Here is a 144179-nt window from a genome sequence, read left to right on the forward strand (position 1 = left end):
CTTAGCAGTCACTCGCCAAATAAAAGATAGAACAAAAAAACAAGAGAATGGGAAGGGGAGTAACTGCTACATGTACAGTATTGTCCCAGGGAAAAAGAAACACGGAATACGATCCTCCAAACTCTGCACAGAATCCTCGCAGGGACCATGCAATTGATTGCTCACCCCAGGTCACTAATGCTCTGTGATATCCCGCCGCTTGCCACCAGTTGCCAAGGGCGACACCGGAGAGATCACGCAGATCCCACCGCTGCCACCAGTTTGTCAAGGATAACAGCAGGGGGAATACCTCAAATCCCACCGCTGCCACCAGTTAGTCAAAGACGACAGCAGGGCTAGTCGCACAGATCCACCTGCTGTCACAAGTTTGTCAGGGGGGCGCAACTCCACTGCCACCATTCGCCAGGACAATTACGCAATTGAATGACGGGTGTTGGATGAGGTCATGGCTACTTCCACTACTAGGCCGGCTATTGATTGGGAAACTCACAGTAAGCGTATGGTATATACTGTACACCTCCTATTCTAATGCATGGAATATATATATACCCCGATACAATCACAAAAAGAACTACTAAATGCCACCAACAATCGTTTATACAGGTCGATTGGACAAGGTAGCATATAGATTCAGAGGTGCGGTTTACAGAGCAAGAGGAACAGAGCTATTACATTTTATATATTTAATCAAGAAAGGCAGTGTTTATTAAAAATGGGGACAAAACAATACGGTATATACAATTACATATAAAAAGGAATAACGAAAGAAGTACTATAAATCTGATGTTGCAGGAATGGTTCTTATCTTCTATATCTTCTAGAATGAACAATGACAAGACACCTAATCCCTCATTTTTATTAGGTCAAGGTTATGCCATCATACCTCCACTTGGTGAGCTCATGTGGGGGCTGGTTGAGGGATGTGCTAGGTCTCTTAGAAGTTTATGAGATCCCCAACTTAAAGGATATCTTCGCCCCTGGAGGTCCCATGCAGTAGATATTGTCGTCATGTTTCCTATTGCGATTGTACCTTTCTATAGCGATGAAACATGGCATGTATAGCACCATCCATTGGTCCAATGTTAAGATGGAGGGGTTAGAATGGCCTTACGGTGAAGTGAGTGAAGGCATTATGTGCATCTCTTCGCTGTGACGCCGAAAATATATCTCCCAGAAATATTGGATCAATGCAAACCCCAATATTCATCACTGACCACTGGCTCCAAAAGTCTCAGAACAGTGTTTTGATCAGAGGAAGCTCTTGCTTGGGAATTGTACTTCTCCGCCTTTGGGGAGAACCCCAGTCTTGGTGGCTAGTTCCCAGAGCAGATCTTCTAGTGTAATTAACTGGTCACTACAAGAGGTCCCTACTTCAACTGAGGTGGACGTGTCAGCTCTTTCACTTCCCCAGTTATAATTAATCCTATATGTTCAATGTGAAGGTGATATGTCCCCTTTCTGGAGATGTCTTTATTGATTTTAATTTTTCTCTATGACAGTGTACATGATTACAGTACTGGGGACTTGATGAATATAATGTAAGGGGTGAATGTAATTAGACTACCTGAGGAGGAATGGGGGGTTGGGTATTGGTGATAATTACACAGTTAATGATGGAAATAATACTGCACAAAGGGAGGACTGTAATTATTACACTGTAGGTGGCTCTTCATAGGCTGTACACTTGCTCTCAGGCTAAAATTTGCCTGCTCTCCGCTGAAGAGAGGTATCACTGTGTGTTACCTATGATGTTACATAGGACTTCTGGTAACATCTACTATATTATCAGCAAATAGGAAGCACAATGTGTCTTGGGACTTGGGCCCCTGATCTTTTACGACACTGAAAATGCCATATATTGAGTCAAGATTTGCCAATGGGCAAATACATGTCACGGGTGTGTCAGATGTAACAGACAGTCACTCTGGATCTGTCTGTAGTAGATCACTGCTATTGCCATTGCAGATGCCTTCTTAATCCTTCTTACTTTTGAACCCAGTGGCAACCTTCCTCCTGCTCTGATTGGCACACCCTGGTCTGGGTGTTTATAAACTCTCCGTCTGCTTCAGGGAGTCGCCGGTGATATTCTCATTTTCCATTGTGAAGGCTTGGAGCAATAGCGGTCGGCTAGCTTCCTCTCTGGTGCTCTTGGAAGACGTTTGGTGATATATCTCTGTTGTCTGCTCAAGCATTTCCCCCCTTTGTTTGTCTTTAGTTTATAGTGGGGACTGACCAGTGCTCACCCCATCCCTATCTAAGGCCTAGCTCTAGGAATATACAAGGTTTAGGTTTCCTGTTCGGCGGAACCTATATCGGGACAGTAGGACAGGTAGGGTGATATTAAATCTGCCTAGGGGTCTCTACTCCCCCTTTCCCTAGGGTTTGGGCTACCCTCCCAGCATCCCTTCGTGTTGCACTTAGGTTTTTCCCACACTGTGCGTGACATTACAGCTGGTACAGAATTCTTTAGTTTGGGTAGCTGAGACTTATGGAAAGAAATGCAGAGATACCCATTTATTATTTATGATTATTTTGAAGCTTTATAAAAAAAAAGGAATTAGTTTTGAAAAAAATCTTTTCATCGTTGCAGTTTAGTTATTGCACATACCACCGACCAATATCTTTCTTGATAGGATATTCAGAAATATATGACACATGGCAGTTTTTGCTAGGTAGTTGGGAGATTTCAGTAAGTTATTTAATACCCTTCATATTCTTTGATCCAAGTAAATTCATTCATTTAAGAGATTTATTTTTCCAAAACTGTAGTGAAAGGTTTTAGCAAAAACAAAAAAAACAAAAAAAACTGTATCAATATGATATTCAACGTAAATAAGGACAATATACACACACGTATGGTTAATAAAATACACTATATACAAAGATGCTCATTCTATCATTAAACTGTCCCTCTATAAATAGTGATTTTGCGGTATATTTCTGTGCTACTCATAAATATATAAGTGTGAAACCTTGCGCAACTGATATTAGAGAAAATCTAATTGACATTTTGCCTTAAAGGAAATCTATCAGCAGGTTTTTTCTATAAATGTAGCAGTGATCAGAATGCTGAGCTGTATATAACCCCGCCCACACCATTGATTGGCTGCTTCCTGTGTACGTTGTTAGCAAGCTGCCAATCAGTGGTGTAGGCGGGGTTACAAAGATTAGCTGGACTGGCTAGCATGTGCCACCTATTCTGGCAGTGATAATCTCCTGCTGATAAAACACTGATTGTATTGAAACTACAGCACATAGCCTAGTAAGCGATACATCCCTGGAATCAGGCTCTCTGCCCCTACATTATACAGCTCTCAGATTTAAACTGCAAATTCCTGCTGAAAGATTCCCTTTAACGTGTATACATATAAATTCTTCAGTTCATCCAATAGTTAATTCTGAGTGCTGACTTTTGAATTCAAGGTTTGGAATTTCTCTCTTAAGCTTCTGACTCTATTTTGCAGTGCAATGTCATTAGTGGTTAAGACTTTCGGTTTTGATTGTTCTTGTGTAACACCTGATGAACCTTCCGAGTTGAGGAGATGTTCCCTTATTTTATATTCCTCGGTGTCCTGATAAGCTTTGCATCGCTCTATCACAGCTTTTATGGAAATCTTCTCTCTGCTGGTTGGGGATCTGATGTGTACGTAGGTGTCATCTACATCGCAGACAGAGGCAGCAGAGATCTTTTCCACAATTATTATTTTTTTGTTGTTTTCTAGTGGAGCTTCCGCGCTAATGTAGTAGCAGTCATTCATCACTTGCCCACGGTCGCCATTGTGCAGTGCTCCAGGACTTAAAGTCCTACTTGGATTTTGAACGTCTACTTTATCACAGAGATTTATTTCCTCGGCTACACTTTTCATACTCTCTGAATGTTTTATCTTCTTTTTGTATGAAGGACTAATGTCTTTTATGTTACATTCTTCTGGAAAATTTCCCACATGGTCATCCATCAGTTTATCCGGGACCGATAGGCTTCTGTTAACGGGAAGGTTTTTGACGAGCCCGGCTGTACTCGTGTACCTCGATCTTAGTTCTCGGACATCCGGCCAATGGAATATTTCTGTTGTGACAGGACTCAGGGGGCTTTTGCAATCGAATTTTAATGGGGAAGGTGTGTTGGAGCCATCAGGAGAATCGAATAATAATCGTCTGGGAGATTTCTCACTGTGTAAAGGAGAAGGCGTTGCAATCGTTGGGCTGTGCTCTTGTGAAACCATAGGATCGTCCATAGGGAAAGAAAGTACAGTTTTCGGTTTACCTAAAGCAAACAAAAAAAAAATATTTTACAAACATTTCTAAACATTGCTGAAATTATCTGATTATTTAATAAAGCAATATCTCCAAATAAAATACAAATGGCTAAGTGTAGAGATGGGTAGATCGATTCGCGAGTCTCCAGTCCAGTAGTCTCTGGCCACTGATCGGTGGAGCAGGGTTGCCAACTTGACTTTTTACTTTTTTTCTAGACAGCTTATCAAAAAATCATGGACAGACAAAAAAATTTTTTGGACACATTGGAAAATCAGAATAAATCATTATGACTTGAAGTGATCCAAGTCTACAGCCCATAATTAAGGTATGACGACATCAGCTGCATTCACTGTATAATTATGATAATTTCAGTGAAAATAATCCGTATAAGTTTCTTTCCTCCAAAAAAATCACGAACGCCTCAAATTTTTTTTGTTTTCTTTTTTAAGGACAGGATAAAAAAAAGTGTCTTCTTTAATAGACTGTCCTGGAATTCCTGGATGGTTGGCGACCCAAAATGGCAGGCTCGTGAATCTCTTACCTTCTGGGATCCCCAATGCGACTTCTGATTAGCCTGGCTTCCACGACGTCATCATTGCAGCGTGACGCAGATGATTGGCTTGGCTAGCTTATCATTGCAGCGTGGCGCACAGATGACATCGGGCTAGGGATTCCAAAGGTAAAAGATTTGCGAGCCTCTTGTCCAGAGAATACTGACCTAGCTGATGGAACAGAGTATCTCAAATCAATCCGCCCATCTCTAGCTAAATATTACCATGCTTAAAAGATATTTTGAGGAGCATTTTACATCTTTTAGAGCTTTCTTTCAAGAACTTCCTTATCAAACTTCTTTGATGGGAATCTAACCGAATGTGAATCCTCTCCTAGGCTGATAGCCTACATTTATCAGCCCAGGTGTAATGCACACGCCCGGGCTGAGCGGCGTGTGCGTGTGATTCCACTGGACCGTGCCGGAGAGTGAATGCCTGGAGGGGCGTAACTAGGTATTCACCCGATCCGACCAGGGTCGCACGACGGCATACGACGCCAGTGCACCAAGGAGGAACCGAGCAGAGGGACCAGGTGCTACTCCAGGACAGACCCCGGACACGGCTGTTGACCCACACAGGGGAATACAGGAACAGACTGGTTAGGCTGGCACACAGACTGGTGGGAATAGGCAGGCACGACCGGTATGCAGGCAGGCGGGTATGCAGGCAGGGGGGTACAGACAAGCACGGCTAGAGTGCAGACAGGAAGGCACTAGCAGGTAGGAACACAGGCGGGATAGGACCCAGTACACACTGGGACTCTGGAACAGAACCACAGATGTGGCGGACAAACACAGCAGAGTGAGGCCGCCCAGAGAGGTGAGCGAGAGCAGGGCAGGACGAGACCGCCCGGAGCGGTGAGCAAGAGCAGGGCAGGACGAGACCGCCTGGAGCGGTGAGCAAGAGCAGGGCAGGACGAGACCGCCTGGAGCGGTGAGCAAGAACAGAGCAGGACGAGACCGCCTGGAGCGGTGAGCAAGAGCAGAGCAGGACGAGACCGCCTGGAGTGGTGAGCGAGGCCGCCTGGAGCGGTGAGCAAGAGCAGAGCAGGACGAGACCGCCTGGAGCGGTGAGCAAGAGCAGAGCAGGACGAGACCTCCTGGAGCGGTGAGCAAGAGCAGAGCAGGACGAGACCGCCAGGAGCGGTGAGCAAAGGGTCAGAGCTAAGCGAGACTGCTGGAGCAGTGAGCAAGGAGTCAGAGCAGGACGAGGCCGCCTGGAGCAGAGCGAGACAGAGCAGGGGGAACAGGGCTCTGTTCACACGGAACAGACAGGAAGGGAAAGGCAGAGCCAGATACCCACAAGGAACTTGCAGTGAAGTAGCGAGTGGACCACAAACACACAAACGGGAGTACAGAGACAACAAGCAGGAGTTAGGTACGAGTTCAGACTCTGCAGAAAAAGGAAAGGAACGGACATAGAGGCAAAACAGGTAAAGGATAGGAGAGAGTTCAGACTGGAACTGAGTGTACGGAAGAGACCGACACTGCAGCGGGATACAGGAGTGGGTCTGGGAATACGGCCCCCAGAGAGGCGGGACGAACAGGCAAGGAGCGTGTTTAGACAGGACAGACAAGATACAGGAGCGGGTCTAGGTAATCGGCCCCTAGATGGCGGGAGGAACAGGCTAGGAGCGAGTTCAGACAGGACAGACAAGATACAGGAGCGGGTCTAGGTAATCGGCCCCTAGATGGCGGGAGGAACAGGCTAGGAGCGAGTTCAGACAGGACAGACAAGATACAGGAGCGGGTCTAGGTAATCGGCCCCTAGAAGGCGGGAGGAACAGGCTAGGAGCGTGTTCAGACAGGCCTGGAAATACAGCCTCCAGGATAGGCAGACAAGAGAACACAGAACGGGACCTGGCACCTTCAGAGTGCAAGCACACACTGAATGAAACACAATGCTCAGGCAGGGATTGATTGGAGCAGCTGGGTTATATACCAGGTAACAGACAGCAATAGGCTGAGGACGCACAAGGGGTGTGACCCACAGCAGGTACAAAAAGCAGGAAGTGATCGGGCGCCGCCCTTAAGCAGCAGAAACAGACACAAACAGACAGCATGGAGGGAAGCCAGAGAGACATTCTGGACTGGAGATCAAATGCGCGCTCTTGCACAGTGGGAGATGGACCACTATGCAAGGGCGCCGCCGGGTATGTTACACCAGGAGAGTATTTCCATTAGGTTAGGTTCCCAGGAAAGAAGATTGCCTTGTCGTGGCTGCTGGGCAGGCATGAAATGGCCAATCTATGTGTTAAGTATCCTTGTTTTTTCCTTTTTTCTAGAGCAGTAATGCAATTCCAGTTTCATATATTTCATGTTTGCATGCTATAGGGTTACAGAGTGCAAATTTATTTGTTAGCTATCCTTAGGATAGGTAATCAATGTTTGATCAGTTGGAGTGCGAAAACCGGCATTCCCGCCCACCAACTTTTCCAGATGCCAGATGAAATTGCTCAGTTGCACCGCTTGGCAGCACAGCTATGTCAACTGTTTAGTGAGTGCAGCTAGGTACTACACATCCAACAACTATGCCAATCAATAAGAGGCTGATGTGCAGTACCCGGCCAAGGCCACTATTCCGTTGACGGAGCCGTGCTGTGCAGCTCCACAACTCAGCACATCCAGCCGCCGCCAGTATCAGGAGTCACATCCCCACCAATCAGACATTGATGTGCTGAAGTCACGGACAACCCCTTTAACTTCGTAGTTGAGAAAATGGCATTTCTGGTTGTAAATTAAACTCCTTTTGAAAACATTATAAAATGCTTACATTTTTCTTCGCTTTTTTCCTCTTTTACAGTAGGCAGACTGCCTCTTCTCATATCATCTTCTATTTCCCGAAGACGCCTGTAAACTACGGGTTTATTGCATTTAATCCGTTGGCTGTATTGCCTAGCAAGTTGATAGACTCTGTTCTTCACGTTGTCGGACAAATTGACGTCAATATAGCTGGCAAGTTCCAGAAATGTGGGACTTTCTTTAGTAGGAGTCCTGTAGTCCTGATCACTAAAACTCTCATTGTTGTCCTGATTTCTCATCTGTTCAGGAGATGAACTGTCTGGTGTATGATTTTGGTATTCTTCTCCAATTGTACCCAAATCACTCTCCTCAAGTATTATGAGCGGTTCATCAGGATGTACTGGATTTTCCATGAATCTTGATGGTTTTCCAGAATAGATAATAGGGCTATCATTCGCATTTTTACTTTTTTCAATTTGGTCAAACACTTTAACCATTTCTGAAGAACACTTGAACACCTCGTCAGAAAGTGGAAGTTGCTTCTCCGAAACGTTACTCTTGGAAGATATACTGGAGAGTTGCGTGGGTGGAATGGAGTAGTCTGGACACACTTTTTCTTCAAGAGGAGAAGAACCTACATATGTGGGGGGGTGGCTACTCTCACTAATAGGACTACCGGAAGGCATTGCAGCTCTCGGTCTTGGATTGTTCTGATATCCCGGGAGACTGTTAATCTTAAATATAGAGTTTTTAACGACTCCAGCCGGAATGTATGTTAAGCTTTCTCTGCGTTTGATGCTGAAAGCTGCATCCTGATGTTCTGCCTTGTCATAATAGGTTTTTATCTTGTCGATAAGTTGTCTGTCTTGGTAAGAGAGAACCGATTCTCTTAGTTTACCAATCGGTCTTTGTTTTTCTTCAAAAACATTTTCAAGAGAATTAACTTTACTGACTGAAGACTCTACGCAAGACTTTTCACCATTTGGCAAAACATCTTGATGAGACTTTAGAAAGTCAGAGGATCCATTCTGGCACACACTTCTATCCGAGCCATCTAAATTGATCAAACTGCTGCTTCTGCTCAAATGCCTTGGCGTTGTATACCCTATGACTTTTCCATCCTCCAAAGCCAAACTGCTCCTCCTAGAGAGATTATTAACGAATCTCTCAGCAATCACACTGGCTTGATCCAACACAGATGAAGGAAGGATGCTAGATGATTCATGGACGTTCGCGTCCTCTTCGTCTTCTTCGCTGCTAAAAGCCTTTATGTCTTCTACATTATCGACAATCCCATTTTCCAGAGGCTTACAGACATCAGAATAGCTTTCTGTTCCTTCTTCAAATGACTGCTTGTCAGTAGTTGCTAAAATAGTTTCTAGAGCAACTCCAGATGTAGTGATCATTCCGGCACCGTAAATGTCCTCTGGTTCTGAATTATTTTTTTCCATTTCATCCAACATCTGTAAAAAGAAAAGAAACAAAACGCATGACTAATTCTGAAATCTCATTTCACGTTATGATGTTTGAACATATGACATAGCGTTACATTTTGCAACTATATCCACTTTCTCTTGGATAAAAATTTATGATCAAATCAGCAGGCTTCATTTAAGAATAGGTGGTAAGGTGTAACACTAATAAACACTATTTAGCAGCAGATATGGAGATAACCTCCGGGTAGATCACGTCTGGCAGACTTACTAGAAGCGCAGCTACAGAGCGAAAATGAAGATTAATTCTCCCTGCAGCCGCCCACTTCCAGTCATCGGAGTGCTGCAGGGAGTCGTTGCAGTCACTGCTCACTGTACAGTAAGTGCTCTGTAATCACCTCCCTGTAATCGCATTGATTGACAGCCACCTCTGCACGCACACAACTTTTCACACATTATTTTTATTTGTATTATTATTTTTAAATCTTTGTAAAAGGTTTTTGATTTTCTTTTTACATTTTTCCCGTTTTTTTTTTCTTTAATTATGGATTTTTAATTTCATTATGATAGTACACTAAATAGTCTCATCGCTAGTATTTCAGTCTATTACACCGGTCAGATGTACACTGATAGGAGGCCTGTTAAAAAACATTCTTAAATGGGTTGTCCACTGCTTTGACAACCCCTTCTTGATCTAAATGTGTGGCTCCAATAAAATAAAAAAGCTTATACTCACCTCCCGTGCCGGCGCCGTTCCAGCGGTGTCGGCACTCGTGGTTCCAGGACTCTCGTGCTGTTGTTGTGACACGTGACGCCAGTGCCTGATCAGTGCTGTTGTCACTGTCCCCGCCTTCAGACAAATCGAACATGAAGAGATAGTCCGGGCTGCAACTGATCTCTGACTTCCTCTTCATGTTCAATTCGACAGGAAGTGGGAACAGCGCCGCCAGCGCTGATTGGGTGCAAAGGGTTACGTGTTGCAACAACAGAAAAGAAGCTCCGGGAAGTGCGAGTGCCAACACCGCTGGAACGGCGCTGGCACGAGAGAGGAGTACAAACTTTTTTATTTTAATTGGGGCCAAGCGTAGGGGATGAGAAGGAGTTGTCCAAGTAGTTGACAAGTTCTTTAAGGCAGGGCCTAACAAACCACCGTACACGGCAGACCTGACGGTCATTGTTTAACCTACAGTTACTATGACATCCATCAGCACCTGGCGATTGCAGCACACGAGTAACAATAGGGTGAAAAGAGACCTCCTTCCCTCTCCTAACCATTCAGATGCAACAGTCACCATTGATCATGGCATTTAGAGGGTTAAACAGCCAAAACCAGTGCTAGTACCAACCCGGCCGGTTGCTGCAGGAGCTTGGAGGTCAGGTAAGCAGAGACCCTGTGGGCATCAGGTCAGGGGACAGCTCCTGTGCCTGGATGATCACAAAAACATCCTGATACATCCATTTTCTAGAACTCCTTCCCAAATAGGACGTGCAAGTACCTCCAATAACGTGAAGGGTTAAAGCTTGGATTTACAAGCTGTGATACATGACACAGTGGGCGCTACTAGGTACTAACCATGCAGAGTACTCACACTTTTGCATCGGCCCATTTTCCTTTTTGTCATTTTTAAAATGTAAATGATTAAAAAAAATTTTTTTGGCCTAAAATATAAAGGAAATGTGTCATCTGTAACTTTAGGCCCTTTAGAGATCATTTCATCTTCAACTTGCTTAACTGTTCACAATAACAGTACTTTTGACCAGGGGTGCCCAAACTTTCACATGCCACTGTACGTTATAGATATTTTGAAGTATTGCTGTATTTTTATTTTTAAAACATTGTTACCTCTCGGTTAAATGTTGTGACTTCAATACTCCTCCTCTTTTCAGAGTTCCTAGGAGAGGGACTAGTTTGCCTGTTAAACCCTGTAGATCTATCAAGCTGCAGAAAATCCTCTCTCTGGACAAAAACAAAAACACAAGGTAAAAACAGCTTCAAAGGGGTCCACCGGGAACAGAAAAAATACAGAACTAAAAGGAAATGCCATTCTAAATAAATTCCTCAATATATTTAATTAGCAAATCACACTTGTTTTGTCTAAGGAATCACTATGGAATTAAAATGTCCACTGTCCTGTTACACTGACCTACACCTGTCCTACAATGTTAGGACAGACGCCTGTGAGCATGTGCAGTAAACGCTCCTCCCCTCTTCTCTAATACCACTGGAGATACCAGGGGAGCTGAGGTAAGAAGAGGCCGCTGGTTTTTATGAATAACTAAAGATTGTATAGGTTATCTCCAGGTCAGAGCAGAAGAGCTTCTCCTGCACACGCTCACAGGCATGCTGACATTCTCCTGCACACGCTCACAGGCATGCTGACATTCTCCTGCACATGCTCACAGGCATGCTGACATTCTCCTGCACATGCTCACAGGCATGCTGACATTCTCCTGCACATGCTCACAGACACGCTCACATTCTCCTGCACATGCTCACAGACACGCTCACATTCTCCTGCACATGCTCACAGACACGCTCACATTCTCCTGCACATGCTCACAGACACGCTCACATTCTCCCGCACATGCTCACATTCTCCCGCACATGCTCACATTCTCCCGCACATGCTCACAGACATGCTCACATTCCCCTGCACATGCTCACAGACATGCTCATTCTCCTGCACATGCTCACAGACAAGCTCACATTCTCCTGCACATGCTCACAGACACGCTCACATTCTCCTGCACATGCTCACATTCTCCCGCACATGCTCACATTCTCCTGCACATGCTCACATTCTCCTGCACATGCTCACATTCTCCCGCACATGCTCACATTCTCCCGCACATGCTCACATTCTCCCGCACATGCTCACATTCTCCCGCACATGCTCACATTCTCCCGCACATGCTCACATTCTCCCGCACATGCTCACATTCTCCTGCACATACTCCTGCACATGCTCACATTCTCCTGCACATTCTCCCGCACATGCTCACATTCTCCCGCACATGCTCACATTCTCCCGCACATGCTCACATTCTCCCGCACATGCTCACATTCTCCCGCACATGCTCACATTCTCCCGCACATTCTCCTGCACATGCTCACAGACATGCTCACATTCCCCTGCACATGCTCACAGACATGCTCATTCTCCTGCACATGCTCACAGACAAGCTCACATTCTCCTGCACATGCTCACAGACACGCTCACATTCTCCTGCACATGCTCACATTCTCCCGCACATGCTCACATTCTCCTGCACATTCTCCTGCACATGCTCACATTCTCCTGCACATTCTCCTGCACATGCTCACATTCTCCAGCACATGCTCACATTCTCCCGCACATGCTCACATTCTCCCGCACATGCTCACATTCTCCCGCACATGCTCACATTCTCCCGCACATGCTCACATTCTCCAGCACATGCTCACATTCTCCCGCACATGCTCACATTCTCCCGCACATGCTCACATTCTCCCGCACATGCTCACATTCTCCTGCACATGCTCACATTCTCCTGCACATGCTCACATTCTCCTGCACATGCTCACATTCTCCTGCACATGCTCACATTCCCCTGCACATGCTCACATTCTCCCGCACATGCTTACATTCTCCCGCACATGCTCACATTCTCCTGCACATACTCCTGCACATGCTCACATTCTCCTGCACATAATCCTGCACATGCTCACATTCTCCTGCACATTCTCCCGCACATGCTCACATTCTCCCACGCATGCTCACATTCTCCCGCGCATGGTCACATTCTCCTGCGCATGCTCACATTCTCCCGCACATGCTCACATTCTCCTGCACATGCTCACATTCTCCTGCACATTCTCCTGCACATGCTCACATTCTCCTGCACATGCTCACATTCTCCAGCACATGCTCACATTCTCCCGCACATGCTCACATTCTCCCGCACATGCTCACATTCTCCTGCACATGCTCACATTCTCCTGCACATGCTCACATTCCCCTGCACATGCTCACAGGCATGTGCCCTAATACACTGACAGAAACTTGTCCCAGAATAACTAGACAACGGACATTTTAATTCTATAGTGATTACCTCTAGACAAAACGATTGTGATTTTCTAATTAAATGTGTTTAAGAATGTATTAATAATGACATTTCCTTCAGATATATATATATATATATACACACACACATTATATATATACAGTACAAACCAAAAGTTTGGACACACCTTCTCATTTAAAGATTTTTTCTGTATTTTCATGACTATGAAAATTGTACATTCACACTGAAGGCATCAAAACTATGAATTAACACATGTGGAATTATATACTTAACAAAAAAGTGTGAAACAACTGAAAATATGTCTTATATTCTAGGTTCTTCAAAGTAGCCACCTTTTGCTTTGATGACTGCTTTGCACACTCTTGGCATTCTCTTGATGAGCTTCAAGAGGTAGTCACCGGAAATGGTTTTCACTTCACAGGTGTGCCCTGTCAGGTTTAATAAGTGGGATTTCTTGCCTTATAAATGGGGTTGGGACCATCAGTTGTGTTGTGCAGAAGTCTGGTGGATACACAGCTGATAGTCCTACTGAATAGACTGTTAGAATTTGTATTATGGCAAGAAAAAAGCAGCTAAGTAAAGAAAAAGGAGAGGCCATTAATACTTTAAGAAATGAAGGTCAGTCAGTCCGAAAAATTGGGCAAACTTTGAATGTGTCCCCAAGTGCAGTTGCAAAAACCATCAAGCGCTACAAAGAAACTGGCTCACATGAGGACCGCCCTGGGAAAGGAAGACCAAGAGTCACCTCTGCTTCTGAGGATAAGTTTATCCGAGTCACCAGCCTCAGAAATCGCAGGTTAACAGAAGCTCAGATTAGAGACCAGGTCAATGCCACACAGAGTTCTAGCAGCAGACACATCTCTACAACAACTGTTAAGAGGAGACTTTGTGCAGCAGGCCTTCATGGTAAAATAGCTGCTAGGAAACCACTGCTAAGGACAGGCAACAAGCAGAAGAGACTTGTTTGGGCTAAAGAACACGAATGGACATTAGACCAGTGGAAATCTGTGCTTTGGTCTGACGAGTCCAAATTTGAGATCTTTGGTTCCAACCACCGTGTGTCTTTGTGCGAAGCAGAAAAGGTGAACGGATGGACTCTACATGCCTGGTTCCCACCGTGAAGCATGGAGGAGGAGGTGTGATGGTGTGGGGGGGCTTTGCTGGTGACACTGTTGGGGATTTATTCAAAATTGAAGGCATACTGAACCAGCATGGCTACCACAGCATCTTGCAGCGGCATGCTCTTCCATCCGGTTTGCGTTTAGTTGGACCATCATTTTTTTTTCAACAGGACAATGACCCCAAACACACCTCCAGGCTGTGTAAGGGCTATTTGACCAAGAAGGAGAGTGATGGGGTGCTACGCCAGATGACCTGGCCTCCACAGTCACCAGACCTGAACCCAATCAAGATGGTTTGGGGTGAGCTTGACCGCAGAATGAAGGCAAAAGGGCCAACAAGTGCTAAGCATCTCTGGGAACTCCTTCAAGATTGTTGGAAGACCATTTCCAGTGACTACCTCTTGAAGCTCATCAAGAGAATGTCAAGAGTGTGCAAAGCAGTCATAAAAGCAAAAGGTGGCTACTTTGAAGAACCTAGAATATAAGACATATTTTCAGTTGTTTCACACTTTTTTGTTAAGTATATAATTCCACATGTGTTAATTCACAGTTTTGATGCCTTCAGTGTGAATGCACAATTTTCATAGTCATGAAAATCCAGAAAAATATTTCAATGAGAATGTGTGTCCAAACTTTTGGTTTGTACTGTATATCTGTATATACATATATATATATATATATATATATATATATATATATATATATATATATATATATATATATATATATATACATACACACATTTTTTTCTTTTCCATTTCTGGAGCAGCCCCATTAATGTATGTTCATACGTTGCGTGTTTTAAGTGTTTTTCAGGTGGGACAAAAGCTGCATTTTACAGCACTGGCAAAAGCTATGAGATTTTATAAACCTCATGCACACGCTAGTTTTTTTTTTTTCCTGACTGAATTTGAGCTCCGCAGCATTTTTGATAATCTGCAGCATGTTAATTCTTTCAGCATTTTTGCAGCATTTTTTACACCTTGAAATTAATCAGAAAAGGCAAAAAAGCAGCAGTGTTGCTTTTCTTAGCAGCGTTTTTAGTGAATAAAACTAACTTTATTAACATGTACTGTAAACAAATCCCACAAATAATGTGAATAAAAAAAATTAAAACGCAGGGAAAAAAAAAACAAAGCCCACAGCAAAAAGCTGATTTAATACGCGGTGTTTTTTTTAATGCCAAGTGTTAAAGTTTTGGATGCAGGAACAAAACGCTGCAAAAACACAACAAGTGAACATACCCTAATTGTCAAAAAAGCATAGCCTGGGTTACTGACAAGCCAGAGTAAAATTAAGATTATCAAAGTTAGATACATCGAGTGAAGACCCACTGCAAGGTATTAGAGTGACCCTGACAGCTGATACATGACACATGCCCGACTCACGGGCAGCATGCATCAGACTGCGGCTATATGTCTAACTTTGCAACACTGAGGTGTTTCAGAGGAAAACAGTTTAATAGCTGCAGGGACTGAGTCGCGCTATAGACTAGTTGGACAGGCTAGTCCCGGAGGCTTCTACCACCCTCCCCCGCTCTGAATCGACAGGTCTCTGCCTATACCTTCACACAAGCGGAGGCCTGTCCTGTCAATCCAGGGCAGAGGGTGGGAAGAAGCGGCTGGGGATCCGCCTGCCCGACTAACTATGACACATGAAAATATAGCGTCTATCTAAAATGAAACAAAAAATTAATCCTCTGCATAGAAATGAAAAACGGGATTTAAATAATGCTGAAAATAGTCTAAATTATGCATGTAAATATAAATACATACAGTGATATTGAAAGGGAAGGAGCAGACGCACCAGGACATATTTACATGTTCATTTATTTATATGACCTTAAAGACTGGCCTCTCTGTGAGCCGTAAAGTGTGCAAGTGGCACACTGTCAGGATTCAGCACTCTGCAGGAGACTGGAGGACGCCTTTAAGTGGGTTGCTTCATCTTATAAAGTGATGGCAAGTCGCTAGGATATGGTCACTGATCCGTATAATGGAGGGACTGCAGAATTAATACAGCACTGCAGCCCCTTCACTCGCTTTCCCTGCAATGGCAGTAACTGACAATAACCTCTATGATCAGTGCAGGGCAGCTGGAGCTTTCTGTGATGAGAACTGTGCAGTGATTCATTGCCTGCCCTGCAAGGATCAGTATAAAATATTAAAAGAATCTAAATGTAATGTAATATCTAAAAACCCCCATACACACTAGACTAATATCGGAGGGACCCACAAACGTTGGGTTGACAGCTGAACGTGATGTCGAGGGACAGAGGGATTCGGCATGCTGGCTTTCATATGGCCGATCTTTTAGTCCGCTCAGAGAGATGAACCGCTGCCAGAGGAGTCTGGTAATGGTTCTCAGAGAACACAGGAACACTCAGCCAAAAAGTGGTCCCGTGTCTGTTGTCCGGATGATCATTAGGCTGGCAGCTATAGCGTATAGGGGGGCATTAGGATATAAAAAATAAAAAGTACTAATGATCCATCAGACCATAGGATAATGACAGCAACGTTTCTTCCTCGCAAAGTCTATTTTAAGACTTTTTGGTCAAAAAATAATTTTAAGGGTATGGAGACTGTAACACTTAAATGCATGCATTTACCTTTTAAAAATATTTTTTGCAATTGGGTTTCAAAGGGAATCTGTTTTAATAATATTTTATAACCCTTATCTTCCTTCTTGTGAGCTCCTCTCAGCGGATTAAAGACCACATCCAAGTTCAGCTCGACTTCGCATGAGCAGGGGCGTAACGATCCGGGTCACAGAGAGTGTGACCACGACCGGGCCAGTACAGGAGAGGGCCCGCCGACGCCAGTACCTACTTCAGCTAGATGTATATCCAGCAGCTGACGTCGGCGTTCCCGTCACGAGCAGAGCATGGGAGCAGAGGAAGAGAAGAAGAATATTTTTTTTTTATGTTTTGGAAAACAGATAAACATTATACCAGAATTGGGTCATTATATCAGTAAGGGACCAATGACAGGGGACATTATACCAAGATGGGGGACATTGTTACAGGAAGGGGACAAGATGGAGGATGTTATTACAGAAAGGGGCCCAAAGTGTTGGACATTATTACAGGAAGGGGACAGGATGAGGGACATTATTACAGAAAGGGGCCAGGACAGGGGATATTATTACAGGAAAGTAGCAGGACAGGGACACTATTTATAAGATCTAAAATGCTACAAATGCCTTTACATCTGACCAACATGGAGATGGTTGCCCAGGCCCAAATTTTTCACCGGGGCCCATGGGACACTAGTTACTCCACCATTCATGAAGTCGTAAATCTGCTGAGAGGAGCTCACAAGAAGGAAGGTAAGAGTTATAAACTCATAGAACATGCTCACTAACAGATTCTTAGTAGGGGTTATAGAAAGCAAAGAGAACAACATTTTTAAGGAGACCCAATAACAAAAATAATTTTTAGCCAAAAATAAATTTACTTAAGTAAAAACAGACCCCCCCCCACTGAAGGAGTCTATCTGTTAACTTTCTTTTCTACACTAGAACACAATGAAATGGACCATAGACCAATGTTCGGCACATTAACGCCTCCATTTCTTCAGACCATTGGGGGAAGTTTAATAACTATGAAATATTTTTCTTGGTTCTCTAAACACAAATTCTTCTTATAGTCCATATAACCACAGCAATTACACCCATTTTTCCTTACTCCCTTTTTTAAACTGTGCAAAAAAAAAAAACAACACTTGATAAAATTTCATAAAAACAAACAATTCTTTAGTTGGTGTTAATATGTTAAAGACAAATTTCAATACTTTTTAGATTGAAAAAAAGAAGGAAAGAAATAAAATGAAGTGCAATAAAAGACGGATGAGTGAAAAAAAACAATAATCAATATTTAGCTAGAATTCCAAATTTTATGAAAAAGCTAAATCAAAAAAATACTTAAAAAAAACTAGTTTTGTGACAATATTTAATAATAATAATAATAATAATAATAATAATAATAATAATAATAATAATAATAATAGCAAGTCTTTAAAGGGGGTTTCCACTACTGGACAACTCCAGCTTAAACAATTCAAGAGCCAAATAAAAATAAAACCAGTGTTTACTCCTCTCACGTCACCGCCAGGAGCAGCAGTGCGAGATTGCTGGACCGGCTCCACTCCAGGACGTGAGTTTATACTGCTTTTATTTTGGTTTGGGTCCTGAATTGATTAAGCTGGAGTTATCCAGGTAGAATTGTTTCATGTTTGCTCTTCAGGAGCGTGCATCTCCTCTGCTTTCTGCTTACTCGGGGGTTGTGTGCGTCTGAAGATTGACAGTTTGGGCCGGTGGCCCGAGCAGGGCACTGTGATGCTTGCAAGCAGTGCCAACTCTGCCTCTGCACAATAGGAGAAGCACAGGTGGCAGGTAACCTAGACAACGAGCCGTAAACTAAAAAAATAAAATCCTGTCCTTCTTGACAAATTAGATGCTTTAAGTTGCAAATTTGCTTTTTTTATTTTTATTTTTTCATTTTTTTTAAGGCCCAAAATAAAACTACTCAATATCAAGCAAAAGGGTTGGCTCAGTTTAAGAAAAAAAAAGGGTTTTTGGATTTTTTTTTCTACATCTAAGCCAAAAATGTCTGCAGCTGTTCAAATGTGAATGGAAATCTCAAAATCTACTTTTGCTTAAAGGGAATCAGTCAGCAGGTTTTTGCTATGTAATCTGAGAGCAGCATAATGTAGGAGCTGAGATCCTGATTCCGGGAATATATCACTTATTGGGCTGTGTGTTTCTTTTTCAATAAATTCAGTGTGTAGTGCCGGCGTCCCTGCCCTCTGCTAGGCAGGGACGCTGTTCCCCTCACCGCTCTGCTCCGTGCCCGGCGTCACTCTCCCGCTCTGCTGGCAGCGCGCGCTCCTTCCCGGCCACTGTGCTTAGGGCGCGCGCCCTCCCTCCCTCTTAAAGGGGCCGCGCGCGCCGTCCTAAGGAGTCCCCAGCCAATGGCTGGAGGACTTTACCATATATAAGGCACCTCCTCCAAAATGGAGGTGCCCGAGCAATGTTGTTGCACCGTTCTACTCTGCTTCAGCCCTCAGGTCCCGTTGCCAGTTACCTGCCAGCTTGCTGTCCTAATCCTGCCTGATTTCCTGTTACCTGCCTGCCTGCCTGAGGTCCGACGGTCTGCCTTACAACTCCGGTCAGTCTGTCTAAGGACCAACTTGCCCGCTCACCTGGGAGCGCACATCAGCTACCTGCCTGCTTGCCTGAGGTCCGACGGTCTGCCTTACAACTCCGGTCAGTCTGTCTATGGACCAGCTTGCCCGCTCACCTGGGAGCGCTTCTCCGCTACCTGCCTGCTTGCCTGCCCGGAGGCTCCGCTGTCACGTGCTGTGACCACCAGCTATTCCAGACTCTTGCCCGCTCACCTGGGAGCGCTTCTCCACTACCTGCCTGCTTGCCTGCCCGGGGGTTCCGCTGTCACGTGCTGGGACCACCAGCTATTCCAGAGACTCTTGCCCGCTCACCTGGGAGCGCTCCTCCGCTACCTGCCTGCTTGCCTACCTGGAGGCTCCGCCGTCACGTGCTGTGACCACCTGCTATTCCAGAGACTCTCGCTTGCTCACCTGGGAGCACACATCCTCCATCTGCCTTGCTAGCCTACCTGGAGGTTCAGCCATCACAGGTCGTACCTACCCTTTACCTAGAGACTGCCCCGGTCACTTGCCGTGACCTCCAGCCCGTTCTTCCAGAGACTGCCCCGGTCACTTGCCGTGACCTCCAGCCCGTTCTTCCAGAGACTGCCCTGATCACTTGCCGTGACCTCCTGCCCGTACACCCAGAGACTGTCCCGGTCACCTGCTGTGACTGCCTGCCTGGTCGCCACCCGCTCCCTTACAAGGACCGCTCCCTTGTATAGTAGCCCAGAGGTTCCGCCTCCCAGACCTGTTACAGTTTGCTCGGGCCATGGAACCCGGTGGCACCCAAGCTCCCTCGCTCTCGGACCTGTGTCATGAACTGTCCCGTCAAAGGTCCCAACAGGAGTCCATCCTGGGTCACCTGCGGAATGTCAATACTCGCCTGGACACTCTGACTGCTCCACCAGCAACCTCCGCCAGTGCCATGTCTCGCAATCCGGCAGCTCCGCTGTCCACTAACACCATGATATCCTACCCCGGACCTCGGCTTTCTGCACCTCCTCGCTTCGGAGGCGACTCAGCCCAGGCTCGGGGCTTCATAAATCAGTGCACCCTGCACTTTGAACTACTGTCCCACCAGTTTAACTCCGACCGAGCCAAAATTGCATTCATCATGTCCCATCTCACCGGGGAGGCCCTGGCCTGGCTAAATCCTCTATGGGAGAGAGGAGACCCCCTGGTGTCCAACTTGCCTGCTTTTCTCACGGCCTTCCGGAAAGTCTTCGACGAACCCGGACGGAAGACCTCATCCGCATCATCGTTGCTACGCCTCCGTCAGGAAAGTCTCACCGTGGGCCAATATGCCATACGGTTCCGTACCCTTGCCTCGGAGCTGGCCTGGGATAACGACGCTCTGGTTTCCGTCTTCTGGGAGGGTCTGTCCGGCCGTATTAAAGATGAACTTGCCGGTCGGGACATTCCTACCACTCTCGATGACTTAATAACTCTTGCCACCCGGATTGACCTACGGTTCCAGGAGCGTGCCAGAGAGGTCACCCGTGAGAGGAGGTTACCACGTCTAGCTCCTACTTTTCAGAAACCCGTCACTCCTTCTGTCTCTAACCAGGTACACCCTCCTGAGCCTATGCAGGTCGACCAGACCAAGATGGTCAAGACCCGTCAGGACTTACGCCGTGCCGAGGGGACCTGCTTCTACTGTGGCAGTAAGGAGCACCGGATCCGTGCCTGCCCGGAGAGGTCGGGAAACGCCTGTGTCTAGGTTCGCTCAGAGAGGTCCACCTAGACAAGAATAAATCCTCTCCATCCCTGCTGTTGTCAGTTTCAATCGTCTACGGGGAGAACCGTTATTTCGAACTAGCCCAACTGGACTCTGGAGCAGCCGGGAATCTTATTTCACAGTCCCTGGTAGAGAAATACCGCATCCCCACCAAACCTCTGGCTGTACCCTTGTCTGTTGCTGCCGTGGATGGGGGGCTCTTACCACGCCCCATCCAACTCATCACCGAATCCATTACTCTGCAGGTGGGAATGCTGCATTCTGAAAGTATCTCCTTCCATGTTCTGCCTGGACTCTCTCACGCCCTCTTGCTAGGCCTACCTTGGCTCCAGAAACATGCACCCGTTCTTGACTGGCAGACCGGAGAAGTCCTTCGCTGGGGACAGGGCTGCCATAAGACCTGTCTGGTTCCCGTTCATCCCGTCCGTCCTTCTCCTACCCCAGCTAATCTACCTGGACTTCCGATTCCTTATTGGTCTTATGCTGATGTCTTTAATAAAAAGGAGGCAGAGACACTACCCCCTCATAGACCATACGACTGCCCTATCGACCTGTTACCTGGTACTTCTCCTCCCCGTGGGCGTATTTATCCATTATCCGCTGCTGAGACCCGGTCGATGTCCGAATATATTGAGGAGAATCTGGCCAGGGGATTCATCCGGAAATCTACCTCCCCGGCGGGAGCAGGCTTCTTTTTCGTCAAAAAGAAGGACGGCTCTCTCCGTCCCTGTATAGACTATAGAGGCCTTAACCAGATCACGGTGAAGAATAAGTACCCCCTTCCGCTCATTCCGGAGTTATTTGATCGTCTGAGGGGGGCTAGAATCTTCACCAAACTGGACCTCCGTGGGGCGTACAACCTGGTTCGTATCCATCAGGGGGATGAATGGAAGACGGCATTCAACACCCGGGACGGCCACTATGAATATCTGGTAATGCCCTTTGGCCTCTGTAACGCTCCTGCCGTCTTTCAAGAGTTGGTCAATGACATCTTCCGGGACCTTCTCTACTCCTGCGTAGTGGTGTACCTGGACGACATCTTGGTCTTCTCTCCGGATCTCCAGACTCACCGGAGGGACGTTCGTCAGGTCCTGCTCAGGCTCAGGCAGAACCATCTCTACGCTAAATATGAGAAGTGCCTCTTTGAGCAGACCTCGCTTCCGTTTCTGGGCTACATTATCTCTCAGACCGGCCTACAAATGGATCCTGAGAAACTGTCTGCCATCGAGAAATGGCCCCGACCAGAGGGGTTGAAGGCTATTCAACGGTTCCTGGGCTTCGCCAACTATTACCGCCTCTTCATCCCGCACTTCTCTTCCCGGACTGCCCCAATTTCCGCGCTCACCCGTAAGGGTACTAATCCCAAAGAGTGGCCGCCCGAAGCAGAGGAGGCCTTTCTTTCCCTAAAACAGGCCTTCTCTTCCGCCCCGGTGCTGCATCGCCCGGACGGCAACAAGCAGTTCTTCCTGGAAGTTGACGCCTCCTCCTCTGGAGCCGGAGCGGTACTTACTCAAAAATCATCTTCCGGGAGAATGTTAACTTGTGGCTTCTTCTCCAAACTCTTCTCCTCTTCTGAGCGCAACTATTCCATAGGAGACCGAGAGTTATTGGCCATCAAGCTGGCGTTGGAGGAGTGGCGTTACCTACTCGAGGGGGCTCTTCATCCGGTAATAATTTACACTGACCACAAGAACTTGGCTTACCTCCAGCATGCCCAGAGACTTAACCCGCGCCAAGCCCGGTGGTCCTTGTTTTTTGCTCGCTTTGATTTTGTTCTTCATTTTCGCCCGGCTGACAAAAACGTCAAAGCAGACGCCTTGTCCCGATCCTTTCTGGTGTCCGATCTCGAGGAAGAACCTAAACATATCATCGATCCCGCCAGAGTAATGCAGGTGGCTCCCGTGAGTCTAAATCGTCTCCCTCCCGGTAAGACGTTTGTTTCAGTACCTGATCGGGAGAAGATCCTACACTGGGGCCATTCGTCTAAACTAGCTGGCCACGCCGGTCAGAAAAAGACCCTCCAGCTTATTGCCCGGCACTATTGGTGGCCTACCCTGCACAAGGACATAATAGACTTTGTTTCTGCCTGTGTGTCCTGCACCCGCAACAAAGTCCCGAGACATCTGCCAGCCGGATGCCTCCTTCCGCTTCCTGTACCTGCTGCCCCCTGGCAGCATATAGCAATGGACTTTATAACTGATCTCCCCGTCTCTGCCGGTTGTACGGTCATTTGGGTGGTCGCTGACCGCTTTTACAAGATGGCTCACTTTATTCCCCTGCCAGGCCTTCCGTCTGCACCCGAGCTGGCTAAAGACTTTATCCGCCACATCTTCCGTCTTCATGGCCTGCCCCTCCACATCGTGTCGGATCGTGGGGTACAGTTCACCTCACGTTTCTGGAGAGCCACTTGTAAACTACTAGACGTCACCCTGGACTTCTCTTCCGCTTACCACCCACAGTCCAATGGTCAAGTGGAGCGGATCAATCAGAACCTGACCAGTTACCTCCGGCACTTCGTTAATGCCCACCATTCTGACTGGGTGGATCTCCTACCATGGGCCGAGTTCTCTTATAATAATCACGAGAGCGAATCCTCCTCCAAATCCCCGTTTTTTGTAGTCTTTGGTCAGCATCCTCGGATTCCTTTTCCTGTCTCCACCTCTGTGGACAACCCGGCTGCGGAATCTCTCGTTAGCAAATTTTCCTCCATATGGGAGAGTACCCGGTCCGCACTCCTTCTGTCATCCGAGCGTATGAAAAGACACGCTGACAAAAAACGCCTGGATCCTCCACAATTTCGTCCAGGAGATAAAGTCTGGCTCTCATCTAAATATGTTCGACTCAAGATACCTTCTTACAAGTTAGGGCCTCGGTTCATCGGTCCTCTGGAGGTCATCAGTCAGATCAACCCGGTGGCCTATAAATTGAAACTCCCGGCCAACTTACGGATCCCTAACTCCTTCCATGTATCTCTCCTCAAACCCGTGGTACTTAACTCTTTTTCCAAGTCTACAGGTACGCCTCCTGCTCCGGTTTCTGCTGAGGACGAGTTTGAGGTAGAGAACATTCTTGCCACCAAAAGGGTAAGAGGAAAGACCTTTTTTCTGGTAGATTGGAAGGGGTTTGGTCCTGAGGAGAGAACGTGGGAGCCCCGGGAGAACATCCATGCCCCTCTCATCCTAGCTAAATTTCTATCTGGCCTAAAAAAGGGGGGGCCTAAAGGGGGGGGGTACTGTAGTGCCGGCGTCCCTGCCCTCTGCTAGGCAGGGACGCTGTTCCCCTCACCGCTCTGCTCCGTGCCCGGCGTCCCTCTCCCGCTCTGCTGGCAGCGCGCGCTCCTTCCCGGCCACTGTGCTTAGGGCGCGCGCGCGCGCCCTCCCTCCCTCTTAAAGGGGCCGCGCGCGCCGTCCTAAGGAGTCCCCGGCCAATGGCCGGAGGACTTTACCATATATAAGGCACCTCCTCCAAAATGGAGGTGCCCGAGCAATGTTGTTGCACCGTTCTACTCTGCTTCAGCCCTCAGGTCCCGTTGCCAGTTACCTGCCAGATTCCTGCCAGCTTGCTGTCCTAATCCTGCCTGATTTCCTGTTACCTGCCTGCCTACCTGAGGTCCGACGGTCTGCCTTACAACTCCGGTCAGTCTGTCTAAGGACCAACTTGCCCGCTCACCTGGGAGCGCACATCAGCTACCTGCCTGCTTGCCTGAGGTCCGACGGTCTGCCTTACAACTCCGGTCAGTCTGTCTATGGACCAGCTTGCCCGCTCACCTGGGAGCGCTTCTCCGCTACCTGCCTGCTTGCCTGCCCGGAGGCTCCGCTGTCACGTGCTGTGACCACCAGCTATTCCAGACTCTTGCCCGCTCACCTGGGAGCGCTTCTCCACTACCTGCCTGCTTGCCTGCCCGGGGGTTCCGCTGTCACGTGCTGGGACCACCAGCTATTCCAGAGACTCTTGCCCGCTCACCTGGGAGCGCTCCTCCGCTACCTGCCTGCTTGCCTACCTGGAGGCTCCGCCGTCACGTGCTGTGACCACCTGCTATTCCAGAGACTCTCGCTTGCTCACCTGGGAGCACACATCCTCCATCTGCCTTGCTAGCCTACCTGGAGGTTCAGCCATCACAGGTCGTACCTACCCTTTACCTAGAGACTGCCCCGGTCACTTGCCGTGACCTCCAGCCCGTTCTTCCAGAGACTGCCCCGGTCACTTGCCGTGACCTCCAGCCCGTTCTTCCAGAGACTGCCCTGATCACTTGCCGTGACCTCCTGCCCGTACACCCAGAGACTGTCCCGGTCACCTGCTGTGACTGCCTGCCTGGTCGCCACCCGCTCCCTTACAAGGACCGCTCCCTTGTATAGTAGCCCAGAGGTTCCGCCTCCCAGACCCGTTACACAGTGTTTAATCCACAGGAGATTATCACTGCAGGACTAGGTGTCTCGTGCCTCCTAGTCCAATCACGTCCCCAACACTGATTAGCAGCTCTCCATCACTATATATTGTACACGGAAAGCAGTCAATCAGTGGTGTGGGCCAGGTTATACAGATCTCAGCATTCAGAGCTCTGCAACAGAGAAAACTTTGATTCTATCACAATTGCTGCACCCAGTATACTAAGTGATATATCACTGAAATCAGGGTCTTTCCCCCTACATCATGCCACTGTCAGATTACATAACAAAAAACGGCTGACAAATTCCCTTTAACACAGTTCTTAACCTTGTGATCAGCTTATTGTCAATGGACTCAAAGATTCTCCAAAGTGTCCTTCAGCTGGGACCCATAGAAATCAGATCTAATCTGTTAAGAAACTTGGCAGGAAATTTTCAGTTTTCCTGTATCATCAGTGTGCATTTAGACGCTACGTTTTTGGCAAAACAATGTGCCTTTAACGAGCACTGATCAACTATAAACCAGTGATTTGGCGCTTTTTTACCTGCCTGTATAAGCAGACATATGAACAATGACGGGGACAGGACGATCGCTCATACTTCATTCTGCCCCTCTAATCACACCAAATCCCAAATTGGGGTATATAAAAATGGGCTTTTTCTTTATTTTAAATAGCCTAAAAGTCTCCTTACACAAGTAAAGAATTTCGATTGGTAACAGGAGTCCTGGAATGCCAAGGAGCTGCATGGGAATAATTTAAATGCAATGATTAAGGATGTTGTCCTGAAACGCGTTTGCTTATTTTACTAAGGGATTGGTGTTTGCCAAGATTTTAATCTTTGTAATAAAGAAGTATTTTACACTGATGTCTTGATCCGAGTGCGCATGCTGTGCACATATGTAGAAGAAAAAAATCCTTCTTGATCAATTACCTATCTCCGGCAATCACAGATAACCTGTAATATTACAGGACGTCCAGACCGGATACTTCCCAAGGCCGAGAATCCCAGTGTGTCACTGCTTTTACAGTAAAATATTCCATTTTTGCATTTTAGTTTTTTCCTCCCCTTTTTCCAAGAGCTGTAACTTTTTTTTATTTTTCTGTCGAAATAACGGTATGAGGGGCTTGTTTTTTTTTTTTGTGGGATGGATTATACTTTTGATTGACACCATTCTTTTTATCATGTGACGTACTAGAAAACAGAAAAAAAAAATTCCAAGTGCAGCGAAACGGTGAAAAAAAAATGCAATTCCACAATAATTTTTTTTTTAAGTTACCATGTTCACTATACGGTAAAAATTACCTGGCAATATGATTACGGAGAAACCAAACATGTATAGTTTTCTTATTTAAGTGGCAAAAAATAAAAATAAAAAATCTGAAATTTGTAGAAAAAAAAGAATTCACTTGTCGCCATTTTCTGAGACCAGTAATGTTTTACACATCTTTGATCGATGGGGCTGTGTCAGGGCTGGTGTTCTGTGCCCTGAGCTGACGTTTTTACTGATACGATGTTTTGATCGCCTCTTTTTTCTGATTGGTAAACGATGTAATCAGGTTAAATAATTTTATATTTTTATGGATCAGACTTAAGGTCGTAGCAATACCACGTTTTTTTTTCTTATTTTTTTTTATTTTTAAGCGGGTAATTCAAACTTTTAGATATTTTTTTCATATATTTTTTAAAATATTTTTTTCCCCCAACTTTCTACTGTATTTAATAGTCCCCTTAGGGGACTTGAACCTTCAATCATATGATTGCTTGTACTATACGTTGCAATACTACAGTACTGCAGTGTACAGTGACATGACAGGCATGGCAGGTCTTCAGCAGACCCTGGGCTGTTATGGTACCTCACTTTCCTCCCAGAACTCCGAACTTCCGGGAGAAGTCGGTGTTCAGAGTTCTGGTTCGCTCATCTCTAATGGCAACCCATCGGTGCCTCGCAATCCCGTCAGGGGTGTGTTCTTGGGAGCAAAGGCTGATGCGTCTCCCTGCCGGCAAACAGTAAATACAGCTGTAAGAGATTGACAGTGGCATTTAACAGGTTAACAGCCGCAGGCGGAGTACGGCTCCCCTCGTGGCTGTTAGAGCAGATGATGGCAGAATATTACAGCCATCATCTGCCGGGAAAAATATGGGCTCGGCATCAAACTAAGGGACCCGACATATGACGTAACTGTACGTCATATGTCGGGAAGGGGTTCAGATTACACTCCTACAGTGAGTGAGAAACTGGTGAGTTTTTGATGGTGCAGATTTTCTGCAGCATGTCTGCACCTGTTAGGCTACGTTCCCGCAATGAGTTTTTTTTTTACGCTGCTTATTTTAGAAAAAATGAAAGTAACTATTTTACCTAATGGGTGTAGAAAATCTGCAACATCAAAAACTCACCAAAAACTCGTTGTGGGGACGTGGCCTTAGGGTATGTGCACACGTCAAGTATTTGGTGCAGAAATTTCTGCATCTCTTGGCAGGAAAAACGTTTTTTGCCGTGTTTTTTTTCTTTTACATGTGTTTGTGTTGCATATTTTTCCCCCCATTTATTAATATGGGTGAAATCTGCTGCAAAAACGCTGAAAGAATGGATATAAATTTGTAAAGAAAAAAATAAGCAATGTGTGCATGAGACTTCCGGAGTCTCATTCACTTTGCTGGGACTAAGAAATCCTTCAGGTTTTGTGGCAAATCTGTGCAGAAAAAAAAACACGACAAAAACGCAACATGTGCACACGGCCTTAAGTAAATTAGGTCACTTTCGTTCTTTACATGTTTCTATTTTAATGAGGGAAAACACTTAGATTGAGAAGGGGTTGTCCGAGTAGTGGATGAGCCCTTTAAGAGTGTCATGCACTTTTTTTTTAGATTGCAAAAAACTCATATGACATAATCCTATGTCTTGGAGAAAAAAAAAAGTAGTAAATTACAAGAAAACGTTATGCACTGCTTTTCTGGTTTTACTATGAAAATATTTTTTAAAGGGATTTTCCCACCGTTGCAAGTAATAGCACGTTGCAAGGATACGCCATCACTATGTTGGTGATGATGGCTAAATGCTGAGATCCTCAGACTAGAGGGGCAGCAGGACTAGTTAGGTGGTGGGATCTTAGGATCGGGGAACTGTAAAATAGCGCCATCTACTTGTATGGAAACATGTTGCAGTTACATGCACGTATGAGATGGAAAAAAAGATAAAAATCTCTCCATTCCAGAGATCATCGGGGGCCAAGATGTCAGCCCAACAACGTTTATAATGTTAGGGTGTGTAGTCGTGCATGAACATTACAAGATGGAAAAATCCCTTTGACTGCTCCAACTTTGAATTCGAGAGCTAGTCCATTTCAAAATTGCCATGCGAGAAACAAAGAGTCAGAGAATGAATGAGTTAATACATTAGAAGCAGCAAAGAGGAGAAAGAGAACCCTCACCACCAAAGTGCCCCAAGTATCAAGCCAAGACTGTGCCCCAGATGGGCAGCAATGTGCGCCTGGCCGCATGGAGCTGGCACGTTTATCTACCTGTCCATCATTATCCATGTGCATCTCTTCTTCAGGTTCTTCTTCGGATGCACTGAGCTCAGTCCCTGGATCTCTAATTAGCTCAGCATTGGCCGGATGCCCCTTACCGCCCTCAGTCTGAAGATCATTACAGTTTGGTATCGGACTACTCAAACCGCGCTGCAGGATGTCCCCAAAATCCAGTAGAGCGTCCTCACTGCCTGCATGCTGAACAAACAATATCACGTGGAGCGGACAGATTGCAATGAAACAGGGAAAATTTAAAGGGAATCTGTCGCCACCTAATCTGAGAGCAGCATAGTGTAGATACAAACACCCTGCTTTCAGTAATGTTTCACTTACTGAGCTGCTTGCTGTAGTTTTATCAGCAGGAGATTATCACTAGAAGACTAGTAAACCTACTACCATGTAGTCCTTTATATTCATGAGCTCTGTATAAACCCATCCCCACCACTGATCGGCTGCTTTCTGGGTACACTGTACATAAGCAGAAAGCTGCCAATCAGTGGTGTGGGCGGGGTTATACAGAGCTCAGCATTTACCCCTGATGAAGCAGTGGTGAAACACGTGTCGGCTCCTGTGGTAAGTGAGCTGATCACTGGTATGCATTGTTGACTTTCTCCTTCTTTGGGTATATGTATAGATATCTTTTACCCTCATATCACTATTAATTACCACTATATACCTAATTCTATTAACTAAATGTATTTGTTTCATGTACATGCACTTATCTAATTTGCTATTAGAGTAATATATATATATTATTTTTTTTTTTCAGTTCATTTGTGACAGTGCCTTCCTGTACACATGTTCTCATGAAACCTCTATGATTAGCTCACCTTCCATATACACCTTTTTTTTTAAAGATGTCTATGTTTGTTATTTGCCTTAATTACTTTGTATATGCATGTGTTTTTAATGAATTCTGTTAATAAAAATGACATTTTTATCACGTTGAACTCTTTTGTTTTTTATTCATTACCGTGCCTTATGGGGAATTGTTATATTTTGGGCTAATTGAGATATATTTTATCAGCAGGAGATTATCACTAGAAGACTGGTAAACCTACTACCACGTAGTCCTCCATATTCATGAGCTCTGCATTCACCCATCCCCAGCACTGATTGGCAGCTTTCTGCTTATGCAGAGTATACACAGAAAGCAGCCAATTAGTGGTGCGGGCAGGGTTATACAGAGCTAAGCATTTACTCCTGATGAAGCAGTGGCGAAACATGTCGATTCATGTAAACCTGCAAGTGATACATTGCTGGACTCAGGGTCTATGGTCCTACATCATGCTGATCTCAGATTAGGTGACAAAAAGCTGCTGACAGATTCCCTTTAAGGCCTTACAAAATTACAGTCTATTTAGCATTGATAATTCCTAATTTCTTACTATATTAAACTTGAGGTCTGTGCACACGGCTTCTTTTTCAGATGGAGAAAAGGTGGTTTCCTTTAGCAGAAAAGTCTCGATTGTAGTATATTAGCAATTTGGCTAATAGAAGCTTGTTAAACCATCGTGATAATGCTACATGACCGCTGGTAAATAGTGACTTTACTTGAGTCACTTTTTGTAGGTACTAACCACTGTATGATGGAAAGACCCTACAAGGCCAGCCATTTTTATGACCTTCTGACCCAGTTGTATTCCCATCACAGTTTGGCTCAGGTCTTACGCTTGCCAATTCCCAATTCCAACACATCAACAACTTATTGCCCAACATATCCCAACCTGTAAGAGGCGCTATGGTCACAGGAAGATCAACTGAATTCAATTCACCCATCACTGGTTTAATGTGGGTCATCAAGGTATACTGGCGACTGACGACTGAAGGTAGTCAGCATTGTTTCTTCTAAATCTATGTTTTTCTGATACAAAGATTTCATTAAATAAAAATTATTAATTATTATTATTATAAATTGGGAGAAGGTTAGGAAACTTGGTTGTATCCCGCTACCAGAGCAGCCGACAGACCAAAATCAATAGAAAAAAGAAATAGCCGGGCACAACCTTCAAAACAAGCTGCTGGACTATGACAATGAAGTGTCAGCTTTAATTCTAGGGGTTTTGCAAAAGTATTGAAAAAAAAACAAAATAAAAAAGAATAATACATTTAGGTATTAAAGTCTCTTTTTTTTTTTACATCCTAACAATTTCCCTATTGTCAGAGTCACAAGGCGGATTTTTTAATGACCCCGAGTAGCCGGACAACTCAACAACTCAATTCAATAGTGAACATTTGGAATATACTAAAATTAGTATTAAAGGGCCATTCCGGTCCACACAAATTGCCATCCTCAGCATATGGCTTCCAGCTGGATGGATAGGCGACAGTTGTTAGATCATAGTGGGCCCCACAGCATGCACTCCGCCATCTGCCTGAATCTGTGCCCCCCATTCTCCCCTGCAGAAGACCAGAGCCAGGAGGGATGGGATAGCGCGGCTCAGAGACTTTTACTGGAGAGTCAGGATGGATCTTTGACCGGCAACTCCATTTATTTTATTTTATTTTTTTACTTTTTATTGGCACCGTTTTGGGGTATATAAAATTTATAGATTAGCTTTACAGTCAAAATAGGCAGTGATCTTCATTATAGCAGGGGTGGGGCATTTTTTCTTTTAAATAATACTTAAACAATTTTACATTTTTTGTCCCTCTTGGGGATTAGAAGCAAAATCCTTTGGTTGTTGATTGCTGGTAGAACACATAGTATTCCCCAGCATTATAGCTGGTAATTGGCACACTCAGGCATGGCATCACAGGTAGGGGAACTGACACCGATTAGTACTGATGGCTAGTCTAGGGGTACGTATCAGACCCCCAACTCTCTCCAGATAGCCAGAAAGAGTAAGCACTCTCTATTGACCATGGTTTCTATGGGGTGAACAACCGGGATAAGAATTGTCTCCAATCCCAGCGGCCTCGGCAGGAGTCCTGCTTCCGCAGGTAAAGGGACAGTGGCCAAAAAACTGGAGCACTGTAATAATACAGCTCCCGGATGGTTTGCCTGTATTATACTATGATGGCAGTGGCCCTTACAGAGTATCTATCAGTAGGATCAACCCTCCTAAGTCGTCTATATGGGTATGTAGGTCATAGGAAGCTGAATAAAAGGATATCCTGATATCTGCGATCTGATGTCTTATTCTAGAGAAATCCACAATTTTCTTAATATGTAAATGAGCTGTTAAGATCTATGGGCGGGACATAAATCTCCCTGAGAGCTTATTTTAAATGAAAAGGGGCGTTATCAGTGTGAGACATGTAATGACTGACAGTCCGCTCTCCTGATTTACATGTCTCATGCCCCCTTTCATTTAAAATAAGCTCGTAAACGTCTTCCCTTTAAGACGTTGATATGCCAGGCAGTATATGCTAACAGAAGGTACGACTTGGCTAATAAAATATCAACTGTGGGTTTGTGTGTGTTAAATACTTAAAATAATAAAAGAATAAAAATGAAAAAAAAAAATAATAAAAATACTAGAACCACTTGACGACTATAAAATAATGTAATAAGATATATTGGATACCCGACAAATACTGGAAGTCTACTGTAGACTTAAATAAATTTGCTGAGCAGCACAGAAGTCAGTATATGAAGAATGCTATGTCAGCAATACAAAACGCTAGTCTAGAACACACACAGACTGGAAAATCACACTTGAAAGTTTAGGCATGCAATGAAATAGGTTTCCTTATCTACTAAGCTTTGGAAATAAATATAGCATTGATGTTAACCAGAATTTATACACACAACCGATATGCCTTCATAGATACCAATCATAAAGACAGATGTGTCCTTGGATACATTTGACCTTGACTCAACACATCCCGAAATGTGTTTTGCGAGATTACAAAAAAAAAATGAAAACATTTTTTTTGTGATACTCTGTCATGGGATGTTGATGCTGTATTCTGTGGATGTGTGTCCACCCAGTGGTTGCAATGGAAATTGCAGCCTGTCGAAGCTTCGCTACCATGTTCCGGTATTATTTTGAATTTATTTTGTGAAAAATTGGGAGTACATAAAGTTTAAAGAAAGGTTGGACACATCTGTACTTTTCATGACGGCGTGCACCTCCGACGTGGCTTTTTTGCAGCGATTTTTCAATAATGCAGGAAAATCTCCACTGTTTTTTAGAAAATCAGAGCACGGCCTTAGACACCAGTAACAGGCTTTAAATATTATAAAGGAGATCTTACCTTCAAAACCACTGGATATTTAAAAGCCAGAAAAAAAGAAAATAAATACATGTTAAAGTATATATATAGGTATAATTACACCAAAACTTTACTTTATGAAGTGCTAGTTTTTATCAGTTCACACGCGATGTTTTGAAGCCCCTCCATATTTCTTATATACATAAAGACCATAAAAATGTCACTAAGTAAAAAGGCCCATATCTCTGGAGCCGTGTGGAGGATATAGAAAGAAAAAACAAAACTAATAAAAGAACTAAAAATAAATAAAACAACAGCAAAAACTAGCCAATTTAACCTGTTGACTGGTCCTTTTCATGAATGAGTTGGCCGCTTCCCTTTTTTCCTACAGAATAATTCTCTTTCCATACATTATATGTATTTCAGAAACCGGTCTAACACAAATAATTCATAAGAAGTTAATCTTACCATTCTCATCCTCATGCTTTAATAATTCTACGGGAGAAAAAAAAAAGGCATAAGACTAAAATATTCACCCCACTAATAGATTAAGCATCACTCCAAGTTCTTAAACATTTGTATTAAAATTTGCTTATATATATACATACATATATATATATATATATATATATATATATATATATATATACACACACACACATATATACATTTATATGAAAAAGTTTGGGCACCCCTATTAATCTTAAGCTTAATGTTTTATAAAAATTGGTGTTTTTGCAACAGCTATTTCAGTTTGATATATGTAATAACTGTTGGACACAGTAATGTTTCTGCCTTGAAATGAGGTTCATTGTACTAACAGAAAATGTGCAATCTGCATTCAAACAAAATTTGACAGGTGCATAAGTATGGGCACCTCACCAGAAAAGTGACATTAATATTTAGTAGATCCTCCTTTTGCAAAAATAACAGCCTCTAGTCGCTTCCTGTAGCTTTTAATGAGTTCCTGGATCCTGGATGAAGGTATTTTTGACCATTCCTCTTTACAAAACAATTCCAGTTCAGTTAAGTTTGATGGTCGCGAAGCATGGACAGCCCTCTTCAAATAAACCTCATTTCAAGGCAGAAACATTACTGTGTCCAACAGTTATTACATAGATCAAACTGAAATAGCTGTTGCAAAAACACCAATTTTTATAAAACATTAAGCTTAAGATTAATAGGGGTGCCCAAACTTTTTCATATTATATATATATATATATATATATATATATATATATATATATATATATACACACACACAGTACAGACCAAAAGTTTGGACACACCTTCTCATTTAAAGATTTTTCTGTATTTTCATGACTATGAAAATTGTACATTCACACTGAAGGCATCAAAACTATGAATTAACACATGTGGAATTATATACTTAACAAAAAACTGTGAAACAACTGAACATATGTCTTATATTCTAGGTTCTTCAAAGTAGCCACCTTTTGCCTTGATGACTGCTTTGCACATTCTTGGCATTCTCTTGATGAGCTTCAAGAGGTAGTCACCGGAAATGGTCTTCCAACAATCTTGAAGGAGTTCCCAGAGATGCTTAGCACTTGTTGGCCCTTTTGCCTTCACTCTGCAGTCCAGCTCACCCCAAACCATCTCGATAGGGTTCAGGTCTGGTGACTGTGGAGGCCAGGTCATCTGGCGTAGCACCCCATCACTCTCCTTCTTGGTCAAATAGCCCTTACACAGCCTGGAGGTGTGTTTGGGGTCATTGTCCTGTTGAAAAATAAATGATGGTCCATCTAAACGCAAACCGGATGGAATAGCATGCCGCTGCAAGATGCTGTGGTAGCTATGCTGGTTCAGTATGCCTTCAATTATGAATAAATCCCCAACAGTGTCACCAGCAAAGCACCCCCACACCATCACACCTCCTCCTCCATGCTTCACGGTGGGAACCAGGCATGTAGAGTCCATCCGTTCACCTTTTCTGCGTCGCACAAAGACACGGTGGTTGGAACCAAAGATCTCAAATTTGGACTCCTCAGACCAAAGCACAGATTTCCACTGGTCTAATGGCCATTCCTTGTGTTCTTTAGCCCAAACAAGTCTCTTCTGCTTGTTGCCTGTCCTTAGCAGTGGTTTCCTAGCAGCTATTTTACCATTAAGGCCTGCTGCACAAAGTCTCCTCTTAACAGTTGTTGTAGAGATGTGTCTGCTGCTAGAACTCTGTGTGGCATTGACCTGGTCTCTAATCTGAGCTGCTGTTAACCTGCGATTTCTGAGGCTGGTGACTCGGATAAACTTATCCTCAGAAGCAGAGGTGACTCTTGGTCTTCCTTTCCTGGGGCGGTCCTCATGTGAGTCAGTTTTTTTGTAGCGCTTGATGGTTTTTGCAACTGCACTTGGGACACATACAAGTTTTCCCAATTTTTCGCACTGACTGACCTTTACTTCTTAAAGTAATGATGGCCACTCGTTTTTCTTTACTTAGCTGCTTTTTTCTTGCCATAATACAAATTCTAACAGTCTATTCAGTAGGACTATCAGCTGTGTATCCACCTGACTTCTGCACAACACAACTGATGGTCCCAACCCCATTTATAAGGCAAGAAATCCCACTTATTAAACCTGACAGGGCACACCTGTGAAGTGAAAACCATTTCCGGTGACTACCTCTTGAAGCTCATCAAGAGAATGCCAAGAGTGTGCAAAGAAGTCATCAAAGCAAAAGGTGGCTACTTTGAAGAACCTAGAATATAAGACATAATTTCAGTTGTTTCACACTTTTTTGTTAAGTAGATAATTCCACATGTGTTAATTCATAGTTTTGATGCCTTCAGTGTGAATGTACAATTTTCATAGTCATGAAAATACAGAAAAATCTTTAAATGAGAAGGTGTGTCCAAACTTTTGGTCTATACTGTATATTATATATATATATATATATATATATATATATATATATATATACACACACACACACACACACACACACACATATATATGTAAATACATACATATATAAAATTATATAAAATTTTAATACAAATATTTAACATATATATTTAAATATTAGTGATTTCATGAGTGTGATTATTAAAAGGGGTATTCCAATCTCCAAGATCCTATCCCAATATGTAGTAGGTATAATAGTAATATTAGCAAATAATATTAGAAATGTAGTATAGTTCTTCTGATTCACTATGTCGCTTACCCCATGTGCAGGGCATCACAGTAGCTTAGGTATCCTTTGTCATGGATAGTTAGCTGTTAGTGGTCCCATTTCCAAGATCCTATCTCAATATATAGTCGGCGTAATAATGATAATATTAGCAAATACCTCCAATAAGCTACTGCAATGGATACCTAAGCTATTGCAATGCCCTGAACATAGGGTAAGCGACATAGTGAATCAGAAGAACTATACTAAATTTCTAATTTGACGTATTTGATAATATTATTATTATTATTACACCGACTACACATTGGGATAGGATCTAGGAAATAGGAAATCTCTTTAAAATCAGACCAAAACTAAAATAAGCTGCGCTCGCTTAAAGTGTCACTGTTAGAGATGAGCAAACATATTTGAGTGGAATTGTAATCTACTTGAATATTACAAAAATTTGCCAAAATTCTATTTTTTTTTATCATTTACTTCCGCACCAATTCAGCAAAATGGCGGTTGGCTGGCTGACTGAGAATAACTTTGCTGCAAATCAAATTTTCCAGGAAAATCCGTGTGATTTGGTAGATCTGCTCATCTCTAATAACTGTACTTTCTGGAAACTTTACAAATCATATGTGTGTAATGAGTAATAACACTATTTCTGGTCATTAAATGACTTGTATCCAGCATTTTTTGCAGTTTTCCTCCTGCAATAGGGTCTAAGGGGTAAGCTTTCTCCTTATGGAGAGTGACAAGCCAAGCCTGGCATGTCAGAGTGAGGAGACTTATAAGCCATGAACTCTCCTCTGGGAAATGAAATATGCAAATTGTCTCTTCAGAGAGTAAAAGGAGTAGAACATATTTCAAGTCTCGTTAAAGAGTTGATATCGACTTTTAGGATCGCTGTGTCATGTGTCTAGGTTTGAACCCTTGAGCCTGTGTTTTGTGGTTGGCTTCTCTGTCCTCCGAGCCACAGAAGATACACCTTTTCTCCGGGTATTTAGTTTCCGTTATACTTGCTTCAGTCTTTTTAGGGTATCAGGTGTTTTGATTTACTCATTTGTCTGCCCTATCACCTTTCAGGTGCGGCTTTATATACTGTCCCCCTGCTGGTATTTCCTGCTGGCGATATTCCCACTTGGATGTCCAGCCATGCTGCTGTAGTTTAAGCCAGTCAGTGAAAGACCAGCTAGGGTTTATCTCTTTACCCTGCACCTATCTTCTGTTTTGTTTTAAGAAGTAGGTGGCATATTCTCGAACAGTATGTACTTAATCCTTTATTTTGTATTTCGTGATTTGTTTTATTCACTCTGGGATCTCTTTCTATTTCAGCATACTTTCCCTTCTGTAGGTAATTTGCACTCTGCTCTTTAGGAGGAACGTGAAGCGCTCGACGACTTTTCAGGCAGCATAGGTCTGAGTTGCCATGGTCTAGTCTGCGGTTAGGGCTATTTCAACTCATGCAGGAACCACTAAGGACTGCTGGGTCAAAATGTCTAGTATGTACAGGAACCGGCAGGATCAGTGGCAGTTTTTAATGTGTTACCTATTTTCCTGAGTGAGTTGCTACACTATCATAACACAATGCTTCCAATAGTGGGCGCTAGAGTTCTAGTCCTTGACTTCCTACAATAGATGTGTTAGCAGCTTCTCTTTGTGCCTTTTGTTTCCCTCCAGGTTCTCCCCCTCCCCTATCCATAGAGTTTTATAGCAGCAGATGTAATGTGATCCCTCACTGCAGACAAATTTGAGCTGTAAATAGTTGGAGTATGGATTCTTGCTAGAGCAGCGGTTTACCGCAGCTTATAAAAACAGTATGAACTAGGCAGTTAAAACAGCACTTTCAGCCCGGCGCTCCAGAGAGAAGGAAGCAAAACAAGGCAATGGAGAATATTGTAATGATTCATAGCTTTGCATTAAAAGGCTGATTATTAATTAAGTTAGTTTAGTTTCAGTAACAAAATACAGAGAATTTAATTCCAAAAAAACTTGTATGTGAATATAGCCTGAGGATCACAATATATAACTTAACAGTTTGGTATACTTTCCTATACTTTGAATAAATGTTTGATTTAGTTCCGCTTTAGCTTAGTTTCTTCTTTTATTAATGGAAGACATTTAGAAGTTTAATTTGGTTTTATCTAAAGAAAGAAGTAAGGTTTCCACCTGTAGTTCCCGGAGGTTAGCCCAGCAAGAAGGCCTGCAAATCCCTTTCTTAGAAAATTGGAACTTTTTTCCAATATAATCTCCATAGTGAAACACAATGCAGAAAAAAAAGGTTGTAGGACAAGATCTTTAGCGACAATCCTCATACCAGACTGCCGGCGTCCTGACAGATGTGCGATCATCGGATCAATCGCAGACATGGTTTTCTTTACTCTTTCTGGGCTGTATCTATAACGTCCTGGATCTGGGAAGAAGAGCACATCAATGATATAAATACCATAAATTGTAACTAAGTATTATTTATTTATTTTACTCACTTATATAGCGCCATTAATTCCACAGCTCTTTACAGACATTATATCCACTGTCCCCATTGGGGCTCACAATCTACATTCCCTATCAGTATGTCTTTGGAGTGTGGGAGGAAACCGGAGAACCCGGAGGAAACCCACACAAACATGGGGAGAACATACAAACTCCTTGCAGATGTCCTTGGTGGGTTTTGAACCCAGGACCCCAGCGCTGCAAGGCATTTGTATAATTGTAATAATATGGTATAAAATATGTGAATCAACAAAATGCTAGAAAGTGAGAAATTAGAATTATGTTTTAAACTTACACATGGCATCCATCTCTAGAATCGCTTCTTTGGCCTAAAATAAAATAATGATTCTATTAAATATTAAATAATGACAAAAGTCTATTTATCATACTGCTGACTATATTGTATTGACCATTGCTAAATAATTTTTATGAGTTTTATACATATATTACCTCCAGGAACAACTAATGACAGTGGAGCAAAAGAGATCTCCACGTCCATCAGAGAGCACCGGTTCAAAAAGGCTACCTCGGACAGACTTGGCACAAGCCACTCCGCCTGGCAGATTACAGAGGAACCCTGACCTTCACCCTTTAACTCCTGCACAGGGATCTGGTCTTGCAATGGGGGCCACTGGATTGCTTCCACGGAAGGGCTGCCGTCCGGAGGAGCAAACCAGAGGAAAGAGAGGTCATTATGCAAGGTCAGTACTGAGAAGTTACACATCAAGGACAAATATCAAGAGAACGGTCAAAATTCAAGCCGGAGTCAGAACACGGGAGCCTAGATCTAGCTGAACTAATAACTGTCAGATAGAGACTATCTGCTGGAGTTTATATACAAGGGAGCCCTGGTCATGGCTCCCAGCAGAAAGCTAATTACCTACCAGATAACGGCAGCAAAACACAAGTGAAAAGGAAAGGGACAACTAGTCTGGGCAAACTAAATGATAAACACAGCAGTTGGCCATGTTCACACTTGGCCAACTGCTGGCAGACTATCCAGCACACACCAGAGATGTTTCCACATCTACACTCAGACACCTAAGGAGGCAGCTACCTTTTAAAACGGGATGCAAAGCCTGGATAGGAGAATGGGAATGACCAGTCCCGCCCAGCTCTTCCAGTCGTTCCTAAAACCCAGACTCAAAATCCAGGGCATTAAAATATCTCTCAGCACTATCTGTGCTGGAGCCTTCATCTTTGTGACACATACCTCCCACACACAGGACTTGTCCGGCTGCAATCTTACTATATATGCTAGATCAACCCGCAGAGAGCCTGAACGACCGGCAGAGAGCCTGATCGGCCGGCAGAGAGCCTGATCGGCCGGCAGAGAGCCTGATCGACCGGCAGAGAGCCTGAACGACCGGCAGAGAGCCTGAACGGCCGGCAGAGAGCCTGATCGGCCGGCAGAGAGCCTGATCGGCCGGCAGAGAGCCTGATCGACCGGCAGAGAGCCTGATCGACCGGCAGAGAGCCTGATCGACCGGCAGAGAGCCTGATCGACCGGCAGAGAGCCTGAACGACCGGCAGAGAGCCTGAACGACCGGCAGAGAGTCTGAACGACCGGCAGAGAGTCTGAACGACCAGCAGAGAGTCTGAACGACCGGCAGAGAGCCTGATCGGCCGGCAGAGAGCCTGATCGGCCGGCAGAGAGCCTGATCGGCCGGCAGAGAGCCGGAACGACCGGCAGAGAGCCTGAACAACGGCAGACTGTCCATTGCAGATATTAAGTACCCTGGTGTAGTGTCAAGAGCCATATTTTAAGCACCTGTATTGCTGCTGGTTGGCCACTACACACTTAGATGCAAGAGGCAATTATGACACAAAATTTAAGGTACCAAGTCAGTTTTCAGGCTTATTTAAAAAAGTTTTCTTTTAATTTTACTGACTATTGAAACAGCACAAATTAAATATCTTCCCTATAGAATTATCTGTATGAACAGTATATGCATACAAGTATAATGAAGAGGATGAGACAGGTAATATAAGTTACCATACAAGAAAATGTAAAAGATAAATGCCTTTATACTAGTCTAATATGCTTCTTAAATATTCACATTGTTACAGTTGTTCTCTTTAGTGTTCTGCATTATAAATATCAAGAAAATAATACAATAAATGACTCAAAACAGCCCTACCTTTTGGGGAATAATAGCATGATGGTTCTCTAGTATAAGTTTCTTTATGTGATGGGTCCATAGACGTTTCTCTTCCACTGTTTTAGCCTATTTCGACAAAAAAAAAAAAAATGGACCATTAGAATGGACATACTATGAGGATTTTAGATCTGCAGAGTGTCAATTTTTCCAAGTAGTAGTGGTTCACACTGATTGTATAATAGGTTTTAGGTGTAAAGGCTAGATAGAAAAAGTTTTTACCTTAAAAACAACAGATCATTGGAATAATATCACTTAAAAAAAGTTTAATATAACACCTAAAATGACAGCAGTCAATAGCTTTGTGCAGTGTTAGCTCATTATTAATGCTCTTAAGGTTCTGTTCACACCCAGTGTTTACACTGCATTCTTTTTTGCAGCAAAAATGTTGTGTTCAAAAAGCCCGTTTTTCAGTGTTTTTGCAGCATTTTTTTTAGGTGTGGATTTCATGTGTGATTTGTCTACAGCACATGTTTAATAAAGTTAGCTCTATTCACCAAAAACACTGCTACGTTTTTTTTCCCCACTTTCTCATTGCTTTCTATGGGTGAAAAAACACTGAAATGTCTAAAAAACCCTGCAGTTTTCCAATTCAGTAAGGCAAAAAAACAAGCATGTGCATGAGATATCTGAAATCTCATTGCTTTTGCTGGTGCTGTAAAGAACAGCTTTTAATTTGTGTTAAAAAAATGCTGCATGTGAACGCAGCCTAACAAAAATAACCTTCTGTGACAAGTTATCAAAACGGTGTCTTATCTGTCAAGCTAAACTTGGCTACATCTGTATAAACGCCAACTGTTTCTGAAATGAGTTCCACAGTTGGTGAAGGCTATGCTATATATTCCCCCCACAGCAGGTTGTCGGACATTATCGAGGACTGAGCAGTGTTGCTGTGCACCTAGTTACCAGGTGAGGACCTAAGACATACTAGAAGCAGTAGTGTCTTTCGGAGTCTGTGAAGCTCTCCTCATACTTCCCCTTTCTATAAGCAGCAGCTGTAATCTGATCCTTCAGTGAACTTGCAATTCTGTCTCAATGTAGTAGAGGACGACGATATCATGTTGAACGGGCTGTTCTGTGATAAATGAGAAGCCTTTTGTGCTCCAAAATAATTCTTTATTGTTCCAATGCGTTTCGGTGACTCTCTCAAAGAATGTTTTTTTTTTACCTTGAGAAAGCTGCTGGTTTGGCCCCGAAACGCGTTGGACAATAAAGAGCCGTTTTGGAACACCAAAGGCTTCTCATTTACCACATTGCAGTCACGGGGCCGCAGCACGAGTCTACAGGTGTTATGCGTTCACACAACACCGCTAGGGAAACGCATACTCCCACCTATTCACTAACCTTACCAGGCGATACTGCTCGATATGTGTGCGATGTTGTGCCCCAAACACTTCTTCTGTCTCTATACAGACAGAAATTAGCAGTGAACCACAAGTGAGTAACTATACGCAGGTCTTGTGGCTGTCCTGATGAAGAAGTCGGGTGACTTCAAAACGCGTTGGTGGATCTCTTTCCACCATTGTTTCTTATCGTTTTTTCCCGTAGATCTGCAGCAGCTGACATTTTAAGCTACTATAGTATCAGGCGAGAACCTCCTATTATTTTCCATCACCGGATAAGCCCCTATTGCGCCATTATTATTTCTTCAGCCTCCTAAGTTGAGGAAGACGTATATTTTCGCTGTGGATGGACAGGGTGTTTAAAAGGCTGACTCTGTAGACATCCAGATTTTAGACGAGGGGTTAAACAAGCCACGTATCCTGATGATAGATTTGAAACAATCTTTCACCTATTTGTGCGTCACTCATCTGATTTTCCATAGACACAATATTCCGCCTCCAGTCATGTACAACTGCTGAGTGATCACACCTACTTGTACGTTGTGCTGCTGTTTGCTGTTCTTATAGTGTGTTAAGGTAAAGCAGATGGAGTCTCTTGTGCTCTCGATCAGCATCAAGTGTGAACACTACAAAAGAAAAACAGTCGTTAATAAATTCAACATAACACTTAAAGGGGAATCTGTAACCAGGTTTTTGCTACCCCACATAAGAGCAACATGATGTCGGGAAAGAGACCCTGATTCCAGCGATGTGTCACTTACTGGGCTTCTTCCTGTAATTTTGATAAAATCCCTGTTTTATCTGCTTTCTTGGAATGCTGAGCTCTGTATAACCCCGCCCATACCACTGATTGGTAGCTTTTTGTTTATGTACAGAGATAACTTCCAATCAGTGATGGGGGCGGGGTTATACTCATGAATGTGGAGGACTACATGACTACTAAGTCCTCTAGTGATAATCTCCTGTTGATAAAACTGTGATTTTATCAAAATTACAACAAGCGGCCTAGTAAGTGACTCATCACTGGAATCAGAATATCTACATTATGCTGTTCTCAGATTAGGTTGTAAAAAAACTGGTGACAGATTCCCTTTAAATAAGTGGATTGTCCAATCCATAAAAGGATTTTTCAAAAAGGTCTCAGATAGCTATACAATAAGAAAAGACTTAATACTCATCCTTACTTATCCCCTGCAGCCTCCCATCCAAATGTTACCTGCTCAGCCAATTGTTGTCTCAGACAAGTTGCCACTGAGACCCTTTAAAATATGTTTTTACTGGCTGGACAACCACCTTATACGGGGTTCTCCATGAAATAAAGAAAACTATTATTACCCCCGCTGCGGGGAAGAAATTAACTTTATTTATCTAGTGGGACAATTATTAGGGTTTTCAAAATTGGCGGCAGTCACAATACTGAGCACAAAGTGCATCCTCAGGCAGATCGGTCATCCAGGGTTGTGCTTTTGAAACCCCTTTTTAGGGCTCAGAAGGCAGGAAATACAATATTTCCTGCGTATTTAGGATGGGTTTTGTGTTCACTAATGTGATCACAACCATTTTAAATATCCTAATAATGCTCCCTAGGTCAGATCAACGTATAAAAAGAAACAAAACAATAGGTCAATTTATCTATAATAATGTATTGGTTTTCTTTATTTCCAAGAGATCCCCCTATAACGATTTTCCTACAAATCTGTGCTTACCGGAATATGGGTTTTATAAATGTAATGGTCTCCGCGTTTTTTTGTGATAAGTAGGACCTTGTCAAACAAGAAAAAGGTCCTGTCACTGCGAGCGCGCTGCACACGGAAGGTCCCCTCCAGGACCAGCTCTCCGTACGTCGTCAGGTCCAGGCCACTCCAATTCAGCAGCAAAGACTGGATCTCCTGTTAAACATCAATTTAATCAATTAAACAAAATAATCAATGTTAAAAATCAGGTCACATAAATGCTTGGTGGGCTAGATTTCTATAGATTATTAACTTTATCCATCTAACCTGTTGTCGCACGGCATGCTCATGCTTTCGCTTCATGTCATTGATGTACCAGGCTACTCCTGTCATGGTCTCTATGGCCTCTTCTACCACCTCATAGCCTTCTTTATCTATATCAAAATGTTTTGCTATTTCCTAAATGTATACATAGGAATAAAAAGAGCCATCAATCAAGCAAAAAAAAACGGAAAATATAATAATTAATATATACACACACATATAAAAACACACACATTTTATATATATATATATATATATATATATATATATATATATATATATATATATATATATATATATATATATACATATATATATATATATAAATATATATATATATATATATATATATATATATATATATATATATAAATATATATATACACACACATATACATATACATACAGTACAGACCAAAAGTTTGGACACACCTTCTCATTTAAAGATTTTTCTGTATTTTCATGACTATGAAAACTGTACATTCACACTGAAGGCATCAAAACTATGAATTAACACATGTGGAATTATATACTTAACAAAAAAGTGTGAAACAACTGAAAATATGTCTTATATTCTAGGTTCTTCAAAGTAGCCACCTTTTGCTTTGATGACTGCTTTGCACACTCTTGGCATTCTCTTGATGAGCTTCAAGAGGTATATATGAGTTGTGCTCAAAAGTTTACATACCTCAGCAGAATTTTTCTTTTCTTGGCCTTGTTTCAGAGAATATGAATGATAACAAAAAAAAACTTTTTCTCCACTCATGGTTATTGGTTGGGTGAAGCCATTTATTGTCAAACTACTGTGTTTTCTCTTTTGAAATCTTAATAACAACAAAAAACATCCAAATGACCCTGATCAATAGTTCACATACCCTGGTGATTTTGGCCTGATAACAGGCACAGAATTTGACATATATGGGTTTGAATGGCTACTAAAGGTAACATACTCACCTGTGACCTGTTTGCTTGTAATCAGTGTGTGTGCCTAAAAGCTGAGTGAGTTTCTGGGATCCAGACATCTTTCATCCAGCCACTGAAATTTCTGGATTGTGAGTCATGGGAAAAGCAAAAGAATTGTCAACAGATCTACGGGAAAAGGTAGTTGAACTGTATAACACAGGAAAGGGATACAAAAAGATATCCAAGGAATTGATAATGCCAGTCAGCAGTGTTCAAACTGTGATTAACAAATGGAAAATCAGGGGCTCTGTAAAAACCAAACCACGGTCACAAAATTTCGGCCACAACTGCCTGGAAATTTGTTCGAGATGCAAAGAAAAACCCACAAATAACATCAGCTGAAATTCAGGACTCTCTGAAAACTAGCGGTGTGGCTGTTTCAAGATGCACAATAAGGAGGCACTTGAAGAAAAATGGGCTGCATGGTCGAGTCGACAGAAGAAAGCTATTACTGCGCAAATGCCACAAAGTAGCTAGCCTACAATACACCAAACAGCACAGAGACAAGCCTCAAAACTTCTGGAACAAGGTAATTTGGAGTGATGAGACCAATATTGAACTTTTTGGCCACAACCATAAATGTTATATTTGGAGAGAAGTCAACAAGGCCTATGATGAAAGGAACACCATTCCTACAGTAGAGCACGGAGACGGATCGCTGATGTTTTGGGATGTGTGAGCTACAAAGGCACAAGAAACTTGGTAAAAGTTGAAGGAAAGATAAATACAGAACGTTATCAGCAAAAATTGGAGGCAAATTTGCACTCATCAGCCTGGAAGCTGCGCATGGGACGTACTTGGACGTTCCAACATGACAACGATCCAAAACACAAGGCCAAGTTGACCTGTCATTGGCTACAGCAGAACAAAGTGAAGGTTCTGAAGTGGCCATCTCAGTCTCCTGACCTCAATATCATTGAGCCACTCTGGGGAGATCTCAAGCGCGCAGTTCATGCTAGACAGCCCAGGAATTTACAGGGACTGGAGGCTTTTTGCCAAGAAGAATGGGCAGCTTTACCATCTAAGAAAATAAAGAACCTCATCCACAACTACCACAAAAGACTTCAAGCTGTCATTGATGTTAGAGGGGTCAATACACGGTATTAAGAACTGGGGTATGTGAACTTTTGATCACGGTCATTTGGATGTTTTTGGTTGTCATTAAGATTTAAAAAGAGAAAACACAGTAGATTGACAATAAATGGCTTCACCCAACCAATAACCATGAGTGGAGAAAAAGTTTTTTTTGTTATCATTCATATTCTCTGAAACAAGGCCAAGAAAGGAAAAATTCTGCCGGGTATGTAAACTTTTGAGCACAACTGTATACATACATACATACACACACACAAATATATATCTCCTATTTGGGTCATGTTACCTGCAACAGAAGATGATATTTTAGTATTCTCTGGACTGGTTTTAAAAGATATGACCCCAATGGAAGGCTGTGTTTGAGCATCTCCTGCTTCTCTCGAAAAAATTTTGCCAAGACTTTGTTCCGCATACATTCAGTAAGGGTAGCTACGGAGCTGAAACAAAAGAAGCAGGATTTTAAGAAAGCATGGACCACACTCACTTGTTTTGTTACCAATTTTGTATAGTCGTGTAGAGGCGATTCAGAATCGGGTTGATCCCTAAGGCAGAAGGCTCTGCAGTAGCGCTGTATAAATGAGGTCTATAATTTTTTACCAAATACATCTGGGGATAATGTTCTACTGTTTTTGCAACCACAAGGGACCACTTAAAAACATTTTAAATTGTGTTCTTTCTGTAGAAATTATTTATCGTATATTGAACACAAGTTTTATAGTGACAGGGGCGGGGATAGAAACAGCAATTCAGACTGTTAGTATTTTTTATTTATTTTTAAACTTTTTCTTTATCTATTTCACACTTTAAATGTATTTTTATTTTGCCAATTTCCCCTGTATCTGGGGCTGTTATATTAGCCTCCCTTTCAGTGCAAATTCCACCTCTTGCTTGAATAGCAGAGCTGATCTGTGTCTGTTAGGACCCAGAAGCTCCTGCCTCTTCCAGGCACCTGGTGATCACATGATTATTACTATGTTAGGACTTGTTTAGCGCTGTATATAGAACGATCAGGAAGTCAGAGATGGTAATAAGCCATCTCTGCCTTCTAAAAGGGTAATCTGGCTGTGTCTGACAGCCAGCTCCTGCAGACAATTACGTGCAGCTGATTACTTTGCAGTGATGTTTTAGAACGTCAGTGCAGAGTAAAATGTGGACCGTCCAGACGCTTAAATCAGAAAAAGTAGAAAAGCCAGCATCTGTGTATTTGGTAAAATCTATACACGTTTAGTTAAAGATTATTTTAAAAATTCATGGGCCAAAACAAAGCACCATAAAAGCAAGGGTTCACACTGTTACACGCTTCAGGATGTTGTACTGAACCTTTCCGTGCAATCCGGCCATCCGGGGTGAGCTGACAATGTCCCTTCTCTCCTGCCAGGATGTTTAAAGTCTATAAATGGTCTGGAAGTAGGTAAGCTACATCACATAATAGAAAGGACTACTGGGCCTCATTTATTAGCATGCAGAGCATGGCTAGTTCATGGGTGCACAATGGGGGCATTCCCAAATGCACAAAAATATATGGAAGACATATTTGAAAGCATCTTTTAATTTATTCACCGATTGCTACCATTTAGATAGAACTGCTCCATACAAAGTCCTGGCAGAGTTAAAGACCCCGTACACATTACATGGCTGTCGAACGATGCTTCGGCCAATACCCATCTCCACTGTCTCTCCCATACACAGAAACACTCATTTGGCCAAACGCTCCTGTGTAGGGATGAGCGGACCCGTGGAAGTTCGGGTTCTGGTACCCAACCCGAACTTTGGTCGAAAGTTAGGTTTGGGTACCAGAACCCCATTGAAAACAATGGACTGTGGATCTGGAAAAAAAAATCTCTCTCTCTCCCGGGCGTCACCTTGAACTCCGAACATTAAAACGGACTACCGGGAGGAGTCAGTTTTTGGAGTTTAGCACCGGACACTAAGTGTCTGGTACAAACTCCGAACTTTTAAGTTCCGGTTCGCTCATCTCTACTTCTGTGTTCTCTATGAGAAAGACGCCGAAAGACATCTCTGCCAGCGGCTTATTATCTCCGGGAGACCAATGCAATTAGCACTCCGTAATCAGACATATCTGATTGACATCTCCCCTGACAGTCAGCCAGCAACCCCCCCACATATTAGAGTGTCGGCCAAACCTGTCGATATCGGCGGGTGCAACCGAAAGGAAAAAAAAGTAAACCATGAAAAACCTAAAATCAATTAATCAATTGTCAAATATATTGGGACTGATGCTGCCAGTAGCATTGACATTGACTAATAACGCTGACCATGCAGTCATAATCAATTATAACCAGCCATAAATGGTTAATCATTAATTAGCATTTACAATCAACTAATTAGCCTTTACTCATTTGTAAAGGCCCCGTCACACTAAGCGATATCGCTAGCGAGATCGCTGCTGTGTCACGGTTTTGGTGACTCACCAGCGACCTCACCAGCGATGTCGCTATGTGTGACACTTTGCAATGATCAGGCCCCTGCTGTGAGGTCGCTGATCGTTGCAAAGTGTCCTGGACCATTTTTTGGTCGTTGGCCTCCCGCTGGCCAGCACACATCGCTGTGTGTGACCAGCGGGAGCAACGATCTGGCTGGTAACCATGGTAAATATCGGGTTACTAGGGGCACGCGCGCACTTAGTAACCCGCTGTTTACCATAGATACCACTCTGCTACGGTGAGTGGAGGCTCCAGCTCACCGTAGCAGAGTGGTATCCATGGTAAACAGCGGGTTACTAGGGGCACACGCGCACTTAGTAACCCGATATTTACCATAGTTACCAGCCTGCTCCTGCTTAAGCAGCAGGCTGGGAACGGGAGCAGGACATCGTGGAACGATTCTTTCCACGATGTCGCTGCTCCCCTGATCGCTGGTGAGCCTGCCTGTTTGACAGCTCCCCAGCGATGTATTAGCGATGCAGCAACGATCCCTGACAGGTCGTATCGTTGTCGGGATCGCTGCTGCATCGCTTAGTGTGACGGGGCCTTAAGTGAACAAATCTTGATAATTTCAGTGTGAACAGATGTTAATGAAGCAGCCAAGTGACGGAACAACAAAGTGTAAAGTTCTTGTCTGTCACTTAAATACAAGCCTATATATCCCGAGAGATGTCCCCAGGCGGTAAAAAGTAGACGTGCTGGGTATTAGATCACATATAGACTTACTTGGGATAGTTGTTACAGTACTGGGTGTAAATATCGAAGTAATGGCTCTAGACATAAAAAAGACAACTGTTACACTAGAAGCATTATTGTCATCAGCAAACATTGCATTAGGATTTAGTTTCATCAGTATTTATCATTATTTCACATGTAAAAAAAAGCAATTTTTTTTTTATTTTCGGCAATTGTATAATATAATCCACATTAAACCCACTGATGTTGTGGAAAATTGGAATATTTGTCACATGTTAACACCCCATTGTGTATATAAGCGGTCACCACAAATGACTTTCAGCGGCTTATTCCATTCTTCCCATTCAGAACACTGCACATGTATGTGTATGGGGGGGTTGGGACATGTATTGGAAAAAAACGGTGTCTCTAAGTAATATTTCCCTGCACAGCTGTCGCTTCAATAAATCTTCTATCTGCTCTGCATCGCTGACATCTCATCTGGATAGCAACCGGGCCCGCAAGGCCTTCTCCCCCATACTACTGTACTATATGGTGTGTATGACTTCCTAAGAGAGAATCTGTCACCAGGATTTTGCTATCCAATCTGAGAGGAGCATGATGTAGGGGCAGAGACCCCGTGTTACGCACCAGTCCCAGGTCCGGGCTTAGCTTCCCTCACCCAGGTCCGTTAGACTCTGTCGGGCTTTGCAGATGGCCCGGCATGATCCCATGTGAGCATCCGCCTGGGCCTATATAAGACTCACCAAGATTCACACCTGTGTCTTGGGACAAGACTTCCCTGCTGCCAAGACTCTGGTTTGCTACATATACCTCGCCCCATTCAGATACTGTCTGGGGTCGCCTGGACATCTCCCGCCTGCCTACAGTTTCCAGGACCCTGCCTGCTTGTCTGTGGTTTTCTGGACATCTCCCACCTGCCTACAGTTTCCAGGACCCTGCCTGCTTGTCTGTGGTTTTCTGGACATCTCCCGCCTGCCTACAGTTTCCAGGATCCCGTCTGCTTGTCTGTGGTATTCTGGACATCTCCCGCCTGCCTACAGTTTCCAGGACCCTGCCTGCTTGTCTGTGGTTTTCTGGACATCTCCCGCCTGCCTACAGTTTCCAGGATCCCGTCTGCTTGTCTGTGGTCTTCTGGACATCTCCCGCCTGCCTACAGTTTCCAGGATCCCGCCTACTTGCTTACCATCTCCTAAATGTCTCCTATTCGTCTGCTGTTTCTAGCATCACGCCTGCTTGCCTCTGGTCTCCTGGATGTCTCCCGCCTGCCAGCAGTTTCAAGAATCCCGCCTGCTTGCCTGTATTCTTCTGGACGTCTCCCACCTGCATACAATTTCCAGGATCCCGCCTGATTGCCTGTTGTCTCCCACCTACCAGCGGTTTTCAGCATTCCGCCTGCCCACCTGCGATTCCCAGTCCCTCAGCTGTCCATGTTCACCTGGTGAGTCTAACACCCTTATTCCAGGGATGTGTCACTTACTGGGATGCTTGTTGCACTCTTGACAAAATCTCTGTTTTCTCTGCTGCAGATCTAGCAGTGCTCTGAATGCTGAATCCTGTATAGCCCCACCCACATCACTGATTGGTAGATTTCTGTGTACACTGGGCATAAGCACAAAGCTTTCAATCAGTGGCGTGGGTGTGGTTGTACAGAGCGCTTGAATATGGAGTACTAGATGGCAGCAAGTTTACTAGTCCTCTAGTGATAATCTCCTGCTAATAAAACACTAATTTTATCAAAACTACAGGAAACAGCCCAGTAAGTGATACATAGTTCGAATCAGCGCCTCTGCTTTTACAATATGCTGCTCTCACATTAGTTGGCAAAAACTTGGCGACAGATTCCTTTTAAGATAAAACCATTCTTATTCTATGCATTTCAACACATCAGGGGTCTTCTAGACCTTGTTGGTCCACAAAGAGGGACTATTTATTTCATGTAAAAACTTTTTTTCTAAAGCCCTCTGCACTTATCACTCCCCCTATGTCATTTTTCTATGGAGATCAAAATAGTTCAATAATTAGATTTTTCGGCGCAAGACTGTTAGAGATGTAACTATAAGATTCCCCATAAACGTTAATATTTTTAATCTACTTATTATAAATATTAATATTTATAATCTACAATCCCGACCTTTTCCACAAAGCAGCCGGCAACAGCCACCGGGTTTTCACTGCAACTATCAAGATCTTGGAGGAGCTGACTGCAAAAAAAAAAAGGATAGGAAAAGTAAATGTGTGTTACAGCTGAAAAAGTTTCTATTCCAGCTCATTATGCGGCGCAAAGAAAGGTTTAAGTTCCAAGATCTATGGTATATGTGAACGAATGGGAAACAATGAGACATGGAAAATTCACACCAACGCAGCTGAAGACAGAGCTCTGTGCATACAGCCACACCAAATCAAATACTAATTCGGAGAAAAAGTTTCTATCAGTAACCAATATCAGCAAAACTAAATTCTTTCCCTGACTTTGCGCTTCATTGATGTATGTACTTAAAGATTTTCAGTCTTCATTTTTTTTGTGTCAGGCAACATAGATTCAACCCATAGAATAGGTAATAACTTGTTGATTGTTGGGTCTCCGATCCGCAAAACATGAACATTTTTTATCCCTGGTACATTGTAGCTGCTGTGCGCACGCTCAACTTGATGCTCCAGCAATTCGTATGGGGCTGCAGCACACAGCACTCATTTCTTTTCGGCAGCCATATAGAAAATAAATGGAGCAGCAGTCATGCACCAACTGAATTTTGTAACGGGCATACAAGTTTGTTGCCGTTAAAATTCCCTCTTTGGCCGATTGGTGCGGGTCCCAGCGCTCGGATCCCAACCAGTCAGCAAGTTATCATTTATCCTGGGGATCGGTGATAACACGTTTTCATAGGACAACCGTTTTATAATGTGAAGGCCAGAATACGCAGATACTCCCCAGCACATTAAAGGGAATCTGTCAGCAGGATTTTGTTATGGAATCTGATAGCAGCATAATGTTGAGACAGAGACCCTGATTCCAGCCATGTGTCACTTACTGGGCTGTTTGGTGCAGTTTTGATAGAATCCCAGTTTTGCTTGATATAGATGTAGCAGAGCTCAGAATGTTGAGCTCTGTATAACTCCGCCCACACCACTGACTGGCAGCTTTACACTGTGCATAGGCAGAAAGCTGCCAATCAGTGGTAATGGTGGGGTTACACAGATTAGCTTGACTGGTCTGCATGTGGAAAAAAGGTTTAAAAAATTGAAATAAAAAGGGGTGATCAATAAGGATATCATAAATGCGGTAATGATGTGGGATGCACTAGTACACTAAAGACATGCCTCACTTAAAAAAAAAAAAAAAATGAAAAAAAAAAAAAAAGTTTTATATACCCATGCATAAAACACAACAACAAAAACAACAACAAAAACCCAAATATGCACATGCATTTTATATTACGTTGTTCAGCTTTTATTTTTAACATTATTAATGTGTTATTTGGGCGAGCAGCATCTTGGCTGTAACCTACCTGCTAAAGAGTCACTAGTATGGGTGTCTTGAAACAAATACAATGAGAAAAGAATGTAGATAACATTAGACTTTGGTGCGGGCGGGATACCCATGTGACATATATTCAAGGCTAAAAATTCTAAAATTCTTATAATAAATGTTTTGCAGCCTGAATACATTAAATGTATCTGTATAAATTCTATATATGATCATGAGGTTCTATGGAGAACTGTAACTGTCATTTCAGGAGAACTTGCAGCAGAATGTCTGGTTCTGCCTCTAGCTCCTCCCTCTTCACCACCATAGAATTTTAAAAGCACCAACTGCCATCTGCCATCTCAGTAATGTGAAATCCTGTCTTCAATTAACAGATTTTATATATATATAATGCCCCTCAGACTCTATGTTCTTACATACAAAAGTATAATATAAAAAAAGGATAAAATTTAAATTTACTCATCTCTGCGGTTAAATCCTAAAAACATCACTGTGTTAAATGGCAAAAATTGTGCACATGTAAGCTGATCATACATTCACAGTTTAAATGGAGTCTGTCGCCCTCAAAATGCACGGGGACTTAGCCCCTAAAAAGATCATACCTGATTTTTAGTATCGGAGAAACAAGGTGCCCTTGTCGTGGCCAAAAAACAAAGGTGCACCCATGTCCTGACCAAAAAACAAGGTGCGCCCTTGTCGTGGCCAAAAAACAAGGTGCGCCCTTGTCATGGCCAAAAAACAAGGTGCGCCCTTGTCATGGTCAAAAAACAAGGTGCGCCCTTGGCGTGGCCAAAAAACAAGGTGCACCCTTGTCATGGCCAAAAAACAAGGTGCGCCCTTGTCATGGCCAAAAAACAAGGTGCACCCTTGTCATGGCCAAAAAACAAGGTGCGCCCTTGTCATGGCCAAAAAACAAGGTGCGCCCTTGTCGTGGCGAAAAAACAAGGTGAACGGTTACACCTGACAATTTGCATTCTGAACTCTTCCCCTTATTCAGACGGATAGCCGGTCTCTTGCCCACAGCGAGCACTGCCTGGACTCACCCTGTGGTCCTGACACTGTAGGGTCCCGTGGTGCTCACACAATGTGGGTGCGCGCTCATCCCTTGAGTCTCTCTGTGACCCCCGCCAGCTACAGTGATACTCCGAAATAATGACTGGTGCTGCTGGTACATACGATTCGCTTGTATACACCTTCAGATGCACCGCACAATCTCATTTGTATGATACTAGATGCCAATTAAGTTTAAAGGGAACCTGTCACCATAAAAATGCTGTCCGATCTGCAGGCACCATGTGATAGAGCAGGGGATGAGGAGTAGCCTGATGTAGTTTTGTGAGAAAAGATTCAGCATAACCTGTGTTTTAATCCTTTAAACGTCTGCTTTTTTTGTATTGAGCGAGGCCGCGCCCTGTCTAGGGATGTGGCCGTGGCCGACTAGACAGCTTGGCCTCGCTCCATACAAGTGCTTCTCTTATTAGACAAATCCTCTTATTTCTCCTCCTGGACTGATCATTCAATCTCAAAATTCTTAATGCACACGTTAAATCTGTCTTCAGCGAATACAGATCTCCCCATTACTGGGATAGGAGGTGACAATTAGTGCTCATGAAGTTCTATGGAGAACTGTAACTGTCATTTCAGGAGAACTTGCAGCAGAAAGTCTGTGTCTTCCTCTAGCTCCTCCCTCTTCACCACCATAGAATTTTATAAGCACCAACTGCCATCTGCTATCTCAGTAATGGGAAAACCTGTATTCATTGAACAGATTTTATTCATGAATTAGGGTTGAATGATCAGTCCCGGAGAAGAAAGAAGTGGATTTCTCTGATAAGATATATTATTAAGTTGCTTATTTCCATTTGTACTATTCATCAGCTGCAGCCCGGACTTCTTCATGTTCAATTCGACAGAAGGCGGAGACAGTGATGCCACCGCTGACTGGGCACCGGGGTCACGTGTCACAACAGCAGCACGGGAGCCCCGGGACCGCGAGTGCCGACACTGCAGGAAAGGTGCCAGCACAGAAGGAGAGTATAAGCTTTTTCATTTTTTCGAGGCCGTACATTTAGATCAAGAATGGGTTGTCCTAGTTGTGGACAACCCCTTTAAGTCAGGTACTACCCAATATAATGGAAGCAGATGTTTGAAATGGCAGATGTAAGATTTCTGAAAGCAATATTTTCCCCTGGTCATGTCCACATCGATCTGATCTGTCTATCAATACAACGTTTCCAATATTAGAGACAGTATAGGACCATCCCGATTTGGGTACACCTTGTCGTGGTTGGATGGCTTTAATGCCTTTTTGATCAAAAACATTGTTCACTAAGTACCTATGTTATTTATATGCACTATTACTTTTTACCTACAGCAGGGTGTTTGCTCATTTTGTTTCTAGATTAGGCTTTGTCTATAAATACAACGTATACTATTTATTTTCCCTGATTTTCCCATATTGGCCTAATTGATTGTCAATAATGGAGCCAGGAAGAGTTTGTCCACTTCTAAGGGAAAGTGCACACAGCTAGGGGATGAGAGGATCTGTGGAAGTTTGGGTTTGCCCAGTACGACCAAACTTTAGTCCAAAGTTTGTTTCGGGTACCAGAACTTGAACCTGGACCCCATAGAAATCAATGGAGACCCGAACTTTGGATCTGGAAAATCTCTCTTTCATGATAAAAGAATGGAACATGTATGTGCACAGCAAATCGTTTTGAAATTACTGTGCGCTATGTTCCTAATTTTTCGAGCCTTTTCAGGCGGGTTCCAACTGACAAAGAATAACCTTACAATTATTTGCTCCGAGTCAAAATCTTAACTAGCCTAAATAACTTCTACTTTGAAAATCATGTCAAAATTAGGGTAGGATTATACAAAAAATCCAAAGCAAATGCAATGCAGAAATAGCTTGGTTAAAGGAGGTTGTCCACCGGTGGGAGACATTTAAATTTCTTACCTAAATGATTGCATTTGGGGATAAAAATCATTTTTGCAATTGGGTTGCATTACAAATTGTGCACCGTTTGCCTGTAATAGCCGCTGTATTACACTGTGAACTCATTCTGCAGCCAGCAATAAAGAGTAATACAGCAGCTATCGGAGCAAAATTTTTAATGAAACCCATTTGCAAAAATGATTGTTAACCGAAATCACATACATTTAAGCAAGAAAATAAAAAATGACCCAAAAGGTGGACAACCCCTTTAAGCTGCACGCTTCTCCATTTACATTGAAAAATGAAAAATACCACGGCTGTAACATTTGCAGCACAAATAAACATGCTACATTATCTCATCCGCTGTGCCAGTTAAGCAGCAGATCTATTTTACAGGGACACCGGGTTATTACTTTTTCATTTATAGACACACAGTAATGTATGTATTCCACATAGCAGGAGAGGAGCTGCACAACGAGTTTATGAAGCTTCTTATAAAAAGGTAACATGAACGAATATTAACATACATTATCAAACAAAGATAAAAGATGCATCACCTGTTCAATTCATAAATATCCTCAATGTTTCCAAAAAGAGCGCAGACTTGCTCTGGCTTCATAGGGAGCTCGTGTTTGTCTATGATGCCTCCAAGGTAGTCCTAGTGGAAATTTACAGGCGTTTAAGTTGCATACGTCAATTATGTTTTATTCGTTGTAAATTTACAAGCTGTCACACTCATTATTCACAGATACATTAGCTCTAAACCAAAGCTTCAGTTTAAAGGGATCGTGTCACTAGGGTTTTCACATATAAAGTACAGCCAGCACCTAAAATATATATCTTTATACAGTGTCAACCAGTAGATAGAAAAATATTTAGATTTGAGAGTCCTCAGTGGTTGATACCTTTTAATGGCTAACTGAAAAGATGGTAGCAAATTGCAAGCTTTCCAGACTACTCAGGTCTTTTATGCCTGATGAAGAAAGCCCATATCGATGAATGAAACAGTTGCAGAAATGTTTTTAAAGGGAACCAGACATCCTCGGGCGCTGGCTGTATGATTTCAGCCATATATATGTGTGACTCTGCGCTTTTTCATAGGACAATATACTTTAGAAGCTGCTGGGGACTGAGCTGCACGGGTGACTAGTCGTAAAGGCGGGTCCTCGGTGGCTTCCCCCCTGCCCTCTGACAGTGACTGACAGGTTTCTCCCTGCGTGCATGTATAGGGAAAAACCTGTCAATCATTGGCAGGAAAATGCCATCAGGGACTGACCTTACTGACCAGTCACCTACACGGCTCGGTCTCGGGGCGTACAGCCAGTCCAAAATATATAACAAACTGCATAAAACACATCCAGTCTGTCAGTTTCCTTTATATTTATACTTTAATCTTTTACATTAAACTCAGAATATATTCAAATTCATGAAATCAATATAAAATGAATGAATATAAGAGATAGAGATATATTAAAAGAAGACACAGACTTCAGTGCAACCAGTCCGACTGCCCCAGGCAGCAGCCGGCATGTGGAAGCAGAGACACTGTCCTGGCCATCCCAGCTCTGCACCTGCGGCGACGTTTCGGCAGCACGCCCCCTTCCTTAAGCTTTAGTCATAAGCATTATTTCCATCAAAATAGCTGTATGAGGGCTTGGGGCTTTTTTGGGGGGAGGGGGATGAGTTGTAGCTTTGAATGACACCATTCATTTCACCATATATTGTACTGACAAACAGGAAAAAAATCTAAGTGTGACAAATAGTGAAAAAAAAGCAATTCTGAAATTAATTTTAGGGTTTTCAGTGATTACCATGTGGTAAAAATGACCTGGTAACATGATAATTTTAACTCTTAGGGGAGTATTTACATAATGTAATACATTTTACCCTATTTTTTTACAGTAATTTTTTCGGACTGTGGCCACAGATGCTGGTTTTCTAAATGAGGCACTACAGTAATAGCACTCTTGTACACAGCCTCTAACTCAGTGAGTGAGAAAAACCAACTTTTCTTGTGGGGTGGATGGCTGTGGGTGCCAATATACTGTGTTGAGGGCTGTGGGGGCCATTATACTGTGCGGAGGGCTGTGGGGGCCATTATACTGTGCGGAGGGCTGTGGGGGCCATTATACTGTGCGGAGGGCTGTGGGGGCCATTATACTGTGCGGAGGGCTGTGGGGGCCATTATACTGTGCGGAGGGCTGTGGGGGCCATTATACTGTGCGGAGGGCTGTGGGTGCCATTATACTGTGCGGAGGGCTGTGGGGGCCATTATACTGTGCAGAGGGAGGTGGGGGCCATTATACTGTGCAGAGGGAGGTGGGGGCCATTATACTGTGCGGAGGGCTGTGGGGGCCATTATACTGTGTGGAGGGCTGTGGGGGCCATTATACTATGTGGAGGGCTGTGGGGGCCATTATACTGTGTGGAGGCCATTATACTGTGTGGAAGGCTGTGGGGGCCATTATACTGTGTGAAGGGCTGTGGGTGAAGTTGGGGCACACAGCCCGCCATATGGTTTAATGGCCCTCCCAGCCCTCCACACTGTATAACTGTCACGCAAGGTGTGAAAAAGACTAAGTGCAACACAAAGGGAAGAGGGAAAGGGAGCCCAGACTCTAGGGAAAAGGGGGAGTGGAGACCTCCTAGGCTGATCTAGTGTCACCCTGTCTCCACTAACGTCCCTTTATTAGTTCTTCACTAATCGCCGCATGCGTACCCCGCCCTGGCGTTAGGCTCAGGCTAGGGAAGGGAGGGGATGAGCACTAGTCGATCCCCACTGAACACTAAAGACAACAAGGGGGGACAAACAAGGGAAAATCGCTTAGATTTAGTCGACTCCAGACAAATGCACACACGTCCTCAAGCACCAGAGAAGAAGAAGTACTGCTCTTGCTCAAGCCTTGACAAGGGGTAATCAATATCGCTGACATCTCCCTCTGGCACACAGCAGATATTTATACACCCAGGCCAGGGTGTTAATTAGCCAGAGGAAGGTATCCGCTGGGTCCTAGAGATACAGCTTCTAAGAAGTTGTCTGTAATGCCAAACGTAGAGATCTCCTGCAACCAACCGCAGGGTGACTGTCTGTCACTTCTGACACACCCATGAAAATAATGGCCCTCATAGCCCTCCACACAGTATAATGGCCCCCACACAGTATATTAGCCACCACAACCCTCCGCACAATATACTGTATGGAGGGCTGTGGGGGAAGGAGAGGCATTACCTCAACACAGTATGTAAGGGCCTTATACTGCGTGGAGGCCATTATACTGTATAAAGGGATGTGGGGGGAGAAGGGTCATAAATAGTGTGTGGATGTATGTACGGGCCTTATACTGTGTGGGAACTATCATACTATGTTTTGAGACTGTGGTGGCCATAACACTGTGCTGTTGTCATTGGGGGCCTTATGTTTGTGCGGGAACTGTGGGGGCTCTATGGGGACATCATACTGTTCTTGTGGAGGGTACTGTGGAAGAAATCATTGTGGGGCTATAAGAGTGCTTGAAGGACATTTTTATTGGCATCATAGTTTATGGGGCCCATGAAAGGGCTATCTTGGTAGATGAAAGCACTAAGGGGTTTCAATAGGGACAAAATTACTTTGTAAGTGTTGAAATACATGTCATTTCTGTTTTTAAAAGGTGAATATTCCTATCTGTCGTCACCCCGCCAAACATTTTTTCCTGCGCTAGTGTGGTGGACCCATTTAGGATTTCTCCTATGATTTCTATGCACGACCTTGCCAATTGCAGCGAAGAGAAATAGGGGATTTGGACCCCGTGCTCATGAACGTTGGTGCTTTCAATGGTGGGGTCATCCATGATGACACATTTATCACCCAGAGAGATGATAATTGTTTTTCATAGGAAGGCACCTTTACAAATAGATCGGAGGGTTATGATGGGAGTGGGAAAACGATTAACAGTGAGTGGTGAGCTTGGCCAATGTTGTGGTGTTAAGAAGCGGAGACCTAAAAGCGAGTAACCCCAAAAGAAAAGGAGGAAGTATATACAGGAGATAGGTAACAAGGCAATGGAGAGCGGTATAGCTGTGGTCAGTAGAGAGAACCATATGGAGGAGCGGTTGGTGGTCTACAATGTCACACGCTGCCGAATGATCCAGGAGAATCAATACAGAGAAGTTGTAACCAAAGAATGTGAAAAAGTCATACATACCTCCACAATGCTTCGGAGATCCTGAACATACATCCTCTCAGTTTCTACAATTTCACACACTACACGTTCCACATAGTTTAGTTTGCGAGCCATTACAGTAACTTTGCTTTCAAATGGAGAAAAGGATGTAGAGCCAAGATGGCCGTATCTGTTTACACCGGCGTTCCCGTTCATGGTGTTGCCATTTTTCAAACCGCCTTGCGTTTCCAGGCTCGTTGGCAGCAGAGTCTCAGTAGTAGATGTGGGCACGTCCATGGCTAGGTCAGGTGAACTTTTGCTCAGTTGCTCATCGCCATTTTTATGCCTATGGAGCTGGTAATCGTCTCTGAGCGAACCAGAGGTTACCGGTGAGATGACGCTTAGAGGACCCTCAGATTCGTAAAATGCAGCACAGAGTGAGGCAGAGCTGGAGAACTTCTCATTGCTGTAGGACGAGGGGGCCGACAGCCTTGGGGATTCTATAAAATAAAAACAAAATGGTCAATGAATTAGTAAATCAATAAAAGTAGTTACTAATTGTGGTGATATGGAAACATTTTTCACAGTTGACTCTCGGCTAGAGCAATGTTAGCATCGTGGGAATCGTCACTTGACCAGGACACATTTTCATTGATTTGAATTACTGAAAAACTAAAATTTCCACAATTGTCCATTTCTGAGATAAAAGATCCAGTTGGGTTAGGTTTTGGGTCAGGATAAAGCAATGTCAGAACTATTCCTAAAAGTTTATCTCTGATGCATACAAACATGTTGCCAAATTATTTTTTTTCCAGTTTGATCTCTTTTTGATTTTGTATTCGTTTTGGGTCACATTTTTCATCGGTATTTGTTCAATGTTTTGCAAAATAATTTTTTATTTTTCATAAATTTATAGTACATTAAAGGGGTTATCTAGGACTTTTTTTCCCCTTTGGGCCTAAGCACTTACTGGCAGGTAGTTACTAACTGCCGGCCTGTGTCGCCATGTAACGCTCTCTCCCAGCTTGCTGACGATTCTCCTGTATCCTGTGACATCACATTGCCAGAGCATTTCCTTCTCTTCCGCTTTACTCTGTCCATGGGGTATCACTGCCGATTGACTGCCAGCTCAGTCTTGTCCACAGAGCAGAGTGGAAGAGAAGGAATTGCTTTGCAGACTTGACTGAAAGCAAAATTGGTGCCAGAAGCTTTCCGTGACAGTCCTGTGCTGGGAGACATCAGTACAGAGCAGTAAGGCAATTAGTTAGAAACTACCTGCCGATAAGAGCTTAGCCTCTTAGAGAAAAAAAAGTCCTGGATAACCCCAGTTAAAAATAAGAAACTTTGTAATATATCTTATCAGAGAAATCCACTTCTTTCTTCTCCTGGACTGATCATTTTTTCTGAAAATTCTTAATTCACTGGTAAAATTGGTCTTAATTTAATACAGATTTCCCATTACTGAGATAAAAGATGACAGTTGGTGCTCATAAAATTCTATGGAGAACTGTAACTGTCGTTTCAGGAGAACCTGCGTGTCTGCCTCTAGCTCCTCCCTCCATAGAATCTTATAAGGACCAACTGTCATCTTCTATGTCAGTATTGGGAAAATCTGGCTTCAATGAATACAGATTTTACAAATTTTATCCATGAATTGGGAGTGAAAGGAGCAGATTTCTCTAATAAGACATATTACAAAGTTTCTTATTTTCATGTGTACTATTCATTAATTAAACGCCAGGTTATGCTAAGGCTATGTGCACAAGTGACGATTTGCCATTTTACAGAACCAGCAAAGTGAAAGACTTCTGAAGTCTTATGCACATGTTACCAATTTTTTCCTGCAGATTTGCAGCAGATTTAAATTTGCAGCATGTCAATTCTTGTAGCATATTCACCCTTACTATTAAAGGGGGGGAAATAAGCAACAAAAATATGGTTTGGGGAGCCCAAATTGGAACTCTGGGACCTTGTTGAGTGTGTCAATGACTGCCTTCTAGACATCTGTCAAGTCAGCAGTCTTCCCCATGATTGTGGAGCCTATTAAAACAGACTAAGGGACCTTTTTAGACGCTTAGGAAGCCTTTGCAGGTGTTTTTTTGTTAATTATTCTAATTTACTGAGATAATGACTTTTGTCTTTTCATTGGCTGTAAGCCATAATCCTCAACATTAACAGAAATAAACACTTGGAATAGATCACTCGGTTTGTAATAACTATATAATATGGGTTCACTTTTTGTATTAAAGAAGTGAAATAAATTACTTTTTGATGACATTCTAAGTCAGTGAGAAGCACCTGTGTGTGTATATCTATATCTATCTATCTATATATATTTTTTTCATTTATTTATTTTTCCTGGTTAGCCAATAAAGGTATCACTCTGAGAATACTTTTGTCATTTTTGAGCATTAAAGTATTTACATCGATTTTACTGGCTAAAACAGTACTACAATATAATTTTTTATTGTACATCATGTCAATGGGGATAAAAATGCAAACCTATAATATGCAAATGTAAACTGTAAATGAGCCCTAACACAAGTTATTCTGACTGACTCACATATCATTAAATCTTTTGTTGCACAGTCTGCCCCAGGGCATAACAAGATCCCTTCTATTGAAAGGAGATACAATAAATCCTTCCTGTCAGGAAATGCTAATAAACTGTTGAAATGCTACATAGGTATGGTACACCAGTTTGATTGAGGACAATGTTTAAAGCAGCACTCCATCTATTGTCTTTATTTACTCCCTTAGCCATAGTTCTAATATGCATGTATAATACTTACGATTGATATCGCCCGTTTCCAGCGCTGTACCGTCCTCTTCTGCCCTACATGACAGTAGTTCTCACCAGCCCCTTCATTTAGCATCTTCTTTGTGGATCACAAGTTGCATTCTCAATGTAAGTCTATGACAGCCTTGATGCGAGACTCAACCATATATTCAAAAAGTGACTTCCACGCCACATGGGATAAGCAGTGAGAGCCGGCTAGTGAGAACTGCGGAGTCACAATCGACCCTTTAATGAGCCTTGCAATATGACTTAGGATAAAAGCCAAATCAGAATCTCACTTTTCAGATACTGTGTTTGCGGGGTGTCGCCCCTCGTCAGTGCAAAGTATGAGATCTGATTTGGCTAGGTGAGAGGCTCTGGACTGGGTTCTAAAGCGTAACGTTTCTCATTGTGGAGAGTGACATACCGGCTATATAGAGTTCTAGTCCTCTTCCTCTCTGAAGAGGCAATTTGCATATTTCATTTCCCAGAGGAGCATTGCAGGGCGGATAATCCTCCTTATATTGGCACGCCAGGACCGGTATGCGACTCTCCACAAGGAGAAACGTTACCCCTTAGACCTCAGTCCAGAGCCTCTCATCTAGCCAAATCAGATCTCATACTTTGCACTGACAAGGGGCAAGACCCCGAAACACCATGTCTGCAAATTGAGATTCTGATTTGACTTTTATCTCACGTCATATTGCAAGGCTCGTTAAACGGTCGATAGAGGCAATTTGTATATTTCGTTTCCCATAGGAGCATTGCACGGCGAATAATCCTCCTCACATTGGCATGCCAGGGCAGGTATGTCACTCTCCACAAGGAGAAAAGTTACCCCTCAAATATTTTCATGCATTCACTGTGCAAATAACTATAGCTAAAGAAAGCAAGTTCTAAAAACATTTTTGGTATGGGATGTAATACACATACTCGCCCATTTGGTAAAAAATAGAAGTTGCAGCTGCAAAATGAATAGCGGAGCATAAGTAAAAATTTCCATCTGAAAGAGACCTGAAGAATTATTATTATTTTCTGCTTACTATGGATTGTTGCGATTGCAATGTTTTTAGCAATTAAAAAAAATATAGACATTTGAAAAGAAGTTTTATTCCTTTACGACGTAGGTCTGGGTGTTACAACGAGAATATGAATTAAACAGGTCTGCAAAACACCCATGTGAATGAGGGCTGTGTGTCATTTCCTGGCAGGAAGGATGATGCTGCAGCTCCTTTCAGCAAACGACGACTTATTATGCCGCAGGCAACAACACATTTAAATGATTAGAAACCAGTCTGGAAAATGGAAGCGTTAGGGCTCAGTGACACTTACATAATAGGGAGCCAGAATTAATTCAGTTTTTTTTCCCCGCTGAAAAAAAACAAAACAAAAAAAAACACTTTCATTCTTCTGTTAGCACTTTATTCTTTTGCTTATAACCTTTTGAAACGCTATGACAGGTTCCCTTTAAGCTTGTTCAAAAATCATTGTTCTCGGCAGCACATCATCCTGTGCAAACAGGCCCTGTGCTGCCGAGAACAATGACAGCCTATGCGCACTGAGATCGTTCTGTGCACACCGGAAAAGCGGTCAGTCGATTTATAGAGGCTATTAAATGACCACCAAACGGCAAATATGTAGCTGATCAGCAGTGGTTTAGCGACAAAAGTCGGCCAGTGTAAACGAGCCGTTAGTCACTGACAAACTCCTCTGGCTTTGGCTTATCTAGCGGAAAAACAAAAGGAACAGAAGTTGGAATTAAAAGTGCCCAATTTTTGTGTCTGGGGGTCTTCAGAAAACTTTCTAAACGGCATTGATAAATCCCTGCAATTTATAGGCAAGTTAGGCTATGTTCACACCTTGCATTTTTGCTGCTTTTTTATGCAAACTTTATACAGCATTTTACAGCATCAGCAAAAGCTATGAGATTTCAGAAATCTCCAACGTACACATTGGGTTTTTTTCCTGACAGATTTGGAAAACTGTTGCGTTTTGGCTAACGGCAGCATGACACTTCTTTCAGCGTTTATTCACCCATAGAAAGCAATGGGTAATTGCAAAAACACAGGAAAAAAACGCAGATATCAAGTTTTGCTGTGTTTTTGGTGCCAAAACCTTAAGGAAGTTGCATCATGTTTTCTTGGGGGGCACTAAACCTTATCAGCATGCACAAGAGACAATAAAAAAGCTGGAAACACGCAAAAAAAACTACAGCACAAAACGCAGCAAAAAAAAAAAAAAAACACAGCCCAAAAACACAGCCCAAAAACACAGCCCAAAACACAGCCCAAAACAGTTTTTAAGCTGATTCTTTACTGCCAAGAGAACAGGTTTTGCCTGCAGAAAAAAACGCAGCAAAAACACAATGTTTGAACATAGCCTTATACTGTAATGGCATATTTCAAAATTGTTCAAAAGGAAAACCTAAAGATCCTTTTTTGAAAGAAGGGAGAGCATTGTTCTACACTGCTGCCCTTCATGGGATCAGTACAATGAAGGCACATGACAGGGCTGTTTGTGCAACACAGAGAGATTTCTCAGGGACTGGAATGAGAACATCCTACAGAAATGCTTCACCAGACAGACATGTTAGAACAGATAGCATTGTGCCTCCCTCAAATGGCAGCACATAGTAGAAAGCCACAGTGACATCTGACAGCGATTCTCCATATTTAGGGATTATACAGATATTAAATTATTACTTTTCCTCACCATTTGGAAAGTAATTTTACAAGAAATAAGTAATTGTTTTAGAATATCAGAGAAACAGATACCGTAAAAAGACCCAAAAATATGAAACGCACAAGTAAAGGCCCTAATACACAGCGTCGGACTGGTGTGCCAAGGGCCCACCAGTAGCATACTCCAAGGCCCGTGACATTATCCTCAATCACAAATTTACATAACAATGAACTGGGTAGATTGTTAAATGAATAAGATGCTGACTGTGTCTGTACATAATGATTCAAGTATAATGTGTCAAGTACTGCCCATATAAGAGGTGGCCCACCAGAGGATTCTCCTGCTCTCCTGTGGGCCAGTCCAAGCCTGCCCATACACATTAGATAAAAGTTGGCTGAACCTGTCGATTTTAAGTAGATCAGATGACCATTTAGCATGTATGGAGAGGGGGGCCTCCTGGGTGTCCTCCAACAACCGCCCGGTCCTTTTGTTCAGCAGACAGATAAGCTGGCGTCCGATGATTCTGGCAGCTGCTCAAAGATAACACAGACACACGTGGTCAAGCCGATCACTCCCATGTATGGGGGAGTCAGGAGAAATAGCTGTCAACAAAACGATAGTTTAGCCAACAGCTATATAATATATATGGCCAGCCTAAAGGTGTTGTCAACTTTCAGAAAAGTAGACCCCAAACTATGTAAAATACCTAAAATAATAAACTCAGCCGGTACTAAAACACTCTTTGGGTCCAGTGCCGGCTCCCAGCCGATGCTCCGGTCCCATTGTTTTTGGGGGCAGTGGTGACATTATGTCAATTGGGTACATCACCTCTCAAGTCCATCACTGAGCTCTGCCATTGTGCCGAGCTTGAAGTGAGCCAATGATACAACCAAAACACCGGGAGAGTGGCAAGAAATGGACGACTGACCTAGGAAGGGCAAGTACCGGCTGAGTTTATTAGTTTAGGTATTTTACAGTTTGGGGTCCACTTTCCTGAAAGTGGACAATCCCTTTAAGCCTTCTGTTGGGACTCCATTAAGAGGGATTGTTGCAGTTACCAAAACTTGTATCAGTTTTTTTATTTCAATGTTAAAAAATAATCAGTAATTATTTTGTTTTTCGAAGACCCGTACCTTCTATTTCTCGACTGATCATCAGTGTGAAGACTGTTTTTTTTTTTGCATAGCGATTTATTTTTTCACTTTTATTTAGTCCCCAAAAGGGGACTTCAACCCGAGATCATCAGATCGCTTGTTCTACAGATATAGCAAAGTTGAACTTGACAAATTAGGCTCCATCTAAATAGGTAAGATAACCTTCAATGACACTTTAAGAGGGTTAAGGTAACATTGCACAAGCCACTGACTGATGGCAAATTACACTTTTTTGCACCGTGATATCCCAGTTCTGTGTTTTCTCTACTAATGTAAACTTTGGTACATCTGTAAATATTGCAGTGAACTGTATGGAGATATATATATGTAGATAAAATCATGTTTGCCTGTAAAGCCTGTGGGCTTCACAGAAGAACCAACATAATGGTCATAGGGATCTTCAGCAGGCCCTTGGCTGCCACGGCTATCCATCAGCACCACGAGATCACATCATGGCAGGACCAATGAACCCAGCATAGTTTGTCCCTGGGATAACATACTTAAAGGGAACCTGTCACCAGAAATAACGCTGTTAACCTGCAGACATTCTGTTAATATGCAGGTTAACAGCGTGATTATGCTGCCCAGCGCCTGCACACAGCCAAATGCAGTGGGGAGAAAATGAACTTTATTCTCCCCGCCAGCATTCGATTTCAGTCATGGGGGCCGGGGCGGTGCGGATTCATTTGGTGGCTGTAACTGCGTCCCCAGGCCCTGACCGACACTCCCTTCTGCATTACAGCCGGCTGTCAGTCGGAGTCGGGAGCGAAGTTACAGCTGTCACTCTCTATACAAAAGTGGAGACTGAACAAGTGCCGCCCCGGCCTCCCATGACTGAAACCGAATGCTGGCGGGGAGAATAAAGTTCATTTTCTCCCCGCTGTATTCGGCTGCGCGCAGGCGCCGGGCAGCATAATAACACTGTTAGCCTACAGATTAACCGCATATTTGCATGTGAATAGGGTTATTTCTTGTAACAGGTTCCCTTTAAGGGCACATGCAGACATCAGTTTGACTATTACGACCTCCACGCGTGTTTTTCACGAATAGTAATCGTATCTATGGTAGTCTATGTAGCAAAGTAAGGTGAACACGCCCGCTCACTGAGACACAGGTGCATGGATTTGATGTGATATCACTGATAGCAGGAAAAGAAAGTGAAAATCCAGCACTCTTGAAGTGTATTTAAATTGGATAAAAAACAACTTATTTAAAAAAAAAATAAAAAAAAAAACAATCCAACACAAGAAAAAGCCAACTGACGCGTTTTGACCGCACAATGCGATCTTAGCCGTAGCATATTGTAATTTATGGGATGGTTCACATATCCATGTTTTTTTGAGAACCGAGTGGTCCGCACAAAATCACAGAGATATGTCCGATCTTAATAGGATTCTCGGATCAAAATCGCCAATGCAAGTTTAAGGGTCCATGACAAAAAATGGACAGCACTCGGATGCCATCAATGTCCGTTTTTCTCGGACTGTTTGATAGGAGAAGCTGGAGAGGGATTCAACATATTTTTCCCCCATCTGAAAAACTGATAAAGAAAACGCTGATGAAACTCGGACCAATTTTTGCATAGGAAAAAAAATCACTGCAGTTATATGGTCAGCAATTTTGCTACATTTGCTGCAGATAGAGGCAGATGCTGGCTGTGTAATACAACCAGCATCTGTTGGCTATGGAGCTGTATTAGCTCTTAAGCCGGATTTATATACCTGCACCTGACTTACCCCATAAATGAATGGCGAATATTGGGAAGGGATTAAGATATCTTACCTTTTGTTAAAAACCACATTAGTCAATGGGGGGGCTGTCAGGCACCATTTGTGTCCATCATCTAATGCGTCGGGTTCCTTCCCGAGTTACATTTTTCAGTTTGTATAAACGGAAGTCAGAACACCAGTGTGAACCTAACCTTATAAAATATACCAAAGTGACAGAACGAAACCATAAAAAGAAAAAATACAAAAAGCTGGATCAGACAGATTATAAAGATAGGTGGGAAATGTCCATGTTATTCCGAGAAGATCATGAAGATAGAAGGGAAATGTCCGTGTTATTCAGAGAAGATCATGAAGATAGGTGGGAAATGTCCATGTTATTCAGAGAAGATCATGAAGATAGGTGGGAAATGTCCATGTTATTCAGAGAAGATCATGAAGATAGGTGGGAAATGTCCATGTTGTTCCGAGAAGATCATAAAGATAGGTGGGAAATGTCCATGTTATTCAGAGAAGATCATGAAGATAGGTGGGAAATGTCCATGTTATTCAGAGAAGATCATGAAGATAGGTGGGAAATGTCCATGTTGTTCCGAGAAGATCATAAAGATAGGTGGGAAATGTCCATGTTATTCAGAGAAGATCATGAAGATAGGTGGGAAATGTCCATGTTATTCAGAGAAGATCATGAAGATAGGTGGGAAATGTCCATGTTATTCAGAGAAGATCATAAAGATAGGTGGGAAATGTCCATGTTATTCAGAGAAGATCATGAAGATAGGTGGGAAATGTCCATGTTATTCAGAGAAGATCTTGAAGATAGGTGGGAAATGTCCATGTTATTCTGAGACAGACATGTAACACAACTGAGAAAATCCCAAAGATACATACAAAGAAATAACAAAGGTACAATATTTCGCCTACCGAACAGTCGAGAGATCCTACGGTTGAATCCTTCAAAACGTCCCTTCTCGTCAAACATTTTGTGTGGTTTGGAGACTCTGCTCCGGGTATAACTCTCACTTCATGAGATCCCAGCGCTCTCAAGGTGTGGACAGACTGACATCATTGTATCACCTGCACTCTCCCTCTCCCTCCTCCGCCTCCAGACAGGAAACAAACGTCAAAAGATCCATTTTCTTCCCTCCCATCATCACACAATGAGGTGTTTCCCAGGTTGACTTGTAAAAGGAGTTAGAAATGTAATTCTCAACACCATGTTAAGCTCTTCCAGAGGCTTGTATGACTTTTGTCTATCCAAAGCTTGAGAGGTCTATGAATAACAAAGACTTTGATACAAGTAAATGGCTGCCCACAGAGGGTTAATCACAGTGAATGCAAAAGACAGGGCTATGGAGGCAACAAGGAGAGGAAAGAGAACATCCTACAGAAATGCTTCACCAGTCACTAAAGAAGATGCCACTGTGCCGGCCTGAAGTGCCAATTCACTGGAACCAGCCATTACAAAACACGGAGAACTCAGAGATGAGCGCATCTTTTTAAATTCAAATTCGCAGACTTTTCCCCAAATATTTCATTTGCAGCAAATAAAGGTGTGTGAAGCTTAATAGTGGAAAGATTGTAACTGCTCAGAAAATACACATGAGGGAGAGACAGAGAGAGAAAACCCCCCAGAGAGAGAACGAGAAAGAGAGAGAGAACAAGAAAGAAAGAGAGAGAGAGAGGGGACGAGAGAGAGAGAGAGGGGACGAGAGAGAGAGAACAAGAGAGAGAGAGAGAACAAGAGAGAGAGAGAGAGAGAGGGGACGAGAGAGAGAGAGAGGGGGGACGAGAGAGAGAGAGAGAGGGGACGAGAGAGAGCGAGAGGGGACGAGAGAGAGCGAGAGGGGACGAGAGAGAGAGAGAGGGGGGGCGAGAGAGAGAGAGAGGGGGGGACGAGAGAGAGAGAGGGGACGAGAGAGAGCGAGAGGGGACGAGAGAGAGAGAGAGGGGACGAGAGAGAGAGAGGGGGGACGAGAGACAGAGAGAGAGGGGGGACGAGAGAGGGGGGGGCGAGAGACAGAGAGAGAGGGGGGACGAGAGAGAGAGAGAGAGGGGGGACGAGAGAGAGAGGGGGGACGAGAGAGAGAGAGGGGGGACGAGAGAGAGAGAGAGGGGGGACGAGAGAGAGAGAGAGGGGGGACGAGAGAGAGAGAGAGGGGGGACGAGAGAGAGAGAGGGGGGACGAGAGAGAGAGAGAGGGGGGACGAGAGAGAGAGAGAGAGGGGGGACGAGAGAGAGAGAGAGAGAGAGGGGGACGAGAGAGAGAGAGGGGGGACGAGAGAGAGAGAGAGAGGGGGGGCGAGAGAGAGAGAGAGAGAGAGGGGGGGACGAGAGAGAGAGAGAGAGAGGGGACGAGAGAGAGCGAGAGGGGACGAGAGAGAGAGAGAGGGGACGAGAGAGAGAGAGAGGGGGGACGAGAGAGAGAGAGAGAGGGGGGACGAGAGAGGGGGGCGAGAGACAGAGAGAGAGGGGGGACGAGAGAGAGAGAGAGGGGGGACGAGAGAGAGAGAGAGGGGGACGAGAGAGAGAGAGAGGGGGGACGAGAGAGAGAGAGAGAGGGGGGACGAGAGAGAGAGAGAGAGGGGGGACGAGAGAGAGAGAGAGGGGGGACGAGAGAGAGAGAGAGGGGGGACGAGAGAGAGAGAGAGGGGGGACGAGAGAGAGAGAGGGGGGACGAGAGAGAGAGAGGGGGGACGAGAGAGAGAGAGAGGGGGGACGAGAGAGAGAGAGAGAGGGGGGACGAGAGAGAGAGAGGGGGGACGAGAGAGAGAGAGAGGGGGGACGAGAGAGAGAGAGGGGGGGACGAGAGAGAGAGAGAGGGGGGACGAGAGAGAGAGAGAGAGGGGGGACGAGAGAGAGAGAGAGGGGGGACGAGAGAGAGAGAGAGGGGGGACGAGAGAGAGGGGGGACGAGAGAGAGAGAGAGAGGGGGGACGAGAGAGAGGGGGGACGAGAGAGAGAGAGAGAGAGGGGGGACGAGAGAGAGAGAGAGGGGGGACGAGAGAGAGAGAGAGGGGGGACGAGAGAGAGGGGGGACGAGAGAGAGAGAGGGGGGACGAGAGAGAGAGAGGGGGGACGAGAGACAGAGAGAGAGAGAGGGGGGACGAGAGAGAGAGAGAGGGGGGACGAGAGAGAGAGAGAGGGGGGACGAGAGAGAGAGAGAGGGGGGACGAGAGAGAGAGAGAGGGGGGACGAGAGAGAGAGGGGGGACGAGAGAGAGAGAGAGGGGGGACGAGAGAGAGAGAGAGGGGGGACGAGAGAGAGAGAGAGTGGGGACGAGAGAGAGAGAGAGTGGGGACGAGAGAGAGGGGGGACGAGAGAGAGGGGGACGAGAGAGGGGGGGGACGAGAGAGGGGGGGGCGAGAGGGGGGGGGCGAGAGAGGGGGGGGCGAGAGAGGGGGGGGACGAGAGAGGGGGGGACGAGAGAGGGGGGGGCGAGAGAGGGGGGGGCGAGAGAGGGGGGGGCGAGAGGGGGGGCGAGAGAGGGGGGACGAGCGAAACAGAGAGGGGGACGAGCGAAACAGAGAGGGGGACGAGCGAAACAGAGAGGGGGACGAGCGAAACAGAGAGGGGGGACGAGCGAAACAGAGAGGGGGGACGAGCGAAACAGAGAGGGGGGACGAGCGAAACAGAGAGGGGGGACGAGCGAAACAGAGAGGGGGGACGAGCGAAACAGAGAGGGGGGGACGAGCGAAACAGAGAGGGGGACGAGCGAAACAGAGAGGGGGACGAGCGAAACAGAGAGGGGGACGAGCGAAACAGAGAGGGGGGACGAGCGAAACAGAGAGGGGGGACGAGCGAAACAGAGAGGGGGGAAGAGCGAAAGAGAGAGGGGGGAAGAGCGAAAGAGAGAGGGGGGACGAGAGAGAGCCCTGCTGACATAAAAGCTTATACTCCACAAGAAAGAGAGAGAGAGAGAGGAGCCTGCTGATCACAAGAGCTTACACTGTAAAGGGGAGAGACAACGTTTCTTTTTTCTTTTACGAATCAAATCTAAAAATATTCGAATTTGCTTGAATCTAAGAATTTTAGGAAATTCAACTTCAACTTGATCCTCTGTGGATTGATCTTCTCGTCTTTACTACTCTGTGTGCTATTCCCTGATGTATTTTGAGCCAAATTTTTCAATTTGGTGTAAAATCAAAAATTGCATTTTTTTGTCTTTAAAAAGTTTTTTCATCTTTTAAAGTCCAAAACCTTTATAAAGTAGCACGTTTGTCTAAAAATGCGGCAAATTGAAAACCCCACCGGAAACCTTACTCCAGCAGGAACTGGAGTGAGATGAGCCAAAAATATGTGACATTTGGTAAAAGATGCATCTCATGAATCTAAAACATCTGGATAAGCAAAGTGTGGATGTTGGAGGGAAGTGTGAGCCAAGCTCCGGCTGATTGTTTTCAGTGCCTATGCAGCATAACAGTGTCACACGATCACTAGGAGACATGGCGCTGACTTCGCCGGAATGGCGCTGACGAACAAGGCGAGCATCTGTTTTTGTTTTGGTCAGCATAAATCAGATCCTGGCTGCATGAGAAAATATAGTTTGAAGAGCTGGTCGGGGACCACAGGAAGAGACAAGACTAGTCCAGCGCGGTACTCGGCTGGCTTTTCAACGCAACGTGACACTCCAAGCGATTGACTGGTCTCTCCAAACATATACACATGGGAAAGTCGAAGTAGAGTGCTGTGGGTAAAAATCGGCTGGGGGTGGTGCTAGAGTAGTCCCTAAGAAAAAGTTTTTAAAAATGTAAAAAAATAATAATTTTTAATCCACCGCACTTTTCCCCAGTTAACAATATAGATATGTAAACGAAAATAATAAAGTGAACATATTTGGTATCAACGAGTTCAGTAAAGTCCAACCTATCAAAATATATATATCAAATATATCAAAATTAATTAACCCGATCTGTAAAAACAATAAGAAATAAGAAAATCGAAATGCCAGAATGCAGGTTTTTGGCTGTCACAACTCCACCCCCTAAAAAAAAAGAAGCAAAATCTAAAAACTGCTCGGTCCTTAAGGGGTTAAACAGTGACAAAATAAATTATTTTGGTAGTTATAGTAAGCCATAAAATGTCTAGTCATTATATTTTCATACCCTTCACAACCAAAATAGGCCCCAAGAAGGTATAAGAACATTTCTATAGCAATGTGAAGCAGCAGGGGTGGCTCCATAAAGCCTATGAAAAAGTAATGAGAGGCTCCACGAGGCCTCAACAGACCAACGGCGGAGGGATGAGTTGGTAAATTGCTCGTCTTCCTTTATGTCTGGTTCCATCCTTGTCAGCATTTTTTCCAATATAATTAAGAGGATAATTACATTACTGCTGCCACACTTGTTCCTACTAACATATTTTGTGGCCTCTTTGAAGGGCTTCGGGAAGCGACCTATGTCTGTCATTACCTTCCTATTGCAAACCCTAAGTTAATACAGGCTCCGATTTTTCTGCCGCATGATGTAGTTATTCACCACGTTACGATGCTCGTATAGACTCCTGCTGCGCTGACTTTTATCGTATTGTACCAACTTGTTCAAGCGAGTATAGTTTAAATGCTTCCCAACACCTGCTGAACATGTACGATGCAAGTTGGGAGCGGGTGTAAGGAGTGGGCTCAGAGGTTGAGCTCGCCCCATACCCAGCAGATAATGCTCTGCCATAATCTGCCTCTAACAGCTGCGAATGGAGTTATTAAAAAGAAGGATAACGCCATTGATAAGTCTTGCCGTTGGGTTTTCACCAATGGAAAATAGGCCTTCCAAATGATATGGTAGAACCATGACGTATAAGGTCCTTCCTTGTTCCCTAATCCGAAAGGGTAGAAGCCTTCAAAAACAGAGACTCAATGGTCTTGCCATTACATTAAAATTACCAAAAATTCAGGTGGAAGAGGAGACCCATGAGAAAAGTCTATCTGGATGCTATGGATGGTGCCAGGGAACATCTGCAATGAAGAATGGGAAATCTGAAGAATCCTGAGCTTAGCAGGCATTCAAACTTTTCAGTCCAAAATGGGGCAAGGAGAATCCTGTACTGATAGGGAAAGACAAAGATTCCCCTGGAATGTATAAGGGCCTTGACTTGCGCTCGGAACCCAACACCTACCATAGGGAACTCTCGTGGGGGACGCACTCATGCAGGGAGACCATCAGGGACATAAAATCTTCAAATGCCCTGGCGGTCCAGGCAACACAACAAGAGTCAATCAACCTGCTTTAAGCCTCAAAGATGGAAACACTGCTAGTATTCTCTAGGAGTGTGACTGTGACCCACAAGCATCACTTTTAACCCATTGCAAGGTAAAATAGACAAGCAGAGTTGTGAAGTCACCCCTGCTTCTGGAATTATAGGAAAGGTTCCTGCTAAAGGTTGGAATCACCAACCAAAAGAGAGCTATCCTCCAGCACAAAAAGCTGGAGCGAGGCTACCTGGACTACTTAAGGGATGCTCTAAGATGAAGGTCTCTTCCAGAGGAAAATATTCTTGCTGTAAGTTAAAGTGCTCAAGAGTCATGTGACTTTGCCAAACCCAAGAGGTCTCTGTTGGTAGGCCTCACTCACTCAAGGGATCAGAGACCTATCTGGGTCTCCTGTGAAAGACGCCTTACTAAGAGGTCTCAGTTAGCTGGACTAACTCGACTAGGACGAGGTCAGAGTACCCATTTATCCATGTGTGCAAACTTGACCTACAAAGAGCATCTGCTAGATGGTGACACCCTGGATAGTATTCAGAGTGCTGGACTGGACATATGATCAGCCCTAGGAGAGGCCTTGCTCGTTGCGAAAAATGGTCAAAGTACTATCTGGTTAGCCTGTACGATTTGCAATACCAATGATCGCATTTGGCTTGACTTACTCACCTATGAACAGGCACTTGCCCAAGGATGTGGTAAGAGCTCCGTTAGGATTGGATATGTGCTAACACCAGCTAAGGAGTCTCAGCCCCGTGGTGTGACTCACCCAGGGAAGAGTTCAGAGTACGATATGTTACACCCTGTGAGAGATTTCGCTTGATTGTACCGACTGGCTGAGGGAAGTGGAAAGAACATTGCTTCCCCAATACACCCTGCTGAGATGTCTCAGATTGCTGTTCCGACTTGTTCGGGAGAGTGGTCATCGTACAGACAGGTTCACTTGGTTGATACACCTGGCTGGAAGGTCTCTGCTTGTTGAGCAGAAATACCCTGGGAAGAGGTTTGAGTACCAGGTAGCTTGCTTGTGCGATATGAAACAATGAGCATTGTAGTGTGCCCAACCGCTGTTGGAGTCCACATATATGGTACTGCTGTAGTGGCAAGAAACTACTTTATAAGTGCATATTCTAGAAGCACAAGCTGGGCATAATGTACTGAGCAATTTTCATTCTGCAACATCAACTGCGAGCTTATTTTCTAAAAACATTACGGGGTCAAAGTAGTGACAACACCCGTAGACGTATTCCCTGTAGGGAGTAATTTCCAAAATGGGGTGCCGTTTGGAGGTTTTCTGCTGTTTCAGAATGTTAAAATCCCTGTACATGGAGCACAAACTATGCCAGCAAAATCTGTCCTCAAAAAGCCAAATTGCACTCCATCTGTCTAAGCCCTGCTGCGTGCCCTGACGGTGGTTTCCACTTAAATATGGGATGTTGCCGCATTCAACAGAAGTTGTGTAACCGCACAGGTCTGTTTTTAACCTTTTGCAAAAATGTTTTTATTTTGTTTATCACCATAGGTAAAAAAAATAGTACAACACCTGCGGTGTAGAAATGCTCAGTACACCTTCTAGTGCGCTGAGTAAAATGGGGTGAATTTTGGGAAGGTTTCTGCTGCTTTGATTCCTCGGGGGCTCACATTTTGGCTGATCCCTCACCAGTAGCACACTCCACTCTGCTTCATCCAGCAGACTGACACTCCCTAAGGAGACTGCTACTGGGCTGAAGCTACTTCATGCTTTTTAGAGAAACCCTGAAGGTGCATTTAATGAAGATGATGCAGAGCTGGGATTTAACCCTGTCACTCCCAGCTTTGCTACATATCCCCCACCTCGGACAAAGCCAAGGGCTGGGCACCATCTGCAAATCTACAGTTACAACAGGGGGTCACTAACAAAACTGATTATTGGCTCCCAGCTCCTGGGGAACATCATTCACACAGAGCTCTGCTAACTACAGACTACATCACACACACAGGCTCTGCTATGAGCATATTACAAAGACACTTACTGACTACAACATGCAGTCAGTCGTGGGACACGGAACCAGTCTGTGCTTATGTCAATTTGGGCCATGGAATAGTTCTTGGTGTCGCCATCGATATACCTTACCCCCAACCCTAGGGACTAGCACATGTGGAAGTGTGGCCCTTTTCAGGGTTAAACTCCCAGAGTCCAAAAGTTGCATCACTTGGACACCGTTCCACAGTCACCTAGCACTCCTGAGGTTCTTTGCCAAGATAAGGAACAGCCCCGTTGGCAGGGTAGGTTAAGTAGGAGTTGTGCCGGCCAATGCTGCAGTCCACCGGCATTGTGGCACCCAGTTCTCCTCCACACAACTCCACTTAAAGAGACGGCTCTCAGCTCTCCCAGGCTGAACCAGCGATGTCATGAAACCACTGCAATATCACCTTCCAGCAGGACAGCCCATCCATGCTTTCAGGCTGTGTTTGCAATGCAGTAGCAGCCTTTACCCTTTACTCAGGACCTTCAACCTTTACACTGCAAGCGCCTGTGCTCTCTTAGACTTTGTGCCCGCATTCTCCACCAATTGTAGGGGTTCACTCTCTCTGGTAGGCATTAGGCCTTAGGTAGCATTCACACAGGCAATGCAATTTTGATCCAAACACGTGCATGATAAGTTTTGAAAATTGCTAATTTTTATAAATTTGGTGAAACTTCACATATTTTCATAAATTAACATTAATCAAACGGACCCACATTTAACACTAACAAAAAGTACACTGTGTCATGATATAAACAAAACAACAAAAAAAAAAACAATCCAGACTCACTGGAATGTGTAGAAGCATTCCAGACATAGTGACGCATCAGAAATGTAAAACCTGGTCTGTTAAGGAACGCCAAAAAATGACATTCAGGCAGGAAGGGGTGAATATTTATAGTGATCTAGAGAATTAAAATAAATAGTTTCAAAAAATACATTTAAAAACTTAATTTAAACAATAGGTCATTTTCTGATGACACAGTCCCTTTAAAGAAAAAATATGGCAATGCAATATTACAATATTTATGTAACCTTTGGGCCCAGAAAACATTTAAATGGCCAGTCAGTTCCTCAGGCCTCATTCAGACATCCCATTTTCTCACGAGAAAAACTGACTTATTATTTCGATTAGAGTGTTCTGAGAGTCATCAAATTTTTCTCGTTTGCGGAGAAAAAAAAAAAAACTTTCTCCACATTCTCCTTTCTGACAGTCCGAGAAAATCAGACTGCACTCGGAGTGTGGTCCGACTTTTTTCAAGCACCCATACACTTGCATTGATGATTTTGATCCAAGCCTCGGTATCAAAATTGGACGTGTCTCCGCAATTTTTCTAGGGCTGTGAAAATTCAAGGACATGTAAATAGCCCCATAGACTATTACAGGTATGAGTACTACTCGTGAAAACCATGGATAACACTCATACCCGAAAAGTGGACATCTGAATGAAGCCTAAGAATAAAATTGATATGCAAATGAGGCTGAAGAATTATTTATAGACTTGAAGCCTCTGTCACTCCAGCTCTATTCCCTGCCCAGCAACGCCACCTTCTGCTTGACAGACAGCTCCTTTGCTCTAAGTCATACAGCATGGAGGCTGCCAGTCAGCATTGGGCAAGGAATAGTGCCGGAGTGGCTGAGGCTTCAGATCTACCATAGCTCTTCAGCCTCATTTGCATATAACTTCAAACTCCAATTTCTCAATAACGGAGGAACAGACTGGCCATGTAAAAGGTATTGTTGGATTTGTCTTTGAAAGAGCTACATGCACATATGAATATTTTGGGGCTGAAATCCTGCTGACAGATCCCCTTTAAATCCTTCATACTGTTTGGTTCCAGAGACATGGGCCTTTTTATTTAGTGATAAAGACCATAAAAATTATCAATGGGGCGTGGCATAGATGATCTGGGGGCGTGTTTTAAGGCTGCTCTTTATTACCCTGTGAGCCACCCCTCCTTAATAAACATCATAATAGTTAGCACTATATTTAAAGGAAAAACACATGGTCGACTTGAAAAACAAAAATAAAAAACAAAACAAAAAAAGTCCCCAACAGACAGATTACTCAGGGGGGCAGGAAGGAATAAAAGAAGACCAAAAACTGACCACTTTTGACCTGGGGACAGGTCCCTTTTAATATTCTTACTGCATGGGAATATATGGGAAAGAGCAAATAATGATTTACTCAAATTTTATTTAATAATAAAAAAAAAACATTCGATTTCAATTAAAAACTTTGTGGCTGTTGGGTGAAGAGGCCTCTTGACTATTATTAACATTTTAGTCTTCATCTAGGAAATTTTGGCTTTTGACCTCGAATTACAGTATGAGTCACTGGAAAAGTATGTGTTTTACAGGCAAGTTATTGAGAGCGAGACCAGGTGTGAATGATACTCACAGGTAAAGAATGTGAATATCAACATACGAGAAGACAATGAGGATCCGTGACGTTGGCTGTGGGCTCGTGTATTTTGGCTACAATATCAGCTAATAGATCATGTTTTTAACTCTATCCCGACTGTGTGATTTTCCATTTTTGTGCACTCTCATTTTTACCTTGGCTTCTCCCAAGAGCTGTAACTTTATTTTTCCATAAACTTAGCCGCCAGACGAGGGCTTGTTTTATTGCAGCACAATTAGTAGATTTGAATGACACCATTCATTTTACCATACTCAAAATAGGAAAAAAAATCCAAGTGGGTGAAAAGAAAACAAATAAAGCAAATGGAAGTATTGATATATACAGGCGATTGTGCGGGCACAGGAGCTGTGCCCGCACGATCCTCACCGATAGCTCGAGCTTCTGCAGCAACAGCCAGGGCCTGGTGCCAGCGTGCAATCAAGCGAAGCCAATGACAGATATGACAACTTGAGGTTAAATAATGACCTCCAGGTCTTCTAATTATGATGGCTTGTTAGGCACTGCCATAAGCACGGTATTACATGAGTTCTGTCAGTGAAAACCTTAATGCACTGCAATGCAGAAGTATCTCAGCGCAATAAACCAGTGATTAGACAAATAAAGTTAATAAAAGTTACAAAACGGGACTTAGAAAAAAAAAGAGACCAAAAAAATTGTATGTAAATAAAAATGGTGCCCATGAAAACTGCAGCTCGTCCCTCAAAAAAAAACAAGTAAAAAAAATAGGCTACAACTCTCAGAAGATGGCGATGCAAAACAAAAACTTTTCAATAAAATTGTTTTTATTGTGTAAAAGCAGCAAAACATAACAAAAAACTATATCAATGCGGCATCGCTGTAATCACACTGACCCAAAGAATAAAGCTGCCTAGTCACTCTTACAATACGGTGAACGGCGTTTAAGAAAAAAAAACAAAAAAACAATTGAACTGCTGTTGATTTGTTTCACTCGGCCTCCCAAAGATCGCAATAAGGGCTCGCTCACACCATCGTATCGGTAAAAGTGCGATCCGACAAAACAGAGTCAGTCCGAGAAAACAATCGCAGCATGTCTGAGCTTGATCCGATATTCGGCAATAAGTGTGTGGAATTCCACAATGGGGAATACAACAATTGTTCAAGTAGTGGACAACCCCTTTAAAAAGTGTCAAATTTATCACAGTTGTTCATGTACCTTATTTATCAAACAGCATGAACCTCTAGATTAAATTGGGCATATTTTAAGATTGTCTAAAGCTGAAAATTAGTATTAGCAAAATGTATAAAACTTTTTGCTTCTTGCAATAAACCAATCAAAAAGAACCATTTTAAATACTTTGCCACAACTAATATATTAAGTGGTTTACATAAATTCAGCACAAAACGCCACTTTTAATGACTACTGCAGTCTCAGACGTTTTGAACTCCTTCATGACCCATATAACAAAGTTTCTATGGCTGTAGGCTTTGATCTAAAAGTCAGTGATTTTTCCACTTCGAGGAAAAAAAATAACCTAACCTTTCTTATGTTCACAACGCCCCATGTCATTTATAATAAGCTCTGGAGGCAGATTCCTCAGGGAGATCTATGCCCGGCCCATAGATCTTAACAGCTCATTTACATATAAGAAAAACTGGGATTTCTCTGGAATAAGAGATATCAAGGTATCATTTTATTCAACGTCCTATGATCAGCATGGCCACATAGACGGTATAGGAGGGTTGATCCCACTGACGAACCATCTGTCAGCAAAAACAACTTGACCTGTGCATTGTCCACCATACTATTACAGTATGTCCCGGGATACTGAAAGTTTAAAAAGCTGACAGCACAAGGACAACAAACACTGACATGAATAAAGCTTTATACAAGCAACAATGTTTGTTCTCCACATGCCATCGGTTTTCCACTGACAGCACGCTGACACTTTAGGTACCACGCGGATATTCACATGACAGATGACTGAAGGTTTGCATAAAAAAAAAAGAATAGAGAACCTACCTACTCTAGTACTTTTTGTGCACAGAAATTGCCTGTGTGAATGAAAGGATCAGTAAAGAAAAAAATAAAATCAGCACATGGATGGCTGCAGTTTTTCACTGACTGGCTGGCTGGAAGACGCTCGGGAAAATTTCCATCTTATTTTTGGCTACTAGAAAAACAGATGACAAAAAAAAAAAAACGAGAAAAAACTAAGACAGACAAAAGATAATCAAACGAACACAGATGAAAAATAGGAACTAACAGCTGTTGAGAGCACTTTATCAGACTCTTTGATGACGCCTGTATTATCAATAAACACTAACTACTGCCCTTGCTCTACCGGTTTGTGGTGATTGATACTAATCCGGGATGGCAGTCAATCTAAGCTACTCTACAATTGGAGCACTCCCATAGCAGTGTGACTGACATCCCCGCCGGCCGGCATGTACAGTGAGACCAGGAAGGAGGAGGAGGAGAGAGAGCAAGGAGACCCGGGGTACCAGTCACACTGCATTTTGTTAATTGTGCACGATGACAGCAAAGTGAATGAACAAAAGAGATCTAAATCACATCAACATTTGGGGTGATCACCCATTGTCTCCAAAACAGCATCAAAAGCATAACTTCTTCTACGTACTTGTACTTGCACACAGATTCTGAAGAAACTCATCAGGGAGCTTGTTCCAAAAATATTGAAAAACTAACCACAAATCTTCTGTGTATGAGGCGTGTACAAATCCTTCTGTGTCTCCATGTAATCCCACACAGACTGCATGATACTGAGATCAGGGGTCTGTGGGGGTCGGATCATCACCTCCAGGACTCCTTTTTCTTCTTTACTCTGAAGATAGTTATTAATGACATTGGCTGGATGTTTGGGGTCGTTATTCTGCTGCAGAATAAATTTATAGCCAATCAGATGCCTCTCTCATGGTATTATATAAAGGATAAGTCAACCGTGACGGAAATTTATCAGCTCAGGAATTTCCAGGTATGTAAATTAGCAGTTTGCCTCCCTAATGGTATTGCTTGATGGATAATATCTGCCTGTATTTCTCAGAATTGAAGACACCATTAATCTTTGCTAAATCCCCAACTCCATTTACTGAAATGCAGCCACAAACTTGCAAGGACCCTCCACCATGCTTCACTGGTGCCTGCAGACCCTTATTATTGTGCCGCTCTATAGCCCTTCAGAGCACAAACTGCCTTCTGTTACAGCAAAATAGTTCAGATTTTGACTCATCAGTCCAGAGAAGCTTCTGCCATTTTTCTACATCCCTGTTCCACTGTTTTTGTGCATAGTTGAAACGCTTGGACATGTTTCCATGTTGAAGGTGTGGGTTTTTTTGGCCACAATTTCTCCATGACGACCACTTCTGGTCAGACGTCTCTGAACAATAGATGGGTGTAGTTGGGTCCCACTGGTTACAACTACTTTTGAGCTGATGACACTGCTGGACGTCTTCAGATTTCAAAGGGAAGTAACCATGATGTGTTCCTCATCCGCTGCACAAAGTTTCCTTGACTGAACACTGGGTCTATGCTCCTCAACAGTGCAGATTTATTGGTGTCCTCGATGCTGAGAAATACAGGCGGATAATTATCCATCATGTAATACCATAAGGGAGGCGTCTGATTGGCTTCAAATTCATTCTGCAGGTGGACAACGACCCCAAACATACAATCAATGTCATTAAGAACTGTCTTCAGAGTAAAGAAGAACAAGGAGTCCTGGAAGTGATGATCCGAACCCCCCACAGAGCCCTGATCTCAACATCATCCAGTCTGTGTGGGATTACATGAAGAGACAGAAGGATCCGCACAAGTGATATCCACAGAAGATCTCCAAGATGTCTGGAACAACTTAATTGCCGAGTTTCTTCAAAACCTGTGTGCAAGTATAAGTATCTAGACCAGGGGTCTCAAACTCAGCTGGGTATATGGGCCGCACACGGAAAAACATTTAATTTGCATGACAATTTTGCATATTGCAGACATGGTCTCCCCTCCAGGTCCTTCATATTGCAGACATGGTCTCCCATCCAGGTCCTTCATATTGCAGACACGCTCCCACCCAGGTCCCCCATATTGCAGACACGGTCTCCCATCCAGGTCCCCCATATTGCAGACATGGTCCCCATATTGCAGACATGGTCCCCCATGCTGGTCCTTATCTTGCAGACATGTCCCCCATCCAGGTCCCCATGTAGTAGACATGTCCCCCATCCAAGTTCCCCCCCTATACTGCGCACAGGGTCCGCCCCCCCCCATACTGAGCACAGGGTCCGTCCGTCCCCATACTGCGCATAGGGTCCCCATCCCCCCATACTGCGCACAGGGTCCCCATCCCCCCATACTGCGCACAGGGTCCCCATCCCCCCATACTGCGCACAGGGTCCCCATCCCCCCATACTGCGCACAGGGTCCCCATCCCCCCATACTGCGCACAGGGTCCCCATCCCCCCATACTGCGCACAGGGTCCCCATCCCCCCATACTGTGCGCTGTATTTCACATGACAGAGGAAAAAAAAAAAAAAAAAAGATTCTCACCTGTCCTTCGTTCCCTCGGCGTCCTTTCTGCACCTGTGGCCCGCAGGCACATAGACCCCATAACGATCGAGGCCCCGTCCAGCAGCTGCCGACAGCTGCGCTTTAGTGCAGTGTATTGCCGAGCAGAGACTGGCTCTCTGCACAGTAATACCAGTGCCAGCCGCCGGCCTATCAGAGGCCAGCAGCTGACATCTGCGCATGGCAGTGACGTCATACACCGCTGCGCTGGGATGCAGAGGTCAGCTGCTGGCCTCTGATAGGCCGGCGGCTGGCACTGGTATTGCTGTGCAGAGAGCCGGTCTCTACGCGGCAATACACTGCATTACAGCGCTGATGTCGGCGGCTGCTGGAGAGAGCCGCGATCATTAGGGGGTCTATGTGTCTGCGGGCCGCAAGAAGCAGCCGGAGGGGCCGCATGGGCCCGTGGGCCACGTGTTTGAGACCCCTGATCTAGACGAACTTATGCTGTTTAATGTGTCAGCCTAATATGTGATGACAGTCTAATGTGTATAGGGCTCTCCTGACTCTTAACCAACAGATAATGTCGGGGAAGTGAAGGATCAACTCAAACTGCTGAGCATTCCTAGGTATGAAACAGTCAGGAGACTTCCAGAACAGGTGTCCACCATGCAGAAAAAGTCTTATAAAACTTGACCAAGGTGATAACTGCACTAAACCATCAGATGTGGAAGTTTAGGACAAAATGTAAAAAAAAAATAACTCAATTTGCCTTTAATTTCTTTCCAGAACACAGCATAATATTAAAATAAAGTGAAATATGGGTAAGTTTTGATAAACCAGAGAAAAGACCGTGCAACCAACATGTCTTTCCAGCTGTGCCTCACCAACAACTAACGGGACTTTGCGGATGGGATCCAGCACAGTTTAACCCTAGAACGCATGACCATAAAAATCTACATTTTCACATACCGGGGGCCTTTTAGGCCCGTGTGCAAACAAAAATGACAAACAACTATATACCTGAGGAATACCTAGAGTTTCAAAATTCTAACTAAAGTAATCTTGCAGAAAATAGAAAACAATTAACAGGGCGGGCCTGCGAGGCCCCAGGTATGCGTTCTAGGGTTAAGGACGGCTTTCAACCATTCAAAATTCTCTAAAAAAGGTAAATAAAAAGGAGTTTCTAAACCAAACAACCTCTTTAATAAAATTGGTCATTCAGAAATTAAAAAAAATACTGCTTTAATTGGACCCGTACATACAAAATGTTCCACATGGACGCTGATGTGAATGGAAATTTCCACTTTAGTTAGGTAAACTGGAATAAAGGTAAGGCAGAAGCACTAAAATTGCAAAAAGAGGTTAGCTAGGTGTGTAGGCAGTACAAAAAGTAGGTAATTTACTACAGGGAGGTCAGATTGAGAGAAGAAATCACCAAGGTTGTAGGTAACATCCAGAAATCACCAAGGTTGTAGGTAACATGTACATGATCTTTTTCAGGCACAGTTTCTTTTATTTTTCTTTAGTTTATGTTCCCTCTTATCAGCACAGATTGATGATGTGCAGGAAAAGGATGGAGCTGCTCATAAAAAACTCTACCTGAACTAACTTGAAGAAAACTGCGGAGTCCTTTTTTTCTGGGCACAGAAAACATAAAAAACAAATTTGTCTGACTCTGTAATTGAGTTTCCAAATACCCATGCTACCATTATTCTATTGTTTTTGGGCTACATCCTAAACTTCTTGCCAGCTCCCTCTCTGCACTTTTATGCTACATTTCACAAGAGGCAGACTTGTACATGTCCCACAGCTCCCTCATTCCCACCTACAAAAACACCCTCTAGAGACTCATATACAGTCTCAAGATGGATGCATTGCTGGACACACATTTTCTCCTTTACTATCACTTCACCTACTATGCACTTTCTCTAGAAACACTCCAACAGTCAGTAATGTTACACTGGCACCACACGGACTGAGTCTAATGTAGGCAAGCTATGAGTCAGATAACTTATTCATGTATTATAATGTAATCCATCACTCCAACGCCCATCACCAAGCCCTCTGGTCAAAGTCACAAGCTGATGGGCTTACTTAAGAACTCCTTTATGACCTATCACATTTCCACTGGAGGACATTAAATGGGTAGTCCAACAATTAAATGTTAATCCACAGCACTCATAGAAAACATATAGTTAAACACCCACCCCGACCCACCAAACCGTATTTCTATATTAGTACACAGGAGACACAGAGATTGTTGCAGCTTCTTATCACTAGCAGTATAGACGTACGTTGGGGGTTCTGAGAGATTTAAAAGAACACCAGTAGATACAACATACTGTATGTAACAATTAGATTTAAATTATTCCAAATGAAGATTTTTTTTTGTGATCTAAAAAAAAAAATCCCTATGTAATATTTGATGCATTGCGTAATGGCAAATGATTCACTTCCTTTAGGAGACTTCATTTCTCCATTCTCTCAACTTATGGTCTATGAGGTTCTATAGAATACATGAAGGTGGATTCTGTCGAGAACTTTTTGACTGTAGATAAACATGTTTGTTTCAACCATAGAAATTTATATGGGCACTATAAGGCTAGATACATAACCGAGGTCATGCACTTAGCCTACAGTATAAGTCTGGAGCTTTTCCAGGCGTACATTTTAATGTTCTCAAAGGTTGTCATTTTCAAGATGTGAGCCAGAAGTTTGTTCTTTTCACCTCTGTCTGGCTCATATACATCAGCTTATAGTTTGTCTAACTGTAATCAGAAGGAACTGTATACTGCGCTTTTCAATAAAGAGGAACATTTAAAAAATACGTAGTATACAGTACCTTGTGGCATATGGAGGACAGATGAATAGTCATCCACCCTAAGTGTATGTTCCCGAAAGTGGCCGCAAAGGCACGCTACACTAAAATCCATCCCGGTAAAACTTAATTTACACAATTTGAGCCATTATGACCAAATATTTCAGATTTTCTTGAAAATCTTTTTTTTTTTAAATCAAAATAGTGTTAACCAAGTACCCTATGTTATTTCCATGTACTATTGCTATTTACTTACTATAGGTATATTCTCTTTTTTTTTTTTTTTTTTGCTTTTCTATGAAATGGTCACAGTGTGAACATGCTCTTACATATGGCCATGTATACCAAATTATGGTCCGGCTCATTTCTTTGTTTTTTCTGTAGTTTCTTGTACTTTGTACAAACAGAGGCGTGGCCCCCCTTTCTGAGCTAGGCATTTAATGTATATAGCTTCCGATAGGCAGATGTCTGACCAGTCGGACCCCAGTCCTGCTCTGCCCTTATTCACATTGAGGTCGTCTCACACAAGGTAAGGCTTTAATACTTGAGACAGGAAAGGACTGTACCGATTGGGTACACCTTGTCGTGGTGAGATGGCTTTTACTCTTTTCTGATCTAAGTACTGTTAACTAAGTATATTATATTGTTATTTGCATGCACTATCAGGTATATGCTCATTTTGTTTTTTTATGTTTATTTTATTTTTTTTACAGACATACTTAATAGAAAAGAGAGAAATGAGGCTTAGTAAATCTTTGCAGTAATAACTGCCATTCAGCCAAAAAATAAATCCTAGAACTAGATCGTCTTTGTGATTGTAAAGTTCTACACTTTGACTTCTCTTGGTAACCAACCATGACTTAGTTTTTTTTTTGGTCATGTTAATTTCTACTTAAAGGGATTTCCTTACCTTATTGAATGGGTACATTTTTAAAATGATTGTAAAAACTTTCCAGTTTAAAGCACTAAAAATCCATGCTGCTGGCCCGAACTGTCATTAGGAACGAGTTGCCCCCCAAAGAAGGAAGCCAGCGCTGCTTTCTGAAGATCAAAAATAAGAAAATTCCCTTTAATTACACTTCTTGCTAATAGATTCAAGTTTGTAGCTACAAAGACTAAAATAGATTTTTTTTTATATCAATATCCCCCTTGATGAGTGACATCTCATCAGCGTCTTAAGTAAAGTCTTAGAGGCACCAAAACAGACTCTAGAATATGGAACCCCCATGCAATACACTTAATAATAATTATAATAATTATTTATTTTATAGTGCTCTCAATTACAAAAGGTCTGTACAGGGTATACAATCAGAGTTGGTGTAAATCGACTTCTAGGACCCCGTCCATCGACCACATCAGAACTCTGACCACTTGATGGGACCCCTGAAAGCCACCCCTTACCTGACAGCATACGCTGCTTCTCTTTCTTTTTTCAGACTATCTGGTGGGACGTCATATGGGGATCACTCCACAACGTTGACGTTGCACTAGGCCCGCCATACAAAAGAGCTACAGGCGAGGTCAGGTAAGAGGCAGTTCTCAGGGCTCCCATCCACCGGCCACAGATTACAGACATGGCGGATAGATCGGGTCCTGCGAATTGATTCGCACCACCTCTATTTCCAATATATAACAATCAGTCAACAAGGGGTAATAAGAGTAGATAAGGCTAGAAGATTCTGATATGGCAGCCTGTTATCTAAATTTATTGCTTTGTTGAAGCGGTGGGTTCTCTGGTTAGTTTTGAAGGTTTCAACAGTGGGAGAGAGTCCACTTGGTTGGTGTTGCGAATCAGACAGTAAAAATGGAGATCTTGTGAGGATCGGAGATTACGTGCGGAAAGGTATCGGGAGATTAGGTCAGAGATGTATAGAGGAGCCAGGTGGAAGACAGCCTGGTATGTCATCGTTAACATTTTAAAGATGAATCATCTGGTTAATGGATAGCTAGTGCTCCGGAAGTCGGTTTCTCAATGTAATGCTATGAAGCCTAAGTCTGACGCTCCATAAGCTTATACTGATGTAAGTAGCGCCACCACCACCACAGCCACAGTGGTCCCTGTGAGCCAACAAGGCTGAAGAGCAGCCACACGGGACCAGAACCACTCTAAAAACTGGAGAAAATGGTGACAGGCAAGTATTGTAATGCGCTTACATATCAATACAAAGATAATTTAGAGGAATTACAACATACACATTTTAATGAGATTTCTTTTTTAGAGATGGTTTGGAAAGTTACAAGCTAGAATTTATTAGAGGATGTTGGTAGGAGATAGTAGGAGCATGTGTAAGGAGATGGACATATTGCCCGGCCCCCTTGATGACATCAGTGCTGTGTATAATGTGATGTGTAATCTGAATAATGTCCTGCGTCTTGTGTACATATTGTGTTATGTGAAGTGTAAGATGTTTGCCCATGTATTGAATGTAGTAATTTAAGCAATGTATAGTACAGGATGTGATAGTATAGGATAAGCATTGTAAGTGTAATAGGCTTAGTGTACAGAGAGGTTTTACACTGTTAGTATGAAGCTATAGTTTATAGTCTGAAGCTACAGCCACAGGTAGCTGGCAGAGAAAAGGAGAGTTAGGATACAGGTAAAGTTTGGGAATAGCCCACAGTGGGAGGGCCTAGTGTCAGGGAAGGCAGATTACTTCAGAATAGAGCAGGGGTCTCAAACACGCGGCCCGCATGTGGCCCCTCCGGCTGCTTCTTGGGCCCGCAGGCACAGACCCCGTAACTATCGCGGCTCTCTCCAGCAGCCGCCATCAGCGCTTCAGTTCAGTGTATTGCTGCGCAGAGACCGGCTCTCTGCACAGCAATACCAGTGTCAGCAGCCGGCCTATCAGAGGCCAGCAGCTGACCTCTGCGTCCCAGCGCAGCGGTGTATGATGTCACTGCCATGCGCAGATGTCAGCTGCTGGCCTCTGATAGGCCGGCTGCTGACACTGGTATTGCTGTGCAGAGAGCCGGTCTCTGCGCGGCAATACACTGCACTACAGCGCTGATGTCAGCGGCTGCTGGAGAGAGCTGCGATAGTTACGGGGTCTATGGTGCCTGCGGGCCACAGGTGCAGAAAGGACGCCGAGGGAACAGAGGACAGGTGAGAATCATTTTTTTTTCTCTGTCATGTGAAATACAGCGCTCAGTATGGGGGGAACGGGGACCCTGTGCGCAGTATGGGGGACGGACCCTGTGCGCAGTATGGGGGGGGGGACGGACGGACCCTGTGCGCAGTATGGGGGGGGGACATGTCTGCAACATGGGGACCTGGATGGGGGACATGTCTGCAAGATAAGGACCAGGATGGGGGACCATATCTGCAATATGGGGACAATGTCTGCAATATGGGGACCATGTCTGCAATATGGGGGACCTGGATGGGGGACCATGTCAGCAATATGGGGGACCTGGATGGGGGACCATGTCTGCAATATGGGAGACCTGGATAGGGGACCATGTCTGCAATATGGGGGACCATGTCTGCAATATGGGGGACCATGTCTGCAATATGGGGACCTGGATGGGAGACCATGTCTGCAATATGGGGACCATGTCTGCAATATGGGGGACTTGGATGGGAGACAGTGTCTGCAATATGGGGGACCTGGATGGGAGACCGTGTCTGCAATATGGGGGACCTGGATGGGAGACCATGTCTGCAATATGGGGACCATGTTTGCAATATGGGGGACCATGTCTGCAATATGGGGGACCTGGATGGGAGACCATGTCTGCAATATGGGGGACCTGGATGGGAGACCATGTCTGCAATATGGGGGACCTGGATGGGAGACCATGTCTGCAATATGGGGGACCATGTCTGCAATATGAAGAACCTGGATGGGGGACCATGTCTGCATATATGAAGAACCTGGATGTGGGACCATGTCTGCAATGTGAAGGACCTGGATGGGAGACCATGTCTGCAATATGGCGAATCTGGATGGGAGACCATGTCTGCAAGATGAGGACCAGTTCAAAAGGTGTATAGAAACTAAAATGGTATCACTAAAAATGTCACTTTGTCATGCAAATAATGCGGTCCCCCAAATTAAATGTTTTTCCGTGTGCAGCCCTTATGCCCAGCTGAGCTTGAGACCCCGGGTAAAGAGTGAGTGAGAAGTTGGAGAGCAATGAGTGTGCAGTGCTGCCAAAGGGTGATCCACAACTAGAAGGAGATGAGAACTGACAGGAGAGACAGTGGCCTTCCACCTTAACCCTTTCGCAACCTTGGGTTTTGTCGTTTTTGCTTTTTCGTTTTTTGCTCCCCTTGTTCCCAGAGCCATAGCGTTTTTATTTTTTGGTCAATATGGCCGTGTGAGGGCTTTTTTTTTTTGCGGGACGAGTTGTACTTTTCAACGCCATTACTAGTTTTACCATATCATGTACGGTAAAATGGGGAAAAAATTCCAAGTGTGGTAAAATTGCAAAAAAACTGCAATACAACAGTTGTTTTTTATTTTTATTTTTTACCACGTTCACTGAATGCTAAAACTGACCTGCCATTCTTATTCTCCAGGTCATTACGAGTTCGTAGACACCAAACATGTATAGGTTCTTTTATATTTAAGTGGTGAAAAAAAATTCCAAAATTTGGTAAAAAAAAAATAAAAAAAAAAATAGCACCATTTTCCGAGACCTGTAGCGTCTCCATTTTTCGTGATCTGGGGCTGGGTGAGGGCTTATTTTTTGCGCGCCAGGCTGATGTTTTTATTGATAACATTTTGGGGTAGATCCGATGTTTTGATCGCCCGTTATTGCATTTTATTGCAATTTTGCGGCGACCAAAAAACGTAATTCTGGCGTTTAGAATTTTTTTCTCATTACACCGTTTACCGATCGGATTAATTCTTTTTTATATTGATAGATGGGGCGATTCTGAACGCGGCGATACCAAATATGTCTATGTAGGGGTTTTTTTTTATATATTTTATTTTGAATGGGGTGAAAGGGGGGTGATTTAAACTTTTATATTTTTTTAATTTTTTTTATATTTTTAAAAACTTTTTTTTGTCACTTACTGCATGCTTCAATAGTCTCCATAGGAGACTAGAAGCAGCAGTTGTCTGATCGTCTCTGCTACATACAGGGGACGAGCAGATCCCCTGCATATAGCAGAAATGGTCCTGTGCTATGAGCGCCGACCACTAGGTGGCGCTCATAGCGACCAAATCATGACAACCACAGGCGTCTGCTGCAGACCCTGGGTTGTCATGCCCACCCATCGGTGACCCGCGATCACGTGACGGGGTCGCCGATGGGCGGAGCTTATGACGTGCTACCCGGAAGCGCGCGTTAAATGCCGCTGTCGGAGATTGACAGCGGCATTTAACATGTTAACAGCCGCGGGTGGATCGCGGGCACATGTCAGCTGTAAGAATCAGCTGACATGTGCTCGGTTCAGTGAGGGCTCAGCGCAGCAGCCCTCACTGAACAGGGGGTACGCAAATGTGCGTACTAAGACGTCATGGGATGGAAAGGGGTTAAAAAGTGTCCTTGGATAGGATGACGTATCACGAGAAACCCCGAAGGTATGGACGGACCTAAAGAGTACTGAGACTGTGGGACTAGTGAAGGTCCTGTGTGGTGGATCCAGGGCATTCATAGTGATAGAACGTGGAGCCGCTGAGAGGGTGTAGAGAAACTCGCTGAACTGTACTGTGGCAAAAAAGCTAGGCTGTGATGAAGTAGGGTGAAACAGTGTGCTATACCGGCCCTGGAGTAGACTACAGTGGAAGGAAACAATGTCTGTGAAAAGGCTTCTAGCTGTGAATGAAACGTGCTGAAGACTGTGTACTCGCTATTCCTTGTACATAACCCTTATTCAGTTCAGTAAAGTTCCCATGTTTGCACAGAACTCTCCTTCATTGATCTGTGGAAGTCGTAGACCTTGCAAGCCAATACCATCGGCTAAAAGCGGCCTGCACGAGCACAAGGCCCACACAACACCAACACCCAGCCAGGACCCGCACAATTTTCCTGTAAAGTGCCAGAGCGTGACAGGACAACAGCTCGGTCGCGATGCGACTACCGCTCTCGGAAACTTTACATTTGCACTAACATTTTTGTTGATTTATAATTGAGAAAAGAGTGGATTTGAGAAATGTTTACGAGTTGGGGGGCAAGAGGCAGTAATGGCCCGAATGTGTGGTTTCAAGGCTAAAGTGGAGTCAAAGGTTACCACAAAGCATAGGAAAATGTGTAGCCATTAACAGTGATAGTTAAGTCTGGTGGGGAATTAGAGCTGTGGTGATGCAGAGATAAGGAATTCCGTTTTCTCCATGTTGAGTTTAAGAAAGTAAAAGAGTGTGGGTGTAGCCGATAAACACTCTGGAGTTCCAGACAACAGACGGGTAACATCTGGGCCTGACAGTCATCAGCATAGATGTATGCTGTAGAAAAAACAGTACACGTGGTTGTCCTGAGGAAGATGTCAGATGACTTTGAAAGGCGTCAACATTAAACCACTTTGAATTATCTTCTGTTTCGTGGATCCTTTGCCGGAATCACCAGCAGCACAGGGAAACCCACCAGCCCATCTTTACTACATCAGGATAGAAGTGGCACTGAAAGCTTTCGGAGTTTATGAGAGGTCTCAAGCCAATGGTGGAAATGAAGAAGACAAGAGCCTTGAGGGAAATCAGCAGAAATGAGGCCAAATGAGAATGACGTTGAGGGAGAGCAGCTAATTATTAGCAGCTTCATCTCCCCGAGTCTTCCCATGTCGGCTCAGGCTGATAGCCCAAGTGTTTTATGAATGAATACAGGGTCCAACAGTGAAGTGCCCTCTCACCTCCACTATATGTAGCTTACAGATGCAATATTCTATGTGCTGCCACCTCCGTCCTTCAATGTTGATGTCTGCTCCCCAAACTGCTCTTCTACTGCCCCACCATGTACTCTGTTGACTCTTTACCTTTGTGTGTGGTTCTCCTATAAAATTTACACTGTAGTTGAGCTTCACAGGAGGACTAAGATGGAAGATAAGGGGGTTTCAGCAGACCCTCCTACTATCATGGTAACGGTTCTGTGTATATGATCATGGTGGGAGGCGATGAGATCCAGTGCAAGCGCACTCCGGCAATCATGCCATTTATATGCCTCTGTCAGAGATTGCCAGAAGCATGCAAAAGGATGTCAGAGCCCCGGTGTAGGCGGTGTGATTATGTCATTGCATCACTTTGCCAACCCTCAAATGTTGACTGTGCCGCAGGACTCAAAGTTAGGGGAGTGTATAGTATTTATTTTATAAGTCAATACTTATAGGAGAAAGTGAGGGCATTATACTTTATGTAGGTCCAATGCTACTGTATACAGTGGGCTGTGGGGACCCATACTGTATATAGTGGGTTGTGGGGACCCATAGTGTACACAGGGAGGTATGAGGGTTATTATATGGTATATAAGGGAATTGTGGGGCCATCATAAAGCATTATAGAGGAGCTGTGGGAGCCATCATTCTGTATTATAGGGGAGTTGTGGGGATATCATACTGTATACAGGTGATCTGTGGGGGACATCTTAAAGAAGGTGTCCTCAACTTGTGGCTCGGGAGCTATATGAGGTTTGTGGGCCCATGATGTGTGGTTCGCAGCTGTCTGCCAGACGAATGAATTAGCACCAGGTCTAGCAAACAGCTATAAAGAGGAGGTCTCCAGATGGCAAGTAACCAACTCTCAGAGCTGAATGTGGCTCACAAGGTAAGAAAGGATGGGGACCTGTGGGTTACATCATACTGTTTATGGGGGGCTGTGTGAGACATCAATCTGCATACAGGGGACATCAATTTGAGTATAGGGGCCTGTTATTAGGAGATGAGCTGCTGAGAATGTATAAGGGGATAGATCAATCTATTATTGATCATTCTACCTCCATCATTGTTTTTCAGCCTGTGTAAAAGAGGCGGTAAACAAGCACCAAACAATTGGAATTTAGTCAAATGGCACCCATTTACTGATCAAAACATTTGCTGATTTCATGTGTAATGGTACAAATAGGTTAGCATTTGGGCCCCACTTTTAATTTTTTGCCAGGGCCACACTTTGTCTAAAGCTAGCCCTGCATACATGGAGACCATAACATTCCTCACTTTGTAGACACTTGTTATCTGCAGAGCAGTGCTGGACGAAAACTCACTCACCGGAAGACTTTACCACAAACCATTTTCACAAGTTGGCCCTCACATCTGCTAAACAGGAATATTTCACAATGCTCATATCTTCTCTATCTCCTATCTCTATCTTCTACCCCACCTCTGTCCACCATGACCCTCTTTGACCTTCCTAATTTCTGAAGAAAATTTTGCCTCACATTTCAAAAATAAGATCGACCAAATCAGACAAAGCTTTAATGTTTAATGACCAAAACCTATTTGTATAACAGAATATTGCCCTTCCCACATAAGCTTCGTTCCCACAATCACTGAAGAAAAGCGGACTCATCTCTCCAAATCACACCTCAATACCTGTGCACTTGACCCTATCCTATCACATCTTCTCTTCCCACCTGGTTATCCCATCTCTAACCCATCTCATAGAATCATAGAATGGTAGAGTTGGAAGGGACCTCCTGGGTCATCTGGTCCAACCCCCTGCTCAAAGCAGGATTCACTAAATCATCTCAGACAGATGTCTGTCCAGCCTGTGTTTGAAGACGTCCATTGAAGGGGAACTCACCACCTCTCGTGGCAGCCTGTTCCACTCATTAATCACCCTAACTGTCAAAAAGTTTTTTCTAATATCTAATCTGTGTCTCCTCCCATTCAGTTTCATCTCTTCAACTTATTAAATTTCTGGTATCTTCCATTCCACTTTCAAAACACACAACTATCATGCCTGTCCTGAAGAAACCATACCTTGACTCAACATCTACGTCCAACTATTGCTCCATATTGCTAATCCCTTTTTGCCTTAAAACTCCTTGAACAGCAATTCCACATTGAACTTTTATCCCACCTGTCATAGATCATACTCTGCGACAACCTACAATCTGTCTTCTGTCCCCTCTACTCCACCGAAATTTCATTAACCAAACTTACTAATCACTCACCAACCACCAAAGTGAACAGACCATATTCTTTACTCCTCCTTCTAGACCTGTCCTCTGGCTTTGACAAAGTTGATCACTCCCTCCTGCTACAGTTCATTTCTTCCTTTGGCATCAAAGACCTGGCCCTTTCCTCATTCTTCACTATCTGCACATTTAGCATCTTCCATTCACATCCTATCTCCTCATTCTCATCACACTTTCTAAAACTCAATGTGGACAAATCTGTACTCCTCTTTCCGTCATCTCACTCAATTCCCCACCTGAAACCTGATCTATCCCTCTAAGGCTGTGTGCCCCGATGCAGAAATGCTCCAGATTTTTCCTGAGTGTTTCTTCATCTCCCTGGCAGGAAAAACGCATGCGGATTGTACATGCGGATTGTACATGCGTTTTTCTGCCAGGGACAAGCGGATGTCCTGCGTTTTTCACATGCGATTTCGAATGGGGGTTGTCAAGCGCTTTTCCAAGTCATTTTAGAATCACTTGGAAAGTGCTTGACAACTTGGTCAGACTATATAAATCCATGCAACCGGCATGGATTTATATAGTGTGACCAAGTTAATAGTTAAAAAGAATATTAAAAAATAAAAAATAAACAGAGGCAGCAACAGTGGCCGGGTGACCCGTCACATGACTAAATGACGTCATGGAAGGTCCTTTTAGACCATCTCGAGCTCCCGGGGAGCCAGGACGCATCGCTAAGGAGACCGGGGTCCATCAGAAGGTGAGTATAATGTATATTTTTTATTTTAATTATTATTTTTTTTTAACAGGTACTATGGTACCCGGGTCTGGAGGGGAGTCTCCTCTTCTCCAGACCCGTGTACCATCCGCACATTAAATCGCTTAATATCCACATGTGCACATGTAGTCATGCGGATATTACGCGATTCAATGCAAGTCAATGGCGGCGAAAACGCCGCGCTTAAGCAAAATAATTGGTAGTGCTGCTGATTTTTCCGCAATGATAATCCGCAGCGGAAATTTCCGCAGCATGTGCACAGCACGTGCGGATTATCATTGGGGGACATTGCCGCTGCGGAAACGCTTAAAAAAACGTATAGTTGGCACACAGCCTAAATGACATCACACTTTCCCATTTCACAAGTCCGCTACCTTGGAATAACTCTCGACTGTGCCCTTCTTCAAATAACGCATCCAAGCCCTTACCACGTCAAACGCACAAATATTTCCATAATTCGTCCTTTCTTCAAACCCAAATCTATTAAAATGTTAGTGTATGCCCTCATCACCTCCCGCCACGACTACTGTAGCCTCCCAGCTATCAATCTGGCATGTCTCCAGTCTGTCCTCGTCTCCGCTGCCCGGTTAAACTACTTCTCTCCTCGCTACTCATCCACCTATGCTAATCCCTTCATTAGCTTCCAATTCCCCAGGGAATTCAGTTCCAACTACTAACAATGACTTACAAGGCCGTCTATAATCTGTCTCCCTCATAAATCTCCAAACTAATCTAACAATATCTTCCCACAGGTAATCTACAGTCCTCACAAGACCTTCTTCTCTCCTCTGCTCTCATAAGTCTCTAACCCCATTCCTTTCAAGATTTTTCCTGAGCATTACCCCATTCTCTAGACTTTAGTACTTCAAAATATCTGACTGTCTCTCATATTCATTCAGAACCTTCAGACGTAACCTGAAAACCTTATCTCTTCAGAAAAGCCTACAGCCTTCAATAATCATGCTGCCACCTCACTACCACCGCAGCTGCTGCAACTCCATGACCTACTGTCTCCACCTCATCATCCTGCGCATTGTAAGCCCATGATGGCAGGGTCCTCACCCCCATGTACCAGCCTATCACTTTTAGTTTGTTCATTGTCATTTATATATGTATTTTGTATGTAAAACCCTTTTCACATGTACAGTACCATGGAATCAATGGTGCTCTAAATATAAATAATCTGCTCTGGCTACAATTCACTGAGGGTCTAACACGAGGGTGGGGTACCTTTTTTCTACCAAGGGCCATTTGGATATTGTGACAGAGTTACTGGTATTATATGCGAGGGGAGGTATGTGTCACTCAGGATGCTCTCCTGTGTGAACTGAGACATACTGAATTTCTGCCAGCATGTTATATGCTGGGGGATTAACTCCTTTAAAGGGTGTGGTTTTATGGGAATGACAGAGATGGGAGGGAAGACATTCCCCATACCTCCCCTCAGGGTGTGGCTGAGCAGTGTTTAAATGCTCAGTCACCATTTTTTCTGTTGTTGAGTTTGGAGTGGCAAAGACTCTAGACTGGAAGGGCACAGATCAGAGAGGAGCTGAAAGCTGGGACTACAACCTGTGTGGCTAATCCCACACTGCTATGGACTGTGCTATCGTTTATCTTTTGTTTTGTTGTTTTGCCAGTAAGGCTGTGGTTATTTTTCCTGGAGCTGCAGGGCTTTATGCCACTAAATAAAGCCTGCAGAGAAGACACGGTTCCTGAGGCTACTTCCGGAAGCGGCCGAGTGAGGCGTCTTACTACAGTGCGAGAGTGCGTGCGAGATTTCAAGAACATGTGTATCTGCTACAGAGACCGGTGGATGTCTTGGGTGAAGGCTGCCAGCCAGCAGGAGATGTCCGGCAACATGGAAGAGCTAATTAAGCACCTGGTGCAGAGCCAGCAGAGCATGCAGCAACAGCACTTGCAAAGCCAGCAGAGCATGCAGAAGAGCCAGCAGATCATGCAGCAGCAGCACTGTGAGCAGATACAGCAGCAACAAGAGACCACTAAGCTGCTGATACAACAGGCTCAGCTCCAGAAACAGCAGCAATAGGATCAGCATTGCCAACAGCAACAGCAGATCGAGTTACTTGCAGAGACGATCCATGGCAAGGCGACGGCTTTAACAACTCCATGTGATGACGCATACGTCAGGAAGACAGTGAGGAGAGCGTTACAGAAGATGACCCCGGGGGATGATGTTGAGGCGTTCCTGACTGTTTTTGAGAGGGTGGCGGAATGGGAGAAATTACCGCTGGAGCAGTGTGCGGAGTTTCTGGCGCCATATTTGACCGGGAAGCCGTAGAAGGCCTATTACAATCTGACTTCACAGGATGCAAAGGAATATGCTAAATTAAAAACTGAGATATTAGCACGCTCAGGAGTCACTATGTCTGTCAGAGCGCAAAGGGTCCACCACTGGTTGTATGCTGGCGACAAACCAGGGAGATGTTAGACTTGCTGCATCTGGTCCAGAAGTGGCTGCAGCCAGAGTCTTCCTCTCATGCCCAGATGGTTGAGCGTGTAGTGATGGACAGGTTCATCCATTCCCTACCCCGGCCGGTGCAGACCTGGGTTGCCCAGGGCGACCCTCGAAACGCGGACGACATCGTGGGCCTGGTAGAGAGGTACCAAGTGGTGGAAAAATCCTTAGGGAAACCCGACAGTCAACTTCTCATACTGGAGTGCCCAAAAGGGGGCGGGTTCACCACAGAAGGGGTTCAGAGCCACAACTGTGGGGCGTCCCACTTCCACTGAAGGGGCTGCAAGGAATGTTGTGAAGGATGTGATCTGTTGCCGATGTCGCGATCCGGGTCACGTAGCCACCCAGTTTCATACGTCTGCTGAGCCAATGGACTGCAGTCTAGGCAGACGTTGTTCATACTATGCTTACCCAGCCTGCAGTATGGACTGTCCTGCCGGCGAAGGGCCGCAGGTGTGTGCCGTGTCCGTTAATGGAGTGATGGTCCTGGGGCTGTTGGACTCCGGGAGTCTGGTGACCTTGATCAGTGCCACACACTTTGCAGTTCAGGGGGAGCAATTATATCGGGTAACCAAACTGAAAGAAGAGGTAGTGGAACAGCTGTTAGTTCCAGGGCCATACCCTAGGAGGGTATTAGACATGGCCCAATCACATATTCTGGGGGGACACCTAGGGGTTGAAAAAAACTCAAGAGAATAGTGAGGAGGTTTTATTGGCCAGGATGTTACCGGGATATCTTAAACTATTGTAGGTCGTGCCCCACCTGCCAGATAACTGCGCCCACCTCCCACTACCGTAGTCCCTTAGTTCCACTACCTCTGATAGAAGTTCCCTTTTGAGAGGATTGCCATGGACTTAATGGGCCCCTTAGTTATATCAGCCCGGGGCCACCAATACATCTTGGTCGTCATGGACTGTGCGACCCGGTACCCTTAAGGAACTCGTCCAGTAGGAACATAGCCCGGGAACTTGTCCACATCTTTGTCAGGACCGGCCTGCCGAAGGAAATCCTGACAGACCAAGTAACCCCTTTCATGTGCAAGGTGATTAAGGAGCTGTGTAAAGTGCTTCAGATTACCCAGCTGCGAACCTCCGTTTACCATCCGCAGACCGATGGCCTGGTGGAGCGCCTTAATAAGACCCTGAAAGAGATGCTCGAAAAGGATGGTCGAGACTGGGACTACCTGCTTCCGTTTCTACTTTTTTCCGTCAGTAAAAGTTCCCAAAGCCTCCACTGGCTTCTCTCCATTCAAGCTTCTATATGGCCGGCATCCAAGGGGTCGCCTAGACATCGCCAAGGAAACCTGGAAGGCAGAGGTCATACCCACCGGAGCATCATCGAACATGTCGCCCAGTTACAGGAGAGAATGGCGAAAGTGATGCCCATCGTGAAGGAACATCTCCAGGCGCAGGAAGCCCAGGTGAGGGTATCTAACTGAGACAGTTCCTGTTAGAACTCTCCTGTTAGTTTTTTTCTAGTTTGCTGGTCACATGACCTTTTTTGCCTATTTAATCCTGCTCCGCCCTCCTGGCCTTGCTGGACTTCATTGTAATTTCTACTCTTAAGTTAGCCTGGTGCTTAGTTACCTTTCTCAGTCAGTTTAGCTAGGTCTTCGGACCTTTATGTTCTATGTTGTGTGTTTGTCTTTTACTGCTACAATCTCTGCTAGGAGGTGTCCAACTTTATCCCAGTCCCTAGTTCGTGTAGGGATCCCTACCTTGCATCTATAGGTCTTCGTACAGACTAGCCGAGGACTTTAGCGGGTCTGATCGCAGGATCAGGTTCCCCGTTACATGATAGGGATCTAGCTTAGTTCTATTGTAGGGACAGATCTCCTTTCTTTCCTTGGTGCTTGTAGCAGATCATAACAGTTCCAGCCTGTGGATCATGTTCTGGTTCTCATTCCTAATGTCGAAAGTAAGTTCCTAGCCAAGTGGCAAGGCCCGTATGAGGTGGTGGAGAAACTCAGTGAAGTGAACTACTGAGTGCACCAGCCTAGCCAAAGAAAACCACACCAAGTATACCATGTGAACTTGCTCAAGCCGTGGCGAGACCGGTAACCTGTGGAAACTCCTTGCTTGGGAGCTGCTCCCGAAGGAAAGGTGGAAGAGGTCACTATAGTAGAGACTCTATCGCCGGGCCAGAAGCAACAGTGTAGAGAACTACTACAGCGGAATCGGGAGCTGTTCTCAGAGTTGCTGGGGCATACTCGGGTGATGGAGCATGACGTGCTAATAGAACCACATGTGAGAGTAAATCTGAAGCCGTATCGGATTCCGGAAGCATGCCGGGAGATGATCTCAGCCGAGGTGAAGAGGATGTTAGACCTCGGTGCGATAGAGGAGTCAAAGAATGGGTGGTCGAGCACAATCGTCCTCGTGCCAAAACCCAATGGAGAGTGGAGGTTTTGTAATGACTACCGCCGGTTGAATGAGGTGTCCAAGTGTGACGCATACCCGATGCCCCGCATCTACGAACTCATTGAGAGGCTTGGACCGGCGAGATACATCACCACTCTTTACCTGACGAAGGGCTATTGGCAGATCCCCATGTCCCAGACGGCCAAGGAGAAGACGGCTTTCTCAACACCGGATGGGTGCTTTGAGTACACCCGAATGCCATTCGGACTGCAGGGGGCCCTAGCCACCTTCCAAAGGTCCATGGATCGGATCCTCGGCCCACATAAGAAGTATGCCGCAGCCTACTTTGATGACATTGGCAGATGACTAGCCCAGTCTGGGCTCAAAGATGACAAAGGTACAGGCGATTCTGGATGCTCTGAGCAAGGCAGTATTTACGATAAATCTGAGAAAATGTGCCATTGGGAAGGAGGAGGCCAAGTACTTAGGCTACGTCATCGGGAGAGGTGAAATTAAGCCACAGGTCAATAAGATCGAGGCAATTCAGAACTGGCCGCAACTGCTCTCCAAGAAGCAGGTGAGAGTGTTTCTTGGAATCATGGAATATTACCGGCGGTTTATCCCAAATTTTGCCATGATTGTTGCACCACTGACGGACCTTCTGAAAGGCACCAAATCAACGATGGCGAAATGGACGGTTGAAACTGAGATGGCGTTCCAACAGCTGAAGCTGGCACTCTGTAAGCAGCCAGTTCTGGTCGCACCAGACTTTACTAAAGAATTTGTGCTCCAGACAGACGCCTCAAAAGTTGGCTTAGGAGCTGTGCTGTCGCAGGAGATAAATGGGGAAGAGCATCCCATCCTCTATATGAGCCGGAAGCTCTCGTCCTGCAAGAACAATTATGCCATCGTGGAGAAAGAATGCTTAGCCATAAAATGAGCTGTAGACACGCTAAGATATTTCCTATTCGGCCGGATGTTTAAATTGGTGTCAGACCATGTCCCTTTGAGAAGGTTGAGGGAAAAGAAGGGTAAGAATGCCCGGGTAACTAGGTGGTTCTTAGGTCTCCAAGACTTTAATTTTCACGTGGAGCATAGACCCGAGAAGTTACATGGGAATGCTGATGCCCTCTCTTCGATTCCCTGTCTGGTATCGGAAGGTGCCCAAACCCCCAATGGGGGGGGGGGGATATGTGACAGAGTCACAGGTATTAGATGCAAGGGGAGGTATGTGTCACTTAGGATGCTCTCCTGTGTGAACTGAGACATACTGAATTTCTGCCAGCATGTTATATGCTGGGGGGGGGGGTTAACTCCTTTAAAGGGTGTGGTTTTATGGGAATGACAGAGATGGGAGGGAACTCATTCCCCATACCTCCCCTCAGGATGTGGCTGAGCAAGCTTTAAATGCTCAGTCACCATTTTTTTCTGTTGTTGAATTTGGAGTGGCAAAAACTCCAAACTAGAATGCCACAGCTCAGAGAGGAGCTGAAAGCTGGGTCTACAACCTGTGTGGCTAATCCCACACTGCTATGGACTGTGCTATCGTTTATCTTTTGTTTTGTTGTTTTGCCAGTAAGGCTGTGGTTATTTTTGATGGAGCAGCAGGGCTTTATGCCACTAAATAAAGCCTGCAGAGAAAACATGGTTCCTGAGTCTACTTCCCGAAGAGGCCGAGTGAGCCGTCTTACCACAATATTAATAACATCATTTGCGGGCCATACAAAACTATCAACTTAAAAATTAACCTCCTATATTTGGGCAAACATTTAAATAACTCACCCCTAATGTGATGGCTGGACCTGCTTCTTTTTGGTGAGGTGTGTGATGTTAGGTGGAATTAAAGGGAATCTGTCACCACTTTGGAGTTATTAGACCTCTACTATGGCCATACAGGGTATTGAAACGTAAATCTAAAAATACCTGTATGGCCCATAGCAGAGGTTTGATTGCAGAGTAAAGCGCTTTAATCAATTCTATTTTATACAGGCTTGGAGTCTGGGGGATGCCAAGCAAACTCTGCCTATTTGCTTATTATTCCCCCAAATCCCCGCCTACGTGATTAATTATCATATTCCCCCCTCCCCTGCACGTGACAGGGCCCTGCACATGCACTGTGCTCTCTGATTTCTCGGGCATGCGCAAAGTGCTGCTCACATAGAGCTCACATACAGCATGCTTTGCTTCATCCCGGCCCCGTCTCTCTGTGCGCCGCAGGGTTCTATTGTGCAGGCAAGTGACAGTGACTCCCCGGCGCCTGCGCAATAGAAACCTGCGGCGCAGAGCACAGGCAGACAGAGCGCGGTTTGCTTCATCCAGGCCCCATGTGAGTGGCGCTTTGCGCATGCCCGGTAGGTCAGGGAGCACAGGGCACGTCACAGGGCCCTGTGACGTGTAGGGGAGGCGGGAATATGATAATTAATCACGTAGGCGGGGGATATGGGGGAATAACAAGCAAATAGGCAGAGATTGCTTGGCATCCCCCCGGACGCCAAGCCTGTACAAAATAGAATTGATTAAAATGCTTTTCTCTGCAATCATACCTCTGCTAGGCCAGCTGCTGACACTGGTATTGCTGTGCAGAGAGCCGGTCTCTGCGCGGCAATACACTGAACTGAAGCGCTGATGTCCGCGGCTCCTGGACCGGGCCGCGATTGTCAAGGGGGCTATGGTGCCTGCATGCTTCATGTGCAGAAGGACGCCCCCGAGGGAACGGAGGACAGGTGAGAAAAATCTTTTTTTTTTCTCTGTTATGTGCACTATGGGCACCTGGGTGAGCACATATGGGCACCTGGATGGGCGACGCTACGACAAGATGGGGACCAGGATGGGCGACGCTACGACAAGATGGGGACCGGGATGGGCGACGCTACGACAAGATGGGGACCAGGATGGGCGACGCTACGACAAGATGAGGACCGGGGTGGGCCCATTACGACAAGATGAGGACCGGGATGGGCACATTACGACAAGATGAGGACCGGGATGGGCACATTACTACAAGATGAGGACAGGGATGGGCACATTACTACAAGATGAGGACAGGGATGGGCACATTACTACAAGATGAGGACCAGTTCAAAAGGTGTATAGAAAAAAAATGGTATCACTAAAAATGTCACTTTGTCATGCAAAGAACGCGGCCCCCCAAATTAAATTTTTTTCCGTGTGCGGCCCATATACCCAGCTGAGTTTGAGACCCCTGGTCTACAGTATATAATATACACTGATGATCTGTGTGCAATTGGCTTGCAAAAGACTGGAAAAATTAGTTTAGAAAGATCATTCGAATCTCTTGTTTGAAGGGGTGTAGACTGAAAATTTTTGAGTTTTTGTATGCATTTCATCAAGATAGATATATCAATATCACACGGAAGGCAGAGACTGCTGTAGGCATCACATAGGATACGACGCATATGTTTTATACAACACACAGGATACACTGAGACTACTGAATACATTATATAGGATACACTGAGACCGGTGAATATACATCACATAGGAGACACAGACTGCTCTATACAGTACAGACCAAAAGTTTGGACACACCTTCTCATTTAAAGATTTTTCTGTATTTTCATGACTATGAAAATTGTACATTCACACTGAAGGCATCAAAACTATGAATTAACACATGTGGAATTATATACTTAACAAAAAAGTGTGAAACAACTGAAAATATGTCTTATATTCTAGGTTCTTCAAAGTAGCCACCTTTTGCTTTGATGACTGCTTTGCACACTCTTGGCATTCTCTTGATGAGCTTCAAGAGGTAGTCACCGGAAATGGTCTTCCAACAATCTTGAAGGAGTTCCCAGAAATGCTTAGCACTTGTTGGCCCTTTTGCCTTCACTCTGCAGTCCAGCTCACCCCAAAGCATTTCGATTGGGTTCATATCTGGTGACTGTGGAGGCCAGGTCATCTAGCGTAGCACCCCATCACTCTCCATCTTGGTCAAATAGCCCTTACACAACTTGGAGGTGTGTTTGGGGTCATTATCCTGTTGAAAAATAAATGATGGTCCAACTAAACGCAAACCGGATGGAATAGCATGCTGCTGCAAGATGCTGTGGTAGCTATGCTGGTTCAGTATGCCTTCATTTTTTAATAAATCCCCAACAGTGTCACCAGCAAAGCACCCCCACACCATCACACCTCCTCCTCGCACAAAGACACTGTGGTTGGAACCAAAGATCTCAAATTTGGACTCATCAGACCAAAGCACAGCTTTCCACTGGTCTAGTGTCCATTCCTTGTGTTCTTTAGCCCAAACAAGTCTCTTCTGCTTGTTGCCTGTCCTTAGCAGTGGTTTCCTAGCAGCTATTTTACCATGAAGGCCTGCTGCACAAAGTCTCCTCTTAACAGTTGTTGTAGAGATGTGTCTGCTGCTAGAACTCTGTGTGGCATTGACCTGGTCTCTAATCTGAGCTGCTGTTAACCTGCGATTTCTGAGGCTGGTAACTCGGATAAACTTATCCTCAGAAGCAGAGGTGACTCTTGGTCTTCCTTTCCTGGGGCGGTCCTCATGTGAGCCAGTTTCTTTGTAGTGCTTGATGGTTTTTGCAACTGCACTTGGGGACACTTTCAAAGTTTTCCCAATTTTTCGGACTGACTGACGTTCATTTCTTAAAGTAATGATGGCCACTCGTTTTTCTTTACTTAGCGGCTTTTTTATTGCCATAATACAAATTCTAACAGTCTATTCAGTAGGACTATCAGCTGTGTATCCACCAGACTTCTGCACAACACAACTGATGGTCCCAACCCCATTTATAAGGCAAGAAACCCCACTTATTAAACCTGACAGGGCACACCTGTGAAGTGAAAACCATTTCCGGTGACTACCTCTTGAAGCTCATCAAGAGAATGCCAAGAGTGTGCAAAGCAGTCATCAAAGCAAAAGGTGGCTACTTTGAAGAACCTAGAATATAAGACATATTTTCAGTTGTTTCACACTTTTTTGTTAAGTATATAATTCCACATGTGTTAATTCATAGCTTTGATGCCTTCAGTGTGAATGTATAATTTTCATAGTCATGAAAATACAGAAAAATCTTTAAATGAGAAGGTGTGTCCAAACTTTTGGTCTGTACTGTACATCATATAGAAGACACTGTGTAGCGTCGGCGTCCCTGCCTCCTGCTAGGCAGAGACGCCGTTCTACTCACCTCCCTGCTCCGTCCTCGGCGTCCTCTTCCCGCGCTGCTGGCAGCGCTCGCCGCTTCCCGGGCACTGTGCTTAGGACGCGCGCGCACTCCCTCTCTCTTAAAGGGGCCGCGCGCGCCGTCCTAAGGAGTCCCCGGCCAATTGCCGGTGGAGCTCCCATATATAAGGCACCTCCTCCAAAATGGAGGTGCCCGAGCAAAGTTGTTGCAAAGCCTTTCACCTCTGCTTCAGCCCTCAGGTCCCGTTGCCAGTCTGTTTTCCAGCTCTGTTTACCTGCTTGCATTCCCTGCGGTCCGACAGTCTGTCTACCAGCATCCGCCAGTCTGTCTATTGACCAGTCCGCCTGCGGATTAGGAAGCACCTGCCTGATACCTGCCTGATACCTGCCGTGACCACCTGCCAGCCGAGAGACTCTTACCCGCTCACCTGGGAGCGCTCACCTGCTACCTGCCAGCTAGCCTACCTGGAGGCTCTGCCGTCACTTGCTGTGACCACCTGCCTGTCCAGAGACTCTTACCCGCTCACCTGGGAGCGCTCACCTGCTACCCGCCAGCTAGCCTACCTGGAGGCTTTGCCGTCACTTGCCGTGTCCACCTGCCGGTCTAGAGACTCTTACCCTGCTGTCACTTGCCGTGACCACCCGCCTGTCAAGAGACTTTCCCCGTCACTTGCCGTGACCTCCTGCCCTTCTACCCAGAGATTGTCCCTGTCCTTGCCGTGTCTACCTGCCCGCCTTTCCTGGGAGCCACCCGCTTCCTTACAAGGACTGCCTCCCAGACCCGTTACACACTGAAGCTGTTATATACATCATATGTGAGACTGTTGTATATACATCGTATAGGAGACACTGAGGCCCATATACATGTATCATATAGCAGACACTGAGGCTGGTGTACATATATCACATAAGATAAGATGTGTCTTCTTCAAACATCCCATAGGACTAAATGTCAAAAAACACGGAGCCAAAATATTCAATCAGTATAAGTAAATTGCCTTTTATTTATATTAGGATTGAATAAAGGAGTATATGTTATCATAATTCATATAACAGACAGGTTAATTGATGGAAAAGAGGGAGGGGGGACTCAGGTAATCAAAATAAGGGATCAGTACATAACTGTAGGGTTGGGGGGAAGTAGGTCTATAAAAAGTGCCAGTGCAGGGATAGATTTTATATATCCCGAAGGCTCCCCATCACTAGTCTAACATATAGTTGGTTCCCTGATAAACCTGCATCATTTTGGGAGAAACAAGCTGGAACCTTATTGATTGCATCTACATTGCTGACCATGTATTACATTTCTTTTTCTACATGTTTTTTTTTTTCAAATACTGACAAATATGACAATATTTCGGCTAATATTGTATACTATGTGGTTACTCTTTCAGGATTTTCTTCATACTTATGTATATTTTTTTCTACTGTTTGGTGTAATTCTCTCATTAAAAGTGACGTTTTACTCAAGGTTGTGCTGTTATTTCCGGTATCTGATAAGACCATTACGGTATGTAAACTTTCGGGAACTCATAGTCACATAGTATTCCGTTTATGGTGTACCAGATACAAAAAAACGCTGAAAAACCTGACACCTGCGTTTTTGGTGTGTTTTTTCAGCGTTTTTTTCACCACAAATTACTTCCAAATGGGTGAAAAAAACGCTGAAAAGAAGTGACATGCTCTTTTTTTGCAAAAAATCATGCAAAGCACAAAATCCTGATAGAAAAAAAAAACAAGATGTGTGCATGAGATTTCTGGAATCTTAGACTGGAAATTTGCATAAAAAAAGCATAAAAAAACAAACAAGATGTGTGAACATAGCCTTGCAGTCAGAAGCTATAGATGAGCTGTCTTCAGGATAGTTCATCAATATCCGATCTGTGGGGATATAGCAACTTACACCCACACCGATGATTTGTTATAAGCTCCGGAAGGCCAGATATAACAGTGAATGGAGCTGACCGCGCAACTCCATTTAGTGTGTAGCAGCCACTGCTGAGTACTGCAGTGCAGCACCTATTCCTATGAGAATCCTATAAGAATAGGAGCTGTTCAGCAGTACACATTAAATCTGACAAAGGTCCCTTCTCCCCCATCTCCTGTCTTTTCAGAATTGAAAATATTCAGCATGTCTCTGCCCCTTCTCACCTCTTGGTGTGTGCATTAACTCTTACCGCCTCCTTCTGCATCCAGCTTGTGAGGTTTTTTGCCTTTGTTGTGCAAAAGGAGAGGAAAGGGTTGACCCCACTCCCTCTTTCTCACTTCTGTGCTACTGACCCCTGTGGCTTCTCCATACCCTCCATGAACTGCAATAAAGATCATTCCTTTGTCTCCTACATCCCTTCTCACAAATTAGGAGTAGCTGGTGAGGGTGAACTATTCCTCTGATTTATTAAAAACGAAAAAAACTTTTTTTTTTCCCAATGCGTGATTAACAAACACTTGAAAAAAATATTGTCAGAAATTAGAAAAACTGGAATAAAAAAAATTAATAGAAAAGGTCAGAAAAAAAATTTCCTGCACAAAAATCTTGGAAAACATCACACAAAATATTTTTTTTTATTATTTCTATTAATTTTATTGTACAATAGAAAAGTAGCAAAATGTCCTCCTTATTACCTGAACTGTATACTGAAAAGTCTGACAATGTGTCTACATAAAAAAAAAAAAAAACACACACAAGAAAAAAATAACATGAGCATATACCCAACAGCAAGTAAATAGTAATAGTACATGTAAATAACATAAGATACTTAGTTATTGGGATCAAGATCAAAAAAAAAAAAATATATATATATATATATATATATATATACAGTACAGACCAAAAGTTTGGACACACCTTCTCATTTAAAGATTTTTCTGTATTTTCATGACTATGAAAATTGTACATTCACACTGAAGGCATCAAAACTGTGAATTAACACATGTGGAATTATATACTTAACAAAAAAGTGTGAAACAACTGAAAATATCTCTTATATTCTAGGTTCTTCAAAGTAGCCACCTTTTGCTTTGATGACTGCGTTTCACACTCTTGGCATTCTCTTGATGAGCTTCAAGAGGTAGTCACCGGAAATGGTTTTCCAACAATCTTGAAGGAGTTCCCAGAGATGCTTAGCACTTGTTGGCCCTTTTGCCTTCACTCTGCGGTCCAGCTCACCCCAAACCATCTCGATTGGGTTCAGGTCTGGTGACTGTGGAGCCAGGTCATCTGGCGTAGCACCCCATCACTCTCCCTCTTGGTCAAATAGCCCTTACACAGCCTGGAGGTGTGTTTGGGGTCATTGTCCTGTTGAAAAATAAATGATGGTCCAACTAAATGCAAACCGGATGTAATAGCATGCTGCTGCAAGATGCTGTTGTAGCCATGCTGGTTCAGTATGCCTTCAATTTTGAATAAATCCCCAACAGTGTCACCAGCAAAGCACCCCCACACCATCACACCTCCTCCTCCATGCTTCACGGTGGGAACCAGGCATGTAGAGTCCATCCGTTCACCTTTTCTGCGTCGCACAAAGACACAGTGGTTGGAACCAAAGATCTCAAATTTTGACTCATCAGACCAAAGCACAGATTTCCACTGGTCTAATGTCTATTCCTTGTGTTCTTTAGCCCAAACAATTCTCTTCTGCATGTTGCCTGTCCTTAGCAGTGGTTTCCTAGCAGCTATTTTACCATGAAGGCCTGCTGCACAAAGTCTCCTCTTAACAGTTGTTGTAGAGATGTGTCTGCTGCTAGAACTCTGTGTGGCATTGACCTGGTCTCTAATCTGAGCTGCTGTTAACCTGTAATTTCTGAGGCTGGTGACTCAGATAAACTTATCCTCAGAAGCAGAGGTGACTCTTGGTCTTCCTTTCCTGGGGCGGTCCTCATGTGAGCCAGTTTCTTTATAGCGCTTGATGGTTTTTGCAACTGCACTTGGGGACACTTTCAAAGTTTGCCCAATTTTTCGGACTGACTGACCTTCATTTCTTAAAGTAATGATGGCCACTCGTTTTTCTTTACTTAGCTGCTTTTTTTCTTGCCATAATACAAATTCTAACAGTCTATTCAGTAGGACTATCAGCTGTATATCCACCTGACTTCTGCACAACACAACTGATGGTCCCAACCACATTTATAAGGCAAGAAATCCTACTTATTAAACCTGACAGGGCACACCTGTGAAGTGAAAACCATCTCCGGTGACTACCTCTTGAAGCTCATCAAGAGGATGCCAAGAGTGTGCAAAGCAGTCATCAAAGCAAAAGGTGGCTACTTTCAAAAACCTAGAATATAAGACATATTTTCAGTTGTTTCACACTTTTTTGTTAAGTATATAATTCCACATGTGTTAATTCATAGTTTTGATGCCTTCAGTGTGAATATACAATTTTCATAGTCATGAAAATTCAGAAAAATCTTTAAATGAGAAGGTGTGTCCAAACTTTTGGTCTGTACTGTATATATATTATATATATATATAAAAAAAAATACATCCCACCACGACAAGGTGAACCCATCGGGACGAGACTCACCTGTCTCTAGTATTAAAACTTTACCATGTGTCAAACAACATCAATGTGAAAAAGGGCAGAGCAGAACTGGGCCATGGGAAGCTATATAGATGAAATACTTACCTGCTCTGCCCTTATTCACATTGATGTCGTTTGACACATGGTGAGGTTTTAATACTAGAGACAGGTTAGGACCATCTCAATGGGTACACCCTGTCGTGGTGGGATGGCTTTTATGCTTTTTAGATCAAAATAGCGTTAACCAAGCCCCCAATGTTATTTTCATGTACTATTACTATTTACTTGCTGTATGGTATATGCTCATTTTGCTTCTTTTTCTTGAGTTTTTCTGTGAAATGGTTACAGTGTGAACGTGCTCTTACACCAACTTATAGTCCGGCTTATTTCTTTGCTTTTAATGTGTATGCATGTGAAAGAGTCACATGTATACATATTATTATGGAATTGCGATGGTAAAAAAAAGGACATGCTGACCAAACCTTTGATGAAAGTCTAGCAGAAAATAGTCTGAGTTTCATCAGTATTTTTGATCAAAGAGAAAAATCAGTGACCTGTGAAGGAGCCCTTAAGGAATGAAGCGGATGTGAGACCACATGCAGAGACACAACTTAGGTGACCCGAAGTTTAGCAGAAGGAAAGCTGAGATTAATGCCGCCTGAAAAAGCACTGTAAAAACAGAAAAAAGAATGGACAGATGCACAGCAATGTAAAAACGCCTTGCTGTGCATATGTTCCGTCTTTCTGAGCTTCTTTTAACTGCTTTAGGTCTTTAAAGACGTGTAGTCGCCAGTACATTCAAGACGCTCACAATTAATACAGAATAAAAGGAACAAAAAGAATAAAAAGCCGTCCAGTAAGATGTCTAAATAGACACTTCCGGAAAAATGCTGTTTTCCTGAAAAAAAAAAACTATTTGGAGTACGCCAGTATCTAATAGACGCCATGTGCACATAGCCTTAGGCCACGTTCACACATTCAGTATTTTACATCAGTATTTGTAAGTGAAAAACAGGAGTGGAACAATCAGAGGAAAAGTATAATAGAAACACGTCACCGCTTCAAAATTTTTTTGTATTGGCTTACAAATACTGATGTAAAATACTGAACATGTGAACATGGCCTAAATGTGCAAAAAGAAAAAAAAAATCCAAGTTTTATTTTAATTTATGCAAATGTTATTTTTAGGCCATCTCGCCCAGTCCTAGTTTTTAGAGTTTTTAGCATAGCTTTGAAAAAAAAAAGAAACCTGATTTTGCAACAATCGCAGTCATTAGCCATGATCTGACCACACAATGTGAATACGTCCTTATTTTACACACCTGGTGATAAAAAAAAAAATACATGGACCTGTCCAATTTGCCATCATTCCAGAAGCCTTTTGTTTTTCCATGAACAAATTAATAGTACCCATTTAACACAGACATGGCAAAAGGTGGAGCTCGCGGCACAGCCGTCAGTTTGGTTGTTTCTGACGGGCCCGTAGACAACAAAAATGGAGGAAAGCAAATGCCATGTGATCCACTATTCAGATTTTTCTCAGAACTGCAAATGATATTTTAGCCCCACCCCCGACGGCGCAGTCTTACTATTGGTGAAGAGGGTGCTGCCGGAGGAATCGAGGAGCCGTCGAGATCCTTGGCAGCAGAGGAGCTTTAGCGGGAGCCTCAGTGAGAAGCAGGGACTGCCTCCTCGCCCAGCAGATTCTGCCATAACTGCTAACTAGTTACCTGCTAAGTGGGGGATGTGTTAGGCAACAACTAGGCAGCATTGTGTGCAGGCAGCATGGCCACACTGTCTCCTCACACTTAACTCCATAACTGCCAGATCAAAGCTTGAATTCAGACTGTAGTTTGTTTGGAGGGAGAGCAACTAAAATCGGACAGCGTTCAGATGCCATCAGGTAGAGAAATTGTTTTTTTTTTTCATCGGAGACAAAGTGACTAAACTCAGATGAAACTGACACTGTGGAAAATCTGATAAAACGCTGAACAAAATAACTGGTGAAACAAGGGCTGTGCATGCAAAAAAAACGTAGGTAAGAATGAGCCCTTCTCGGGTTCACCATTGAGTCACCGTTGCTGTTCCTGATGCCTGTCATTGTATGCAGCGCTGACATCCTGTCGACAGCAGTGGAGCCAATAACTGAGCTCACTGACTGGCTGCAGCACTAAAGTCAGCACTTAAGACAATAAGGCTAAGTTCCCACTGTGAGTTTTTGACGTGAAAAATGCAGAATCTTACAATTACAGCAAAGCGGATGGGATTTATAGAAATCTCCTGCCCTCCGTGCTTCTTTTTACCGCCGTGCAAACTGACCTGCTTCAAATCCACAGCATGTCAATTTCTCTTGCTGGAACGCTGAGTTTTCTGTGTGGATTTTCCACATCAACTTAAATTAAATGCAGAAAATCCCCATAAAAAAAACAAACCGCAGCGTCGAAAAGGCTATAAAGACGCATGTTAAAAAACACAAGTAACTTAATTTAAACAAGAGGTGCAGAAAGCCTGACAAGTTTCTTTCCGCCCTTAGTCTAAGGGGGTCAGGTTATTAATATGTCATTTTGGATTCCTAAACCTTTTAATGGCTTCACCATAAAGTCCTTTTTTATTGATGGACGGTTGTGCCAGATTTCCTCCTTGTTTTCCTGCATATAATTTATTGCTTTTTATAAAGTGATAACATCCGTGTTGGCCTATGTTCACATGGAGCGTTTTTTTTTATGCAAATTAAAAGCTGCTTTTTACAAGCCAAAGTTATGAGATCTCTTCAATCTCTTGCATATGCTTTTTTTTTTTTTTTTTTACCTGACTGAAATCGAAAACTGCAGCATTTTTTTTTAGTGCAGCATGCCCATTCTTTCGGCGCTTTTTTCCCTTTTTAGGCTACGTTCCCACGATGAGTTTTTTTTTTACGCTGCTGATTTTTGAAAAAAATGAAAGTAAACTATTTTGGGGCATAAAATCTGCGACATCAAAAGCTCACATAAGGCTATGTTCCCACGCTGAGCTTTTGACGCTGCAGAGTTTCTACGCCATTTCTGCACCTATTTATTAAATTAGGTTACTTGCGGGGTTTTTTAACATGCGTTTTATCATTAACATTTTTTTCTCTTTTTGGTGTATCATGCTATAATAAATAAAGCTGCTTTGTTTTTGATACTTCCTGGTATTTGGCTTTGACAAAGCTTTATTAATATTCTTAGGTGTAGATTACATGCGGTTTTGATGCATTTTCGCTGTAAAAAATGCATGTGCATTTTTTTTTTATCTGAGGAATTTCCACACCTAATGTTAGTCTATGGGGAAATTGCACAGAGAAAGCTCAGCGTACCCGCAAGAGAAATTGTCCCGCTGCGGATTTTAAGCTCGCACCACGGGTCAGTTTACGCTGAGTAAGGGCTCTTTCACACGTCAGTATCTCCGGTACAAGTGGTGACAGTTTCCACACGTACCGGAGACACTGACACATGCAGACCCATTCAAATCTATGGGTCTGCGCACATGTCAGTGTGTTTTCACGGACCGTGTGTCCGTGGTCTCCATACAGAGACAAGCCAGTTTTTTTTGCGGATACATGGTCCGCAAAACGTCCCACACGGATGACATCCGTGTGACACGTACCGGCGCCTGGGAATTAGAGCTACAGTTAGCGCTGTTCCCAAGCATCAGGTGCTGAACGCTGCCCTCATCATGGTTCCCAGCCGGCGCTGCAATCAGCACCAGCAGGGACAATGATGAGGGTAGTAGTAGTCTTCTCCCGCAGTGTTCCCACCTGTAAAAATAAGAATAAAATAATAAAATGCATGTAGACACCTCTGCTACGTGTCCCCCACTGTAATCCATGTGACCGCTGAAGCCAGGGAGAATGAGCAGCTCCGGAGCTGCGCTCAGTGAGTGACAGGACACCTCACCTGAGCTGCAGCTCATTCTCCTCGGCAGCAGAAGTCACATGAATTACAGCGGGGGACACGTAGGAGAGGTGAGTACATGGATTTTATTATTTTATTCTTATTTTTACAGGTGGGGACACTGCGGGAGAAGACTACCACTACCCTCATCATTGTTCTTGCTGGTGCAGATGGCAGCGCCGGCAGGGAACCATGATGAGGGCAGTGTTCAGCACCCGGCGCTTGGGAACAGCGCTAACTGTAGCGCTGATTCCCAGGCACCATCCGTGTGATCCTGATGCGGCACACGGTTGCCACACTCGGACACACGGGACATGGATATCTCAGATACCGGAGAAATGCGGACTTGTGAAACAGGCCTAAAGAAATCTCCGGGCACGAGATCTCTATAAATCCCATCCACTTTGCCGGAACTGTGAGATGCTGCGTTTTTGACACAGCAAAAATTTCCATCAAAGCTAAGAAATCATTGAGAAAGTTAAAAAATGCTGCAAAAAACACACAATTTTTGCAGCGTTTTTGAACCCTTTTGTGCGAACATAACGAATTTTAATAAACAAGTGGGTGAAAAATGCAGAACTGATGACGTGTTTCTATTATACTTTTTTCTGATTGTTCTACTCCTGGTTTTTGTCTTACAGATATTGAGGTAAAATACTGAACGTGTGAACGTGGCCTAAGGATAGGTCATGAATATTTTATGACTGGACTACCTGTAACCAGTGTGATAAGCATTTCCTGCTTCATTGATTTACGCTTTCCTCACACTACACTGAACTTTGAGCAATTGAGGTAAGGGCTCGCTCAAACCGACGTAGAGAATCAGCCGATTTATGCTAATGACCCTCGGCTCAAACTCCATCAAAGTATGAGCTGAGTGTCCCCTTACTGCGATCCCATCCTCGCATGAGAATCACAGGTGTGGAGAAGACGGAGAACTTAATTTCTTAATCTTTTCCATTGTCTGTGTTTGCGGATGTCCAACTGCACTCTGATGTCATCTGAGTGCAGTCTAATGTTTCACATGCATCCATAACTTGTATGGGTGCGCGTGATCTGAATTCTGGAGCCCCTTACAGCATGCTGCGAATCTGCATGAGAAAACAATCGCAGATCTGAACCGCCCCATAGTATAATATTGGGCCGGGTGCTTTGCTATAAAACATCAGAGCGCACTCAACAGAGGAATACGCTCACATGAGCCCTTAGTGTTAACTGCTGCTGTTTTGTTGGCTTGATGGAGCCATGTGAGCTCCTTCTACTTCCACCTTGAACACGGCCATTTTTTTTTCATGAGCAAAGAACACCACACAGTGCAGACAGGAGAGAGAAAAGTGATGCTAGGAGTTTTGCCTTAGGTGCAGTGCAATAGCAGAACTCCAGATCTGCTGCTCCTGTGCTCCTGCCAGTGTTTGCTGGTTGTCCTGCAGTGATTACTGTGTGACTGCTCTCTGATGACCACTGCATGGAATTACTCACCACTGAGGACAGCGACTATCACCACTGAGGACAGCGACTATCACCACTGAGGACAGCGACGATCACCACTGAGGACAGCGACGATCACCACTGAGGACAGCGACGGGCTGCAGCAGTTACCGGAGAGTAGTTGGATCATCACATCATGACAGCTGACAAGAAATTGCTTCCACACAATAGTGACAACCAAAGCCCCCCTAGTAGTGATACAGTGACAACCAGAGCACAATCGTGACAACCAAAGCCCCCCTAGTAGTGATACAGTGACAACCAGAGCACAATAGTGACAACCAAAGCCCCCCTAGTAGTGATACAGTGACAACCAGAGCCCCTCCACAATATTGACAACCAAAGCCCCCCTAGTAGTGATACAGTGACAACCAGAGCACAACAATGACAACCAAAGCCCCCTTAGTAGTGATACAGTGACAACCAGAGCCCCCTAGTAGTGATATAAATGTGGGAGATGTAGATGCACAGCCAGGATCAGTGATGGGGTGCTACCACTGCATGAAACAAACGGATGCAGATAAAGGAACACAGCGATGCAGACTGAGGTGCCCACCTATAAATCACAAGCTTAGTTTTATTGTACACAGTATAACGCTATAGTTAAAATCAATTAAAAACAAAACCAACTCTCCCCATCAGCAGGGATAGAAATAGATACTGTATGTAAGGAATAATAGACACTACAATACATAGGCTTATAACAAAGAAACTATGTAACGACAAGGTGTAAACCAGACAATACTGGTCAATAACATGAATAAAGTATCTCCGAGAACTAGATGTTCTAGAAATAATGTACACGGCCAGTTCAATACAATACTAAAGTGCTGGGAGTGCAAATAAGGTAAGTATAATAGAAACTGGATCCACAAGTATAACAATATACTATGGAGATATCAAGATATCCAATCCCAAACAATAAAGTAACTCAAACATTGGTAAACTGCAAAAAGCAAAAGTAATAAATGAACAAGTGAATGAAGAATAATAAAGATATGGTCAGAAAAATAAAGAAATCACACCAAAATAAATAAATAGGTATGACTACTGAATAATACCAGAATGGATGATAAGATCCAAACCCATAAGTGGCAGTAAGATAAATGGCTGAAAGGGAAGCGAGCCGCACGCGTATCTCTGCAGCACCAGCAGCTTCTTCAGGGGAAAAAGAAGCTGCTGGTGAAGAAGCTAATGTCGCTGCAGCGAAACTTGTGGGGCTCGCTCCTCTTTTAGCCATTTATCCTACTGGCACTTTAGTATTGTATTGAAAAGGCCGTATACATTATTTATAGAACATCTAATTCTCTTTGAGATACTTTATTCGAGTTAGACAAGTTTTGTTTGGTTTACACCTCATAGCAATACAGTGGTATCCAGAGCCCCTCCACAATAGTGGTATCCAGAGCCCCTCCACAATAGTGGTATCTAGAGCCCCTCCACAATAGTGGTATCTAGAGCCCCTCCACAATAGTGGTATCTAGAGCCCCTCCACAATAGTGGTATCTAGAGCCCCTCCACAATAGTGGTATCTAGAGCCCCTCCACAATAGTGGTATCTAGAGCCCCTCCACAATAGTGGTATCTAGAGCCCCTCCACAATAGTGGTATCTAGAGCCCCTCCACAATAGTGGTATCCAGAGCCCCTCCACAATAGTGGTATCTAGAGCCCCTCCACAATAGTGGTATCTAGAGCCCCTCCACAATAGTGGTATCTAGAGCCCCTCCACAATAGTGGTATCTAGAGCCCCTCCACAATAGTGGTATCTAGAGCCCCTCCACAATAGTGGTATCTAGAGCCCCTCCACAATAGTGGTATCTAGAGCCCCTCCACAATAGTGGCATCTAGAGCCCCTCCACAATAGTGGCATCTAGAGCCCCTCCACAATAGTGGTATCCAGGAGCCCCTCCACAATAGTGGTATCCAGGAGCCCCTCCACAATAGGGACATCCAGAGACCTCTTAGTAGTGATATACTGACAACCAGAGCCCCTCCACAATAGGGACAACCAGATCCCCCTTAGTAGTGATATAGTGACCACCAGAGCCCCTCCACAAAAGTGTTATCCAGAGCCTCCTAGTAGTGATACAGTGACCATTGCAGTAGCTTAGGTATCCATGGTTACAACTCATATAGTAACAGGTAGCAGCTAGTGGTCGTAACCATGGATACTTAAGGTCCTGCAATGCCCTGCACATGGGGTAAACGACATAGCGAATCAGAAGGACTACACTACATTTCTAACTGGTGGTATTTGCTAATATTACCACCAAACCTACTACATATTGGGTGGGATATGATCTTGGAGATGGGAATACCTCTTTAATGTCTACTAAGATTTCTTCATTGTGCCAGAGGATATTTAGGGATAATGTGAGACCATCTGTCAGCAGATTAACGCTGCAGCACGACAGTGACCTTAAAGCCTGTACAAGACTGTATTAGCGCTTTGTTATGTACTGAGTAATTATAGGGCACCAAAAATGCACATATGGCTTTACTGTCCAGCAGATTGATGCCATCCGGGTGCTGTCTGTGATTTTTACGGACCCAGACACTTGTATTGGTATTTTTTTTTATCTGTCATGCCAGTAGAAAATGATGGACCATGTCCTGATCTTCTGGCAATAAGAAGTCCAATTTTCCCGAATTTGTGACTGTTTGTTCCTGCGGGAGACTCCATGAACATAAAAGCCGCTTGTGGCCAGTTTTTAAAGTACTCCACTATAATGAAGTAGAAGTTTTTTATTTGGCAACCACCTTGCCCCCTAAGTTGTCAAAAAGGCTAAAAAAAAAAACTAACAAATTATACACATCATACTCAAGCAGTATTACTTTTTGTCAAAATGCCTAATATGCCAGGCAGAGATAATATACCCCATTATTTCCATAAAAGCGGCTATTGGTTTTTCTGTCTAAGGGTATGTTCACACAACATGTTTTTAAAGCGGATTCCACTGCAGAAACCACAGGAAAAATATTAGATTACACTCTTGCACTTCTCCAGTCCCTCCTTTACCATACTGCTTGGTTAATCCATCTCTCCTCTCTTTATTTCTTTGCCTCTGCAAGTCCCTTCATTGGCGTCCAACAAATCCAGCTCAAACTACTAACAAGGCCATCCATATTCTGTCTCCTCTATACATCTCCAAAATAATCTGCTGGTATATCTTCCCTCATGTAAGAACCTCCTTCTCTCCTCCACTCTCGTAGGTTCCTCACCCAATCTCCTCCAGGATTTTTCCCGAGCATCCCCCATCCTCTGGAATTCAGTGTCTCAGCACGTCCAATTGTCTCCAACATTTGGAAACTTCAGAAGTAACCTGGAAACCCATCAGTTTAGGAAAGTCTACAGCTGGCTATACTCCTGGAGCTGCTCCACCTCCTACCTAACTCCTGCTGTCACCTCACCACCACTGGAGCTCCTCCACCTCCTACCTAACTCCTGCTGTCACCTCACCACCACTGGAGCTCCTCCACCTCCTATCTAACTCCTGCTGTCACCTCACCACCACTGGAGCTCCTCCATCTCCTACCTAACTCCTGCCGTCACCTCACCACCACTGGAGCTCCTCCACCTCCTACCTACTGCCCATTCCCCCTTATCCTGTACATTGTAAGCCCCTGAGGGCAGGGTCCTCTCCCTCTGTACCAGTCTGTCACTTTTATGCCACGTTCAGTATTTGGTCAGTATTTTACCTCAGTAAACCTGATAGGACATATCTGGTTTTGGCTGTACAGTGCTTAATTAAGGCTGCCACAGTGCATTAGTTCGGTTCTGATTAGAGACCATAATCTTTACTATAAGGCCTCATTCAGACATCCCTTTTTTGTGTACGAGAATAAAAAAGCAGACTGTTTTTCATCAGTTTCTTGTCAGTTTTTACTGTTAGTGAGGCATTAGTTTTTCTTGTATGCAAAAAAAAAAATCCAAGCGTCTCCTGCCTATGAAATAGTGAAAATTGGACATGCGGATGATGCACAGATGGCATCAGAGAGCTGTTTTATTTCATGGATTCATTAGCTAGAATCTGTAAATCAGAAAGAAAAAGAACGTGCCTGTTCCTCTAGTACAGACGCTTCAGGAGTGCGTGCCTATACAGTCATATGAAAAAGTTTGGGCACCCCTATTAATCTTAAGCTTAATGTTTTATAAAAATTGGTGTTTTTGCAACAGCTATTTCAGTTTGATATATGTAATAACTGTTGGATACAGTAATGTTTCTGCCTTGAAATGAGGTTTATTGTACTAACAGAAAATGTGCAATCTGCATTCAAACAAAATTTGACAGGTGCATAAGTATGGGCACCTCACCAGAAAAGTGACATTAATATTTAGTAGATCCTCCTTTTGCAAAAATAACAGCCTCTAGTCGCTTCCTGTAGCTTTTAATGAGTTCCTGGATCCTGGATGAAGGTATTTTTGACCATTCCTCTTTACAAAACAATTCCAGTTCAGTTAAGTTTGATGGTCGCCGAGCATGGACAGCCTCTTCAAATGATCCCACAGATGTTCAATGATATTCAGGTCTGGGGACTGGGATGGCCATTCCAGAACATTGTAATTGTTCCTCTGCATGAATGCCTGAGTAGATTTGGAGCAGTGTTTTGGATCATTGTCTTGCTGAAAGATCCATCCACTGCGTAACTTCAACTTTATCACTGATTCTTGAACACTATTGCCAAGAATCTGCTGATACTGAGTGGAATCCATGCGTCCCTCAACTTTAACAAGATTCCCAGTGCCGGCATTGACCACACAGCCCCAAAGCATGATGGAACCTCCACCAAATTTTACTGTGGGTAGCAAGTGTTTTTCTTGGAATGCTGTGTTTTTTTGCCACCATGCATAACGCCTTTTTGTATGACCAAACAACTCAATCTTGGTTTCATCAGTCCACAGGACCTTCTTCCAAAAAGAAATAGGCTTCTTCAAATGTGCTTTTGCATACCTCAGCCGACTCTGTTTGTGGCGTACTTGCAGAAACGGCTTCTTTTGCATCACTCTCCCATACAGCTTCTCCTTGTGCAAAGTGCGTTGTATAGTTGACCGATGCACAGTGACACCATCTGCAGCAAGTTGATGCTGCAGCTCTCTGGAGGTGGTCTGAGGATTGTCCTTGACTGATCTCACCATTCTTCTTCTCTGCCTTTCTGATGTTATTCTTGTCCTGACACTTCTGGCCTTAACAAGAACTGTCCCTATGTTTTTCCATTTCCTTACTATGTTCCTCACAGTGGAAACTGACAGGTTAAATCTCTGAGACAGCTTTTTGTATCCTTCCCCTGAACAACTATGTTGAATAATCTTTGTTTTCAGATCATTTGACAGTTGTTTTGAGGAGCCCATGATGCCACTCATCAGAGGAGATTCAAACAGGAGAACAACTTGCAAGTGGCCACTTTAAGTAGCTTTTCTCATGATTGCATACACCTGGCTATAAAGTTCAAAGCTCAATGAGGTTACAAAACCAAAAAAAGTGCTTTAGTAAGTCAGTAAAAAGTAGGCAGGAGTATTTAAAACAAGAAAATGATAAGGGTGCCCATACTTATGCACCGGTCAAATTTTGTTTGAATGCAGATTGCACATTTTCTGTTAGCACAATAAACCTCATTTCAAGGCAGAAACATTACTGTGTCCAACAGTTATTACATATATCAAACTGAAATAGCTGTTGCAAAAACACCAATTTTTATAAAACATTAAGCTTAAGATTAATAGGGGTGCCCAAACTTTTTCATATGACTGTATTTTGCCCCTTTACAGCTACCATAAAAACTTTTCTAAACAGTAGGTGGAACTTAATGAAGGGGACATCTACCTTTAAGAGACATGCGGCTCCTGATAAATGTGGTGCTTCTTTCCCCAGTACCGTTTTGATGCATGAACGCTGCTCTGAAGTAACCATCACCCTGAGGTTTCGCTGCTTCAACCGGGGCTCTCCACAATTTGTCACATTTGTGAGAAATCTTAAAGGGACTGACACATACCAGCCCAGAACTGCCATTAGATCGCACCTGCTGCACAGAGCCTCAGTCGGCACACAGTACAGACCCGAGCGGCGCATCAGGGGAACAAAGCTACTGGGTAATTTTTTTTTAATGCAGTTTTTTTTGTAGTACAGAAAAGCTGTGATTCAGTACTTAAAAATGCAACCGTGCTTTTTTTACATGCGTTTTTTATAGGTTTCCATAGAAACTTTTGGAGAAAAATGCACAGTTGAACCCCATTCTTAAACCCCCAGTGGGCATGGGTTTTCTTGGTATCTTATCCACTTTGCTTGGACTGTCAAACGCAGCAAATTTTCTGCACAAAAAAAAAATGCATCGGAAAAAAAACACAGCATTTACGCTATGTGGGAACATGCCCATAAGGTTTTATCAAAGCTAAGCAACATGAAGGTTCCAAAACAAAGCAGTTTTATTTAGAACATGACATGCCAAGAGGAGATAAAAAAAAGAAAAACCAACGTGTAAAAACAACAACATAAGGGTATGTGAACACAGGAACCCGCCTGAAAAAGTGCTTAAAAAATGAACATCTAATGTCAAAACGATTTGCTGTGCATACATTCAGTCTTCTTTGAGCTTCTTTTATCCACTTCAGGCTTGGAAAAAAAGTGAGTTAACCGTTTGGAAACCACTCAGTATTTTATAGATAAAATAAAAAAAACAAAAATGGAAAAAAAAAAAAGCCCATTCAACACGATTGAAAAGACGCAGAAGAAAACTTTTCAGAAAAACTTCACTTTTTTGTTTTTTTTTCAGCGTTCATTTTCTGCAACAAAACCTGATCTCTTGCCAGGAGGTTGTTCAGTATTTTCGTTGCTGTTTTTTTGGTGCATTTTTTTCAGCATTTTTCTCACTGTCCCTTTCTCTCTGTTATGCATGTACATAAAATTCAGTGAAAAATAAAACTCATTCTGGTTTAGGCACAAAAAAAACACTGAAAAAACCTAGATGTGTGAACATAGCCTAAGAGTTTTTGACTTCGTTTGGCTCCACATTGCAGATCAATAGGCTGGACTGGATTGACATGTCTATTATTCAGCCTTACAAACTATGCTAATGCTAAGAGGATGATCAAGGACCATTTTTTATTATTTATTTTAAGCGAATCATTAAAGAAGTTGGCTGTGGCCACTGGCTGGAGGTATTCACTTGCGCAGCTTGGCCGTCTAGTTGTAGGGGCCGCTTTGTGGTGCTGCACATCCGCCTCCCATTGAATTAAATAGGAGGCAGATGTACAGTACCAAGCCTCAGCCACTACAATGTGACGGCCACGCCCTACAAGTAAGGACTTCCAGACAGTTGTTACGAGTACCGATAATAGCTGATCGTTGGGGTGCCGGGTGTCGGACCCCGGCCGATCAGACATTGATGCCCTATCCTATGGATGCGGCATCAATGTAAAAGTAGTGGACAACTTCTTTAATTCCATGGTGCTGTTCATGTGTACCTTTATTAGCTTTTAATGGCAAACAATACAGGACATATGACTTTCAGGGAGGAAGATGGAGGCATTATGACTTAATTCCTAAGTAGGGGAACGAAAGGGGCAATGTTGCCATATAAGATCACAATTTGGGCACTATTACTATAATGGGCCACCAAGAGAAGCACTATCACTGGGGGCTAAATAAGGCACTGAGAAGGTTACTGCGGGTACAATAGATCATAGTACAAGGCTAAGTTCCCACAATGAGTATTTGGTGAGTTTATGGTATTGCAGATTTTCTGGACCTATTAGGTTACATGTGTTTTTATTACTAGCGCTGCAGTTTTCGTCTCTTTTGGGAACATCATGTTTAAATTGCTTTGTTTTTAAAACTTCATATTTTGTTATGACAACTTTTATTGATTTAGTCATGTGTGGACTATGTGCTTTTTTTTAATGTTTTTCCGCAGCGGAAATTTCCGCATCTAGTGTAATTCTATGAGAAAAATTCACACATAAATCTCTGGTTACCCCTGAGAGACTGACATGTTACACATTTTACAAATACAGGTCAGTGTACACAGCATATAAAAAAGCACATTGGGGGAGAGATTTCTATGTATCCCATCTACTTTGCTCACCAAAACTCATTGGAACTTAGGCTATGTGCACACAGTGCGTTTTTGGTGCATTTTTTTGTGCGTTTTTTTCAGAGCAGAAATAGGTCAAAAATGCACTCCAAACCTTTATCCCATGGTTTCCTATGACATTTTGTAAGTTCTGTGCACATGATCAGGAATTTCATATGCAGAAAAAGAAGCAGCATGTCCATTCTTTGTGCGTTTTTCCTATACAAAACTCATGGCAAAAACGCATCAAAAAGGATGTGGATTTTCCGCAGCGTTTTTGCTGCTAAGAGGTGCAGAAATGTTGCAGAAATGTTCCTGATCGTACGCACATCGCCTTAAAGGGGTTTTCCCACAAAGTTCACTTTAATTAATAGATCTGCAACATCAAATACTCATCATGGGAATGTAGCCTAAACCAGACATGTACCACATACTGAGGTAAAATACTGACCAAATACTGATAGTGGGGCCGTAGCCTTATACTTTACCTCTGATTGTAAGCCAAAACCAGGAGTGGAACAAATACTGAGGTAAAAAACTCACCAAATACTCAGTGTGCACGTGACCTTATAGTCTTTGGGACGGTTCATATCTTTCCATGAAAACCACTGATAGAATTTGTGAGAGAAAAACTGACGTCTAAATGAGCCCTAATACTTTAGCCTCCTTCATACATCAGTTTTTCCAGTATGAGCGCGGTCAGTGTTTTTCACAGATAGCGCTTGTACCTATATTAGTGAATGGTGCCGTTCTTATGCGCCATTCATAGAAGGAACTTTCCAGGCAAAATAACAGAGACATGTCTGATATTGATCCTAGTCTCAGATCAAAATCAGCAATGCAAGTCTATGGGGTCATGAAAAGAAAAAAATCAGACATCACTTGGATGACATCCGAGTGCAGTTCGATTTTGACCGACTGTTTAGATAGGAGAAACTTTTTTTTTTTATTTTCACATCCAAGAAAAACTTATTGAAAATCAAACCAAACTTTGATGAAAATCAGATGAAACTCGATCCATTTTTCTTGTACATCAAAAAAAATATTTGAATAAGGCCTCAGTGCGCCTCCGTGTGTGAGAGCGCCTCCGTGCGTATCAGAGCCTCCGTGCGTATCAGAGCCTCCGTGCGTATCAGAGCGCCTCTGTGCGTATCAGAGCGCCTCTGTGCGTATCAGAGCGCCTCCGTGCGTATCAGAGCGCCTCCGTGCGCATCAGAGCGCCTCCGTGCGCATCAGAGCGCCTCCGTGCGCATCAGAGCGCCTCCGTGTGTATGAGAGCGCCTCCGTGTGTATGAGAGCGCCTCCGTGTGTATGAGAGCGCCTCCGTGTGTATGAGAGCGCCTCCGTGTGTATGAGAGCGCCTCCGTGTGTATGAGAGCGCCTCCGTGTGTATGAGAGCGCCTCCGTGTGTATGAGAGCGCCTCCGTGTGTATGAGAGCGCCTCCGTGCGTATCAGAGCGCCTCCGTGAACATCAGAGCGCCTCCGTGCGCATCAGAGCGCCTCCGTGCGTATCAGAGCGCCTCCGTGCGCATCAGAGCGCCTCCGTGCGCATCAGAGCGCCTCCGTGTGCATCAGAGCGCCTCCCTGCGCATCAGAGCGCCTCTGTGCGCATCAGAGCGCCTCTGTGCGTATCAGAGCGCCTCTGTGCGTATCAGAGCGCCTCTGTGCGTATCAGAGCGCCTCCCTGCGCATCAGAGCGCCTCTGTGCGCATCAGAGCGCCTCTGTGCGTATCAGAGCGCCTCTGTGCGTATCAGAGCGCCTCTGTGCGTATCAGAGCGCCTCTGTGCGTATCAGAGCGCCTCTGTGCGTATCAGAGCGCCTCTGTGCGTATCAGAGCGCCTCTGTGCGTATCAGAGCGCCTCTGTGCGTATCAGAGCGCCTCTGTGCGTATCAGAGCGCCTCTGTGCGCATCAGAGCGCCTCCGTGCGTATCAGAGCGCCTCCGTGTACATCAGAGCGCCTCTGTGCGTATCAGAGCGCCTCTGTGCGTATCAGAGCGCCTCTGTGTGCATCAGAGCGCCTCTGTGTGCATCAGAGCGCCTCCGTGCGTATCAGAGCGCCTCTGTGCGTATCAGAGCGCCTCCGTGTGCATCAGAGCGCCTCCGTGTGCATCAGAGCGCCTCCGTGTACATCAGAGCGCCTCTGTGCGTATCAGAGCGCCTCTGTGCGCCTCCGTGCCTCACTCCCCTGAGTATTATTTTTTTTTTTAAATTCCCAATATAGTTACAGAGATAATGACCTTTTTATCCTGTCATTTTCTATGGTCTTTACCAAGGGGCAGAGCTCACCGGATTCCCTGGGTGTGTCGTCAGCCAGCTCCGCACATATTTACCTTCAGTACACCACCCCCCTTGTAAAGAGAGAGACTCGTATCTCTGGAACCGTATGGCGGAATAAAATATATGTGTGCGTATGTATGTATGTATGTGTATATATATATATATATATATATATATATATATATATATATATATATATAATATATGAAATACTTGGGGGAATAGAGCGAATGGGAAGAATAATATACTGTAAGAGCATTAATTAGCCACTTTTGATCTGGTGATACGTCCTCTCCAGAGGGGTGTCCATGCTTGAGACAAATGTCCGTAGCCCCTCTATGTAACTGCAGAATGTCAAATTGTAAGTGTGTGAACAAGGTCTAAATTCCTTCATATCAGTCACGTGAACGCTCTCTCGCACCGCTAATACTGGTGTGTCGTGACAGCGCATGCACCGCACACGGCCACAATTTGGCAACCTGCAGTCACATAGAACCCTTATATCCCCTTTAAGCAATTAAAGGGGTTGTACCCCATCGTAACTGAACACTTCTGGTAGCCGCTGGCACCTAAAACAGCTGATCAGCAGGGGTGCCGCGTGTCGTACCACCACCGATCAATGTTAAAGTAGCGGACAAGCTCTTTAAAGGATTAAAATCATTGTAATCCCCCCCAACAACTAAAAAAAAGTTTGACTACGATTCCTCACGCCGGTCTTGATGAGGGGGCATGCTAAAGTCAGCACACTCCTTGAAAAGGAATCCGGCATGTCGGTAATGTGGTATGAGCCTCACCACAAATCCTACTCCAGTTCCCGACTGGAGTAAGATTTCTGGTGTAAGATATGATACAGCTCATCCCGAACTTCCACATTCTGCCCCTGTCCCACCCCAACCTCGTGAACGGAGCGGGGCAAAACTGTCGTGAAAACACCAAAAGTTGATAGATAAAGCGTCCAACATAAACATCATTCTTTTCCATGCAACTAGTTGCCTAATGACACTGAGAAATATGGCTCATTGTTCGACTGAGTTCAGGAAAAAAAAAATGAAAACACTAGTTAATTGTAATAGACAGCGATCTATAAAGCAGCATGGAGTGACGACGCCATTGTGTGCGTGTGATCCATTGCAACACAATGGTGGTATAATCTTATCTTGCCTAATAAGTCACTTTTCTAATAACCGTGCCATCTTACATTTCTGTGAAAGTAACATTACTTTATGTTCCGATGACTTAAAAAAAAAACGGTAAAGAAACCGGTTTTCACTTTTGCTCCTGCAGCAATCTGCAAATGCCAAGTGGATATAATAGATCTCTGTTGTGCCTGCCTGACAAGTCGCACTCCCTCCCTCGCCAGCTCGCAAAGGGCACAAGACCCTATTTTTTTTTTCCTTCTACATGAGAAAGAAAAAAAAAATAATGGCAGGTGCACTTATTTCTTCTGTAAATTAGATGAGACTCACCCATGCAAGTCTACGGTTGCACAACAAAAAAAATGAAAAGACGGATATTAAAAGGAGCCGCAGTACAGCGTCTGATTATTACGGATACATTGAAGGAATGTCATACGGAGCCGCAGTACAGCGTCTGATTATTACGGATACATTGAAGGAATGTCATACGGAGCCGCAGTACAGCGTCTGATTATTACGGATACATTGAAGGAATGTCATACGGAGCAGCAGTACAGCGTCTGATTATTACGGATACATTGAAGGAATGTCATACGGAGCCGCAGTGCAGCGTCTGATTATTACGGATACATTGAAGGAATGTCATACGGAGCCGCAGTGCAGCGTCTGATTATTACGGATACGTTGAAGGAATGTCATACGGAGCCGCAGTGCAGCGTCTGATTATTACGGATACATTGAAGGAATGTCATACGGAGCCGCAGTACAGCGTCTGATTATTACGGATACATTGAAGGAATGTCATACGGAGCCGCAGTACAGCGTCTGATTATTACGGATACATTGAAGGAATGTCATACGGAGCCGCAGTACAGCGTCTGATTATTACGGATACATTGAAGGAATGTCATACGGAGCCGCAGTACAGCGTCTGATTATTACGGATACATTGAAGGAATGTCATACGGAGCCGCAGTGCAGCGTCTGATTATTACAGATACATTGAAGGAATGTCATACGGAGCCGCAGTGCAGCGTCTGATTATTACGGATACATTGAAGGAATGTCATACGGAGCCGCAGTGCAGCGTCTGATTATTACGGATACATTGAAGGAATGTCATACGGAGCCGCAGTACAGCGTCTGATTATTACGGATACATTGAAGGAATGTCATACGGAGCCGCAGTGCAGCGTCTGATTATTACGGATACATTGAAGGAATGTCATACGGAGCCGCAGTGCAGCGTCTGATTATTACGGATACATTGAAGGAATGTCATACGGAGCCGCAGTACAGCGTCTGATTATTACGGATACATTGAAGGAATGTCATACGGAGCCGCAGTACAGCGTCTGATTATTACGGATACATTGAAGGAATGTCATACGGAGCCGCAGTGCAGCGTCTGATTATTACGGATACATTGAAGGAATGTCATACGGAGCCGCAGTGCAGCGTCTGATTATTACGGATACATTGAAGGAATGTCATACGGAGCCGCAGTGCAGCGTCTGATTATTACGGATACATTGAAGGAATGTCATACGGAGCCGCAGTACAGCGTCTGATTATTACGGATACATTGAAGGAATGTCATACGGAGCCGCAGTACAGCGTCTGATTATTACGGATACATTGAAGGAATGTCATACGGAGCCGCAGTACAGCGTCTGATTATTACGGATACATTGAAGGAATGTCATACGGAGCAGCAGTACAGCGTCTGATTATTACGGATACATTGAAGGAATGTCATACGGAGCCGCAGTACAGCGTCTGATTATTACGGATACATTGAAGGAATGTCATACGGAGCCGCAGTACAGCGTCTGATTATTACGGATACATTGCAATTCTGCAACATCGGAAACTGTAAGGCTATGTGCCCACGTTGCATTTATGAAGCAGAAAATTTCTGCTTCATTTTTTCTGCTTCATTTCTGCAAGTCCTCTCCCAGAAAAACGCATGCGGAATTCCGCATGCGTTTATCGCGCATTTTTCGCGCGTTTATCACGCGTTTTCCACATGCGGAATTGCCTTGCGTTTTTTATGCATTGGACAAAGGCAATTCCGCTTGCGGAAACGCAAAATTTAATGACATGCTGCGGATTTTTGAACGCAGCATAAACGCTGCGGAAAAATCCGCAGCATGTGCATAGAACTTGCGGAATCCCATTGGGGACCATGGGGTGCGGGATACCAAGCGTTTTACAAGCGTTTCCGCTGCGGAAATTCCGCATCAAAAACGCTTGAAAAACGCTACGTGGGCACACAGCCTAAATGATTCATAAACGGATTGCACACGGATGACAAGTGAGAACATCATCCCTCTTTTCTGGATGGAGCTCTGATTTCTTTCCCTTCCCTGAATCACAGAAAGTAGGAGATGGCAGAGACCTCTGTACAGCAAAGAGATTGGGCCAATATTACCCTGATCACATGTAATAACTCTGATTAGTCCTCCCTGATCATGGTAGACCATCTTCTTTAGCCTTCGGACTGCTGCTACACCACAATTCTGCAAACCAGATTAGTTTGGAAAACAGAGGAATAAAAAGAACAAAACAGGCAGAGAAGCCATTACCTGATGTCTTATGGCAGCGGGAAGAGATATGTGCACTGTATTCCAGAAGAGAAGCTTCTAGTCCTAACAGCAGGACATGAGGACAGAGATTACATCCAGTGCAGAGTCTGCAGACTGTGCCGGACACTCTCAGGAAGTCCCAGTCATTGCCAGGCGGAGAGGGAGCAGGGTGGAGCAGTACCGGCCGCAGGCGGAGTCTTGCTGGCTCCTCACTCCAGCTTAGGGCTGCTGCTCTGCAGACTCCAGGGCTTAGTCCTTTCCTGGGTAAACACCCTCTAAGTTGTGCACATTCTTGCAGGGGCGGACATATCATTGGTGCCACCTATTCAGCCGCACAAGGGGCCTCTTCTACCTCCAAAGCAGGTGGAATTGTGCATTATGATGAGCTATTGGACTGCAAAGGGCCCGTATAGTCTCCTTGCACACGGGTCATCGGCCGCTGCATTCTTCCGGAATCTAAGGTCAATTTGTAGATTTATCATAACTGAAGAAAGAGACGAGAAGTTTTTAAAAACTGAGCAAAGGCTGAATTGTTCTCCTCTCCCCTCCCCCACTTAAAATCAGGAATTCTGCATCAAACACAAAACCCTGGTAATTATTAACTTGGCAGCAATTCGGAGGTCAGTAGCCGGGAAGGTTTCAGAATGTGCTTCCACACTTGATTGAGAATACGACGTTCAGCCTTCAGACTTTTTGGTCCCTTATCAAACTCCCGTGAACAGCGTTGAATGCCAAACGTGAATACGCACATTTACTACACATTTTGTACATTTATGCGTTACTTTTCTTTTAGTTTAAAGCAGAGGTGTACTTTGGGGGTCAACACAAACACCACTGGGTGGGCACAAATCCTGGGTAAGGCTTGTAGCGGCACATTTTAAGTATAGTGACTTTGAACACCCCAGTGGGCACCTCCATAGATAACTATGACTTCCGAATGAGCAAGAGTACATGTTTGAGAACGTCCAGCCCATTGGCCGTATATCATTTGATATACCTCTCAACTTTTACAGAATGAGGGGCGAACCATGGGGGTGCGTTTATTTATTTAGCATTACTTATGTAACATCATATTCCTCAGCGATTTACAGACATTATGGGCACTGTCCCCATTGGGGCTCACAATCTACATTCCCTATCAGTATGTCTTCGGAGTGTGGGAGGAAACCGGAGAACCCGGAGAAAACCCACGCAAACACGGGGAGAACATACAAACTCCTTGCAGATGTCGTCCTTGGTGGGATTTGAAACTAAGACTCCAACGCTGCAAAGCAACAGTGCTAACCACTGAGCCACCAAGATGCCTGCCAATTGTCAGGACAATCACAAAATGGACTGACGATTGATGGACGAGGCAACAGCTACTGCTACTAGGCAAGTTATTGGGCGCTTTCACCGTGAACTTATAATATATACACATCTGACGCCATCCTTGACCAGAAACCGTCCAGGGAAAATCCAACACATTGATGTATATACAGTGCCTACAAGTAGTATTCAACCCCCTGCAGATTTAGCTGGTTTGATAAGATGCAAATAAGTTAGAGCCTTCAAACTGCAAACGAGAGTAGGTTTTATGAACAGAAGCATAAATCTTACAAACCAAAAAGTTATGTTGCTCAGTTGAATTTTATTAAATTTTAAACATAAAAGTGTGGGTCAATTATTATACAACCCCTATGTTTAATATTTTGTGGAATAACCCTTGTTTGCAATTACAGCTAATAATCGTCTTTTATAAGACCTGATCAGGCCGGCACAGGTCTGTGGAGTTATCTTGGCCCACTCTTCCATGCAGATCTTCTCCAAGTTATCTAGGTTCTTTGGGTGTCTCATGTGGACTTTATTCTTGAGCTCCTTCCACAAGTTTTCAATTGGGTTAAGGTCAGGAGACTGACTAGGCCACTCCAACACCTTGACTTTTTCCCTCTTGAACCAGGCCTTGGTTTTCTTGGCTGTGTGCTTTGGGTCGTTGTCTTGTTGGTAGATGAAATTACGACCCATCTTAAGATCCTTGATGGAGGAGCGGAGGTTCTTGGCCAAAATCTCCAGGTAGGCCGTGCTATCCATCTTCCCATGGATGCGGACCAGATGGCCAGGCCCCTTGGCTGAGAAAAAGCTCCACAGCATGATGCTGCCACCACCATGCTTGACTGTAGGGATGGTATTCTTGGGGTCGTATGCAGTGCCATCCAGTCTCCAAACGTCACGTGTGTGGTTGGCACCAAAGATCTCGATCTTGGTCTCATCAGACCATAGAAACTTGAACCAGTCTGTCTCAGAGTCCTCCAAGTGATCATGAGCAAACTGTAGACGAGCCTTGACATGACGCTTTGAAAGTAAAGGTACCATACAGGCTCGTCTGGAACGGAGACCATTGCGGTGGAGTACGTTACTTATGGTATTGACTGAAACCAATGTCCCCACTGCCATGAGATCTTCACGGAGCTCCTTCCTTGTTGTCCTTGGGTTAGCCTTGACTCTTCGGACAAGCCTGGCCTCGGCACAGGAGGACACTTTCAAAGGCTGTCCAGGCCGTGGAAGGCTAACAGTAGTTCCATAAGCCTTCCACTTACGGATGATGCTCCCAACAGTGGAGACAGGTAGGCCCAACTCCTTGGAAAGGGTTTTGTACCCCTTGCCAGCCTTGTGACCCTCCACGATCTTGTCTCTGATGGCCTTGGAATGCTCCTTTGTCTTTCCCATGTTGACCATGTCTGAGTGCTGTTCACAAGTTTGGGGAGGGTCTTAAATAGTCAAAAAAGGCTGGCAAAAGAGATCTTTAATCCACACATGTGAAGCTCATTATTCTTGGTGCCTGAACTACTTCTTAATACTTTAGGGGGACCAAACCGAATTCTTGTGGTTTGAGGGGTTGAATAATAAATGACACTCTGAATTAACTTTTAACGTTTTAAAAAAAAAAAAAAATTTGCTGCAGTGCATTTCCCAATTCCAGGCTGATCTACAGTACAAATGTCACAATGCCAAGTTAATTCCGCATGTGTCAACCAGCTAAATCTGCAGGGGGTTGAATACTACTTGTAGGCACTGTATATACTTTGAAAATCCTACAAAAAAAGGAAGGCACGACACTTGTATAAAAATAAAATATATAGTTTATGGGATATATTACAAACATGAATTCATTAAAAGGTAACCAAGGAAATAAATATACACTAAAGTGGAGACACAAAATGGTGAAATAGAAGGGAAAGTATACAGTGGCTTGCAAAAGTACTCACCCCCTTGCCTTTTTACATATTTTTTTACCTTACAACCTGAGGTTAAATATTTTTGTAATCTGATTTGTGTGTGATGCATCAGCACTAAATAGACTAAGTTGGTGAAGTGTGAAAAATATAGGCAGAAATTAAATTTATGGGATTAAATAACTAACAAATTGGCATGTGCATATGTATTCATCCCTTTTGCTATGAAGCCCCTAAAAATTTGTGATGCAAGCAATTACCTTCATTAGTCCCATGCTTAGTAACAAGACGTCCACCTGAGTGCAATCTAAGTGTCACACATCTGTCAGTATTGTAAGGTTGCAGCTGATCAGGTTGTGGACGGGGAGGTATGTGTTCCCGAGGTGCCAAGCTTTGGTGATGTAGGACCCCGAGAAGCAGGCTCCAGCACACATAGTGCTGAGAGGTGGTTAATGGGCCCCGATTAAAGAGCCGGGTTTTACGAGCAGCTGAAAGAGCTGGGGGGGGGGGGGGGGCAGTTGCTCACTTACCTCCAGTCCAGGTCTTGGAAGGCTGATTTAAGACAGCTGCGCCTGTCTCAGTCTGTCTGTGTGTTGTGCAATGTGAGCAGACCTTGCATGTGCTGCTCAGACTCTGCTGGAGACAGAGGATAGCACTTAATTTAAATGGCTGAGGCCGTGCTGTATGGACTTGTTATTTTGAGTTTTGTTCTGTCATACCTTTTTGTGCCAGAAAGAGGCTGTTATGTTTTGTTTTCCTGGCTGGTTTATGGACATTTAATAAACCACCAGCTTGTTTTGGAACCTGCGGACTGCATTCCTGTGTGCATTCCTGTATAGCTCAGGAGCTGGTCCGTATGTTTTCGAGAATGGGGTTGCCTAAGAAAATTCTAACCGACCAAGGGACTCCATTTATATCGAAGGTCATAAGGGAATTGTGCAAGACACTGCAGATTGCACAACTGAGAACCTCAGCGTACCATCCCCAGACGGACGGACTGGTGGAGAGGTTTAACAAAACCTTGAAGGCAATGTTGAAAGCAGTGGAGAAGGATGGCCGAGACTGGGACTGTCTGCTTCCCTATCTGTTGTTCTCCATCAGGGACGTTCCCCAAGCTTCCCCAGGTTTCTCCTCATTTGAACTACTCTATGGCCGACACCCTCGAGGACTCCTGGATGTGCCGAAAAAGTCCTGGGAAGCTGAGACCACTCTCTATAGGAGCATGGTCAAGCACTTTGCCTAGATGCAAAAGAGGATTGCCAACGTGAAGCCCATTGTGAAGGAGCACCTCCTCAAGGCACACGAGTCACAGTCCCGGGTGTATAATAGGTCAGCCAAGTTGAGACAGTTCAACTCAAGAGATCGAGTACTTGTGCTAGTGCCCACAGTGGAGAGCAAGTTCATAGCCAAATGGCAGGGCCCCTATGAGGTGGTAGAGAAAGTTGGGGAAGTCAACTATAAAATCCACCAACCGGGGAAGAGGCAGTCCTACCAAATTTACCATGTTACCCTGATTAAATCCTGGCAGGACAGAGAACCCGTGGAAGTTCCTTGTCTGGTGGCTGAGGCTGACGCCGACGTGAAAGAGGTCAAGGTGGCAGGGTCGCTGTCGCGTGCCCAGAAACAACAGTGCAAAGAGTTGCTACATCGGAATAGAGACATATTCTCAAAGCTACCCAGCTGTACTCAGGTCATAGAGCATGAGGTTATTACTGAGCCTCATGTCCGGGTAAACTTGAAGCTGTATCGGATTCCCAAATCCCGCTGAGAGGTGATCTCGAAAGAGGTGAAGCAGATGCTTAGCCTGGAAGTCATTGAAGAGTCCAAGAGTGGCTGGTCCAGTCCCATAGTCTTAGTGCCGAAACCAGATGGAGAATGGCAGTTTTGAAACGACTATAGGAAGCTGAACGAGGTCTTGAAGTTTGACGCCTACCCATTGCCTAGTGTAGATGAGCTTATTGAAAGGCTAGGACCCGCTCGGTACATCACCACCCTGGACCTCACCAAAGGATACTGGCAAATTCCCCCATCTAAAGAGGCCAAGGAGAAGACAGCTTTCTCAACGCCAGACGGATGTTATCAGTACGTCAGGATGCAGTTTGGGTTGCAGGGAGCTCCAGCCACTTTCTAGAGAGCCGTGGACCTTATCTTAGCACCCCACAAAAAGTATGCAGCGTCCTACCTGGATGACATCGTCATATTCAGCCAGGACTGGGAAAGTCATCTTGGCAAAGTTCAAGCCATACTTGATGCTCTAAGGAAGGCGGGCTTTACCATCAACCCGAAGAAATGTGCTATGGGGATGGAGAAAGCCAAGTATCTGGGCTACGTGGTTGGTAGAGGGGAAATAAAAACCACAAATAAATAAGGTCGAGGTGATCCTGAACTGGCCACAGCCCCTCTTAAAGAAGCAGGTCAGGGCATTTCTAGGCTTCGTGGGCTACTATTGAAGATTTGACCCTAACTTTGCCCTGATAGCAGCCCCGCTGGCAGATCTTCTGAAAGGGACGAAGTTGGCTATGGCTAAGTGGTCCCCGGAAGCTGAAGCGGCCTTGGCGCCCAATTTCTCCAAAGAGTTTGTTGTCCAGACGGATGTCGGGCTGGGAGCAGTCTTGTCCCAGGAGATTAATGGAGAAGAACACCCTGTAATGTACCTCAGTCGGAAGCTGTCCACGTGTGAGAAGAGCTACTCCATAGCGGAAAAAGAATGTTTGGCCATCAAGTGGGAGCGTTGGACATTCTGAGGCATTACCTGTTAGGTAGAAGGTTCAGGTTAGTGTCGGACCATGCCCTACTGAGGTGGATGCAAGAGAAGAAGGGGAACAATGCCCGAGTAACTAGGTGGTTCCTAGCCCTATAAGATTTTAGTTTCCAGGTGGAGCATAGGCCTGGGAAACAACATGGGAATGATGATGCCCTATCAAGGGTCTTTTGTATGGTGGCAGAAGGTGCCAAGCCCCCTGGGTTTGGGCAGAGGAGGGAGGTATGTAAGTTTGCAGCTTGACAGGTTGTGGACGGGAGGTATGTGTCCCCGAGGTGCCAAGCTTCGGTGATGTAGGATTTGAATAAGCAGGCTCCAGGACACATAGTACTGAGAGGTAGTTAATGGGCCCGGATTAAAGGGCTGGATTTTACAAGCGGCTGAAAGAGCTGGGGGGGGGGGGGGGGTCAGCTGCTCACTTACCTCCAGTCCAGGTCTTGGAAGACTTGATTTAAGACAGCTGCACCTGTCTCAGACTGTCTGTGTGTTGTGCAATGTGAGCAGACCTTGCATGTGCTGCTCAGACTGCTGGAGGCAGAGAAAAGCACTAAATTTAAACGGCTGAGGCCGTGCTGTATGGACTTGTTATTTTGAGTTTTGTTCTATTATACCTTTTTGTGCCTGAAAGAGGCTATGTTTTGTTTTCCCGGCTTGTTTATTGGCATTTAATAAACCACCAGTTTGTTTTGGAACTTGCGGACTGCATTCCTGTGTGAACCTGCGTCTACCCAAGAGCTGATCCTTCACAGTATATACATTTTACATTTTCTGAAAGGCAACAGAGGCTGTAACACCATTAAGCAAGAGGCACCACTAACCAAGCAACATCATGAAGACCAAGGAGATCTCCAAACAAGTTTGCAAAAAATTAGTTGAGAAGTACAAGTCAGGGTTATAAAAAATAAATAAATAAAAAATATCCCAATCTCTGATTGTACCCGGAGAACAATCAAATCCATTATCATCAAAGGGAAAGAACATGGGACCACAAAAAACCTGGCAAGAGAGGGCCGCCCGCTAAAAATCTCAGCCCGGGCAAGGAGGGCATTAATCAGAGAGGCAGCACAGAGACCAAAGGTAACCCTGAAGGAGCTTCAGAGTTCCCAAGTAGAGACTGGAGTATCTGTCCGTTCGACCACAATAAGCCAAACACTCCATAGAGGTGGCCTTTATGAAAGAGTGGGCAGAAAAAAGCCTTTACTTACACACAAAAATTGTAAGGCTCGTTTTGAGTTTGCCAAAAGACATATGGGAGACTCCCCAAATGTGTGGAGGAAGGTGCTATGGTTAGATGAGACCAAAATTTAACTTTTTGGCCAACAAGGTAAACGCTATGTCCAGCACCAAACCAACATAGCTTAACACCCCAAGAACACCATCCTCACAGTGAAACATGGTGGTGGCAAGATCATACTGTGGGGATTTTTTGCAACAGCAGGGACAGGAAAAATGGTCACAGTCGAGGGAAAGATGGATGGTGCAAAATACTGGGATATTCTTGAACAAAACCTGTTTCTGTATGTCAGTGATTTGAGACTGGGACGAAGGTTCACCTTCCAACAAGACAATGACGCAAAGCATACTGCTAAAGCAAAACTCGAGTGGTTTATGGGAAACGTGTAAATGTTTTGGAGTGGCCTAGTCAAAGGCCAGACCTTAATCCAATTGAGAATCTGTGGTCAGACTTGAAGATTCCTGTTCAACAGAGGAAACCATCTAACTTGAAGGAGCTGGAGCAGTTTTGCCTTGAGGAATGGGTAAAAATCTCAGTGGCAACATGTGGAAAGCTCAGAGACTTATCCAAAGCAACTTGCAGCTGTAATTGCTGCAAGAGGAGGCTCTACAAAGTACTGACTATAGGGAGGTGAATAGTTATGCACACTGAAGTTTTCAGTTATTTTGTCCTATTTGTTGTTTGCTTCACAATAAAAATAAAACCAAATATTCACAGTTGTCGGCATGTTCTTTACACAAACTGATGCAAACCCTAAAAAAAGCAGTGAAATTTCAGGTTGTGAAGTAGCAAAGCATGAAAAATGCCAAAAGGAGTGAATACTTTCACAAGCCACTGTACATTCAAATAATGGGGATATCATGTAGTACATGATTCGAACCACATATAAAAAATAATTGCTATATTATATAGCTAATACTGATATAGAGTACATCAAAATAAATAGGTAAAAACAAATGGAAACAAAATCATGAGCTGTAATGAATCGCATAGTAAATCATATTTATCTCAAGCAGGGTCGGCTCCAGGTTTTCGTGGGCCTCGGGCGAAAGAGTCTCAGTGGCCCCTTTAACACATACCACTATACATGATGCACAGATACCACAGAGAAATAAAAGTATAGTACAATGCAAAGATTTCACTTCTTACATTACACGAGCGATATCTATTGTAAGTTAATAATTCAGAAACCGGTGAATCCTCGCAGTGCACAGTGTGTGCCCTGGGGGGATACAAAAGATTTAATTTTAGACCGGACAGTATAGTCCTCCATACAGTATTATGGTCACCACATAGTGCTCCATACAGTATTATGGGCACCACATAGTGCTGCATACAGTATAATGGACCCCATATATTTCTTCATACAGAATAGTGGACCCCATATAATGCTCCATACAGAATAGTGGACCCTATATTATGCTCCATACTGAATAATGGGCCCCATATATTGCTCCATACAGAATAGTGGACCCCATATAATGCTCCATACAGAATAGTGGACCCCATATAATGCTCCATACAGAAGAGTGAACCTTATATAATGCTCCATACAGAATAATGGGCCCCATATATTGCTTCATACATAATAGTGGACCCCATATAATGCTCCATACAGAATAGTGGACCCCATATAATGCTCCATACAGAATAATGGGCCCCATATATTGATTCATACGGAATATTGGACCCCATATAATGCTCCATACAGAAAGGGCCCCATATATCGCTCCATATATATATAAAAAAATCAAATACGCACCTCTTCTCGCTGGCGGCTGCTCTGGACTCCTCCAGCGTCGCCGTCTTCCCGCTCTCTGCACTGTGACTGCAGAGAGCGCGCTGTAGTAACGTCATCGTGCCCTCTGCCCTGAGTCGTCACAGACACCGGAGCTGCAGAGGAACAAGGTGTGGTAAGTATTGCAAGTGCCGGGGCCTAGAGCAAGGGGGAGGGGCAATCTCGGGCTCTGGCACTGGGATCCCCTGACTCACAGGCCCCATAGCGCATCGGTGTCCCCGACGACGAGTGGGCCCACTGCTTAATCAGGGTCTCGGCACTTGCCCGGGTGCGCCGGGTGCTGACGCTGTCCCTGATCCCAAGTATTCACATATTATGTCCTCGCCCCAACACGCATTTCACTGCCGTTTTCTAAAGAGGACATTAATTTACATTTAGTGAATCGGTGTTCTCATATGTATACTTTATTATGATCATCGCCAAGCTCCGCAATAACTAAAGAAAAAGTTTCTGCTACCACCAATAATTTATTACAGGCTGATTGGACGACTGTTACTGGTAAAATTGAGCCTCACAAGGCTTCAGGGGCGCGGTTTATAGAGCAAGAGAAAGCTATTACATTTTACATATTTAATTCAACAATTAGGCAGTGCTTATAAAAATATACAAGAGATGTTACAAAAAGGACAAGACAATACAGTTTATACAGTCACATTAAAAATAAAAGGGATAAACAAAAGAAAGTTACTAGACTTGTTATAGGAATGGCACAGATCTTCGAAGGAGAGCACTCCATTTAGAAAATGGCATAGTCCTTACATTACGCCTTATCTCCCAGCGCTGAACATGGGTTGTAGGCCAGAACCTTCTTTTATCAGGTACCAGCCACTCCCAACTACCTGCCGTGATGACTTCAGCCGGTAAATAAGGTATGAGCTCAGCTACTAAAAATTATGAGAACCCCGATTTTAAGAATATCTGCCCCCCCCCAGGAGGTCCCAGGAGGAAGATATTAATGCCATATTTCCTATTACAATTTTAGCTTTCTATAGATATGAGACATGGCATGTACAACTTTATCCGCCTGGGTGATATTAATTCTGGCCTAATGGGCGGGGTGCACAGCAATGCAAGGGAAAATGTTGTGTTCGGCACTACATCGCAATGCTGAAAATGTATCTCTCATATCTATAGCACCTACACCTGTTACAAAAAGAACAATATTCATATCTATTAATGAAGCCCCACAAAGGGACATTTGCCGTGTGGCTGTACCACTGCTTTGAAGTCAGGAAGAGTCTAATTATAAAGGAATAGAAAAATGTTGTGAGCCCTCTTCTCAGTGAGGGGAGGGGGGGGGTTATGGAACACATGGGAGGAAAAGATTGTCAGCTCTAATTCCCATGGCCCTGATTTACAAGCCATACTCCTATGTATGATATGAAGATGACATGTCCCCTCTCAAGAAATGCTCTGAGAGATTGGTCCGCAGACCATCCGCTAAGACAAGGGTCCCCAACCCCTAGCTTGAGAGCCACATGTTGCTTGCGGTTGTCTGCCAGCTTGGTGCATTAGTACCAGGTGTGGCAAACCGCTACGAAGAGCAAATCTAAAGATGGTGACTTTTGTGTGTAGCCTTGCACAGAAGAGCAGATCTGAATAGAGGTCAGATAGGAAACCCTGGAGCTTAGCATACTACCTTGGTGAGATTAGAGTGGAAAAGCTTTGGGTGTAATTATAGCGGTAATGGGGGCTCTTGGTGACACTACCATGAATTGGGCAGGAGCTGGATGTGGCTTGTGACCCTCTTTCATAGCTGAATGTGGCTGTCAAGGTAAGAAAGTTTGGGGATCTCTGCTCTAAAGTATTCTCCCCAGCACCACTTTGGCTGGTCAACCCATCAATATTGCCATGCTCGCTAGCCTTCTTGTGCTGAAAATCATACTGCTGTAGAGCCAAGCTCCACCACAGTAATTTATCATTGTCTCCGATCTCCCGAAGCAGCCAGCTGAGAGGGTTGGTTTGGTCTATGATAAAGTTGCATAAGTACAAGTAGGGCTGCAGCTTCCACAGAGCCCACACTATAGTGAGACATTCCTTATCCACAGTGGCGTATGCCACCACCCGGGACACGAGCTTGCAACTGAGGAACATCACTAGATGCTTTTCCCCTCCCCGTTTATCTGGCTGAACGCGGCACCCAGGCCATGTGCACTGGCCTTGGTCTGGAATACAAACTGCCGGATGAAGTCCAGGGCTTGTACAACCTGAGAACTATCAAGGGAGGCTTTTAGTGCTGTGAAGGACCACTCAGTCGACTGTTTGTGGGAGGTTTTTTTGTGAGATCCGTCAAAGGCTTGGTAAGGGCACTATAGTTGGAGACGAACTTCCTATAGTACCCTGATTTACACAATAAGGACATCACCGGTATCTTGGTCTTTGGAGTATTCCAGGTGGCTGTAGCATCCATCTTCCGGGGCTCTGGCTTCAAGACTCCGCCAACCACTTGGTGACTGTGGTACTGTGGCGCCCTGCAGCGCACAGGTGCCACAGAACCCAGTAGGGTGCATGGATGGACTTCTCCACAAGATGCCCTCACACATTCACACACCTCCACCCTACCACCTCAGACCACCAGAGGGAGCCCTGATAGGGATATAAATATGGAGGGTGGAGCCAGGCAGCTCAGTGCAGTGCAGTGTTTAGTCTGAGACAGAGCATGCTGACGCTGAGAGCAGCGAAGACGCAGCTCGTCTGCTGCTGAGTAGTGAGGGCCCCGAGTGTGGCCGACGGCAAAGAGGAGAGAGGAGTTGAAGGGGCAGAGGAGCATACCAGGCTCACCCCGCACTATACACCGGACACCCGGTCCACGCCTACAGGGTCCCTTTATACCCAGTAGGGACCACCGGATACCTGGAGGACTACAAGTCCCAGGTCGACCAACGCTGACTACTGTACCAGGGCTAGGAGTCACGGAGGCCCCAGCGACCAGGGAGAGTGATCTCCAAGAGAAGGCCCTACCACCAGGTCAGCAGGTGCAAGAGAGAGAGAGAGACAGTAATAAAGCCAGGTCTAGCTACAGGCAGGTCAGAAGCTTAGCAAGTGAAAGCAACGGATCAGGAGGCCCTATACCTGCTCACTGGGGAGAGTCCAGAAGTTCACCCTTCGTACCGAGTACCCTGGACCATACCTGCATCTACACCAGTAAAGGTACCGAAGCGAACCCCCGTTTGAGTGTCTGTCACTTCTCCCTGAACAGTCCTGGCCATCTCTCACCCATACCACCATCCATATCCCCACGCTGCCCTGAGGCCCGCTCCACCTGTGGGGAGCCGTTCCATCATAAGCTGCCCTAACATCTGCCTCAGAGGACTGCTCCGCAGCGGCGGCTCCCTTTAGCTGCATTCCACAGGTGGCATCACGAACACTTTACAGATCCCCTATAAATAATTCCCCTTTTTGTTGACCGCCCTGGGCCACGGACCGGGCCAGCCACCGTGATATCCTCCCCCACCAACATCCATAGGCCCGGCTGCCGAGTACCCTATTGCCCTGGGGGTGCGTCAGCTTCTGGCGTCACGAACAGGATTCTGTGCCCGTTGCCACCGGGTACTGCGCGCCTTAAAAGACTGTAACACTTACTGTGGTGAAGATTTCCCGCCATTTCCGAGGTTTCCCGCCATTATCCGCCATTTTCCCGTCGCTGTGCAGGAAGAAGAGGGGCGTAACCGCTGGAAGCACGCGAAGCCCAGGACACGCCCCACCCTTGACGTCGAATCAGGAAGCGTCAGGTCCTGGAAGGGAGTCCAGTGGACACTGACGTCAGACGCGAGCGACGCAAGGTCCTGGAAGAAGACAGTCGCCCGCGGAGCTGCGGCCTACCTGATAAAAAGTGAAGAAGGTAGGCTACGGTTTACTAGGGGGGCGCAACCATGGCCGGCGACCAGCAAGCCGCCGGAGCACCGGTTAACGCTCCTGATGCCCAACTTGCGCCCGGCGCTGCACAGGCCGGAGCGGCCGCCCCACCAGCAGGGGTCGTGACTCCGTTGATACCCATGGCCCTGCCGTATATCCCTGGAGCGAAATGGCTTCCCCAGTATGATGGCAAACCAGACACCCTGTCTGGGTTCAAGAGAAAAATATGCGGTGTACTGGACGTGTATTCTATGACTGGTAAGCAGAGAGCCGCTGTTGTGCTGGGACAATTGACTGGTGCCGCAGAGCGGGAAGTTGAAACCTGGCCAGCCGCAGACCAGGAATCAATATCCACTATCTTTAAGAGACTGCAAACTGTGTCTGAAAACCGCACTATGACAGGTCTCCGGATGAGGTTCTACCACTGTGTCCAGAAACCTGAGGACAGTATCCGGGACTACTCCTGGCGCTTTCAGGAAGCCCTGCGGGCCCTAAAACTGGTTAGTCCAGCCAGCATACAGGATGAGAATAAAATGCTGACGGAACAGTTCATCCGGTGGTTGAGGTCCCAGGAGGAGAGCAGAACTGTACAGTGGTGGGCTTTAGATCATCCAGATGCCACCTTTGACACTCTGAAGGACATGGCTATTAAGGGTCTACAGCCCCTGGAAACATCAGGGACTGCTACCCAGTGTTACCAGGGTGGGGCCACCCCAGTGGCCGCAGCACCCACTGCTCCTTCATTAACGGCTGAAACAAAGAAACAAATAGTGCCCCCTAGCGAGCTGGACAGCCTGCGCTCTGAAGTGCGTCAGCTAAGTAAAACCCTGGCCACTGTCTTGAGCACCCTGCAACTACAGACGAAGCCCGAGCTGGAAGGAAGGATCCTACTCACCGACAGCCCTGAGGATGTCCCCTGGATGAGGAGAAGGAGGACAACGCCACCTTGTAGGAGGACAACGCCACCCCGGAGGAGGACAACGCCACCCCGTGGGAGGACCAACGACCATAGTCGCCCTCCAGGAGACTTCATCTGCTACCGTTGCCACAAGGCAGGCCACACTGCGCGGAACTGTCCTTTAAACAAGCAAACCCTGGGGCTGAGGGCCGACAACCAGGAGTAAATCAACCAGGCCCATCAAGCTGGTACCATCTGTTTGTAGGAGGAAGGCCTTTCCTGTCCATCGTGCTGGATGGTATAGCAACACCTGCATTACTGAACACCGGCTCACA

At 44.3% G+C, this 144179-nt stretch overlaps 1 protein-coding gene across 1 annotated transcript; it reads right to left on the reverse strand.

Moving 5' to 3' along the window:
- Positions 1–683: 683 nt before the first annotated feature.
- Positions 684–69461, reverse strand: PLEKHG3 (pleckstrin homology and RhoGEF domain containing G3). The gene is made up of 18 exons (XM_073642259.1): positions 69304–69461; positions 60080–60537; positions 56453–56553; positions 51605–51674; positions 49501–49547; positions 46617–46767; positions 44276–44407; positions 43982–44164; positions 42809–42901; positions 40915–41001; positions 39069–39102; positions 38598–38693; positions 33616–33642; positions 33190–33200; positions 28978–29328; positions 10826–10939; positions 7581–9012; positions 684–4264 (listed from the first exon to the last, which is right to left on the reverse strand). The coding sequence occupies exons 1-18, from the start codon at positions 69359–69361 to the stop codon at positions 3393–3395; spliced, it is 4317 nt and encodes a 1438-aa protein (XP_073498360.1). The 5' UTR covers positions 69362–69461; the 3' UTR covers positions 684–3392.
- Between the last annotated feature and the right edge of the window lie 74718 nt (positions 69462–144179).

Source organism: Phyllobates terribilis, unplaced genomic scaffold, assembly GCF_046119375.1.
Source record: "Phyllobates terribilis strain yellow unplaced genomic scaffold, ASM4611937v1 Scaffold_7__3_contigs__length_470593459, whole genome shotgun sequence".
Classification (NCBI taxonomy): domain Eukaryota; kingdom Metazoa; phylum Chordata; class Amphibia; order Anura; family Dendrobatidae; genus Phyllobates; species Phyllobates terribilis.

Excerpts from the sequence above, each read along its gene's own strand:
- PLEKHG3 (XM_073642259.1), bottom strand. The coding sequence starts at position 69,361 with ATGTTTGACGAGAAGGGACGTTTTGAAGGATTCAACCGTAGGATCTCT. Across the intron at positions 44,408-46,616 it reads AATATCATCTTCTGTTGCAG|GAAATAGCAAAACATTTTGA; the intron begins GTAACATGACCC and ends GTATACATTTAG. Across the intron at positions 42,902-43,981 it reads TTTATAAAACCCATATTCCG|TGTTCACACTTGATGCTGAT; the intron begins GTAAGCACAGAT and ends TTTCTTTTGTAG.